The sequence below is a fragment of the Urtica dioica genome, chromosome 2 (assembly GCF_054948205.1).
Source record: "Urtica dioica subsp. dioica isolate 48M chromosome 2, U.dioica_male_clone48M_v1_H2, whole genome shotgun sequence".
NCBI classification, from domain to species: Eukaryota; Viridiplantae; Streptophyta; class Magnoliopsida; order Rosales; family Urticaceae; genus Urtica; species Urtica dioica.
Window position 1 is genome coordinate 17,858,852 of NC_142757.1, and position 144,179 is coordinate 18,003,030.

General features: G+C 42.9%; 2 protein-coding genes and 1 long non-coding RNA gene across 4 annotated transcripts; 2 read left to right on the forward strand and 1 right to left on the reverse strand.

Annotated features, from left to right (window-relative positions):
- Positions 1-22,547: 22,547 nt before the first annotated feature.
- LOC149404124 (uncharacterized) lies at positions 22,548-88,666 on the forward strand. Its single transcript, XM_089607415.1, has 4 exons — positions 22,548-22,600; positions 22,794-23,077; positions 87,374-88,155; positions 88,250-88,666. The coding sequence occupies exons 1-4, from the start codon at positions 22,548-22,550 to the stop codon at positions 88,664-88,666; spliced, it is 1,536 nt and encodes a 511-aa protein (XP_089463541.1).
- A 14,923-nt stretch (positions 88,667-103,589) lies between these two features.
- On the forward strand, positions 103,590-108,797 carry LOC149404125 (polyadenylate-binding protein-interacting protein 12-like). Of its 2 annotated transcripts, XM_089603064.1 has the most exons (11): positions 103,591-103,836; positions 104,100-104,691; positions 104,812-104,916; positions 105,001-105,045; positions 105,146-105,218; positions 105,291-105,403; positions 105,521-105,580; positions 105,653-105,700; positions 105,777-105,845; positions 107,505-107,566; positions 107,718-108,216. In XM_089603064.1, the coding sequence occupies exons 2-11, from the start codon at positions 104,137-104,139 to the stop codon at positions 107,773-107,775; spliced, it is 1,188 nt and encodes a 395-aa protein (XP_089459190.1). In that variant the 5' UTR covers positions 103,591-103,836; positions 104,100-104,136; the 3' UTR covers positions 107,776-108,216. The 2 variants fall into 2 exon arrangements, with proteins under 2 accessions (XP_089459198.1, XP_089459190.1); XM_089603072.1 differs by lacking the exons at positions 107,505-107,566; positions 107,718-108,216 and adding an exon at positions 108,495-108,797 and having other exon boundaries at positions 103,590-103,836.
- A 31,341-nt stretch (positions 108,798-140,138) lies between these two features.
- On the reverse strand, positions 140,139-141,874 carry LOC149404126 (uncharacterized). The gene is made up of 2 exons (XR_016294046.1): positions 141,717-141,874; positions 140,139-141,621 (listed from the first exon to the last, which is right to left on the reverse strand). It is a non-coding gene; the product is annotated as an uncharacterized LOC149404126 (long non-coding RNA).
- Between the last annotated feature and the right edge of the window lie 2,305 nt (positions 141,875-144,179).

Sequence of the window (144,179 nt, forward strand, 5' to 3'; positions counted from 1 at the left end):
GGCGTCTCAGAACCTCGGAGATCACGTATACGTCTAGCGTATTAGATGCGCGAGGGGAACTCTAGTTGAGAACCTTAGGGGCGTGCTTGAGCACCGGAGAACGTTCGGTCAGAGGGAGCGACGTCCGGGAAGTTCCCGTGAGTGCTTCGAAACCTCTGAGAACGGGAGAGAGAGTAGAGAGAATGCTTCAGGCCAAAAATGACATCAAGAGAAGCAGAGAAGAGTTAGAAATCGAGCGTGTCGATAGGAGATGAAGAGATCATTTTCCCCTCAATGGGAGGGGCTTTATATAGGTGTTTGAGGACCCTATGGAGGCCCTTTGGCATCCATGTGGGACTAGGAACGCACCCCTATTCAAGTGGAGGCACACAAGAGGCAGCGGCGCACAACGCGTGATGCACGACCCGCGGCGCGCGGCGCACAACCCGCGGCGCGCGGTCTGCGCCGCTGAACGCGCGGCGCGGCCTTGGCCTGGCGCGGCGCATGGGCAGCGCTGCTCACTGCGCGGCGTGCAGCCCTGCTGGTGCGGCGCGCGCTGGGCTTCATCTCTGCGGGCTTTTCGCGATCGTCTCACTTCCGGGCCCGTTGAGATGCTTGGTATTTTGGTCTTTGCCACAAATGTTTGTTTGACGGATAGGATTCGAGTCGAGGCTCGACTCAAGGAGCGAAGCTCGACTCGAGGAGACCGACTCAAGGCTCAACTCGAAGAGCGAGGCTCGACTCGAGGAACCCACTCAAGTCTCAACTCGAGGGGCTAAGCTCGACTCAATGAGTCAAGAGTTTGGATGAGGGTTTGGAGGCTTGCCGTTCTTCAGGACCTCCGGCCTGACCATCATCCCTTTGAGCGACGTACCTTCTCGGTGTCTCGGGTTTTCCGAAAACGACCGACAACAGTTAGTAGCAGCGGAGTCAAGAATCCACGTTGATACATTATCAGCTACTAAGCATGCTTCGGTAACTAGTACAATACTTTGTTCCTTTGCTTTGAGATAGGTAGGACAGTTCTTTTTATTGGCCTTGTGAGGTCTCTTCTTAGATCCAGAGGCGGAGGCTTTTTGCTCAGCAGCATGTGCCTCTTCTTGATTCCTCTATCTCTTAGTGAGACCTACATCAGTGTGAAGTTCCTTTATAAGCTTGGTAACAGTGTACTCTAGCTTATTTATGGAGTAGTTCATCTTGGAGGTATCAAGAGATGCGGGGAGAGTTTCTAAGATCATATCTATGACATTCTTCCCATCAGTCTCAGATCCTAGGATTTCCATTTTATTCAGAAAACTAATGATCAGTATCATAAAGTTTCTAACAGGAGATCTAGCCTTCATATGACAGTTCATAAACTGTCGGACTGCTTGTTCCTTGCCTGACGCCTTTGCCCTCCAAACATCTCAAGGAGATTGTAGAGCATGTCGGCGGCAGTCTCGAGTTCACGATGTTGCTTTTTCAGCATATTGTTCATAGATGCTAAGATATAGCACCTCACAATCTCATCGGATCGAAGCCATGCCGCTAAGGCGTCATTGTCCTCTTGAGTCGAATCATCATTCGTCAGAGGAGGACATGGGGTGGTGAGTACCCATTTGTGCTTGTTAATGGTAAGGATGATATCGAGGTTATGTTTCGAATCTACGTAGTTTTCGTTTTCGAGTTTGTTCGAGGAAATGATGAACGAGAGAAGGTTAAGAGACATGTCGCCTATAAAAGTTGAAACAAGTTTATGATTAGTCTTTGGTTTAGGATTTAAGTTTGTTTAAGACTTGATAAAATCCAAAGGTGTTATAAACTAAACGATAATTTACTCCTTCGAGGGAAGGCCGCAAAAAATCTCTATTTATAAGTAAATGACACATCATTAATGCTTAGCCAAGATGTCAATACACCAATTTTGACCAGCCACCTTGTAAATTGGTTTGATCACTCACATCATTTCGCAGGGCCTCGAGGGAGGATTACTAGGGATTGAGTCTAAGTGTGTAACCAACAACTTAGTCCAAAAGATTGACTTTGAAAAACAATCCACCGAGGGGAGGTCTTGTCTCATTGTCTCACTTTCGGATTTAGCTCATTGAGCAATGATCAGTGCAAAGCGCCCTTGAGTACTCTCATTTAAGAGAGGGCCACGAGGGTGACTCTTAGTCTAGCGACAATTGCACTTCTCATTAGTGTTGGCGATCGTGGGTTACAAACAACAAGTATAACCCTCCCACTTAGTTTTTGGAGTTGGTACATAGACTCTTATAAGTTCAGAAACGGTTTTCCTAGTTATAGAGCGACAGAGCGGACAGCTAGAAGAGAATCCTAGATCTTCATGTTCAGAGCAGTGTTAGTGCATAAAGGCACAAGGGACATACTCGGATCTTGTCCTATTTTCTATTTTGGGAAAGTGCGTGAGGGAAGTGTGAACTTCAACTCACTCGAACACTTGAAAGTTTGAGATTACACATCTTTTATTTTTCGGCTTTGTCTACAAGGAGACCTCTCACTCAAAATTTCAAGAGCATATAGATTTTGAACATATGTGATATAGATATAGTTTTGAAAACATTTTGAAAACATTTTGAAAACTTATTTGATTTGGATGACAAAATATTTTCAAGTTTGAAAACGAAAACGGTTTTTCAAAATTCAAACTAGTTTTGTAAAAATTTAATTTCAATTAAACTTTCAAAAATCAAAAAATTTTAATCTCACACATCATGTTTATAATCTTATGAAAAACATTTTTGCTCAAGAAATTTTTCTCATTAGAGTTTTATAACTCATGGTAGTGGGGCTGAAAATCCGGAATTCTAAAAAACTGGACTTTCGGAACAGCAGTCGCGCACCTCAGAGTAAAATAGCCATAACTGGGGGTTCCGATGTCCTTTTGACCTGAAACCAGTGGAATTGGACAGAGGACAGACAAAGCTCTAATTTGATTCGAGAATAATTAAATTTCGATTTCTGAGCAGAGAGTTATGCCACTTTTACTGCGGGTTTTTCTCCAGCTCGAAGAAAAATAAATAATTAAAGCTTGGTCCTTTTTAGGTGCGAAAAAGAATCAAGTGTAACGGAACGTTTTAGGAGGTTGTTAAAGCTTTTATTTGTGTTTTATTAGCAAGGTAATAACATGGTATAAAATAAATAACAACATGCATAAAACGATTCAAGTAAATAAACGAAACTAGTAAGACAAGAAAACTAGTCACAAAATTTACTCGAAAAATCTCAAACCTTTAAAACACGTTTTTCAATATAAAAAATTAAAAACTTTTAGAACTGATTCTAATGTGTTTTAACAACATCCCAAACTCATAGAAAATCAACATGATTTTTAATTTAAAGGCAAGAGCAATATATTAAAAAAAAATCTAAGAAAACAATTCTAACTTGTCACAATAAAACGAAATTGAATAGAGAGAGAGAGAGAGGATCGGCCAAGCTAGAGAGAGAAGCTCTCAAATCTGTAGAACTTGGGATGAATGAAATGTGTGGAATGAGGCTCCTATTTATAGGAGAGGTCTCACCTTCAATAAGGTAGTTTCCTCTTCTATAGAATATCACATATTCATGAGCAAATATTGCACATTTCCCTCTTATTCCACACGGCAAAGGCAGCCTTCTAGAAGGCTTGGATTTGTATCCTTTTTCGTTCCTTGCCTTGCCTTTTTCTCACTTGGCCGAAATTCCTATTGCCATGCATAGGAAATTTGTTTCCTCTTTTTCTTTTGGCAAGTATCTTGATACATTTATGCACAAAATATTCTCTCTTTCTCTTGGGTAGTAGGCGCCCAACATGTCTCTAGAATGAGCTTCTAGAAGCTTCTTCATTTGTTCATGACAACATGAGAAAGGCTCATTAAGAATTTTCAATAAAATTCTTATGAAATGAAATTAATCAACAAGGCCCAATGAAACTAATTTGGCCGAGTGACATTAAGTCATCAAATGACCTTGTCAAAAAATTTATTGACATTCATTTCATGCTATGTCTCAAAAAACAAAAATACCCTTTTGACAATTTTCGTTCTTGTTTTGACTTAACTTCCAGTTTAACTATTCCTACTCGATGTGATTCGTGACAGTGACCTCATGGATCCAAATGAACAAAGCTTAAGCTAAATACTTGGACTCAAAAGTTCACAAACCTTTTCCAAGTTTAGCTTAATGTCAACTGACTCCACTAAAGAGTTGACACTAAAAATCTCTCGGTTCAAATTAATTTATTTTCTACTCAAGAATTCAACCTAATTGTAATGAGTGGATCCACAGAATATTATCAGTGTTTACCCTTCATGAATATCATCAGCTAGTCGGGATTTACAAAATTACCGTTTTACCCTTCTAGCTGTTATTTCCTCAACTCCTTTGTCTCTTGTGAATAATTTAGAAACAATGTATTGACGAGGAGCTAACAAGTCACATTGTTTCATCCAAAAGAGTCAAGACTCAATTTGGACACTGGCCAGTTCATTTATTCACACTCCAAGGAACAAAGCATGAGGTGATATACATTGCATTTCATCAATCTTGTACATGAATTCCATATCTATGAGATCTTCACAAAGTTACTCATGACATTCTCAAAACTTAGTACTTCACCAATAGGTCTTGTTCGGAATCACGTAGTGAATCCGAACTCTGACTTTCTCAAATGAGAATACTAAGGTGTGAAATGACATGTCTCATTTCAGGATTAAGGTAAGCACGATGCAATTCATACGTAGTGACTTCGAGACATAAGAGGTTAAATGGTTTGTTCTTATCTTGTCTCTAGAAGTGCACTGGTCAATTCAGTACCTTTGGAAGATACCTAGAAGAACTATAGAGTCTCCAACTCTCAATGCCTCATAACCAGACATCATAGATTCTTCTAACAATCATACTGGGGTCAATAGTCCTTTGACCCTCAGATTGCGAATATATCGTTTTAAGCAAACTTCGAAGAGTTTGTTCATGCAAATCTACATTTGTCTCTTCCTATGTTGTTTAGTTTGTTTATGGACTAAAGACTAATGTTTTATCATAAAGCTTCAAACAAACACGAAAGAATGAATGAACGTTTCAACTTTTTATTAATGAATAAGCAATTACAAGCAAGAGTCTTCATGAGACTTTATTACATCAAATGTACAATATAAAATTACAACTCTTCTTGTGGGCACCATTGACAACAAACTTACCCTATAGGCGTCAAAAACACCATGACAAAAGAAGTTCACATTGCTACTCGTTACGATGCCCTTTCACGCCTTCAACGGAGACTATCTGCCCTAAAGGCCTGAACTGAGACCCGCACTCATGCCTGGGGAATAAGGGTCGATCTTCTGAACACAAATGGAGCAGCGCCACCAAAGTCGGAATGAGGGCTTCCTCTGTGAGACCGACTTATGCTAAATGTGTGATCGAACTTCGAGCATCGATCCCTGAGAAGTCGAAGCCCTCCGGAGCGGCAGAGCCTTCCACCAGATACCACTCCGTCTTCTCGAAGCATCGGCCCGCAGCATCAACCTTCGTCTCTGAGCCCTCGGAATGAGCACGCCATTGCGAAATGCAAAAGTGCAGTCGCCTTCCAAGCTGGCTGAGACGGACGCCGTGATCTTCCCCTAACAGGTCATGATTAGACAATCGTCGCCCTGCTAGTCGTCGTCGAGTCCCACGGACTCCGGCTTGAAGATATCATCAAACAAAATGCCATCGAAGAAAGACTTGGGCGGGACTTCGCCTAAAGATCAACAAACTGCGACACGCCGGTCCGCCTCTGCACGCGCGCCCGCCTGCATGCATGCGCACGTTCCCTTCCTCCGAGGCTAGAGCGACAGATGCAATCACGTCCGCCTCACCCACGTCAAGCTACAGCTCCTATCCGCTTGGATCCTCCTCCACGTGTTGATCACACACTCGTGTTGAGAGAGACGAAAAAATGGGAGAGAGCACATGCAATTGTGAGAACACTCTTTGTAATCACAAAGGCTTCGCGACATCGAAGCTTTGGAAATAAATTTTCCTCAAACACCTGACTGAAACAAATAAAAGTTCATCGCACGGAGCCTCCCGAGAGACGAACTTGGGGGGCTAATGTTGTTGGTCGTTTTCAGAAAACCCAAGACATTATGAGGAGACACGCCGTTCAAAGGGCTGATGGTCAGGCCGGAGGTCCTGAAGAGCGGCAAGCCTTCCGTCACGAGTTAACTAGCAAGTCCTCTTGCCAAACTTTGAGCTCCTCAACTCGAGTCATACTCTTCGAGTCGAGCCTCACTCCTCGAGTCGAGCCTTGCTCCTCGAGTCGAGTCATAACTCCTCGAGTCGAGATAACTCCTCAAGTTGAGTCGCTCTCCTTGAGTCGAGCCTTGCTCCTTGAGTAAAGTCATACTCCTCGAGTCGAGCCTCGCTCCTTGAGTCGAGTCTTGCTCCTCGAGTCGAGTCATAACTCCTCGAGTCAAGATAATTGCTCTAGTTGAGTCGCTCTCCTCGAGTTGAGCCTCACTCCTTGAGTCGAGCCTTGCTCCTCGAGTCGAGTCATAACTCCTCGAGTCGAGATAACTCCTCAAGTTGAGTCACTCTCCTAGAGTCAAGCCTTGCTCCTCGAGTCGAGTCATACTCCTCGAGTCGAGCCTTGATTCCTCAAGTATAGACTTTTACAATCCAAGAAACTCATGAAATCTCAAGTCCCGATCGCCCAACGAGACGGATAAATGAAGACCACTAAGGCTCACAAAAGTCCGACGAGACAGGCCGCACACCACGCGCCCCAAAAAGAGAGAGCGCATGTGCAGCAAGCCGCGCGCCGCACAAAGCAGGCCGCGCGTCGCGTGCCCCTTAAGGAGAGCACGCGCACGCGGTCTTGGAAGGGAGGCGCGCGCACGCATCGCACATGGTACGCCACCCCATGCAGGCCGTGGGCCGCGCCAAGATGCGCCAGCATCGCGCGCGCGCAGCGGTCCCCTTCTTGGCAGAGCGCACTCCTCCTCGAGGGGAGCGCGCTCTCTAGTCCCGCATGGATGAAATACAAGCCTCCTGGGCCACTCCAACTACTATAAATACCCCTTCCCATTGAGAAAGAAGCCATCCCATTCATTCTCAAGAAACTTGAGACTTCTCTCTGCTTCTCTGGATGCCATCCTTGGTCTGAAGCGGATTCTCTTCGATTTCTCGTTCTCAGAGATGCCGAAGCGTTCCCGGGGACTCCCGAGCACTGCCTCTCTCAATCGAATGATAATCCCGAGCCCACAAGTGCTCTTGCAGTTTTTGACTGAAAACCACCTACGCGTCTAGCACACTAGATGCGTCCACCATTTCTGATAAGAAATCGCATACGCGTCCTGCATTTCTGACTGGAAATCGCCTATGCGTCCGGAAGTTTCGCCACGACAACGAACTCTTGACTTAGAGTCTTCCACATCTCCAAAAGAGAGAAAACACACATTCTTTCTCGGGTCACTCGATCCCAGAGTTCTGAGACGTCGCCGAGGACTCCTCTGTTCTCCGTCTCCTCTGTCGAGCATACCCTCCAGGCTCCGCGCCTTATACTGCATTACATATGCATTGAACTACGTTCTGACCTTATCCATATCCATACGGGTACGTAGGCAGCCTACACAAAAGACACGGTCACTCCCCCTATTCACCCCTTCTCTCATTCGATAGGCTCTCCGACTAGAGGAAACCTAGCTCGAGGCTTTCGAGTTTACACCTTTGGCTCGGGTGCGGCCACTTGGTCCAGCCTTGGGTCGAACCGCCCGAAGCTTTCAATAGTTGTTCATTTTTGTGTGACAATAGTTGTTGAACAAAAAAAGGCAAGCTCTGGCACGAAAATGGAGGATTTATCCAATGAGCTATCGTCGTCGTCGATTTTGATAGTTGACGACCTCAGCGAGATGGGGCACACGTATAATTTCCCTTCGGGATTAAGGCTCCAATTAGGAGGCCAGTTCGCCGATCAGATCATCCGTGGTTATGTTTGCACATAACAGGTGTTCTTCGAGGAGTGCAGAATTCGCTTCCCAATTCCGAGCCTCCTGATCGACTTTTGTGACCGTCTGGGCATTCAGTTCGCCCAGATGCGTCTGAACTTCATGAGGCAGGTGATGGCCTTGCAGTTGGTGTCCAAGGAGACCGAGGTCCCATTTTTCGTCAACAACATCGGTCATTTCTTGGTCGCGAAGAGGAACTCGAAACACCATCCCATGTATTTCTACCTTGTGAACCGATCTCGCCAAGGAGTTATAACCGACCTCCCTGGCAAGGACAAAAACTGGGGTTCTAAATACTTTTATTTTGAGATCAGTGATCAGACTGTCGAGGTGGTCAAACCTTGTCTGACCACTCCGTGGAAGACGAACTATGATACTAGTTTTTAATATGGGGGGTTATTTGTTGATCTGTTGTCGAGATCCGAACTGATCGAATATTTCCTTTTGTTCTTTTAGGAAAGTTCATCTATCCATCGTCCGAGGCCTTCAAACACAAGTTGAGTAAGCTGCGAGGCGGCGAAGTATCTTGGATGAGATTCATAGAAGCCTGATTCGTCAAAGCCGGAATTTGGCCTATCCTACCCTCCGGTGAGTTCGCCTTGTCGACCTAAACTTTCTTATTTATTTTCTAAGTCTTTCATAACGTTTTTTCTATTTTCTTAAGATGACCTATCAACCGACGACGAGATGACTGACCAGAGCATCGATTGGGTCGTCTAGAAGAAGGCCGCTAAGGCGGCAAAAAAAGCTGAGTGAGACGCCGAGAAGGGTCTCGATGTAGAGATCGGCCCCAAGTCGGCCGAGAAAGGGGAGTCCGTCAACCAGGCGGGCGCGACCTCGACCACTGGGTTCTAAGAGATGAAAATCGTTGCTCTACCCACTGTGATGCTGGTGGAGGTGGATCCTCCCGTTGTCGAGGTCGCCAAGGCCTCGACTGAGCAAACCAATCGTTCCATGGCTCCGGCCACGACAGTCAAGAGGAAGGTGGGCGAGATCTCCTCCCAGTCAACGGTCCGATGAGCTCATCCCGATCCTCCCCGCAAGCTCGTCCTCCTGCCCACCGGTCCCCTTCCGGACAAGGAGCCCCCGCGAAGCTGTGCAACTGGGGTTCAATTGGAACAACGATCGCCCGATCTTCGAGGATCCCATGGCGGCAGCTTGCCTGTTCAGGCAATTCAATTTCCCTGACTACCGGCTTCCAACAGTCACTAAACTCCACGGGGCGAAATTGTTCCAGACCGTCAGCGAAGCCAGCGCTCGGGTGAGTATTTGAAACTGACACTTTATTCGTTGTTGTTTTTTTATCATTCTAACTCTACCTTATTTTGAAAGTATCTCGCCGAGCTGAACAAGGGCTTCCTTGGCTATGAGGTTCTCATGGAAAGGAGCCTCGTCATCGCCCAAGAGGCGAAGGCCAAGATGAAGACCTCGGAGGCAAAACTGGAGAAGTGCTGGGGGTCTTAGGGCCAGATGGACCACCTGGTGGCCGAGGCGAAAGAGCACGTCGCTGCCAAAATGAGCTGAAGGATCAACTCAACGCTTCTAAGAGGTCACGTGCCGAGCTGAAGAAGGAGTTCGACCTCATGGAGGGCTCTCATAAAAAGATCGATGCTAAGCTGGATGAGTGCAAGGTAGAGCTCGAGAAGTCAAGGGTGAGCAACCTTTCCCTTCACAGAGCGTGGAAGTCTGCTAAGGATGACGGTATCAGGTCTGGTAGGAAGGCGGCAGCCCTAAAATAATACAGGGGTGTGCTTACCATCTACCGTCAGTTCGTGGTGGCCGGGAAGAAGAGGGCGCTCGTCCAGTGCCATTTCCACCAAGCCAAGGTGACGGCGGGCATCCTCCGGGAGATGATCTACAAGGAGATCGACAATGCTCCAGCCAACCTGATGGAGGCCAAGGCGGACCTGGTGAAGTTCTAGGCTGAGTTGGATGCTGCCCCGCTGCCGGCTCTCTCCGGAGTCGAATGGCTTGTCTTCACTCCCTACTTGGAGCGATCTCATCCGGACGTGGTCATGGTGAAGGGAGGCGAGGTCCCTGACCAGTTCGGGTCGATGTAGGGTAGCTCGGAGGCCGTGTTGGAAAGGATCAGTGAGGATAGGGAGGCGACGAAGATCTGGGAGTCTTCGACGAAGCCATCTGCGTGAGCTCACCTTCGGTCGGATCGAGCTTTAGTTTTTTTATAGAAATTTTGCTAAGTATTTAATTTTTGGTTTATTGCCCGCGTGTTGAGCTTTTCTTTCTGATTGTTTGGGCCCTTGTTTTGGGCATTGTGTTGAACAAGTTATTATTTTTGCTATGTTTATCTTTGAACATATAATTTTGGTTTATCGTACACCTTATTCGATCAGCGCTTGTGGCCTTTGGTGTAAATTATTCTACCATTTCCTACAAGGGACGAGCGTCTGGTGAATATATTGGGTCGAACTTATTTGGCGCAAGTTTTCTCATTTACATGAGGTGGGGGTTGAACCTTGGCACAAGGCTGCCTACGTACCCATGTTAGGGATCAAGCCATGCCGTAGTTCAATTATTGTGGTTACTTTCAACTGTAATATTTCTTGAGGTTCATTATGTTCCAGTACCTTAGTACGAGGATTCTTCCTGGCGTCTCGATCTTGTAGACGCCTGGATGTGGGATTTCCGTGACCCAATACGGTCCTTCCCAGTGTGCTCCTAATTTCCCGACATTTTCTTCGGCTCTGTTTTGGTATACCTTTCTTAGCACGAGGTCTCCGATGTCAAATCCTCAAGAGTTGACACCTTTGTTATACTACAGAGTGATGGACTGCCGGTATTGTTCCATGCGTATTAATGCTTGATTTCTTCTCTCGTCGATCAAGTCGAGGGAGTCACATAGCATTTTGTCGTTGCCTCTTCGTTTTCATTAGCATATGTGGTGCGTATTGTTCTTATTTCATGCTCGATTGGTAATATTGCTTCGACCCCGTGAACCAAGGAATATGGGGTTTCGTCGGTGGGTCTTCGTGGACTCGAACGGTAGGCCCGCAGTACTCCTGGGAGTTCGTCGGCCCATCATCCATTTTTGGCCGTGAGTTTTTTCCTCAAGTTATTGAAGATGGTTTTGTTGGTGGCCTCCACATATCCGTTTCCTTGCGGGTATCGGGGGGTTTAGTATCGCAAAGTAATTCCTTTGGCTTTGCAAAAGCGTCAGAATTCCTTTGATATAAACTGGGATCCATTATCTGTGATTATTTCTTGTGGAGTACCATGTCGACAAATTATGTTCTTCCAGATGAAGTTCTTAACATCGGTATCCTTTATTGAGACGAATGCTTTAGCTTCGACCCATTTCGAAAAATAATCCGTTGTGATTAAGAGGAATTTGAGTCCTCCTGGTGCATTGGGCATGGGACCCACGATATCCATAGACCATTTTCATAAATGGGTACGGAGCGGAGATTGAGGATAGTTCTTCCCCTGGTTGTTTGATATTCGGGGTGTGTTTTTGGTAGCCCTCGCACTTCCGTGAGTGTTGCTCACAGTCTGCGATCATGGTCGGCCAAAAATAGCCTTGATTTTTTATTTTGATGGCCAAAGCCCTTCCGGCCGCGTGATTTCCGCATTCTCCCTCGTGGATTTCAGAGAGTATGTGTTTTGACTCATCTTTTCCTACGCATCGTAAATAAATTCTAGTGACGCTTATTTTTAAAAGTGCCCCGTTGATGAGAGAAAATCTTGCCCTTTGACTGATTAGTTTTCGGCGCAGTTGTTTGTCTATCGGGGCATGTTCTTCAGAGATATATTTGATTATATCTTCTCTCCAGTCCCCCTCTTCTATTATTACCATTATATTTGAATTGTTGGTAGTGATAGAAGGTTGTTTTATTGATTCGACCAGTATAAACGCGACTTAGCCCAGGATCCGATGTCGAAGCCATCGCGGCTAAGGCATCGGCGATTGTGTTTTCCCCTCTAGGGATGCGAGTCAATTCAAACTTATTGAATTGGTTTGTCATTTCTATTAACACTTGAACATACGCCTCCATGCGTTCGTCTCTCTTTTCAAATTCTCCGCTGAACTGGTTTGCAACGAGTTGCGAATCACAGAAAGCGGAGATGGATTTTGCTCCTACAGCTTTTGCCAAGCGTAATCCTGCGATTAACGCTTCGTATTATGTTTCGTTGTTTGAGATGGCAAAGTCTAGTCTGAAGGATTGCTTGATCACTTCCCCGTGTGGTGATACTAGATGTATCCCAACACCAGCCCCTTGTTTTGTTGATGAGCTGTCGACCTTGAGTGTCCAACTTCCGTTATCGGTTGTTGTTTCGCATTCGTTCGTGGGGAGCTCGATAATAAAATAGGCTAGGACTTGTGATTTCGCGCAAGTTCTAATTCGATATTCTACATCATATTCGCTCAATTCGACAACCCATTTGGTCAACCTTCCTGATTGGTTAGGGCTGTGAAGAAAGGAGCGTAGTGGTTGTGTGGTCATTACGACTATCGAGTGGGATTGAAAGTAGGGGCGAAGTTTTCGAGCGGTCGTAACGACGGCAAGCCCAGTTTTTCCATTGCAGGGTATAGTGTTTCGGCGTCAACGAGTGATCTACTAATGTGGAAAACTGGTTTTTGGTCTTTGTGTTCCTCTCTGGCGAGTAATTCGCTCACCGCCGTAGGCAAGACAACGACATACAAGTAGAGAGATTCTCCCTCCTCGGGCTTACCCAGTACTTGGGGTTCGGCCAGGTACTGTTTTAGTTGTTTAAAAGCGTCTTCGCACTTTTCGGTCCATTCGAATTTCTTGTTCCCTTTTAACAATTTGTAAAAAGGCAAACATTTATCGGTTGATCGAGATATAAATCGGCTTAGGGCCGCGACGCGGGCTGTTAACCTTTGAATCTCTTGTTTATTTCTTGGTGACGGCAAATCGCGGAGGGCTTGTATTTGATCCGGATTTGCTTCTATCCCTCTCTGGATTACCATGTACCCGAGGAATTTCTCGGAGGATACTCCAAAGGTACATTTAGAGGGATTTATTTTCATTTGGTATTTGGTTAAGATTCCGAAACATTCCTCCAAATGTGTGACGTGGTCCGTATCATGTAGAGACTTACCAACATGTTGTCGATATAGAACTTCATGGTTTCTCCAATTTTTTCGGCGAACATTTCGTTCACCAATTGTTGATAGGTGGCTCCGGCGATTTTGAGTCCGAATGGCATAAATTTGTAACAGTAAATGCCTTTATCGGTTGTGAAGGCGGTTTTTTCTTGATCGTTTAGATGCATAAGGATTTGGTTATATCCTGAGAATGCATCCATGAAGGACAAGATCTTGTGACCAGCCATTGCATCGGCTAAGCGTTCGATGTAGGGTAATGAAAAGCTGTCTTTTGGACATGCTTTGTTATGATCAGTATAATCGACGCACACATGCCACTTCCCATTCTTCTTTTTACTACGACCGTATTGGCTAGCCAATCGGAATATTTCACCTCTCGGATTAGTCCAGCCTTTAATAACCATTCAACTTCTTTGTTGATCACTTTGGCTTTTTCTGGGCCAAGAAGCTTTCTTCATTTCATTTTCACGGGTTTATGGCTAGGGTCCACGTTGAGTTGATGTGATGCGATGTTGATATCGATACCTGACATGTCCTCTGTGGTCCGTGCAAAGGTTTTCTTGTTCTTTTTCACGAAAACGTTCTGCTCTCGGCGGATGCTTCCTTTTAATTCAGCTCTGATGCCTACGCATCGTTCAGGATCGGTTCCATCCATTTGAACTCGTGTTACCATTTCTACGCATGGTTCGTCCCTTTCTTCTAACTTTTCTTCCCTTGGTATCGGGTTTGCAGTTCTGCTACCGATAGTCATTAATTGCTATTGACTTTTGTTGGCTTCGTTGTCGGATGGTTCTTCAGGTTCACCTTCTACTGATTTGGTCTTTTCGGCGATCATCTTGTGATTGCTCATATAACAGATCCAGGAAGCCTCTTGACTTCCCCTGATTTCTTGGATTCCGTTAGGGGTTGGGAAGCGTACGCATATGTGGTATGTTGATGGTACTGCCTTCATTCCGTGTATCCATGGTCTCCCAGGGATTATATTGAAAGGAGATGGGCAGTTGAGTACAGTGAATTCAACCATGTGGTTTACATCTTTGGCTCGTACGGGGAGTTCGATGACACCTAGGGATGGGGTCGTTTCACCGTTAAATCCGGATAGATGGTTGGGCCTGCGTTCGATTTCGGCTTCTTTGATATTCATTTTATCCAGGGTGGTCTTGAATATGGCGTCTACCGAACTTCTGCCATCGATTAAGATTCTAGCTACTATGCAGTTGCCCACTTCTAGCTCAATAATCAGAGCATCGTCATGGGGTCCATGCAGCCTTTGGACATCGCTCTCTCTAAACGACCCGGAGGACCTTGGTGCGCCTTTAAGTTGGCACTGGTGGGCCTTTATAGAGTTGATACTTTTTTTGCAAAACTTTTAACCTCCAATGATGTAGTCGATTCTTTGTTTTACCTGGGGTGCATTATTGTCATCTTCCTTGGATCTCCCTATTTTTGGAGAGGGATTTGTTGTCAATGGTGCCCACAAGAAGACTTGTAGTCTTTACTTTTGTACATTTTATGTAATAAAGTCTCACGAAGACTCTTGCTTGTAATTGCTTATTTATTAATAAAAGTTTAAACATTCATTCATCCTTCCTTATCTGAATCTTTATGATAAAACCTTAGTCTTTAGTCCATAAACTAACCTAACAACATATGAAGAGACAAATGTAGATTTGCATGAACAAACTCTTCATGGTTTGCTTAAAACAATATATTCGCAATCTAAGGATCAAAGGACTATTGATCTTAGTATGATTGTTAGGGGAATCTATGATGTCTGGTTATGAGACATTGACAGTTGGAGACTCTATAGTTCTTCTAGGTATCTTCTAAAGGTACTGAATTGACCAGTGCACTTCTAGAGACAAGATAAGAACAAACCATTTAACCTTTTATGTCTCGAAGCCACTACGTATGAATTGCATCATGCTTACCTCAATCCTGAAATGAGACATGTCATTTCATAGCTTACGTATTCTCATTTGAGAAATTCAGAGTTCGGACTCACTATGTGATTCCGAACAGGACCTATTGGTGAAGTACTAAGTTATGAAGATGTCATGAGTAACTTTGTGAAGATCTCATAGATATGGAATTCATGTACAACATTGCTGAAATGCAATGTATATCACCTCATGGTTTGTTCCTTGGAATGTGAATAAATGAACTGGCCAGTGTCCAAATTGAGTCATGACTCTTTTGGATGAAACAATGTGACTTGTTAGCTCATCGTCAATACTTTGTTTCTAACTTATTCACAAGAGACAAAGGAGTTGAGGAAATAACAGCTAGAATGGTAAAATGGTAATTTTGTATATCCCGACTAGCTGATGATATTCATGAAAGGTAAACATAGATAATATTCAGTTGATCCACTCATCACAATTTAGTTGAATTCTTGAGTAGAAAATTAATTCATTTGAACCGAGAGATTCTCAGTGTCAACTCTTTAGTGGAGTCAGTTGACATTAAGCTAAACTTGGAAAAGGTTTGTGAATTTTTTTAGTCCAAGTATTTTAGCTCAAGCTTTGTTCATTTGGATCCATGAGGTCACTATCACAAATCATATCAAGTAGGAATAGTTAAACTAGAAGCTAAGTCAAAAAAAGAACGAGACAAGTTTTACGAAAATTGTCTAAAGGGTAATTTTGTCTGTTTGGACATAGAATGAAATGAATGTCAATAAATTTTTTGACATGGTCATATGATGACTTAAATCACTCGGCCATAACAAGTTTATTGGGCCTTGTGAATTAATTTCATTTCATAGAATTTTACTTGAAAATTCTTAATGGGCTTTTCTTATGTTGTCATGAACAAGTGAAGAAAAATCTAGAAGGCCCTTCTAGAAGGTCCTACACGCCCAACACCCAAAGAAAAAGAAAGATTATTTTGTGCATTAATGTATGAAGATACTTTCTAAATGAAAAAGGAAACAAATTTCCTCTAGAAGGAAAGTGAGGTGGGCGGCTATTACAAGGCAAGGGAGAAGCAAACAAAAGAGGAAACAAATCCAAGGAGTCATGAAGACTCTCTTGGCCGTGTGCCTCTAAAGAAATAAAGGGAATATTGCTCATGAATATATGATATTCTATAGAAGAGGAAACTACCTTATTGAAGGTAAAACCTCTCCTATAAATAGAGCCGTCATTCCCTTCATTCTATTCATTCCACATAAGTTAGAGATTGAGAGCTTCTCTCTCTAGACCTTGTGGCCGCCCCTCTCCCCTTCTCTCTCTAAGTTCTTTTCATTTTTGTTTTTGGTACCTAGGTCCACATTTGACCTAGTGTTTTAGCTCTTTGACTTTGAGAATTGTTCTCGAGTCATCGTGTTTAAAAGTGCCCACACACTAATTCCTTTCTTTCTCGAGTTATTATTGTGATAGAAACTTTCGTGGTTGCTCAAATTCCCGAGGAAAGAATAGAGACGTGCTGCGAGGGGAGACGAACGTTTCAACCATCCAAAGGCTTCTCAACGTTCAAGCTTCTCAAAGGTTAGTAAACTTATAATTCTCCTTTATAGTTTTAATTTATATGTATTTGCTCTTTGTCTAGGTTAGTAAAAAAAAAGTTTTATTTGTTTTAAAGAAAATTTTTAAATTCTGCCGCTTGCTCGAAGCGTTAAATATTTTCTTAACCCTAGATCAATTCCAACAGGATTTCCTCGTGGCTTTGCATTATTATACTCTTTTTTTAGGGGTGGCAGACCCAGATCGATGTTCTTCAATTCTATGTTCTTATATTATTCAATAAGAACCTTTCTAGCTACGACACAATCCAGAGTGTCGTGTCCATAGCTCTTGTGGAAATCACAGTATTTCTTCTTGTCACGGGGCCATTTTGAGCTGCCCTCCTCCGAGGCGCCCTCGTCGTTCACGTTATAAGTATTATCTAGAGGGCCTTAAGGCTTCCTCCATTCGTTGCTTCGAAATGGTATCGCGCCGTGTGACTTTGTAATGGCCGGATGGAGCGTCGTTGATGGAATTCTTTTTGGGTTATGTTTCTTTGCCAAGAAAGTTGTTTCCTCTTAGGCCTTCGCGTAGTTAGAAGCGCGATGAATCGCATCTTCGATGGTGGGAAGCCTGTTTACCGTCATTTCCTCTTGAAACCTAGATTCATGTCATAGTCCGTTCTTAAGGGCGTTTAGGGCCGATTCGCCCTCGACACAAGGGATTTTTGACATGATAGTTTGTTGGGTGCTCCATAGATCAGCCATGGTCTCCTCGTCCTCTACTAGTATAGAATTATGCTTCAGAAAGGTAGCCGAGAGCTGTTGGAAAGTGCTAATCGATCCTTCCTCGAGACAGGAGAATCAATCTAAGGCAGTTTCTGACAGGTTTTCAGCCAACAACTGACAGTACCCAGCCTCTTTTTCATCAACTCTCAAATATGCCCGACCCATCGCGATGCGGAAGGCCGTCATATGTGATTTTGGGTTAGAAGTTCTAGACTACTTAGGAAGTCTAACCTTCCCAGCATCCCCAATTCTAACCCATGTGATATTTTGGGCGAAAGGAGTTCGCCCAGTGTCTGCTACAAGGCATTCGATCTCGGGAGCCGAGCTCGTGGCATAGTGCATTCGGGAGTCGATAGCTCGGAACTTCACTTCCACCATCTGGCGAAAAGCTCCGAAAGCTGTGTTGTCGGCCCATGGGAGTTCGACAGTGAACTGATCGACTCCATTTCGGACCCGTCCGCCCTGGATATTGTTTTCTCCAGGGCGAACTACTGTCTCGAAATGATTCGGCCCCTCTTGAATCTCTTCTCCCTGCGGGAGGTCGATAATTCGAGGAACATATCATGCGGGGGGTCCTCTGGGGGGCGGAGGTGGAAGCTCGTCTCGGATCGGTCGAGTTGGCCAAGTGTCGGGCTCGACCTGTTTTTCAGACAGATTCATTCCGGTCGGGTTGTTTGGCCCGACCGTGTTGGGTGTCACCTGAATCCCAGAGAAATCCAGGCACCTCCCGAGCAAAGTGAACCGATTGCCGCGTTTGGTCGTGGAGACGGGACTGACCGAGCTCAGCAAGGCAGCTCGCTTAACGTCGAGCTGCTCATGAAGCGAAGACTGTCTCGCTGTCAGGCTGTCGAGCTGAGATCGGGTGGATCTTTGGAATTCGGTGGTGCTTTCGAACAATTTCAGTAGAAGAGCCTGCATTTCTAGATCGGCTCCAGAAATGGGGATTTCAAGCTCACTATTCTGATAGTTCCCACAGACGGCGCCAAATTTTTTAACCGATTTCTCGATCCAAGCAATCAATACGATTATTATAGGAATAATGTGGAATTCGTATATTTATTTAAAGGAAAGGGTCTCAAGATTCCGTTATAAAAAAATAGATCGAATAATGGAGATCAAAACGCTATGAATGAATCAAAAATATAAGATGCGAAAGAAAGATTATTTCTTTATTAAGTCGAGAATTGACGAAAACAAACCAGAAGTCTTATTGAACTGGAAACTATAAGATCATTGATGAGAATACAAAATGAGGTAATCTGGAGAAATTCTTAGAGAATTCAGTAGTCTTCATTGGTGGAGCTGAAGGGTCTATTTATAGCTCGCCTTCGTCCTCCTTCTTTGTCAAGCTTGCTCCACGTGTACAGTCAAGGTCAGTCTTTGATTCGTCGATCCCGGAGCTCGTCCCCTTTTTCAAGGGATTTTGACTGCTTCCCTTGGATGACTAGAGTTTGAACCTTCTTTGGGAGGGATAATCCTTCGAGGACGAATCGTGTATCGGCTTTGGGCTTTGATTTGGGCCGCTCTGCTTGCTTGGGCCCAGCTTTTGTTCCCCCATAGGCGTGGGTTGCCTTTCACTCGCCTAGGGCCGAGCTCGTTCTGGGCCTTTTCTGATCATGTTCGTCTTGGGCCGTGAGGAGACGATCTCTGCTCCCACAATCAGTCCCCTAGTATCTTTTATAATATATGATAATATAATATAAAATATACTGAATCGAACCAGATTTTCGCCTGGCTAGGTTGAATCTCAACGAGATACTCAAGTATCCCTATTTTTGGTCGCCTTGTAATAGGCACATTTGACACATGTCATCACGTCCTTGCCCCGGAATCCGAACGTCGGTCTGTTGCGATTCCCACTTACTCGGGAATCGCAACCGTTTCACTTTAAATATGGGTTTAAACACTTTCATTCCATTAAAACTCATATTCCTTCGTCCCTCTAAGGTAATTTGCGATTTCTTCTTCTTCTTTTTCTGAAACAGATTTTTCATTTTTCTTCTTCTTCATTTCAAAGCTCCAAGCTTTATTCTTTTTCTTCTTCTTATTTTCAAAGCTCCAAGCTTTTTTATTCTTTTCTTCGAGTCGTCTTGTTTTATTTTGTAGTTGCTGAACAAAAAATGTCAAGCTCTGACATGAAAATGGAGGATTTATCCAATGAGCTCTTGTCACCGTCGATTTTGACAGCCGACGACCTCATCGAGATGGGGCACAAGTATAATTTCCCTTTGGGATTTAGGGTCCAACTGGGAGACCAGTCCGCCGATCAGAACATCCCTGGTTATGTTTGCGCATACCAGGTGTTCTTCGAGGAGTGTGGACTTCGCTTCCCGGTTCCAAGCCTCTTGATAGACTTTTGTGACCGTCTGGGCGTTCAGTTCGCCCAGATATGTCTGAACTTCAAGAGGCAGGTGATGGCCTTGTTGTTTGTGTCCCAAAACATAAGTAAATAAGCATCTTATGTAGTTGTGAATAAATGAATCAAAGTGTCGAGTATACAACCCTGAATTACATGAGCACATTGGGATTTGGGTTGATCTACACTATGGTCAGTTGTGATTGTGATGCGTCCCATCGTAAAGGTCACTTAAACGATGTACTTAATCGCAACTTGCCCAAATTATGTACAAACCAACTGTACAGAATGCTCCCACTCAGTGAAAACCTATCCACTGATGAACCACATATGTGATCTTAAATCTAGCTCATCGGGCATAGATTGATCGCTGACCAGTTAAAGCGCTCAACCATGACTTATACTTCTCACATCAAATGTAGATGTATAATCACAGTTAATGCGAAGGGTTAAGAGTTTGACAAATGTTGTTATACAATATCATGTACTAACCCATCTATTCTATTATTAGCTATGTCTTTATCTCATTCAGTTGACAATCTTATGTAATTACAATAATATCCCTTAGAGGGAATTACCATAATACCCTTCTATGGGCAAGATTCCTAACAAAAGGGAGGTTAGCTGCGACCGAGGTTGACGGCCTCGAGGAGTTGGCATCACGACCAAGTTTGTTTTGAATGTTTTGTTTGTGAATTTGTCTCGAATATTCCGTAAAGGGTTTGTCTTCACGACTTTGTTCGAAATCGGTTCAAGAACTTTGGAGCCAACTTGCGTAAGGAATCGACTCGAGAATTTAATTTGGCCTCAAATCAGAGACATAAGAGTTGACTCAAGGACTTGATTTGGAGTTGAGTCGAGGATTTGAGAGTCAACTCGAGCATTTGAGAATCGACTTAAGGACTTGATTTAGGGTCGACTCGATAATTTGATAGTCGACTCGAGGACTTGAAAATCGACTTAAGGACTTGATTTGGAGTCGACTCGAGGATTTGAGAATCAACTCGTGTGCTTTGAACTCATGTACTTGAATTCAACTCGAGGACTAAAATTCAACTGGAGGACTTTGTTAAGGAGTTTACACAAGGATTTGAATCGAGTACGTGAATAAAGAATTTACTCATGGACTTGACGTGTAGTCAACTCTAAGACTTTGGAGTCGACTCGAGGATTTCATCGAGGACTTGACTTTATGATCTTGGAGTCAACACAAGAGCTTGAGAGTCAACTCGTGGACTTGATTTGAAGTCAACTAGAGAGCTTAGTTGACTCGCGGACTTGGATTCGACTCGGGGACTTGATTTGGAGTTGACGGGAGGACCTTGGAGTTGACTCGATAATTTAGTTGACTCGCGGACTTGGATTCGATTCGAGGACTTGATTTGCAGTCGACTGGAGGACCTTGGAGTCGACTCGAGGACTTTGAATTCGACTCGAGGATCAACTTAAAGACTTTTCTTGCGGGCTTGGATTTGTTTTGTTGTTTTTACTCTTGGATATCCTTTTAACCTTGTAAAAATGACAACATTAAACAACATTTCCAATATTTTTTAAAAAATTATTATTAATAAAATCCTTTAGCGTTTATTTCTCTTTTTATTTTTATTTTGTATTCTTCTGGATAGTAAAACAATGACTAAAACAAAAACAATCTGGTTTAATGGCATGAAGATATTGATGGTTCACAATTACATACATGAACTCGTGTTTAATCTAGTACGTGATTTTTCATATTAGCATAGTTCTGTATGTAATAGTTCTTTCTTCTTCGATTATTTTTCCGACCATTTCCAACATCCAAATATTATTTTCGTAAACCATCAAGCTCGTTTCTTACGTTTTGTTATTTATTTATTTATTGATTTGCGTTTCAAAAAATGAGGCATAGCAACTTAACATAGGAATTTTATTTTTTAGGGTACATAATATCAAAATAAGAATTTAGCGATATAAGTCACATAAACATAAGTGTTTGTGTTTTACCCAACGTTTTGTAAATTTTTCGTAAATAGCCAAAAACTGTTGGAAATATTTCGTAAATAACCATATTTACTAGAAATTTACTCTGCGTTTTTATTTTTATTTTTATAGCGTAAATAGATTTATGTAGCTATTTACAAAAAATTAACGAAACGTTGGCTATTTCAAATTCTAACTTTTCATATGACTAAATAGCCACTGGATCCATATAAAAAGTTCAGAGACTGATGTTAAAAGAAAAGAAAAAATTTATTAAGTGGGTTTAATAATTTATTAAATATCAAGATTAGATTATAAATTAAAAAATATCCAAAAATGGACTTTTGTAACATAATTGGATAAAAATACCCTTCTTATTCTCTATACATCATCCACTCAAAAAAATTAATTCATTTTAACACTTCAATCTTCTCTCTCTCTCTCTCTCTCAAATCTTCTCTACGTAAGTGGATTTCAAGGAATCATGGGTAAGATTACGAACTTAATCATTTTAAATAACTTTTGATTGTATATGATAGAATGTAGTGATAAAAATCGATCAGATCTGAAAAACATAGTAAAAAAAACTGGGTTTTAACTTTTTTGTACGATGGTATACGATATGGTAGGATGAGATTTAACTTTTTTGTACGATGAAATTTGAAAAAAAATTATGGTCTGTACAATGCGATGTTGTACGATGGCGTACGATGCTGTACGATTCTTTACGATGTTGTACGATGGATAAGCTAATTTTGCATAGTTTGGCTGCTTTTTTGCTATTTTTATCATGGTTAACGACACTTGGGAGAAGGAAGAACACATATGGACGTTCACCAATGCAGTATGGCGTGCATTCGCAGCTCCAAAGAGATAACGTACAAGGAGTTAATAGATTTTATATATAAGAAGCTCGAGTTAGACAAATTCTTTTTCGACTTAAAACACAAAGTCCCATATACAATGGGTACAATTCCGATGGCTCTTGCTGTTTTGAAGGACAATGGTGACATTTCGTATTTTATGAAGCACATATATCGTAATAGATTTCCACTTTGTGTAAGTTTGGTACCGAAACAGATCATTGCACCTATTGCGTATCGAGGAGTATGTAAATGGAAAGGTGTCTCGCAATGAACCGAAGAAGAGACGGAATACTCTTGTTATCGAGGATCGACAAAATGATCCTATAATTGAAAACTTATACAGTGGCTGTGACGATGACTTGTTTAACGAGTACAAGGGTGCCGAAGATGGTGACGAAGTGTACATGCGTGATAGAGATTGTATTCACAACAGTGACGAATATGATGGATACAATAGTGACAAAGGTGATGAGCACAAAGGTGGCGAAGGTGATGAAGACAATAGTGATGGAGATGATGGTGATAACAATGGTGGAGGTGAAGAATTTAAAGAATTCGTCAATCCGGAAGAATATGATGAGTTTGTGGAAATTTTTACAGTAGCAACGGGTCACTGTGAACCATCAGGTCATTGTCAGTGTGAGCCTCCGATGATCAGTGTTGTCGGTCGTTTGCGGCGAACCGAAAATCTAAAAACAATTCGAGGCCGGCCGGGCATCGTCGGCCGGATCACCCAACGGGCCCCGGCCGCCTCGACCCATGCGCGCCCCGCGCCCTGCCGGCCATGCGCGCCCGCGCCCTGACGGCCATGCGCGCCCCGCGCCCTGCCGGCCATGCGCGCCCGCGCCCTGACGGCCATGCGCGCCCCGCGCCCTGTCGGCCAAACGCGCCCGCGCCCTGCCGGCCATGCGCGCCCGCGCCCTGCCGGTCATGCGCGCCCACGCCCTGCCCGCCATGTGCACCCCGCGCCCTACTGGCTATGTGCGCCCCGCGCCCTGCCGGCCATGCGCGCGCCGCGCCCTGCCGACCATGCGCGCGCCGCGCCCTGCCGGCCATGCGCGCGCCGCGCCCTGCCGGCCATGCGCCCCGCGCCCTGAGGGCCATGCGCGCCCACGCCCTACCGGCGATGCGCGCCCCGCGCCCTGCCGGCCATGCGCGCCCCGCGCCCTGATGGCCATGCGCGCCCCGCGCCCTGCCACCCATGCGCGCCCCGCGCCTTGTCCTTCTATGGGCTTCCAAGTGGGTCGGCCCATGGCCTTCCCCACTCCTATAAATACCCCCTCTCACTTGAGGGGGAAGACACAACTTTCTCTCCGGAGAATTTCCTAGAGAACATTTTCTATGTATTCTCTCCTCCGGTCTGCGTGTGCCCGACGCCGCCGGCCGTGCACGTCTCACGCCCCAGGCTGTGCGGCCCGGGCCATGTGCGCCCTACGCCCTGCGCAGTCAGCCGCGCGCGCCCTCACGCCTCCGGCCCGCGTGCGCTCCCTGCGCCCCGGCCCTCCGGCCCGTGTGCGCTCCTCGCGCCCCGGCCCTCCGGCCCGCGTGCGCTCCCGGCGCCCCGACCCGCGCGCGCCCCTGCGCCCCAGCCCGTGCGCGCCCCGGCGCCCCGGCCGAGCAGCTTTGCCACCTCGGCCGAGAAGCCTTGCCACGTCGGCCACCTCGGTCGAGCAGCTTTGCCACCTCGACCGAGCAACTTTGCCACCTCGGCCACCTCGGCCGAGCAGCTTTGCCACCTCGGCTGAGTGTCCTTACCACCTCGATCGAGCACCTCGGCCACCTCGGCTACCTAGGCCGAGCATCCTTGCCACCTCGGCCACCTCGGCCGAGCGTCTTCGCCACCTTGGCCACCTCGGCCGAGCGTCTTTACCACCTCGGCCACCTCGGCTGAGCGTCCTTGCCACCTCGGCCACCTCGGCCGAGCATTCTTGCCGCCCACTGCCGAGCACGCCGCACCCGGCCAAGTCCCGTGCCCGGCACGCCCCGCGCCCATCCAGGCGGCATGTCCCGCGCGCCCTACGCCCTCTTGGGCGTGAAGCCTCGCGCGCCCCGCTCCCGGTCACTCGGTGGGCCTCAAGGCCTCTCTCCACAACTATAAATACCCCCCCCCCCCTAGGGGAGGAGAAAAGGATCCTGCTTCACGCCAACACAATACTTCTCTTCTCTCGAGAACTCTCTCTCGCCCTCTTGTGACATTTCCAAGAGCGCGCACTCCTCCTCCCTCGGCTCAAAAACACAAGGACCCCCCTCCACGAGAGGGAGCGCGCTCCTCTTCTGTGACCCGAGCTTCTGCGGTACACGCCGCTCTCTCGCTTCTTGGCCCTTGAGCTAGAACTCCGAGCAACGAGCACGCGACCCCTCTAAAGTCTTCACTAGAAGCTACGAGCCGGGTCCTACTCTAAAGCCTTGGATTCCCAAAGCCTCTGAGCCCAAGATAGCCCCCAATACACAAATTGAACTACGTTCTGACCTGATCCCGACTAAAGGGTACGTAGGCAGCCAACCCTTGGCACGGTCACACCTCCAAAACACACCTCAGGGTCTGGAGGGTGCAGCTCGGTCTACGAGATCCCATTTTTGGACCGGGCACGATCACTTGGTCTGGCCTTGGATCGAACCGCCCGAGGTATTTAATCGTTGTTCATTTTCGTGCGACAACATTTTGGCACTAGAAGGAGGGGACTTCCCGACTTACACAGCCCGAAATCCCTTCTACAGCTCGACCCCTTTCTTCTCGACTCGAGAAAGACATGAGTGGTCAACCACCCGTTCGTTCTGAGGGTGTGAATAACCCCGAAAACGCAACCTTGGTGAAGAAATACTTCCTGCGCTCCCGAGCGCAAGGCGACGAGGAGTCTCTCAACGACGAGAGCCACACTCCCTCGCCCCCTCCTCTTCAAGACAGTCGGGACGACCGCATCCTTGAAATGGAGGAGATAATCCACCAACTAAAGATAGCCAATGCAAGGTACTATCGCCAACTGGCGGGCAAGGCACCTGCACACGGCGCCCCCCACGGGGAATCCGAGGACCTCATGGATGAGGGACATGATTATGACCCCGACTATGAAGGCTTGGAAATTTCGGCGGACGTCGAGACTTCTCTCACCAAAGACGGGGAACTCCCTGTTGAGATCGAAGCCGGTCCATCGAAAACAAAAGCAATACCGGTCTCCTCTCAAGAAGAGACCTCCCGACGTTCAGCCCATGACCGACTCGGTCAAAGAGGCAACGTCAGGGAAGGTACAACGACTCGGCGAGTAAGGCGTATGGCTCGAAGCTCACGCCCCCATACCGCCGGGCCGGATCTTAGAGCTCGACTTACCGCCCAACGGAACGACCGTGGCGAAGACCTCCGGGAGAGGCTGAGCGCTCGTAAGGGTCGTAACCCTACGGCCCCAATCAATGGGGACCCTCGCACGACTCAAGGGTCGAACGAAAGGCGACAGGTGACTCCTCCTGAACAAGGAGTGACCCCCTACACTGGCCTCGACGTCGTCACCATGATTCACAATCTTCGTAATGAGGTGCGTGACCTGCGTGAAGGCGGCTTGGCTGTTGATACATACGGGGTCGTGGAAGAACATTCCTCTCCCTTCACCGCCCAAATCCTTGCTGAGGTGTGCACGGGAAACTTCAAACTCCCGAATCTCCCTCCATACAATGGGAAATCTGATCCCACGTATCACATCCAACATTACGAAACTTGGATGACGATGTAGGGCGTCTCACCTGGGGCTCTATGCCAAGCTTTTAGTCTTACCCTCACCGGACCCGGTTTCGAGTGGTATAAGAATTTAAGGCCAGGAAGCGTCCAGTCATTCAAAGACCTGAAGGACATGTTCCTGGCACGGTTTGCTACATCCATGGTCCAAAAGAAGACCAAGATGTACTTATGGTCGATCAGGCAAGAGAATAACGAGTCCTTGAGACAGTATCTCACCCGATTCACTGCAGAATCAAATAAGGTTGACCGCTTTGACGACAGTGACGCAATTACAGCCATCATCGAGGGCTTGCGCACTGGAGACTTCTTAAAGTCCGTCGTCGGCAGAGTCCCTTCTACGATGGCCGAGTTAATGAACCGAGCCAAAACCTTTATGGGGGTAGAAGATTACCTCGAAGGCCGCAGGAGCAGCAACCAAAGCTCCCGCCGTCGGGATGAGTCCGGCAACGAGCCTGGCAATCCCCGTAAGATGATAAACAAGGGAGGTCAAGCTTCCGATAGCCGGCCCCCTACATCTCAAAAGCCGCGTCTCGCGAGCCATTTTAGAGACTACTCGAGTTACACTCCCCTGAACGCCCCAGTAGAGCAAATCTACGCTGTGGTGCGTGACAAATTCGTCGCTCCGGCTCCAATAAGGGGCAGCCTCGCATCTCGCGACCGGTCCCGTTATTGTGAGTTCCACCGGGATTACGGTCACACGACCGCTCAATGCTTCCATCTGAGGAAACAAATTGAGACGATAATCCAGAAGGGAGAGCTCAAAGAGTTTGTCCTTCGCTTGGTAGGAGCGGCAGCCCCCGTCGAAAACAGGCCACAGCCTGAGAAAGGTGGTGGGACCAATGCTAGCACCGACCGCACAGCGGTCGCGGCCACAGCCGATGCGCAACTCCACGTCGTCACCACCATCTTAGGTGGCTTGCAAGACGGGGACTCGGCCCGGCAAAGGAAAAGGCTCCTCTGAGCTGCCTCTCAAGAAGGCCTTGCCGGGCAGGTTAACCTCACCTACGAGGAACCTCCGTCCGTACCTCACGAGACGATACAATTCACCAATGAAGAGGCCAAGCGAGTTGTGCACCCGCATAATGACGCTATAGTCCTCAAGGCCCAGGTGGCCAACAACTTGGTAAAAAGAGTTCTTATTGATAACGGCAGCGCCGTCGATATAATCATTAAGACCGCCCTAGAGCGCATGAAGCTCGGGGGGCTCCGCCCTGTCCCAACTGAGACACCTCTGTTTGGGTTTACGGGAGAAAAGGTCATGACTGAAGGAATCATTGATTTACCAGTCACCTTCGGAACTATCGGAGGGATCGAAGTCGTTCACACGTCAAGATGAGTTCACAACTCCTCGAGTTGAGTTCGCTCCTCGAGTTGAGTCCCGAACCATGAGTCGACTGACTAGTCCTCACGTCGACTCCGCTCACAACTCCTCGAGTTGAGTTCGCTCCTTGAGTCGAGTCCCGATCCACGAGTCGACTGAGCAGTCCTCGTGTCAACTTCGCTCACAACTCCTCGGGTTGAGTTCGCTCCTCGAGTCGAGTCCCGATCCACGAGTCGACTGAGCAGTCCTCGTGTCAACTTCGCTCACAACTCCTCGAGTTGAGTTCACTCCTCGAGTCGAGTCCCGATCCACGAGTCGACTGACTAGTCCTCGTGTCAACTTCACGCACAACTCCTCGAGTTGAGTTCGCTCTTCGGGTCGAGTCCCGATCCATGAGTCGACTGACTAGTCCTCATGTCGACTCCGCTCACAACTCCTCGAGTTGAGTTCGCTCCTCGAGTCGAGTCCCGATCCGTGAGTCGACCGACTAGTCCTCGTGTCGACATTACGCATAACTCCTCGAGTGAGTTCGCTCCTCGAGTCGAGTCCGATCCATGAGTCGATTGACTAGTCCTCGTGTCGACTTTGCTCAACTCCTCGAGTTGAGTTCGCTCCTCGAGTCGAGTCCCGATCCATGAGTCGACTGACTAGTCCTCGTGTAGACTTCGCTCACAACTCCTCGAGTTGAGTTCCTCCTCGAGTCGAGTCTCGATCCACGAGTCGACTGACTAGTCCTCGTGTCGACGTTATGCACAGCTCCTCGAGTTGAGTTCGCTCCTCGAGTCGATTCCCGATCCACGAGTCGACTGACACTACCCCGTGTCGCCTTCTCAAGTTTTGTGGCTAAAGCAACCGACAAGTGTCAACCGTTCTTCAAAGCAATAAAGAAGACGGACGGCTTTGAATGGACGGACGAGTGCGAAAGGGCCTTTCAAGAAATGTAGGCCTACTTCGGGACACCTCTGTTCCTCTCCAAGCCAAAAGAAGGCGAGACGCTCTACGTCTACCTCGCCGTCTCCGAACGAGCTGTGAGCGCTGTGCTAATCTGTGAAGAAGATAGGGCTCAATGGCCCATCTTCTACATAAGCAAAGCCCTACTTGACGCCGAAACGCGTTACACAGAGATAGACAAGCTCTCTCTCGCTCTACTCGTAGCCGCCAAAAAGCTACGCCCTTACTTCCAGGCTCACCCAATCGTTGTCCGAACAGGACACCCAATCGGTAAAGCTCTTCAAAAGGGAACATTGTTGGAATTGATCTAGGGTTTAAGAAAAAGTTTAACGCTTCGTTAAGCGGCGGAATTTAAAAATTTTCTTTTCAAGTAAAAACAGTTTTTTACTAACCTAGACAAAGAGCAAGTACATGTAATTAAAAACTATTATGAGTATAGAAGTTTACTAACCTTTCTTGAAGCTTGAACCTTGAAGAAGCTTTTGGAAAGTTTGCAACGCTCGTCTCCCCTCGCAGCACCTCTCTCTTTCTTTCCTCGGTACCTCGAGCAACCACGAAAGTTTCTATCACTAAATCACTCGAAATAAAGGAATCAGTGAGTGGGCACTTTTAAACACTACGACTTAAGAACGAGTCTTGAAGTCACAGAGCTAAACTCTAGGTCAAATGAGGACCTAGGTGCCAAAACAAAAATCGAAATTGAATAGAGAGAGAGGAGAGGGGCGGCCAAGCTAGAGAGAGAAGCTCTCAATCTCTAAAACTTGGAATGAATGAAATGTGTGGAATGAGGCTCCTATTTATAGGAGAGGTCTCACCTTCAATAAGGTAGTTTCCTCTTCTATAGAATATCACATATTCATGAGCAAATATTGCCCATTTCCCTCTTATTCCACACGGCCAAGGCAGCCTTCTAGAAGGCTTGGATTTGTTTCCTTTTATGTGCCTTGCCTTGCCTTTTTCTTACTTGGCCGAAATTCTTAAGCATCCTTATGCAAATTTGTTTCCTCTTTTTCTTTTGGCAAGTATCTATATACATTTATGCACAAAATAAACTTTCTTTCCTTGGGTATTATGGGCGCCTATTCTCATCTAGAAGGAGCTTCTAGAAGCTTCTTCATTTGTTCATGACAACATGAGAAAAGCCCATTAAGAATTTTCAATAAAATTCTTATGAAATGAAATTAATTCACAAGGCCCAATAATCAAGTTATGGCCGAGTGACATTAAGTCATCAAATGAACTTGTCAAAAAATTTATTGACATTCATTTCATCATATGTCTCAAAAGACAAAAATACCCTTTTGACTATTTTCGTTCTTGTTTTGACTTAGCTTCCAGTTTAACTATTCCTATCGATGTGATTCGTGACAGTGACCTCACGGACCCAAATGAACAAAGCTTGAGCTAAACACTTGGACCCAAAAGTTCACAAACCTTTTCCAAGTTTAGCTTAATGCCAACTGACTCCACTAAAGAGCTGACACTGAAAATCTCTCGGTTCAAATGAATTTGTTTTCTACTCAAGAATTCGACCTAATTATGATGAGCGGATCCACTGAATATTATCTATGTTTACCCTTCTAGCTGTTATTTCCTCAACTCCTTTGTCGCTTGTGACTAAGTTAGAAACAATGTATTGACGAGGAGCTAACAAGTCACATTGTTTCATCCAAAAGAGTCAGGACTCAATTTGGACACTGGCCAGTTCATTTATTCACACTCCAAGGAACAAAGCATGAGGTGACATACATTGCATTTCAGCAATCTTGTACATGAATTCCATATCTATGAGAACTTCACAAAGTTACTCATGACATACTCACAACTTAGTACTTCACCAATAGGCCTTGTTCGGAATCACATAGTGAGTCCGAACTTTGACTTTCTCAAATGAGAATACTAAGGTGTGAAATGGCATGTCTCATTTCAGGATTAAGGTAAGCATGATGCAATTCATACATAGTGACTTCGAGACATAAGAGGTTAAATGGTTTGTTCTTATATTGTCTCTAGAAGTGCACTGGTCAATTCAGTACCTTAGGAAGATACCTAGAAGAACTATAGAGTCCCCAACTCTCAATGCCTCATAACCAGACATCATAGATTCTTCTAACAATCGTACTGAGGTCAATAGTCCTTTGACCCAAAGATTGCGAATATATCGTTTTAAGCAAACTACGAAGAGTTTGTTCATGCAAATCTACATTTGTCTCTTCGTAAGTTGTTAGGTTTGTTTATGGACTAAAAGACTAGGGTTTATCATAAAGCTTCAGACAAGGAAGATTGAATGAACGTTTCAACTTTATATTAATGAATAAGCAATTACAAGCAAGAGTCTTCGTAAGACTATATGACATCAAATGTACATAAATAGACACTACTACTCTTCTTGTGGGCACCATTGACAACAACATCGACTCGCATGGCGATCTGGTCCCAAGAATTGAGCGAGTACGGGATCGAGTTTCACCCGAGACCAGCAATAAAGGCTCAAGCCTTAGCTGATTTCATAGCAGAATTCTCCTACACTCCCGACATGGGAAGAGCAGAAGACGACTCGACCGACGACTTGTCGGCTCGAAAGAGAAAGGTCGACCCTACAGGCCCCATCTGGGAACTACACATAGACGGAGCATCTAATGCCCAAGGAGCAGGCGCCGGCGTGATTCTGACAAATCCCGACCGGGAAAAGTTACGCTACGCCCTCCAACAATGAGGCCGAGTACGAAGCCCTCATAGTAGGGCTAGAGCTTGCTCAAAAGCTCAACGTGTAGAACTTACGAATACACTGTGACTCGCAGTTGATCGTAAATTAGGTTAAAGGCGACTACGTTGCCAAAGAACCTAACATGATCGCCTACTTGGCAAAGACAAATTCCAAACTAGATGCCTTCTCCTGGTTCGAGATCATCCAGATCCCACGAGAAGAGAACTCCGAGGCTGACGCTTTAGCTCGCCTCGGATCCGGTATCACCGAAGACGGGTTGGGAACTATCCCAATCGAGTCTCTCCCGCGACCATCCGTCTCATGTGACGAGGTTGGAGCGATTGAGAGCGCCGCTCATCCAACTTGGATGACCCCGCTTACGGACTTCTTGCGAAGAGGGGTACTTCCCGAAGACCGCAGAGAAGCCGAAAGGCTGAAAGCCCTCGCATCCAAATACGTGTTGAGAGGCGAAGCCTTATACAAGCGCGGGTATTCAACCCCGCTGCTCCGATGTCTCAACAGCGTCGAGTCGACTAAGGTCCTCCGCGAGATCCACGAAGGCCTCTGCGGGAACCACGCCGCTGGGAGGTCCCTCGCGCTCAAAGCACTTCGACAAGGCTATTTCTGGCCAACGATGAAAAAAGACGCCTACGACTGGGCAAGAAAGTGTGACAAGTGTCAACATTTCTCCAACGTTCCACATCAGCCGCCATCTCCCCTGAGTAGCATCGTTGTTCCATGCCCTTCCCAAAATGGGGCGTAGACATTATCGGCAAGCTTCCCAAAGCCCCGAGGCAATACGAATACGCCATCGTCGCTATTGACTACTTCACTAAGTGGGTCGAAGCCGAGCCTCTGGCTAGGATCACTGAGGCCAATACTACAAACGTCATCTGGAAGTCCATAATATGCCACCACGGCATCCCCGCGTCAATCGTGACCGATAACGGCGCGCAGTTCGACAACACGAGGGTTAGAGAGACCTGCGCCTAACTAGGGATAAGCAAGACATTCTCATCCCCGCGACACCCACAGGCTAATGGCCAAGTGGAAGCCGTCAACAAGACGATTAAAAGCAACCTCAAGAAAAAGCTCGAAGCCAAAAAGGGCGCCTGGGCTGAGGAATTGCCTTTCATCCAATGGGCCTATCGAACGACCGTTCGAAACGTCACCGGAGAAACCCCCTTCTCCCTAGCTTTTGGGATTGAAGCGGTGGTCCCCGTGGAAACGGAAGTCCCCACCTACCGGGTCGACACTTTCGATGAAAAAGAAAATGACGAGGCCATGTGCCTCGAATTGGATCTAATCGACGAAGAAAGATCCGAGGCCCTCACCAGACTCGCTGCACAAAAGCGAAAGGTTGAGAGGTACTACAACGCCAAAGTCAAAAGGCGGATCTTCGCCGTCGGCAGCCTTGTACTCAGACGCGTATTCCAAAACACCCAAGTGCAAGGCGCCGGGGTCCTGGGCTCAAATTGGGAAGGACCATATAGAGTTCGACAAGTCATACACGACGGAACCTATTACCTCGAACACACAGACGGAACTCCAATCCGACACCCGTGGAGCGCCGAGCACTTGAGGCAGTACCACCAGTGACCAAGTCCCCCCATCTATTGCTCTGATTTCCCTTGCTCAATTAGGCCTACGCGCCACTATTCAAGGATGTTCCCTGTTAGCAAAAATCAAATAAAGTTCGCGGTTTTTTTATCCACTTTATCACAGTTTTTAGTCTTCATGGCACGACCTGTAAACTAAAAACTTCGGGGGCTATGGGTCCTGAAACGTACACTCGAAAAATTACGGCATATAAAAAAAAAAAAAAAAACCTTAAGCCCCCCACTCATGGGATACAGAGGCTTGAGAAGCTCGGGCCCCGACGGCTCATCAGGCATACCGGTCCGAGAAAAGACGTCGACCTAACACGGTGCAACACACATGCTCGGTCGCTCAACAGCACGAGCTTAAAGACGCCGGCCTAACCCGGCACAACGCATAAGTCCGGTTGCTCAACCTACGAGCACTTCGGTTGCTCAACCCACGAGCACTTCGGTCGCTCAACCCACGAGCACTTCGGTCGCTCTACCCACGAGCTCAAAGACGTTGGTCTAACCCGATGCAAAAGGGCCTAAGTCCCCCACGGGGATACAGACTTAGGAAGCTCGTACCCCGACGGCCCTTCGTGCATACGGGTTCGAGTAAAACGTCGGCCTTCCCGGCGTGCCGTAAGACGCGTAAAGGCGCAGGTGAAAGACGTCTTCCGGGACGCATGTAAGTCGTGTAAAGCCGCTGCCTCAAACCCTAAAAAGGCCAAATTTGAGCCAAACAAAGATTCGCCAGCCTCAGAACCCTAAAGGCGCGAACACCTAAGACGCTGGCCTAACCCTGCGCAATAGGGTTTGAGTAAAAGACGTCGGCCTAACCCGACGCAACCGCGTTCGCTTACTCAAGGGTAAGCGGGCCCAAAAGACGTCGGCCTAATTCGACGCACCCGCGTTCGCTCACTCCAGGGTGAGCGGGCCCAAAAGACGTCGGCCTAACCCGACGCAACCGCGTTCGCTCACTCCAGGGTGAGCGGGCCCAAAAGACGTCAGCCTAACCCGACGCAACCGCGTTCGCTTGCTCCGGGGCAAGCGAGCCCAAAAGACGTCGGCCTAACCCGGCGCACCTACGTTCCGATGCTCCAGGGCGCGAACGCTAAAAAGACGCCGGCCTAACCCGGCGCGTCTACGTTCCGACGCTCCAGGGCGCGAATGCCAAAAAGACGTCGGCCTAACCCGGCGCACCTACGTTCCGACGCTCCAGGGCGCGAACGCCAAAAAGACGTCGGCCTAACCCGGCGCACCTACGTTCCGACGCCCAAGGGCGCGAACACTAAAAAGACGTCGGCCAAACCCGGCGCACCTATGTTCCGACGCTCCAGGGCGCGAACACTAAAAGACGTCGGCCTAATCCGACGCAAAGCGCGTTCGTTTGCTTCAGGGCACGAACCCAAAAGACGTCAGGCTCAGCCGGCGCACCATAACCGCTACTCAACGGCACGAGCTCCGAAGACGCCGGCCTAACACCGGCGCAATTTACGTTCGCTTGCTCCAAAGCGAGCCCAAAAGACGTCGGCCCAACCCGGCGCAACATACACGTCCAGTCGCCAAAGGCACGGACGCAGAACCCCCGGGAACTACCCGCTACGACCTCTTCGATCGCCGGAAGGCACGAAGCGAAGTCACTGGGTCACAGCCACGTTAGGCACGCTGAACCGTCGGCCTAACCCGACAGGCCGATACCACCGTTGAAACACGGGTCGGCCAATCGCCTAACTGGGCACAAACGCCCCCTCACATCGAACGTTTAAACGACGACGAGTCGTGACGATGAAACGAGCGGAGGACGAACCCCAGTTAAGGACGCAAAATCTGCCAAGACTATTGGTAAGAATGCAAGCCCTTCGGGCCACGTTGGCCCGCAAAGAAGGCATATACGAGTGAAAATTACTCGAAAAATGAGATAGGCATTCGACATGAAAGCAACAAAAATATCTCATATAAAGAGCCACGGCTCTGAATCCAATAAACACGTGCTGAATAAAAAGTGCGTGGAAAATAAATAAAAAATCCTAGAAAAGGAAAGCAAAGCGCTAAACATACGCGCTAAAAAAGAAGACACACGGCTCAAACAGTACCCTCATCTAGCAGGGGAAATAAGGTGTCGAATAAGTCAAAAGTGACCCCCCGGGGCTCGTTCTCGGCCGCGGTCGCTTCTCGACATTCCACCGCTACGACGCGACGGGCCTCCTCGGTCCCTATGTCGTAGTCATCCTGCAAGTCGGACGCTCTTCGCTCCGCTTCTGCAAGACGGGATGAAAGGCGGGTGTTCTCCTCTGCCAGAGAGTCGCGCTCGCGCTCCGCCCAAACGCGCGCCGCTTCGCTCGAAGTAAGCTGGCGGTGCGACGTCTCCAAAGGCATCGGATCGAGCATCCAGTTGCCTCCGAAGGTCGGTAACCTTAGTGCGAAAAATCTTTGCCGATCGTGTCGCCACCTCGCAAGCTCACCGTTCTTCGGTCAGCTCCCCCGCCATCTTGGCCACCGACATCTGGGCTTCATCGCACTGATCTCGGGCGATCTGGAGTTCCACCTTTGTCTCGCGAAATCGACCCCAAAGGGTCTCGAGTTCCGCCCCCGAGTCAGAACCTTGATCGACTCGGGCAAGACTAGACCTCAAACGCCCTTGAAAAATTAAAGTTCATGACCCGTGACTCACGAGCCATGAACTTGGGGGGCTAATGTTGTCGGTCGTTTTCGGCGAACCAAAAATCTAAAAACAATTCGAGGCCGGCCGAGCATCGCCGGCCGGATCACCCAACGGGCCCCGACCGCCTCGACCCATGCGCGCCCCGCGCCGTGCCGGCCATGCGCGCCCCGCGCCCTGCCGGCCATGCGCGCCCGTGGCCCTGACGGCCATGCGCGCCCGTGGCCCTGACGACCATGCGCGCCCCGCGCCCTGCCGGTCATGCGCGCCCGCGCCCTGCCGGCCATGCGCGCCCCGCGCCCTGCTGGCCATGCGTGACCCGCGCCCTACCGGCCATGCGCGCCCCGCGCCTTGCCGGCCATGCGCCCCGCGCCCTGACGGCCATGCGCGCCCGCGCCCTACCGGCCATGCGCGCCCCGCGCCATGCCGGGCATGCGCCCCGCGCCCTGCCGGTCATGCGCGCCCGCGCCCTGCCGGTCATGCGCGCCCGCCCCCTGCCGGCCATGCGCGCCCCGCGCCCTGCCGGCCATGCGCGACCCGCGCCCTACCGGCCATGCGCACCCCGCGCCTTGCCGGCCATGCGCCCCGCGCCCTGACGGCCATGCGCGCCCGCGCCCTGCCGGCGATGCGCGCCCCGTGCCCTGCCCGCCATGCGCGCCCCGCCCCCTGCCCGCCATGCGCGCCCCGCGCCCTGACGGCCATGCGCGCCCCGCGCCCTGCCAGCCATGCGCGCCCCGCGCCTTGTCCTTTTGTGGGCTTCCAAGTGGGTCGGCCCATGGCCTTCCCCACTCCTATAAATACCCTCTCTCACTTGAGGGCGAAGACACAACTTTCTCTCTGGAGAATTTCCTAGAGAACATTTTCTCTGTATTCTCTCCTCCGGTCTGCGCGTGCCCGACGCTGCCGGCCCGTGCGCGCCCTGCGCCGCCGGCCGTGCACGTCTCACGCCCCAGAATGTGCGCCATGCGCAGTCAGCCGCGCGAACCCTCACGCTTCCGGCCCGCGTGCGCTCCCTGCGCCCCGGCCCTCCGGCCCATGTGCGCTCCTCGCGCCCCGGCCCTCCAGCCCACATGCGCTCCCGCGCGCCCGGCCTCCCGGCCCGCACGCACTCCCGCGCCCCGGCCGAGCAGCTTTGCCACCTCGGCCACCTCGGCCGAGCAGCCTTGCTACCTCAGCCAACTCAGCCGAGCAGCTTTGCCACCTCGGCCGAGCAGCTTTGCCACCTCGGCAACCTCAGCCGAGCGTTTTCGCCACCTCGGCCACCTCGGCCGAGTGTCCTTACCACCTCGATCGAGCACCTCGGCCGAGCATCCTTGCCACCTCGGCCACCTCAGCCGAGCGTCTTTGCCACCTCGGCCACCTCGGCCGAGCGTCCTTGCCACCTCGACCACCTCGGCCGAGCATTCTTGCCGCCCACTGCCGGGCACGCCGCGCCCGGCCAAGTCCCGTGCCCGGCACGCCCCGCGCCCATCCAGGCGGCATGTCCCACGCGCCCTGCGCCCTCTTGGGCGTGAGTCCCCGCGCGCCCTGCGCCCTCTTGGGCGTGAAGCCTTGCGCGCCCCGCTCCCGGCCACCCGGTGGGCCTCAAGGGGCCGGCCCAAGGCCTCTCTCCACAACTATAAGTACCCCCCCTCTAGGGGAGGAAAAAAGGATCCTGGTTCACGCTAACACAATACTTCTCTTCTCTCGAGAACTCTCTCTCGCCCTCTTGTGACATTTCCAAGAGCGCGCACTCCTCCTCCCTCGGCTCAGAAACATAAGGACCCCCCTCCACGAGAGGGAGCGCGCTCCTCTTCTGTGACCCGAGCTTCTGCGGTACACGCCGCTCTCCCGCTTCTTAGCCCTTGATCTAGAACTCCGAGCTACGAGCACGCGACCCCTCTAAAGTCTTCACTAGAAGCTACGAGCAGAGTCCTAGTCTAAAGCCTTGGATTCCCAAAGCCTCTGAGCCCAAGATAGCCCCAATACACAAATTGAACTACGTTCTGACCTGATCCCGACTAAAGGGTACGTAGGCAGCCAACCCTTGGCACGGTCACACCCCCCAAAACACACCTCAGGGTCTGGAGGGTGCAGCTCGGTCTACAAGCTCCCATTTTTGGCCCGGGCGCGATCACTTTGTCCGGCCTTGGATCGAACCGCCCGAGGTATTTAATCGTTGTTCATTTTCGTGCGACAACAATCAGAACACCAATCGTTCCTTATTCAAGGAAAGCACCCGAGTTCACCGCCGATGATGTTGTGAAGAAAGAACTAAGTCATTATTAAATATATATTGGGCAGTAGTTTGAGAACAAACATGAATTGAAGAAACATAACCACATGTACGCGTTGAAACATGATTTCGAATTTAGTGTGAAATCTTCTTCGAAAAAGAAATGGTATGTTCTATGCAAATACGAGAAATGCACGTGGAGATTGAGGGGTATCGTGCAGTAGTCTGATATGTGGGAGATTACATCGTACGAGGGTAAACACTCATGTGCGCGTGTTGTTCGAACATAGGGCCATTGAGGAGCCGCATCATGGGTCATCGGTCATGTATTTAAAGACAAGTACTTAATTAGCTCTATGGCAGAGAGTATTCGGCGCATAACGTCAGGGAAGAAGTGAAGACAAGATGGGGTGTGAACATATCGTAACTGAAAGCTTGGAGATCCAAAGAGAAAGCTATTGGGTTCGCGGGGTACACCGGACGATCCTATCAGAAGTTACCGTCTTGGTTGTACATGTTGCAGCGAAAGAATCCTGGGACGTTAACTGACTTTGTGCGAGATGGTGACAAATTCAAGTACACTTTATTTTTTTATTGGAGCATGTCGTAGAGGCTTCAAAGCATGTCAACCGGTCATATCATTGGACGGTGCATTTCTAAAGACAAAAGACGACAGACACTTGCTTTGTGCAATTGCAATGGATGCGAATTCACAATTATATCCACTTGCATTTGGAGTTGTAGATAGCGAGTGTCATGCTTCTTGGATTTGGTTTTTGAGAAGATTGCGAGAAGCTATCGATGAAGACATACCTAATTTTGCGTATATATCAGATTGACACGTTAGCATCATATATGGTGTCGAAGTTGTGTTTCCTGGTATCCCTAACGGAGCATGTTACTATCATTTACAACTTAATGTCCAACACAAGTTCAAGACAGATCATTGTCGCTTTGAACTGTACGATGCTGCTTACGCCTTCAGTAAAACAGCATTCGAAGCTAGTTTTAGACAGTTGAGACGGAAAGATGTCGAGATGACAAAGTATCTCGAAGAAGTTGGTGTCGATCGGTGGGCCAGAGCTTTCTTTCCTGAAAAACGGTAAAAGTCTTGAAGTTGTTATGTAATGAATTTCAATGTTGTTGATTATATAAACTTTGTTGTTTTTATATGTTGTCACTAGTGCCCACAAGAAGAGTTGTAGTCTTTACTTATGTACATTTGATGTAATAAAGTCTCACGAAGACTCTTGCTTGTAATTGCTTATTTATTAATAAAAGTTGAAACGTTCATTCATCCTTCCTTGTCTGAAGCTTTATGAAAAAACCTTAGTCTTTAGTCCATAAACAAACCTACCAACATATGAAGAGACAAATTAGATTTGCATGAACAAACTCTTCATGGTTTGCTTAAAACAATATATTCGCAATCTAAAGATCAAAGGACTATTGATCTTAGTATGATTGTTAGGAGAATCTTGTTGTCAATGGTGCCCACAAGAAGAGTAGTAGTGTCTATTTGTGTACATTTGATGTAATATAGTCTTACGAAGACTCTTGCTTGTAATTGCTTATTCATTAATAAAGTTGAAACGTTCATTCATTCTTTCTTTGTTTGTTTGAAGCTTTATGATAAAACCTTAGTCTTTTAGTCCATAAACAAACTTAACAACTTACGAAGAGACAAATGTAGATTTGCATGAACAAACTCTTCGTAGTTTGCTTAAAACGATATATTCGCAATCTTAGGGTCAAAGGACTATTGACCTCAGTACGATTGTTAGAAGAATCTATGATGTCTGGTTATGAGGCATTGAGAGTTGGAGACTCTATAGTTCTTCTAGGTATCTTCCGAAGGTACTGAATTGACCAGTGCACTTCTAGAGACAAGATAAGAACAAACCATTTAACCTCTTATGTCTCAAAGTCACTATGTATGAATTGCATCATGCTTACCTTAATCCTGAAATGAGACATGTCATTTCACACCTTAGTATTCTCATTTGAGAAACTCAGAGTTCGGACTCACTATGTGATTCCGAACAGGGCCTATTGGTGAAGTACTAAGTTGTGAGTATGTCATGAGTAACTTTGTGAAGTTCTCATTGATATGGAATTCATGTACAAGATTGCTGAAATGCAATGCATGTCACTTCATGCTTTGTTCCTTGGAGTGTGAATAAATGAACTGGCCAGTGTCCAAATTGAGTCCTGACTCTTTTGGATGAAACAATGTGACTTGTTAGGTCCTCGTCAATACATTGTTTCTAACTTATTCACAAGCGACAAAGGAGTTGAGGAAATAACAGCTAGAAGGGTGAAATGGTAATTTAGTAAATCCCGACTAGCTGATGACATTCATGAAGGGTAAACATAGATAATATTCAGTGGATCCGCTCATTATAATTAGGTGAATTCTTGAGTAGAAAATAAATTCATTTGAACCGAGAGATTTTCAGTGTCAACTCTTTAGTGGAGTTAGTTGGCATTAAGCTAAACTTGGAAAAGGTTTGTGAACTTTTGAGTCCAAGTGTTTAGCTCAAGCGTTGTTCATTTGGGTCCATGAGGTCACTGTCACGAATCACATCGATAGGAATAGTTAAACTGGAAGCTAAGTCAAAACAAGAACGAAAATAGTCAAAAGGGTAATTTTGTCTTTTGAGACAAATGATGAAATGAATGTCAATAATTTTTTTGACAAGTTCATTTGATGACTTAATGTCACTCGGCCATGACTTGATCATTGGGCCTCGTGAATTAATTTCATTTCATAAGAGTTTTATTGAAAATTCTTAATGGGCCTTTTTCATGTTCTCATGAATAAATGAAGAAGCTTCTAGAAGCTCCTTCTAGAGACATGTTGGGCGCCTACCCTATAGAGAAATAGGAGAGTTTATTTTGTGCATAAATGTATTTAGATACTTGCGAAAAGAAAAAGAGGAAACAAATTTGCATAAGGATGCATAAGGGAACTTCGGCCATGTTGAGAGAAAAGGCAAGCCATGAACAAAATAGGAAACAAATCAAGGCTTCTAGAAGCCTTGTTTGGCCGAGTTTCTCAAGTGGGAAATAAGGGTTATTTTGCTCATGAATATGTGATATTCTATAGAAGAGGAAACTACCTTATTGAAGGTGAGACCTCTCCTATAAATAGGAGCCTCATTTCCTCACATTTCATTCATCCAAGTTTAAGAGATTTGATAGACTCTCTCTCTCTAGAACTTGGCCGAACTCCTCTCTCTCTCTTTCTAGTTTATTTTCGATTTTTCTTGTTTTGGCACCTAGGTCCTCACTCGACCTAGTGTTTAGCTCTGCGACTTCAAGACTCGTTCTTAAGTCGTAGTGTTTAAAAGTTCCGACTCACTAATTCCTTTATTTCGAGTGATTAAGTGATAGATACTTTCGTGGTTGCTCGAGGTGCCGAGGAAAGAAAGAGGGACGTGCTGCGAGGGCAGACAAGCGTTGCAACTTTCTAAGAGCTTCTCCAAGATCAAGCTTCAAGAAAGGTTAGTAAACTTCTTAGCTCATATTAGTTTTTAATTACATGTACTTGCACTTGTCTAGGTTAGTAAAAACCGTTTTTACTTGTAAAAGAAAATTTTTAAAATTCCGCCGCTTACCGAAGCGTTAATTATTTTCTTAAACCCTAGATCGATTCCAACAAATGGTATCAGAGCTATGGTCAAAGATTAGCATGTACATGTATTTAAAAATATGAGCTTGAAAATCGTTTTCGAAAGTTTACTAATTTTGTGACAAGTTAGAATTGTTATCTTAGATTTTTTTTTAATTTATTGCTCATGTCTTTAAATTAAAAACCATGTTGTTTTTCTATGATTTTGGGATGTTTTTAAAACACATTAGAATCAGTTCTAAAATTTTTTAATTTTTTATATTGAAAAACGTGTTTTAAAGGTTTGAGAAATTTCGAGTAAAATTTTGTGACTAGTTTTCTTGCTTTACTAATTTCTTGTTTTTACTTGAATCGTTTTATGCTTGTTATTTTTTTTTATATCATGTTATTACCTTGCTAATAAAAGACAAATAAAAGCTTTAAACAACTTCATAAAACGTTCCGTTACACTCGATTCTTGTTCGCACCTAAAAAGGACCAAGCTTTAATTATTTCTTTTTCTTCGAGCTGGAGTAAACCCGCATTAAAAGTGGCATAACTCTCTGCTCAGAAATTGAAATTTATTGATTCTTGAATCAAATTAAATCTCTGTCTGTCCTCTGTCTAATGCCACTGGTATCGGCTCCAAAGGACATCGGAGCCGCCAGATATGGCGATTTTACTCCGAGGTGCGTGTCTGTTCCGAAACTCCAGTTTTTTAGAATTCCGGATTTTCAAACCCCACTACCATGAGTTATAGAACTCTAATGAGAAAATTTTCTTGAGCAAAAATGTTTTTCATATGATTATAAACATGATGTGTAAGATTAAAATGTTTTGATTTTTGAAAGTTTAATTGAAATTGAGTTTTTACAAAACTAGTTTGAATTTTGAAAAACCGTTTTCACTTTCAAACTTGAAACTATTTTTTCATCCAAATCAAATAAGTTTTCAAAATGTTTTCAAAACTATATCTATATCACATATGTTCAAAATCTATATGCTCTTGAAAATTTGAGTGGGAGGTCTCTTTGTAGACAAGCCGAAAAATAAAAAGATGTGTAATCTCAAACTTTCAAGTGTTCGAGTGAGTTGAAGTTCACACTTCCCTCACGCACTTTCCCGAAATAGAAAATAGGAAAAGATCGAGTATGTACCTTGTGCCTTTATGCACTAATACTACTCTGAACATGTCGATCTAGGATTCTCTTCTAGTTGTCCGCTCTGTCACTCTCTAACTAGGAAATCTGTTTCCGAACTTATAAGAGTCGATGAACCAACTCCAAAAACTAAGTGGGAGGGTTATACTTGTTGTTTGTAACCCACGATCCCCAACACTAATGAAAAGTGCAAGTGTTGCCGGACTAAGAGTCACCCTCGTGGCCCTCTCTTAAATGAGAGTACTCAAGGGCGCTTTGCTCTGATCATTGCTCAATGAGCTACGTCCGAGAGTAAGACGATGATGGCAAGGCCTCCCCTTGGGGGATTGTTTTTCAAAGTTGATCTTTTGGACTAAGTGGTTGGTTGCACACTTAGGCTCAATCTCTAGTAATCCTCCCTCGAGGCCCTGCGAAAGGATGTGAGTGATCAAACCAATTTACAAGGCGGCTAGTCAACATAGATGTATTGACATCTTGGCTTAGCATTAATGATGTGTCATTTACTTATAAAAGGAGATTTTTTGCGGCCTTCTCTTGAGGGAGTAAATTATCGTTTGGTTTATAACACCTTTGGATTTTATAAAAGTCTTAATAAAACTTAAATCCTAAACCAAAGACTAATCATAAACTTGTTTCAACTTATATAGGCAAGATGTCTCTCAACCATCTCTCTATCTTCCTTTCCTCGATCAAACTCGAAAACGAAAACTACGTAGATTCGAAACGTAACCTCGACATAAAACCTACCGTTAACAAGCACAAATGGGTACTCACCACCCCGTGTCCTCCTCTGACGAATGATGATTCAACTCAAGAGGACAATAACGCCTTAGCGGCCAGGCTTCAATCCGATGAGGTTGTGAGGTGCTATATCTTGGCATCTATGAACAATATGCTGAAAGAGCAACATCGTGACATCGAGACTACCGCTAACATGCTCTACAATCTCCTTGAGATGTTTGGAGGGCAAAGGCGTCAAACAAGGCTACAAGCAGTCCGACAGTTTATGAACTGTCATATGCAGGCTAGGACTCCTGTTGGAGACTTCATGATACTGATCATTAGTTTTCTGAATAAAATGGAAATCCTAGGATCTGAGATTGATGGGAAGAACATCATAGATATGATCTTAGAAACTCTCCCCGCATCTCTTGATACCTCCAAGATGAACTACTTCATAAACAAGCTAGAGTACACTGTTACCAAGCTTATGAAGGGACTTCACACTGCTGTAGGTCTCACTAAGAGAAAGAGGAATCAAGGAGAGGCACATGCTACTGAGCAAAAAGCCTCCGCCTCTGGAACTAAGAACAGACCTTACAAAGCCGATAAAAAGAACTGTCCTGCCTATCTCAAAGCAAAGGAACATAGTATTGTACTAGTTACCGAAGCATGCTTAGTAGCTGATAATGTATCAACGTGGATTCTTGACTCCGCTGCTACTAACCATATTTGTTGTTCCTTGAATGGTTTCAAGAAAACCAAAAGCTTAGAGGAAGGCGAGTTCTGTTTCAAATGGGGTGATGGGAGCCTGGTGTCCGCGAAGGCTGTGGGATCCGTGACGCTGTCTTTTGAAGACCGCACTTTAAACTTGAATAATGTTTATTTTGTTCCTATCTTTGGGAAGAAGTTAATATTCGTTGCTCGTCTTCGTGAGCAAGATTATTGTTTAAAGTTCATTAAGAATGGAATTCGTATTTCGTTTCCTGATAATTCTTTTGTCACTGATGCATGTATGAAGAATGCTCTTTTCTACATCTATCCCACTCAACCTTCTCTTTTAGACACCGAAATAGATAATGATCTAATTAGGGAGCCAAAGAGGATCAAACTTTCTGAATCCTCCAATCTAACAAAATCAACACACCTATGGCACTTAAGACTTGGTCATATCAGTCTAGAAAGGATTAAGAGACTTGTGAGGGATGGTCCACTCCAAGCCTCTGAAATAGGTTCACTACCTACTTGTGAATCCTACATAGAAGGAAAAATGACTAAGCGACCTTTCTCCGATAAGGGTCGAAGAGCCACTGAGTAGCTGGAACTGATACATTCTGATGTATGTGGTCCGCTTAGCCAACAGGCACGTGGAGGATACGAATACTTCGTTACCTTCACCGATGATTACTCACGATATGGGTTTGTCTATTTGCTCAAACACAAATCCGAGACCTTTAACGTATTTAAGGTCTTTAGGGCTTTAGTGGAAAAGCAAACTGGCAAAGTGATCAAAACCCTTCGATCCGATCGAGGTGGTGAGTATATGTCTGGAGAGTTCGATGACTTTCTTAAAGAAGAAGGTATCGCTTCTCAGCTTACCGCACCTGGCACACCTCAACAAAACGGAGTGTCAGAGAGAAGGAACCGAACTCTAATGGAGATGGTTAGATCAATGATGAGTTACTCATCACTCCCTCCTTCCTTTTGGGGATATGCCCTCGAAGCAGCCGCTTACATTATGAACCAAGTTCCGTCTAAAACGGTTCCTGGTACTCCTTATGAACGATGGACTGGCCGTAAAGTAAGTTTGGGCCACATCCGAATTTGGGGTTGCCCTGCACATGTGCTGAGGCAAAAGACTAGCAAGTTGGCTAGTAGGTCAGAATTGTGCTTGTTTGTAGGATATCCAAAGGAAACCAAAGGTTTTACTTTCTATAGTCCCGAGGACGATAAGACTTTCATTTGCACGAATGCTCGTTTCCTCGAGGAGGACTTTATGAAGGATGCAAAACCTAGAAGCAAAATTGTGCTTGAAAAAAAGTTGGGTGAGGAAGCTTCTACCTCATCTGTAAGAAATGTTCTTACCCCCACTGAAACACAACCTAACTCATCAGAATCTCGTCAAGTAGTACTTCGACGTAGTGGGAGGGCTACTCAAAAGCCTGACAGGTACATGTCTTATGGAGACTCTCTTGTAGCCGTCTCTGACATGGATGATCCTGTTTCCTATAGCCAAGCGATGGCTTGTTCTGAATCAAACCTTTGGCTTGACGCCATGAAAGTTGAAATGCACTCGATGTATGTCAACAATGTCTGGAAACTTGTAGACCTTCCTGAAGGGATTAAACCCGTAGGGTGTAAGTGGATATAAAAGAAGAAAAGGGGTCCTGATGGGAACGTCGAGACGTTCAAAGCACGACTTGTGGCGAAGGGTTATACCCAACAAGAAGGGATTGACTATGAAGAAACCTTCTCGCCAGTCGCGATGCTTAAATCCATCCGCATACTCCTATCCATAGCTGCAGCTCTCGACTATGAGATCTGGCAAATGGATGTCAAGATAGCCTTTCTGAATGGCAATCGTGACGAGCGCATTTACATGGCTCAACCAGACGGTTTCGTGGAAGAAGGTCAAGATACCAAGGTTTGTGAGTTGCTTAAGTCCATTTATGGATTAAAGCAAGCATCTAGGTCATGGAATATTAGATTCGATGAAACTGTAAAGAGCTATGGCTTTGAACAGTCAATAGATGAGCCTTGTGTTTACAAGTTAATACACGAAGGTAAAGTTGTGTTTCTGGTACTATATGTCGATGATTTACTACTCATTGGTAATGACGTGGGTAAGTTATCTGAGGTTAAGGTCTGGTTAGCAAAGCAATTCGACATGAAGGATCTAGGAGAAGCCGCGTACATTCTGGGGATCCAAATCTTTCGAGATAGGAAGAACCGGACTCTGTCGCTCTCTCAAGCATCTTATATTGATAAGGTTATGGATCGCTTCTCGATGCAAGACTCCAAGTAGGGCCAAACACCCTTTAGGCATGGAGTTTCACTCTCTAAGGACTAGTCTCCCAAGACTGCACAAGAGATTGAAGACATGAGGAAAATTCCTTACGCCTCTGCCGTAGGAAGCCTCATGTATGCTATGCTTTGCACTAGACCTGACATCTGTTTCGCCGTTGGCGTAGTTAGTCGTTTCCAATCCAACCCTGGACCCGAGCACTGGATTGCTGTTAAGCATGTTCTTAAGTATCTTCGAAGAACTAGGAACTTGAAGCTTACATACTCAGGTACTGACCTGACTATGACGGGATATACCGACTCCGATTTTCAAGCGGATAAGGATTCCAGGAAATCCACTTCGGGATCTGTGTTCATCCTTAATGGTGGAGCTGTTGTGTGGAGAAGTATTAAGCAATCTTGCATTGCTGACTCCACAATGGAAGCAGAATATGTAGCTGCTTGTGAAGCATCCAAAGAGGCTGTATGGCTTAGAAAATTCCTTAAGTATTTGGAAGTTGTTCCAAACGTCGACGTGCCCATGACCCTTTATTGTGATAATAGTGGGGATGTCGCTAACTCAAAGGAACCTCGAAGCCATAAGCGTTCTACACATATTGAGAGGAAATACCATTTGATTCGAGAGATCGCGCAGCGCGGAGACGTGGAGGTGAAGTAGATCTCTGGCAGATCCATTCACCAAGGCCCTAGCGAACATGGTCTTCGACCAACATCGAGAGGGATTAGGCATAAACGACTACTCACATCTTCTTTGAGTCAAGTGGGAGTTTGTTGTCAATGGTGCCCACAAGAAGAGTAGTAGTGTCTATTTGTGTACATTTGATGTAATATAGTCTTACGAAGACTCTTGCTTGTAATTGCTTATTCATTAATAAAGTTGAAACGTTCATTCATTTTTTCTTTGTTTGTTTGAAGCTTTATGATAAAACCTTAGTCTTTTAGTCCATAAACAAACTTAACAACTTACAAAGAGACAAATGTAGATTTGCATGAACAAACTCTTCGTAGTTTGCTTAAAACGATATATTCGCAATCTTAGGGTCAAAGGACTATTGACCTCAGTACGATTGTTAGAAGAATCTATGATGTCTGGTTATGAGGCATTGCGAGTTGGAGACTCTATAGTTCTTCTAGGTATCTTCCGAAGGTACTGAATTGACCAGTGCACTTCTAGAGATAAGATAAGAACAAACCATTTAACCTCTTATGTCTCGAAGTCACTATGTATGAATTGCATCATGCTTACCTTAATCCTGAAATGAGACATGTCATTTCACATCTTAGTATTCTCATTTGAGAAAGTCAGAGTTCGGACTCACTATGTGATTCCGAACAGGGCCTATTGGTGAAGTACTAAGTTGTGAGTATGTCATGAGTAACTTTGTGAAGTTCTCATAGATATGGAATTCATGTACAAGATTGCTGAAATGCAATGCATGTCACCTCATGCTTTGTTCCTTGGAGTGTGAATAAATGAACTGGCCAGTGTCCAAATTGAGTCCTGACTCTTTTGGATGAAACAATGTGACTTGTTAGGTCCTCGTCAATACATTGTTTCTAACTTATTCACAAGCGACAAAGAAGTTGAGGAAATAACAGCTAGAAGGGTAAAATGGTAATTTAGTAAATCCCGACTAGCTGATGACATTCATGAAGGGTAAACATAGATAATATTCAGTGGATCCGCTCATTATAATTAGGTGAATTCTTGAGTAGAAAATAAATTCATTTGAACCGAGAGATTTTCAGTGTCAACTCTTTAGTGGAGTCAGTTGGCATTAAGCTAAACTTGGAAAAGGTTTGTGAACTTTTGAGTCCAAGTGTTTAGTTCAAGCTTTGTTCATTTGGGTCCATGAGGTCACTGTCACGAATCACATCGATAGGAATAGTTAAACTGGAAGCTAAGTCAAAACAAGAACGAAAATAGTCAAAAGGGAAATTTTGTCTTTTGACACAAAGGATGAAATGAATGTCAATAATTTTTTTTGACAAGTTCATTTGATGACTTAATGTCACTCGGCCATGACTTGATCATTGGGCCTCGTGAATTAATTTCATTTCATAAGAGTTTTATTGAAAATTCTTAATGGGCCTTTTTCATGTTCTCATGAATAAATGAAGAAGCTTCTAGAAGCTCCTTCTAGAGACATGTTGGGCGCCTACCCTATAGAGAAATAGGAGAGTTTATTTTGTGCATAAATGTATTTAGATACTTGCCAAAAGAAAAAGAGGATACAAATTTGCATAAGGATGCATAAGGGAACTTCGGCCATGTTGAGAGAAAAGGCAAGCCATGAACAAAATAGGAAACAAATCAAGGCTTCTAGAAGCCTTGTTTGGCCGAGTTTCTCAAGTGGGAAATAAGGGTTATTTTGCTCATGAATATGTGATATTCTATAGAAGAGGAAACTACCTTATTGAAGGTGAGACCTCTCCTATAAATAGGAGCCTCATTTCCTCACATTTCATTCATCCAAGTTTAAGAGATTTGAGAGACTCTCTCTCTAGAACTTGGCTGAACTCCTCTCTCTCTCTCTCTTTCTAGTTTATTTTCGATTTTTCTTGTTTTGGCACGTAGGTCCTCACTCGACCTAGTGTTTAGCTCTGCGACTTCAAGACTCGTTCTTAAGTCGTAGTGTTTAAAAGTGCCCACTCACTAATTCCTTTATTTCGAGTGATTTAGTGATAGAAACTTTCGTGGTTGCTCGAGGTGCCGAGGAAAGAAAGAGGGACGTGCTGCGAGGGGAGACGAGCGTTGCAACTTTCTAAGAGCTTCTCCAAGATCAAGCTTCAAGAAAGGTTAGTAAACTTCTTAGCTCATATTAGTTTTTAATTACATGTACTTGCACTTGTCTAGGTTAGTAAAAACCGTTTTTACTTGTAAAAGAAAATTTTTAAAATTCTCCCGCTTACCGAAGCGTTAATTATTTTCTTAAACCCTAGATCGATTCCAACAAATCTATGATGTCTGGTTATGGGACATTGAGAGTTGGAGACTCTATAGTTCTTCTAGGTATCTTCTGAAGGTACTGAATTGACCAGTGCACTTCTAGAGACAAGATAAGAACAAACCATTTAACCTCTTATGTCTCGAAGTCACTACATATGAATTGCATCATGCTTACCTCAATCCTGAAACGAGACATGCCATTTCATAGCTTACGTATTCTCATTTGAGAAAGTTAGAGTTCGGATTCACTATGTGATTCTTAACAGGACTTATTGGTGAAGTACGAAGTTATGAAGATGTCATGAGTAACTTTGCGAAGTTCTCATAGATATGGAATTCATGTACAAGATTGCTGAAATGCAATGTATATCACCTCATGCTTTGTTCCTTGAAATGTTAATAAATGAACTGGCCAGTGTCCAAATTGAGTCCTGACTCTTTTGGATGAATCAATGTGACTTGTTAGCTCCTCGTCAATACATTGTTTCTAACTTACTCACAAGTGACAAAGGAGTTGAGGAAATAACAGATAGAATGGTAAAATGGTAATTTTGTAAATCCCGACTAGCCGATGATATTCATGAAGGATAAACATAGATAATATTTAGTGGATCCACTCATCACAATGTAGTTGAATTCTTGAGTAGAAAATAAATTCATTTGAACCGAGAGATTCTCAGTGTCAACTCTTTTGTGGAGTCAGTTGACTTTTAAGCTAAACTTTGTGAACTTTTGAGTCCAATTATTTTAGCTCAAACTTTGTTCATTTGGATCCATGAGGTCACTATCACAAATCATATCGAGTAGGAATAGTTAAACTAGAAGCTAAGTCAAAACAAGAACGAGACAACTTTTTCGAAAATTGTCTAAAGGGTATTTTTGTCTTTTTGGACATAGGACGAAATGAATGTCAATAAATTTTTTAACATTTTCATACGATGACTTATTCCACTCGGCCATAATAAGATTTTTGGGCCTTGAGGATTAATTTCATTTTATGGAATTTTACTTGAAAATTCCTAATGGGCCTTTTTCTTATGTTGTCATGAACAAATGAAGAAAAATCTGGAACACCTTCTAGAAGGCTTGCACGTCCAACATGGCAAGAGAGAGACCAATTTTTTGCATTAATGTATGAAGATACTTTCCAAAAGAAAAAGAGGAAACAAATTTCCCCTAGAAGGAAAGAGAGGTGGGCGGCAATTAGGGTCAAGGGAGAAGCAAGATAAAAGAGGAAACAAATCCAAGGACTTGCACCATATACCTTGCACGTCCAAAGGGAGAGAATGAAGGACTATATTTGCTCATGAATATGTGATATTCTATAGAAGATGAAACTACCTAGTTGAAGGTAATTCCTCTCCTATAAATAGGGCCCTCGTTCTCATTGTTTATTCATCCCACATAAGTTAGAGATTGAGAACTTCTTTCTCTAGAACTTGTGGCCGCCATCTCCTCTCTCTCTCTAAGTTTTCTTTCGTTTTTATTTTGGTACCTGTTGTCGGTCGTTTTCGGAAAACCCGAGACGCCAAGAAGACACGTCATTCAAAGGGCCGATGGTCAGGCCGGAGGTCCTAAAGAGCGGCGAGCCTTCTCTCACGAGTCGACTGACAAGTCCTCGTGCCAAATCCTCATGCCCCTCGAGTCGAGCCCCGAGTCGTTCCTCGAGTCGAGCCTTGGGTTGTTCCTCGAGTCGAGCCTCGAGTCGGTCTCCTCGAGTCGAGCTTCACTCCTCGAGTCGAGCCTCGAGTCGCTCCTCGAATCGAGTCACTCTCGCCAAGTAGAAACCTTCATATTTCATGTGGCAAGAATGGTATTCGAAGGCCCGCAAGAGCCCGACGAGGCGGGCCATGCGCCGCGCGCGCAGCCGCGCCGGCCAACCAAGCACAGCAGTCCGCGCGCCGCGCCAGGCAGACCGCGCGCCGCGCGATGACACGCCCGCGCCGCGCATCCCGCGCCGCACATCCAGCGCCGCGCATCGCGCGCCGCGCCTGGTGACCCGCGCGCCGCGCCCCCTGCGCCGCGCGCGCCGTGCGCCTCCACTTGATGGCGCGCGCGTTCCTAGTCCCACATGGACGAAAAAGGAGCCTCCTAAGGCCCCCAAACACCTATAAATACCCTCTCTCATTGAGGGGAAATGCCATCCCATTCATTCTCAAGGAACTTGAGACTTCTCTCTGCTTCTCTGGATGCCATCCTTGGCCTGAAGCAGATTCTCCACGATTTCTCATTCTCAGAGATTCTGAAGCGCTTTCCGGGGACTCCCGAGTGCCGCCTCTCTTGATCGAACGATTAATCTTGAGCCCACGAGCGCTCTAACGGTTTTCGACTGAAAATCGCCTACGCGTCTAGCACCCTAGACGCGTCCACCATTTCTGACAAGAAATCGCCTACGCGTCCGGCATTTCCAACTAGGAATCACCTACGCGTCCGGAATCTCCGCCACAACAAGACACTCTTGACTTAGAGTCTTCCACGTCTCCAAAAGAGAGAAAACACACATTCTCTCTCGCATACGCGATCTCCGAAGTTCTGAGACGTCGCCGAGGACTCCTCCGTGCCTCGTCTCCTTCGTTGAGCACGCCTCTCCACCAAGGCTCCGCGCCTCATACTGCGTCCTACACGCTTGAACTACGTTCTGACCTGATCCCACACACGGGTACGTAGGCAGCCGACAACCAAGGCACGGTCACTCCTCCTCCTCACCCCCTACCTCTCCCGAGAGGCGGGTTGATCGGAGAAAACCCTAGCTCGAGACTATCGGGTTCCCACTCTTGGCCCGGGTGCGATCACTTGGTCCGGCCTTGGATCGAACCGCCCGAGGTTTTAAATAGTTGTTCATTTTCGTGCGACAACATTTTGGCGCTAGAAGGAGGGGACTTCCCGACCTGTTCAGCCCGAAATCCCTTCTGTTCATCTTCTTCTTTTCTTCTACAAACTCAACTTTCTCGAACTTGAGAAAAGATGAGTACTCAACCACCCGTACGTTCTGAGGGCGTGAACAACCCCGAAAACGTCACTGGGACCAAGAAATACTTCTTGCGCTCCCGAGCGCATGGTGACGAAGAGTCGCTCCATGAAGAGAGCTCGACCCGCTCACCATCTCCATCTCCAGATAGCAGGGACCACCGCATCATGGAGTTGGAGGAGAACGTCCGCCAACTAAAGGCAAAGAACGCGAGGTACCACAGCCGACTGGCTGCGAAGCAACCCGCGCATAACGCAATGACCCCCAACGGGGATCCTGAGAACCTCAACGAGGAAGGCCACGACCGTGACCCTGACTATGAGGGTACTTGCGATCCGGAGGATATCGAGACTTCTCTCACGAAGGACGGAGGACTCCCCGCCATGTTTGAAGCCGGTCCTTCGAATCCCCTACCCCGGAAAGGCGACGCGCCGGCTGCTTCTCAAGAGGGAAACTCCCGACGCTCGGCCCTCGACCGACTAGGTCGAAGGGAGAACGTTGAGGAGAGTCAGGGCACGCGGAGAGCGCGCCGTCGCAGACGAAGCCTGCGCCTCCGAACGACCAGCCTAGATCTTAGGGATCACCTCACCGCCCAACGCATCGAGCGTGGCGATGACCTAAGGGAGCGACTAAGCTCTCGGCCAAACATCCCCGCAGCAGCCCCAACTAACGGGAACCGCCGAACGGGTCAAGGGTCAAATGAAAGACGACAGGTGACTCCTCCCGAACAGGGAGTTACTCCGACTACCGGTCTCGATGTGATCACAATGATCCACAATCTTCGAAATGAAGTACGAGATCTCCGAGAACATGGAATAGGCGGAAGTGCCTATGGGGTCGTTGAGGAGAAGTCCTCGCCTTTCACGGCTCAGATATTGGCCGAGGTATGTACGGGAAATTTCAAACTCCCGAACCTCGCTCCATATAATGGAAAAGCAGATCCTGCTTACCACATCCAGCACTATGAAACCTGGATGACGATGCAGAATGTCACTCCCGGCGCTATGTGCCAAGCTTTTAGTCTTACCCTCGCCGGACCCGGCTTCGAGTGGTTCAAGAACTTAAGGCCGGGAAGCATCCGCTCGTTCAAAGACCTGAAGGACATGTTCCTAGCACGGTTCGCTACGTCTATGGTCCAAACGAAGACCAAGATGTACCTGTGGTCAATCAGGCAAGAGGATGGCGAGTCTCTTAGACGATACCTCGCCCGATTCACTGAAGAATCGAATAAGGTCGATCGCTTTGACGACAAAGACGCAATCACCGCCATCACTGAAGGCTTGCGCACAAGTGACTTCCTTAAGTCCATCGTCGGCCGTGTCCCTTCTACCATGGCCGAGTTAATGACTCGAGCCAAGACCTTCATGGGAGTCGAAGATTACCTCGATGGTCGCAAGGGCAATGATCAAAGCCCTCACCACCGAGACGAGCCTAGCGACGAGCAAGGAAACTCCCGTAAAAGGCGAAACAGAGGAGGTCAGACTTTTAATAGACGACGTTCGATGCCCCAGAAGCCGCGACTTGCGGAAGACTTTAAGGGCTACTCGTCGTTCACACCGTTGAACACAACGCCGGAGCAAATCCTAGCTTTAGCGCGTGACAAGTTCACTCCCCCGGCTCCAATGAACAAAGATCCCGCGACTCGCGATAGATCTAAATATTGCGAGTTCCATCAGGAATACGGTCACTTGACCTCTGAATGCTATAGTCTTAAAAGGCAGATCGAGGCATTGATCCAACGGGGTGAGCTAAAAGAGTTCGTGTTACGCATGATTAGCGCTGCGGGCCCCACCTCGAACAGACCACAGTCTGGCAGGGGAGGAGGAACAGCCGCTTCTGCCGACCGAACCACGGCTACTGCCAATGCCAATCCACAACTCCACGTTGTGACCACCATATTGGGAGGTCCACAAGATGGAGATTCGGCCCGACAACGGAAAAAATTCCTAAAGGCCGTGGCTCAAGAAGACGCTGCTATGCACGTCAACCTCACGTATGAAGAACCTCCGTCCGTGCCTCACGAGACGATGCATTTCACCAACAAAGAGGCCAAGCGAGTTGTGCATCCGCACAATGACGCAATTGTGCTCAAAGCCCAAGTAGCTAATAACTTGGTGAAAAGAGTTCTCATCGACAACGGCAGTGCTGCCGACATAATTTTCAAGTCCACCCTAGAGCGCATGAAGCTCGGGGGGCTACGCCCAACTCCGACCCAAACGCCTCTATTCGGGTTCACTGGGAAGAGAGTCATGACTAAAGGCGTCATCGATCTGCCGGTCACCTTCGGAACTCCCGGAGGCATTGAAGTCGTTCACATGGTCCCATTCCTAGTGGTCGACCAAGAGTCCCCCTACAACGTAATCGTTGGGCGACCCACGTTGAACCGGCTAAGGGCAATCACTTCAACATACCACCTACTGGTGAAGTTCCCTACCAAGGATGGAATCGGCATCATGGCTGGAGATCAATCCCAAGCCAGAATATGCTACATCCAGGGAATCGATGGAAAGACCGCTAAAAAGACGGTTAACACGATCTCTCAGCTCAGAGATAGCGTCGAGTCGACCAAGGTCCTCCGCGAAGTCCATAAAGACACCTACATGACACCCAAGTGCAAGGTAACGGCGTCCTCATCAGGGACCCCACACGGTCTACCAGGTCATACATGGACGAGACACCGATCTATCGCCTGTGGAATGCGGAACACTAGAAGAGAGTACTACCACTAGCCAGCGATCCCCCCATTTTATTTCTTTGCTTTCTAAACATTCAATAAGGCCTACGAGCCAACGTTTTAGGATTTCAAATTTTTTGCAATATTAATAAAGTTTGATGTTTTTCTTTCAAAATCCACTTTATCAAAGATTTTTAATCATCAAAGGTTACACTTGTAAACCCAAAACTCGGGCGGCTAGTGCCATAGGCAATGGAAAGTACGCTCAAAATCCTCAAGAAAGTACGCTCCACAAAAAGAAAGCACGCTCCATCAAAACAAAACACCCGAACACAAAACGGGAACAGGCGTGCACGTAAGACGCCTCCGTGGCGCGCCGTAAGACATCCCCGAGATGCAGGCTAAAGACGCCCCCGTGGCGCGCCCAAGAGACATCCCCGAGATGCAGGCTAAAGACGCCCCCGTGGCGCGCCCAAGAGACATCCCAGAGATGCAGGCTAAAGACGCCCCCGTGGCGCGCCCAAGAGACATCCCCGAGATGCAGGCTAAAGACGCCCCCGCGGCGCGCCCAAGAGACATCCCCGAGATGCAGGCTAAAGACGCCCCCGCGGCGCGCCCAAGAGACATCCCAGAGATGCAGGCTAAAGACGCCCCCGCGGCGCGCCCAAGAGACATCCCAGAGATGCAGGCTAAAGACGCCCCGCGGCGCGCCCAAGAGACATCCCAGAGATGCAGGCTAAAGACGCCTCCGCGGCGCGCCCAAGAGACATCCCAGAGATGTAGGCTAAAGACGCCCCCGCGGCGCGCCCAAGAGACATCCCCGAGATGCAGGCTAAAGACGCCCCCGTGGCGCGCCCAAGAGACATCCCAGAGATGCAGGCTAAAGACGCCCCCGTGGCGCGCCCAAGAGACATCCCCGAGATGCAGGCTAAAGACGCCCCCGCGGCGCGCCCAAGAGACATCCCCGAGATGCAGGCTAAAGACGCCCCCGCGGCGCGCCCAAGAGACATCCCAGAGATGCAGGCTAAAGACGCCCCCGCGGCGCGCCCAAGAGACATCCCAGAGATGCAGGCTAAAGACGCCTCCGCGGCGCGCCCAAGAGACATCCCCGAGATGCAGGCTAAAGCCGTCCCTCGCGACGCACTTAAGACGCCTACATGGCGCACGTAAGACGCGTAAAGGCGCAACCCGTAAGACGCCTACATGGTGCAACCTAAGACGCCTACATGGCGCACGTAAGACGCGTAAAGGCGCAGCCCGTAAGACGCCTACATGGCGCAATATAAGACGCCTACATGGCGCACATAAGACGCCTACATGGCGCACTTAAGACGCCTACATGGGGCACGTAAGACGCCTACGTGACGCACCTAAGACGCCTACATGGCGCACTTAAGACGCCCACATGGCGCAACCAAGTCGTCCCTCGTGACACACCTAAGTAACCTAAATGCCGCATCTAGGCCATCCCTCATGACGTGCCTACGATGCCTAAAACAACGCACGCAGCCGTCTCTAATGACGCGCTCTGAGTCACCGCAAGGCGCTGTGTATGATGACTAATCGGAACGCACCTGAACAGCCATACAAGGCGCAACTCATGTCATCTTCACCACCGCCGACTAAGCACAATCACACCCGCCTCTGAGCAAGAACCTCGCTCGGCCTGAACCAGCTGAGACCTCGCTCCTCGAGTTGAGTCATTCTCCTCGAGTCGAGCCTTGCTCCTCAAATCGAGTCAGTCTCCTCGAGTTGAGCTTCGCTCCTCGAGTCAAGTCATTTTCCTCGAGTCGAGCTTCGCTCCTCGAGTCGAGTCATCCCCCTCGAGTCGAGCTCCGCTTCTCGAGTCGAGTCATTTTCCTCGAGTTGAGCTTCGCTCCTCAAATCGAGTCATCCTCCTCGAGTCAAGCTTCGCTTCTCGAGTCGAGTCATTTTCCTCGAGTTGAGCTTCGCTCCTCAAATCGAGTTATTCTCCTCGAAGTCGAGCTTCGCTCCTTGAGTCGAGTCATTCTCCTCGAGTCAAGCCTCGCTCCTCGAGTTGAGTCACGCTCCTTGAGTCGAGTCTCGCTCCTTGAGTCGAGTCATTCTCCTCGAGTCAAGCCTCGCTCCTCGAGTTGAGTCACGCTCCTTGAGTCGAGTCTTGCTCCTTGAGTCAAATCATTCTCCTTGAGTCGAGCACTGCTCCTTGAGTCAAGACATCCTCCTCAAGTCGAGTCACACCCTCCTCGAATCGAGCCATGCTCCTCGAGTCAAGTCGCTCTCCTCGAGTCATCCCTCTCGAGTCGAGCATCACTCATCAAGTCATTCTCCCCGAGTTGAGTCTTGCTCCTCGAATCGAGTTATACTCCTCGAGTCGAGCATCGCTCCTCGAGTGGAGTCATATTCCTTAATGACTAACCAGTCTCCTTGAGTCGAGTCTAGCCCCTCGAGTTGAGACTTGAGTCGGCTCCCCGAGTCGAGCCTAGCCCCTCGAGTTGAGACTTGAGTCGGCTCCCCGAGTTGAGCTTCGCTCCTTGAGTTGAGACTTGATTCAGTCTCCTCAAGTCGAGCTTCGCTCCTCGAGTCGAGCCTTGAGTCAGTATCCTCGAGTCGAGCTCCGCTCCTCGAATCGAGCCTTGAGTCAGTCTCCTCGAGTCGAGTCCCACTCCTCGAACAAACACCTGGAGCGACCTGAAGAACAGGTCAGCCAAAATAGAGACCCGCGCTCGCGCCTGGGGAATAAGGGCCGATCTTCCGAACGCAGACGAAGAAGCGTCACCGAGGCGAGAATGGCGGATGCCCCGTGAGGCCGACTTATGCTTGATGCGTGGTCAAACTTTTAGCGTTTATCCCCGAGCAGTCGAAGCCCTCCGGTGCGGTAGAGCCTTCCGCCAGGTGCCACTCCGTCTTCTCGAAGCATCAGCCCGCATCATCAACCTCCGTCTTCGAGACCTCGGAATCAGCACGCCTTTGCAAAATGCAAAAGTGCAGTCGCCTTCCAAGCTGGCCGAGACGGAAGCCATGATCTTCCCCTAATAGGTCACGATTGCACAATCGTCACCCTGCTAGTCACCATCGAGTCCCATGGACTCCGGATTGATGATATTATCAAACAAAACGCCATCGAAGGTTAACTCGGGCGTAACATTGCCAAAAGATCAATAAGCCGCGACGCGCCGGCACACCTCTACACAAATGCACGCCCCACTTGCGCATGCATATCCCATTTGCTCCGGGGCTAGAGCGACGAACGCAAGCGCGTTCGCCTCGCCCACGTTGAGCTACGCCTCCTATCCGCTTGGATCCTCCTCCACGTGTACATCACACACTCGTGTCGAGAGAGACGGAAAAGCGAGAGAGAGCACTAGCAATTGTGAGAGTATTCTTTATAATCACAAAGGCTTCGCAACAGTGAAGCTCTGGAAAGTCTATTTTCCTCAAACACCCGGCGGAAACAATTAAAAGTTCACCGCCCGGGGCCTCCCGAGCAATGAACTTGGGGGGCTAATGTTGTCGGTCGTTTTCGGAAAACCCGAGACGCCAAGAAGACACGCCATTCAAAGGGCCGATGGTCAGGCCGGAGGTCCTAAAGAGCGGCGAGCCTTCTCTCACGAGTCGACTGACAAGTCCTCGTGCCAAATCCTCATGCCCCTCGAGTCGAGCCCCGAGTCGTTCCTCGAGTCGAGCCTTGGGTTGTTCCTCGAGTCGAGCCTCGAGTCGGTCTCCTCGAGTCGAGCTTCACTCCTCGAGTCGAGCCTCGAGTCGCTCCTCGAATCGAGTCACTCTCGCCAAGTAGAAACCTTCATATTTCATGTGGCAAGAATGGTATTCGAAGGCCCGCAAGAGCCCGACGAGGCGGGCCATGCGCCGCGCGCGCAGCCGCGCCGGCCAACCAAGCACAGCAGCCCGCGCGCAGCGCCAGGCAGACCGCGCGCCGCGCGATGACACGCCCGCGTCGCGCATCCCGCGCCGCACATCCAGCGCCGCGCCCCCTGCGCCGCACGCCGCGCGTTGTGCGCCGCGCGCGCCGTGCGCCTCCACTTGATGGCGCGCGCGTTCCTAGTCCCACATGGACGAAAAGGGAGCCTCCTAAGGCCCCCAAACACCTATAAATACCCTCTCTCATTGAGGGGAAATGCCATCCCATTCATTCTCAAGGAACTTGAGACTTCTCTCTGCTTCTCTGGATGCCATCCTTGGCCTGAAGCAGATTCTCCACGATTTCTCGTTCTCAGAGATTCTGAAGCGCTTTCCGGGGACTCCCGAGTGCCGCCTCTCTTGATCGAACGATTAATCTTGAGCCCACAAGCGCTCTAACGGTTTTCGACTGAAAATTGCCTACGCGTCTAGCACCCTAGACGCGTCCACCATTTCTGACAAGAAATCGCCTACGCGTCCGGCATTTCCAACTAGGAATCACCTACGCGTCCGGAATCTCCGCCACAACAAGACACTCTTGACTTAGAGTCTTCCACGTCTCCAAAAGAGAGAAAACACACATTCTCTCTCGCATACGCGATCTCCGAAGTTCTGAGACGTCGCCGAGGACTCCTCCGTGCCTCGTCTCCTTCGTTGAGCACGCCTCTCCACCAAGGCTCCGCGCCTCATACTGCGTCCTACACGCTTGAACTACGTTCTGACCTGATCCCACACACGGGTACGTAGGCAGCCGACAACCAAGGCACGGTCACTCCTCCTCCTCACCCCCTACCTCTCCCGAGAGGCGGGTTGATCGGAGAAAACCCTAGCTCGAGACTATCGGGTTCCCACTCTTGGCCCGGGTGCGATCACTTGGTCCGGCCTTGGATCGAACCGCCCGAGGTTTTAAGTAGTTGTTCATTTTCGTGCGACAACAGTACCTAAGTCCACATTTGACCTAGTGTTTTAGCTCTTCGACTTTTAGACTTGCTCTTGAGTCGTCGTGTTTAAAAGTACCCACACACTAATTTCTTTCTTTCTTAATGATTTTTGTGATAGAAACTTTCGTGGTTGCTCAAGTTCCCGAGGAAAGAAGAGCGACGTGCTGCGAGGGGAGACGAACGTTTCAACCTTCCTATGGCTTCTCAACGTTCAACTTTCTTAAAGGTTAGTAAACATTTAATGCTCATTAATAGTTTTAATTTATATGTACTTGCTCTTTGTCTATGTTAGTAAAATCGTTTTACTTGTTTTGAAGAAAATTTTTAAATTCCGTCGCTTGCTCGAAGCGTTAAATCTTTTCTTAACCCTAGATCAATTCCAACAAATGGTATCAGAGCTATGGTCAAAGATATGCATGTACATGTAATTAAAATTATGAGCTTGATAATCGTTTTCGAAAGTTTACTAATTTTGTGACAAGTTAGAATTGTTTTCTTAGATTTTTTTTTAATTTATTGCTCGTGTCTTTAAATTAAAACACATTAGAATCAGTTCTAAAAGTTTTTATTTTTTATAATGAAAAACGTGTTTTTAAGTTTAAGAAAATTTCGAGTAATTTTGTGACTAGTTATATTGTCTTGCTAGTTTCGTTTATTTACTCGTCTCGTTTTATGTTTGTTGTTATTTTCTTTTATACCATGTTAATAAAACACATATAAAAGCTTTAACAACTTCCTAAAACGTTCTGTTACACTCGATTCTTTTTTTCGCACTCAAAGTCCGAACTTTAATTATTTTAGTTTTCTTCTAGCTCGAGAAAACCCACAGTAAAAGTGGCATAAGTCACAGCTGAGAATTCAAAATTTAATTATTCTTGAATCAAATTAAAGGTCTGTTTGTCCTCTATCCAATGCAATTAGTTTTATGTCAAAAGGACATCGGGGTTTCCAGTTATGGCGATTTTACTCCGAGGTGCGTGGCTGTTCCGAAAGTCCAGTTTTTTATAGTTCCGGATTTTCAACCCCACTACCATGAGTTATAGAACTCTAATGAGAAATTTTTCTTGAGAAATTTTTTTTATAAGATAATAAACATAATGTGAAATATTAAAATGTTTTGATTTATGAAAGTTTAATTGAAATTGAATTCTTACAAAACTAGTTTGAATTTTGAGAAACCGTTTTCACTTTCAAACTTGAAAATATTTTGTCATCCAAATCAAATAAGATTTCAAAATGTTTTCAAAGCTATATATATATATATATATATATATATCACATATGTTCAAAATCTATATGCTCTTGAAAATTTGAGTGGGAGGTCTCCTCGTAGACGAGCCGAAAAATAAAAGATGTGTAATCTCAAACTTTCAAGTGTTCGAGTGAGTTGAAGTTCACACTTTCCGAATAGATAATAGGAATATGTCCGAGTATGTACCTTGTGCCTGTATGCACTAAACACTGCTCTTCCTTGAACATGAAGATCTATGATTCCTTTCTAGAAGTCTACTCTATCGCTCTATAACTAGGAAATTTTTTTCCGAACATATAAGAGATGATGTGCCTTTTCTAAAAACTAAGTGGGAGGGTTATATTTGTTGTTTACAACTCACGATCCCTAACACTAATGAAAAGTGTAATTGTCGCCAGACTAAGAGTCACCCTCGTGGCCCTCTCTTAAATGAGAGTACTCAACGGTGCTTTGCTCTGATCATTGCTCAATGAGCTAAGTCCGAGAGTGAGACAATGAGACAAGACCTCCCCTCGGTGGATTGTTTTTCAAAGTCAATCTTTTGGACTAAGTGGTTGGTTACACACTTAGACTCGATCCCTAGTAATCCTCCCTCAAGGCCCTGCGAAAGGATGTGAGTGATCAAACTTTTTTATAAGGTGGCTAGTCAAATATGATGTATTGACATCGTGGCTATGGATTGATGATGAGTCATTTACTTATGAAAGGAGACTCGTTGCGGCCTTCCCTCAAAGGAGTAAAGTGTCATTTCGTTCATAACACCTTTGGATTTTTCATGTCTTATTCATCCTAAAAACTTAAACAAACTCAAATCCTAAACCAAAAGACTAATCATAAACTTGTTTCAACTTCAGCAAGAAGTCTCCCAACCATCTCTCAACCATCATTTCCTCAAAACAAACTCAAAACCAAAAACTACGTAACCTCAATATCATCCTTACCAATAACAAGCACAAATGGGTACTCACAACCCCATGTCCTCCTCTAACGAATGATGATTCAAGTCAAGAGGACAAACACACCTTAGCGGCCTGGCTTCGATCCGATGAGATTACAAGATGCTATATCTTGGCATCAATGAACAATGTGTTACAACAACAACATCGTAACATCGAGACTGTCGCCGATATGCTCTACAATCTCCCTAAGATGTTTGGAGGGCAAAGGCGTCAAGCAAGGCAACAAGCAGTCCGATAGTTTATGAACTATCGCATGAAAGCTGAGACTCCTGTCAGGGACCATATGATGCTAATCATTAATTACCTGAATGAGATGGAAATCCTAGGATCTGAGATTGACAAGGAGACCAAAATAGATATGATCTTGGAAACTCTCCCCGAATCTTTTTATACCTTCAAGCTGAACTACTCCATGAACAAGCTAGAGTACACTATTACCGAGCTTATGAAGGAGCTTCACACTGCTGAAGGTCTCACTATGAGAAAGAGGAATCAAAGAGGGGCTCATGCTACTAAGCACAAAGCCTCCACCTCTGGATCTAAGAAGCGACCTCACAAGGCCGAGAAGAAGAATTGTCCTGCCTATCTCAAAGCAAAGGAACATAGTATTGTACTAGTTACCTAAACATGCTTAGTAGCTGATAATGTATCAACGTGGATTCTTGACTCCGCTGCTATTAACCATATTTGTTGTTCCATGACTGGTTTCAAGAAAAACCAAAAGCTTAGAGGAAGGCGACTTATGTTTCAAATGGGGTGATGGGAGCTTGTTGTCTGCAAAGGTTGTGGGATCTATGATGCTGTCTTTCAAAGACCGCACTTTAAACTTGAATAATGATTATTTCGTTCCTTCCTTTGGGAAGAACTTAATATATGTTGCTCGTCTGCATGAGCAAGATTATTGTTTAAAGTTCATTAAGAATGGAATTCGTATTTCGTTTCCTGATAATTCTTTTATCACTGATGCATGTATGAAGAATGCTCTTTTCTACATCTATCCCACTCAACCTTCTCTTTCAGACACTAAAATAGATAACGATCTAGTTAGGGAGGCAAAGAAGATCAAACTTTCTAATTCCTCCAATCTAATAAAGTCAACATATCTCTGGCACTAAAGACTTGGTCATATCAGTCTACACATGATTAAGAGACTTGTGAGGGACGGTCCACTCCAAGCCTCTGCAATAGGTTCACTACCTACTTGTGAATCTTGTATAGAAGGAAAAATGACTAAGCGACCTTTCTCAGCCAAGGGTCGAAGAGCCACTGAGTTGCTGGAACTTGTACATTTTGATGTATGTGGTCCGCTCAGTATACAGGCACGGGGAGGATACGACTACTTCGTTACCTTCACCGATGATCACTCAAGATACGGTTTTGTCTATTTGCTCAAACACAAATCCGAGACCTTTAACATATTTAAGGTCTTTAGGGCTTTAGTGGAAAAGTAAACTGGCAAACAGATCAAAACCCTTCGATCCGATCGAGATGGTGAGTATATGTCTAGAGAGTTCGATGACTTTCTTAAAGAAGAAGGTATCACTTCTCAGCTTACAGCAGCTGGTACACCTCAACAAAATGGAGTGTCAGAGAGAAGGAACCGAACTCTAATGGAGATGGTTAGATCAATGATGAGTTACTCATCACTCCCTCTTTCCTTTCGGGGGTATGCCCTCGAAACAGCCACTTACATTCTGAACCAAGTTCTGTCTAAAACAGTTCCTGGTACTCCTTATGAATGATGGACTGGCCGTAAAGTAAATCTAGGCCACATCCTAATTTGGGGTTGCCTGCACATGTGCTAAGGCAAAAGACTAGCAAGTTGGCTAGTAGGTCAGAATTGTGTCTGTTCGTTGGATATCCAAAGGAAACAACCGGTTTCACATTCTATAGTCTCGAGGACGATAAGACTTTCGTTAGCACGAATGCTCATTTCCTTGAGGAGGACTTTATGAAGGATACAAAACCTAGAAACAAAATTATGCTTGAAGAAAAGTTGGGTGAGGAAGCTTCTACCTCATATGTTAGAACTGTTCTTACCCAAACTGAAACACAACCAAACTCATCAGAATCTCGTCAAGTAGTACTTTTACGTAGTGGGAGGGCTACTCAAAAGCCTGACAGGTACATGTCTTATGGAGACACTCTCGTAGCCGTCTCTGACATGGATGATCATGTTTCCTATAGCCAAGCGATGGCTTGTTCTGAATCAAACCTTTGGCTTGACGCCATGAAAGTTGAAACTCACTCGATGTATGTCAACAAATTCTAGAAACTTGTAGACCTTCCTGAAGGGATTAAACCCGTAGGGCGTAAGTGGATATACAAGAAAAAAGGGGTCCGGATGGGAACGTCGAGACGTTCAAAGCACGACTTGTGGCTAAGGGTTATACCCAACAAGAAGGAATTGACTATGAAGAAACCTTCTTGCCAGTCGCGATGCTTAAATCCATCCGTATCCTTCTATCCATAACTGCAGCTCTCGACTATGAGATCTGGCAAATGGATGTCAAGACTGCCTTCCTGAATTGCAATCTTGACGAGCGCATTTATATGGTTCAACTAGATGGTTCATGGAAGAAGGTCAAGAGACCAAGGTATGTGAGTTGCTTTAGTCCATTTATGGACTAACGCAAGCATCTAGGTCATGGAATATTAGATTCGATGAAATTGTGAAAAGCTTCGGCTTTGAACAGTCAATAGATGAGCCTTGTGTTTACAAGTTAATACAAGAAGGCAAAGTTGTGTTTCTGGTACTGTATGTCGATGATATATTACTCATAGGTAACGATGTGGGTAAATTATCTGAGGTTAAGGTCTAGCTAGCAAAGCAATTCGACATGAAGGATCTAGGAGAAGCCGCGTACATTCTGGGGATCCAAATCTCTCAAGCATCTGATATTGATAAGGTGATGGATCGCATTTCGATGCAAGACTCCAAGAAGGGCCAAACACCCTTTAGGCATGGAGTCTCACTCTCTAAGGACCGGTCTCCCAAGACTGCACAAGAGATTGAAGACATGAGAAAAATTCCTTACGCCTCAGCCGTAGGAAGTCTCATGTATGTTATGCTTTGCATTAGACCTGATATCTGTTTCGCAGTTGGCGTAGTTAGCCGTTTTCAATCCAACCCTGGACCCGAGCACTGGATTACTGTTAAGCATGTTCTCAAGTATCTTCGAAGAACTAGGAACTTGATGCTTCCATATTCAGGTACTAACCTGACAATGACAGGATATACCGACTCCGATTTTCAAGCGGATAAGGATTCCAGGAAATCCACTTCGGGATCTGTGTTCATCCTTAATAGTGGAGCTGTTGTGTGGAGGAGTATTAAGCAATCTTGCATTGCTGATCCACAATGGAAGCAGAATATGTGGCTGCTTGTGAAGCATCCAAGGAGGCTGTATGGCTTAGTGGGGCTGTCGCTAACTCAAACGAACCTCGAAGCCATAAGCGCTCTAAACATATTGAGAGGAAATACCATTTGATTCGAGAGATCGTGCAGCGCAAAGACGTGGAGGTGAAGAAGATCTCAACGGTGGACAACCTGGAAGATCCATTCACCAAGGCCTAGCGAACAAGGTCTTCGGTCAGCATCGGGAGGGATTAGGCATGAAGGACTACAAACATCTTCTTTGAGTCAGGTGGGAGTTTGTTGTCAATGGTGCCCGCAAGAAGAGTTGTAGTCTTTACTTATGTACATTTGATGTAATAAAGTCTCATGAAGACTCTTGCTTGTAATTGCTTATTTATTAATAAAAGTTAAAACGTTTGTTGTCGCACGAAAATGAACAACTATTTAAAACCTCGGGCGGTTTGATCCAAGGCCGGACCTAGTGATCGCACCCGGGCCAAGAGTGTGAACTCGATAGTCTCGAGCTAGGGTTTTCTCCGATCAACCCGCCTCTCGGGAGAGGTAGGGGGTGAGGAGGAGGAGTGACCGTGCCTTGGTTGTCGGCTGCCTACGTACCCGTGCGTGGGATCAGGTCAGAACGTAGTTCAAGCGTGTAGGACGCAGTATGAGGCGCGGAGCCTTGGCGGAGAGGCGTGCTCGACGAAGGAGACGGGGCGTGAGAAGTCCTCGGCGGCGTCTCAGGACTTCGGAGATCGCGTGCGCGAGAGAGAATGTGTGTTTTCTCTCCTTTGGAGACGTGGAAGACTCTAAGTCAAGAGTTCCTTGTTGTGGCGGAGATTCCGGACGCGTAGGCGATTCCTAGTCGGAAATGCCGGACGCGTAGGCGATTTCTTGTTAGAAATGGCGGACGCGTCTAGGGGGCTAGACGCGTAGGCGATTTTCAGTAGAAAACCGTTAGAGCACTCGTGGGCTCAAGATTAATCGCTCGATCAAGAGAGGCGGTACTCGGGAGTCCCCGGAAAGCGCTTCAGAATCTCCGAGAGCGAGAAATCGTGGAGAATCCGCTTCAGGCCAAGGATGGCATCTAGAGAAGCAGAGAGAAGTCTCAAGTTCCTTGAGAAAGAATGGGATGGCTTTCCCCTCAATGGGAGGGGGTATTTATAGGTGTTTGGGGGCCTTAGGAGACTCCTTTTTCGTCCATGTGGGACTAGGAACGCGCGTGGCATTAATTGGAGGCGCACGGCGCGCGCGGCGCACAAAGAGCGGCGCACAACGCGCGGCGCGCGGCGCGCGGGTCATCTAGCGTGGCGCGCGGGTCTTTGGACGCGGCGCAGGATGCGCGGCGCATGGAGCGCGCGGCGCGGGCGCGTCTTGGCGCGGCGCGCGGTCTGCCTGACGCGGCGCGCGGCCTGTCTGGCGCGGCGCGCAGGCTGCTGTGCTTGGTTGGCCGGCGCGGCTGCGCGCGCGGCGCACGGCCCGTTTCGTCGGGCTCTTGCGAGCCTTTGAATACCATTCTTGCCACATGAAATATGGAGGTTTCCATTTGACGAGAGTGACTCGACTCGAGGAGCAAAGCTCGACTCGAGGAGACTGACTCAAGGCTCAACTCGAGGAGCGAAGCTCGACTCGAGGAGACTGACTCAAGGCTCAACCCAAGGAGCGAAGCTCAACTCGGGGAGCCGACTCAAGTCTCAGCTCGAGGGGCTAGGCTCGACTCAAAGAGTCAAGAGTTTGGGCGAAGGCTTGAAGACTTGCCGCTCTTCAGGACCTCCGGCCTGACCATCGGCCCTTTGAGCGACGTGCCTTCTTGGCGTCTCGGGTTTTCCGAAAACGACCGACAACATTAGCCCCCCAAGTTCATTGCTCGGGAGGCCCCGGGCGGTGAACTTTTAGTTGTTTTCGCCGGGTGTTTGAGGAAAATATGCTTCCCAGGGCTTCAGTGTTGCGAAGCCTTTGTGATTATAAAGAATACTCTCACAATTGTAAGTGCTCTTTCTCGCTTTTCCATCTTTGTCGACACGAGTGTGTGATCGACTCGTGGAGGAGGATCCAAGCGGATAGGAGACGTAGCTCGACGTGGGCGAGGCAAACGCGTTGGCGTCCGTCGCTCTAGCCCCGGAGCAATGGGGATATGCGTGCACAAGTAGGGCGTGCATTTATGTAGAGGCGTGCCGGCGTGTCGCGGCTTATTGATCTTTGGGCGAGGTCATGCCCAAGTCTATCTTCGATGGCGTTTTGTTTGATGATATCATCAACCCGGAGTCCATGGGACTCGACGGTGACTAGCAGGGTGACGATTGTGTAATCGTGACCTATTAGGGGAAGATCATGGCTTCCGTCTCGGCCAGCTTGGAAGGCGACTGCACTTTTGCATTTTGCAAAGGCGTGCTCATTCCGAGGTCTCGAAGACGGAGGTTGATGCTGCGGGCTGATGCTTCGAGAAGACGGAGCGGCACCTGGCGGAAGGCTCTGCCGCACCGGAGGGCTTCGACTGCTCGGGGATAAACGCTAAAAGTTTGACCACGCATCAAGCATAAGTCGGCCTCACGGGGCATCCGCCATTCCCGCCTTGGTGACGCTTCTTCGTCTGCGTTCGGAAGATCGGCCCTTATTCCCCAGGCGCGAGCGCGGGTCTCTACCTTGACTGACCTGTTCTTCAGGTCGCTCCAGGCGTTTGTTCGAGGAGTGGGACTCGACTCGAGGAGACTGACTCAAGGCTCGATTCGAGGAGCGAAGCTAGACTCGAGGAGACTGACTCAAGGCTCGACTCGAGGAGCGAAGCTCGACTTGAGGAGACTGAATCAAGTCTCAACTCAAGGAGCGAAGCTCAACTCGGGGAGCCGACTCAAGTCTCAACTCGAGGGGCTAGGCTCGACTCGGGGAGCCGACTCAAGTCTCAACTCGAGGGGCTAGACTCGACTCAAGGAGACTGGCTGGACATTAAGGAATATGACTCTACTCGAGGAGCGATGCTCGACTCGAGGTGTATGACTCAATTCGAGGAGCAAGACTCAACTCGGGGAGAATGACTTGATGAGAGGGGTGATGCTCGACTCGAGGAGAGTGACTCGACTCGAGGAGCATGGCTCGACTCGAGGAGGGCGTGACTCGACTTGAGGAGGGTGTCCTAACTCGAGGAGCAAGGCTCGATTCAAGGAGAGCGGCTCGACTTTAAGGAGCGGTGCTCGACTCAAGGAGAATGGCTCAACTCAAGGAGCGAAGCTCGACTCGAGGAGGATGACTCGTCTCGAGGAGCAGAGCTCGACTCGAGGAGAATGGCTCAACTCGAGGAGCGAAGTTCGACTCGAGGAGAGTGACTTGACTCGAGGAGCATGACTCGACTCGAGGAGCGAAGTCTTAGCTAGTTCAGGCTGAGCGAGGTTCTTGCTCAGAGGCGGGGCTCGCGAGTTTTTGCGAGCAGCTTCAATTAACTCGCATGGAACGGGGATTATCCCACGGTGATCGTGTTTAGTTGGCGATGGCGAAGATGGCATGATCTGCGCCTCGTACGGCGGTTCAGGTGCGTTGCGATTTAGTCATCATATGCAACACCTCATGGTGACTCAGAGCGCGTTGCGAGAGACGGTTTTGTGCGTCGTTTAGGTGTCTTAGGCTGCGCAATGTAGGCGTCTAAGTGCGCCATGTAGACGTCTTAGGTTGCGCCATGTAGGCGTCTTACGTGCGCCATGTAGGCGTCTTAAGTGCGCCATGTAGGCGTCTTAGGTTGCGCCATGTAGGCGTCTTACGGGCTGCGCCTTTACGCGTCTTACGTGCGCCATGTAGGCGTCTTAGGTTGCGCCATGTAGGCGTCTTAGGTTGCGCCATGTAGGCATCTTACAGGCAGCGCCTTTACGCGTCTTACGTGCGCCATGTAGGCGTCTTAGGTTGCGCCATGTAGGCGTCTTACGGGCTGCGCCTTTACGCGTCTTACGTGCGCCATGTAGGCGTCTTTGGTGCGTCGCGAGGGACGGCTTTAGCCTGCATCTCGGGGATGTCTCTTGGGCGCGCCGCGGGGGCGTCTTTAGCCTGCATCTCGGGGATGTCTCTTGGGCGCGCCGCGGGGGCGTCTTTAGCCTGCATCTCTGGGATGTCTCTTGGGCGCGCCGCGGGGGCGTCTTTAGCCTGCATCTCGGGGATGTCTCTTGGGCGCGCCGCGGGGGCGTCTTTAGCCTGCATCTCTGGGATGTCTCTTGGGCGCGCCACGGGGGCGTCTTTAGCCTGCATTTCGGGGATGTCTCTTGGGCGCGCCACGGGGGCGTCTTTAGCCTGCATCTCTGGGATGTCTCTTGGGCGCGCCGCGGGGGCGTCTTTAGCCTGCATCTCGGGGATGTCTCTTGGGCGCGCCGCGGGGGCGTCTTTAGCCTGCATCTCGGGGATGTCTCTTGGGCGCGCCACGGGGGCGTCTTTAGCCTGCATCTCTGGGATGTCTCTTGGGCGCGCCGCGGGGGCGTCTTTAGCCTGCATCTCGGGGATGTCTCTTGGGCGCGCCGCGGGGGTGTCTTTAGCCTGCATCTCTGGGATGTCTCTTGGGCGCGCCGCGGGGGAGTCTTTAGCCTGCATCTCGGGGATGTCTCTTGGGCGCGCCGCGGGGGCGTCTTTAGCCTGCATCTCTGGGATGTCTCTTGGGCGCGCCGCGGGGGCGTCTTTAGCCTGCATCTCGGGGATGTCTCTTGGGCGCGCCGCGGGGGCGTCTTTAGCCTGCATCTCGGGGATGTCTCGTGGGCGCGCCGTGGAGGCGTCTTTGTCGACTCGACGCGGTCTCTAAGTTGAGAGATCGTGTTAACCGTCTTTTTAGCGGTCTTTCCATCGATTCCCTGGATGTAGCATATTCTGGCTTGGGATTGATCTCCAGCCATGATGCCGATTCCATCCTTGGTAGGGAACTTCACCAGTAGGTGGTATGCTGAAGTGATTGCCCTTAGCCGGTTCAACGTGGGTCGCCCAACGATTACGTTGTAGGGGGACTCTTGGTCGACCACTAGGAATGGGACCATGTGAACGACTTCAATGCCTCCGGGAGTTCCGAAGGTGACCGGCAGATCGATGACGCCTTTAGTCATGACTCTCTTCCCAGTGAACCCGAATAGAGGCGTTTGGGTCGGAGTTGGGCGTAGCCCCCCGAGCTTCATGCGCTCTAGGGTGGACTTGAAAATTATGTCGGCAGCACTGCCGTTGTCGATGAGAACTCTTTTCACCAAGTTATTAGCTACTTGGGCTTTGAGCACAATTGCGTCATTGTGCGGATGCACAACTCGCTTGGCCTCTTTGTTGGTGAAATGCATCGTCTCGTGAGGCACGGACGGAGGTTCTTCATACGTGAGGTTGACGTGCATAGCAGCGTCTTCTTGAGCCACGGCCTTTAGGAATTTTTTCCGTTGTCGGGCCGAATCTCCATCTTGTGGACCTCCCAATATGGTGGTCACAATGTGGAGTTGTGGATTGGCATTGGCAGTAGCCGTGGTTCGGTCGGCAGAAGCGGCTGTTCCTCCTCCCCTGCCAGACTGTGGTCTGTTCGAGGTGGGGCCCGCAGCGCTAATCATGCGTAACACGAACTCTTTTAGCTCACCCCGTTGGATCAATGCCTCGATCTGCCTTTTAAGACTATAGCATTCAGAGGTCAAGTGACCGTATTCCTGATGGAACTCGCAATATTTAGATCTATCGCGAGTCGCGGGATCTTTGTTCATTGGAGCCGGGGGAGTGAACTTGTCACGCGCTAAAGCTAGGATTTGCTCCGGCGTTGTGTTCAACGGTGTGAACGACGAGTAGCCCTTAAAGTCTTCCGCAAGTCGCGGCTTCTGGGGCATCGGAGGTCGTCTATTAAAAGTCTGACCTCCTCTGTTTCGCCTTTTACGGGAGTTTCCTTGCTCGTTGCTAGGCTCGTCTCGGTGGTGAGGGCTTTGATCATTGCCCTTGCGACCATCGAGGTAATCTTCGACTCCCATGAAGGTCTTGGCTCGAGTCATTAACTCGGCCATGGTAGAAGGGACACGGCCGACGATGGACTTAAGGAAGTCACTTGTGCGCAAGCCTTCAGTGATGGCGGTGATTGCGTCTTTGTCGTCAAAGCGGTCGACCTTATTCGATTCTTCAGTGAATCGGGCGAGGTATCGTCTAAGAGACTCGCCATCCTCTTGCCTGATTGACCACAGGTACATCTTGGTCTTCTTTTGGACCATAGACGTAGCGAACCGTGCTAGGAACATGTCCTTCAGGTCTTTGAACGAGCGGATGCTTCCCGGCCTTAAGTTCTTGAACCACTCGAAGCCGGGTCCGGCGAGGGTAAGACTAAAAGCTTGGCACATAGCGCCGGGAGTGACACCCTGCATCGTCATCCAGGTTTCATAGTGTTGGATGTGGTAAGCAGGATCTGCTTTTCCATTATATGGAGCGAGGTTCGGGAGTTTGAAATTTCCCGTACATACCTCGGCCAATATCTGAGCCGTGAAGGGCGAGGACATCTCCTCAACGACCCCATAGGCACTTCCGCCTATTCCGTGTTCTCGGAGATCTCGTACTTCATTTCGAAGATTGTGGATCATTGTGATCACATCGAGACCGGTAGTCGGAGTAACTCCCTGTTCGGGAGGAGTCACCGGTCGTCTTTCATTTGACCCTTGACCCGTGCGGCGGTTCCCGTTAGTTGGGGCTGCTACGGGGACGTTTGGCCGAGAGCTTAGTCGCTCTCTTAGGTCATCGCCACGCTCGATGTGCTGAGCAGTGAGATGGTCCCTAAGATCAGGGCTGGACATACGGAGACGCGGGCTTCGTCTGCGACGACGCGCTCTCCGCGTGCCCTGACTCTCCGTAACATTCTCCCTTTGACCTAGTCGGTCGAAGGCCGAGCGTCGGGAGTTTCCCTCTTGAGAAGCAGCCGGTGTGTCGCCTTTCCGGGGTAGGGGATTCGAAGGACCGGCTTCAAACACGGCGGGGGGTTCCCCGTCCTTCGTGAGAGAAGTCTCGATATCCTCTGGATCGCCAGTACCCTCATAGTCAGGGTCACGGTCGTGGCTTTCCTCGTTGAGGTTCTCAGGATCCCCGTTGGGGGTCATTGCGTTATGCGCGGGTTGCTTGGTAGCCAGTTGGCTGTGGTACCTCGCGTTCTTCGCCTTTAGTTGGCGGATACTCTCCTCCAGCTCCATGATGCGGTTGTCCCTGCTATCAGGAGATGGAGATGGTGAGCGGGTCGAGCTCTCTTCGTGGAGCGACTCTTCGTCACCATGCGCTCGGGAGCGCAAGAAGTATTTCTTGGTCCCAGTGACGTTTTCGGGGTTGTTCACGCCCTCAGAACGTACAGGTGGTTGGTTACTCATCGTTTCTCAAGTTCGAGAAGGTTGAGCTTGCAGAAGAAAAGAAGAAGATGAACAGAAGGGATTTCGGGCTGAACAGGTCGGGAAGTCCCCTCCTTCTAGCGCCAAAATGTTGTCGCACGAAAATGAACAACTATTTAAAACCTCGGGCGGTTTGATCCAAGGCCGGACCAAGTGATCGCACCCGGGCCAAGAGTGTGAACTCGATAGTCTCGAGCTAGGGTTTTCTCCGATCAACCCGCCTCTCGGGAGAGGTAGGGGGTGAGGAGGAGGAGTGACCGTGCCTTGGTTGTCGGCTGCCTACGTACCCGTGCGTGGGATCAGGTCAGAACGTAGTTCAAGCGTGTAGGACGCAGTATGAGGCGTGGAGCCTTGGCGGAGAGGCGTGCTCGACGAAGGAGACGGGGCGCGAGGAGTCCTCGGCGGCGTCTCAGGACTTCGGAGATCGCGTGCGCGAGAGAGAATGTGTGTTTTCTCTCCTTTGGAGACGTGGAAGACTCTAAGTCAAGAGTTCCTTGTTGTGGCGGAGATTCCGGACGCGTAGGCGATTCCTAGTCGGAAATGCCGGACGCGTAGGCGATTTCTTGTTAGAAATGGCGGACGCGTCTAGGGGGCTAGACGCGTAGGCGATTTTCAGTAGAAAACCGTTAGAGCACTCGTGGGCTCAAGATTAATCGCTCGATCAAGAGAGGCGGCACTCGGGAGTCCCCGGAAAGCGCTTCAGAATCTCCGAGAGCGAGAAATCGTGGAGAATCCGCTTCAGGCCAAGGATGGCATCTAGAGAAGCAGAGAGAAGTCTCAAGTTCCTTGAGAAAGAATGGGATGGCTTTCCCCTCAATGGGAGGGGGTATTTATAGGTGTTTGGGGGCCTTAGGAGGCTCCTTTTTCGTCCATGTGGGACTAGGAACGCGCGTGGCATTAATTGGAGGCGCACGGCGCACGCGGCGCACAAAGAGCGGCGCACAACGCGCGGCGCGCGGCGCAAGGGGCGCGGCGCGCGGGTCATCTAGCGCGGCGCGCGGGTCTTTGGACGCGGCGCAGGATGCGCGGCGCATGGAGCGCGCGGCGCGGGCGCGTCTTGGCGCGGCGCGCGGTCTGCCTGACGCGGCGCGCGGCCTGTCTGGCGCGGTGCGCAGGCTGCTGTGCTTGGTTGGCCGGCGCGGCTGCGCGCGCGGCGCACGGCCCGTTTCGTCGGGCTCTTGCGAGCCTTTGAATACCATTCTTGCCACATGAAATATGGAGGTTTCCATTTGACGAGAGTGACTCGACTCGAGGAGCAAAGCTCGACTCGAGGAGACTGACTCAAGGCTCAACTCGAGGAGCGAAGCTCGACTCGAGGAGACTGACTCAAGGCTCAACCCAAGGAGCGAAGCTCAACTCGGGGAGCCGACTCAAGTCTCAGCTCGAGGGGCTAGGCTCGACTCAAAGAGTCAAGAGTTTGGGCGAAGGCTTGAAGACTTGCCGCTCTTCAGGACCTCCGGCCTGACCATCGGCCCTTTGAGCGACGTGCCTTCTTGGCGTCTCGGGTTTTCCGAAAATGACCGACAACAACGTTCATTCATCCTTCCTTGTCTGAAGCTTTATGATAAAACCTTAGTCATTAGTCCATAAACAAACCTAACAACATATGAAGAGACAAATGTAGATTTGCATGAACAAACTCTTCATGGTTTTCTTAAAACAATATATTCGCAATCTAAGGATCAAATGACTATTGAGAGTTGGAGACTCTATAGTTCTTCAAGGTATCTTCTGAAGATACTGAATTGACCAGTGCACTTCGAGAGACAAGATTGTTGTCCATGGTGCCCACAAGAAGAGTTGTAATCTTTATCTTGTACATTTGATGTAATAAAGTCTCATGAAGACTCTTGCTTGTAATTGCTTATTCATTAATAAAAAGTTGAAACGTTCATTCATTCTTCCGTGTCTGTTTGAAGCTTTATGATAAAACATTAGTCTTTAGTCCATAAACAAACTAAACAACTTACGAAGAGACAAATGTAGATTTGCATGAACAAACTCATCGTAGTTTGCTTAAAACGATACATTCGCAATCTAAGGGTCAAAGGACTATTGACCTCAATATGATTGTTAGAAGAATCTATGATGTCTGGTTATGAGGCATTGAGAGTTGGAGACTCTATAGTTCTTCTAGGTATCTTCCGAAGGTACTGAATTGACCAGTGCACTTCGAGAAACAAGATAAGAACAAACCATTTAACCTTTTATGTCTAGTAGTCACTACGTATGAATTGCATCTTGCTTACCTTAATCCTGAAATGAGACATGTCATTTCACACCTTAGTATTCTCATTTGAGAAAGTCAGAGTTCGGACTCACTATGTGATTCCGAACAGGGCCTATTGGTGAAGTACTAAGTTGTGAGAATATCATGAGTAACTTTGTGAAGTTCTCATAGATATGGAATTCATGTCAAAGATTGCTGAAATGCAATGTATATCACCTCATGCTTTGTTCCTTGGAGTGTGAATAAATGAACTGGCCAATGTCCAAATTGATTCTTGACTCTTTTGGATGAAACAATGTGACTTGTTAGCTCCTCGTCAATACATTGTTTCTAACTTATTCACAAGCGACAAAGGAGTTGGGGAAATAACAGCTAGAAGGGTAATATGGTAATTTTGTAAATCCCGACTAGCTGATGATATTCATGAAGGGTAAACACTGAAAATATTATGTGGATCCACTCATTACAATTAGGTTGAATTCTTGAGTAGAAAATAAATTCATTTGAACCGAGAGATTTTCAGTGTCAACTCTTTAGTGGAGTCAGTTGACATTAAGCTAAACTTGGAAAAAGTTTGTGAACTTTTGAGTCCAAGTATTTAGCTCAAGCTTTGTTCATTTGGATCCATGAGGTCACTATCACGAATCACATCGAGTAGGAATAGTTAAACTGGAAGCTAAGTCAAAACAAGAACGAAAATTGTCAAAAGGGTATTTTTGTCTTTTGAGACATAGCATGAAATTAATGTCAATAAATTTTTTGACAAGTTCATTTGATGACTTAATGTCACTCGGCCATATTAAAATAATAGGGCCTTGTGAATTAATTTCATTTCATAAGAATTTTATTGAAAATTCTTAATGGGCATTTTTCATGTTGTCATGAACAAATGAAGAAGCTTCTAGAAGCTCCTTCTAGAGACAATATGGGCGCCCATAATACCCAAAGAAAGAGAGAATATTTTGTGCATAAATGTATCATGATATTTGCCAAAAGAAAAAGAGGAAACAAATTTCCCAATGAGGGAAACTATTTGGGCGGCCAAGACAAGCAAAGAAGAGAAAACAAATTAGGAAACAAATCCCTTAAGGGAATGGACATGTTGGGCGCATATGGAGAAAAAGGGCAATAAGAGATTGCTCATGAATGCTTGGAAAAAAGAGGAAACTCTCATTTCTAAGGCTAACCCTTCTCCTATAAATAGGGCCCTCATTCTCATTGTTTTCTCATTCCACATAAGTTAGAGATTGAGAGCCTCTCTCCCTAGACCTTGTGGCCGCCCCTCTCCTCTCTCTCTCTAGTCAATTTCGTTTTATTGTTTTGGCACCTAGGTCGTCATTTGACCTAGAGTTTAGCTCTGCGACGTCAAGACTCGTTCTTAAGTCGTAGTGTTTAAAAGTGCCCACTCACTAATTCCTTTTATTTCGAGTGATTTAGTGATAGAAATTTTCGTGGTTGCTCGAGGTGCCGAGGAAAGAAAGAGAGATGTGCTGCGAGGGAGACGAGCGTTGCAACTTTCCAAAAGCTTCTCAAAGTTCAAGCTTCAAGAAAGGTTAGTAAACTTCTATGCTCATAATAGTTTTTATTTACATGTGCTTGCTCTTTGTCTAGGTTAGTAAAAACCGTTTTTACTTGAAAAGAAAATTATTAAAATTCCGCCGCTTAACGAAGCGTTAAACTTTTTCTTAAACCCTAGATCAATTCCAACAAATGGTATCCGAGCTATGGTCAAAGATATGCATGTACATGTATTTAAAAATATGAGCTTGAAAATCGTTTTCGAAAGTTTACTAATTTTGTGACAAGTTAGAATTGTTATCTTAGATTTTTTTTTAATTTATTGCTCATGCCTTTAAATTAAAAATCATGTTGATTTTCTATGAGTTTGGGATGATATTAAAACACATTAGAATCAGTTCTAAAAGTTTTTATTTTTTTATATTGAAAAACGTGTTTTAAAGGTTTGAGATTTTTCGAGTAAATTTTGTGACTAGTTTTCTTGTCTTACTAGTTTCTTTTACTTACTTGAATAGTTTTATGCATGTTGTTTTTTCTTTTATATCATGTTATTACCTTCATAATAAAACACCAATAAAAGCTTTAACATCCTAAAACGTTCCGTTATACTCGATTCTTTTTCGCACCTAAAAAGGACCAAGCTTTACTTATTTCTTTTTCTTCGAGCTGGAGTAAAACCCGCAGTAAAAGTGGCATAACTCTCTGCTCATATATCTAAATTTAATGATTCTTGAATCAAATTAAATCTCTGTCTGTCCTCTGTCCAATGCCACCGGTTTCAGGTCAAAAAGACATCGGACCCGCCAGTTATGGCGATTTTACTCCGAGGTGCGCGGCTGTTCCGAAACTCCAGTTTTTTAGAATTCCGGATTTTCAGCCACAGTACCATGAGTTATAGAAGTCTAATGAGAAAAATTTCTTTAGCAAAAATGTTTTTTATAAGATTATAAACATGATGTGTAAGATTAAAATGTTTTGATTTTTGAAAGTTTAATTGAAATTGAATATTTACAAAACTAGTTTGAATTTTGAAAAACCGTTTTCACTTCCAAACTTGAAAAATATTTTGTCATCCAAATCAAATAAATTTTCAAAATGTTTTCAAAGCTATATCTGTATCACATATGTTCAAAATCTATATGCTCTTGAAAATTTGAGTGGGAGGTCTCCTTGTAGACAAGCCGAAAAATAAAAAGATGTGTAATCTCAAACTTTCAAGTGTTCGAGTGAGTTGAAGTTCACACTTCCTTCATGCACTTTCCCGAAATAGAAAATAGGAAAAGATCGAGTTTGTACCTTGTGCCTTTATGCAGTAACACTGCTCTGAACATGATGATCTAGGATTCTCTTCTAGTTGTCCGCTCTATCGCTCTATAACTAGGAAAACCGTTTCCGAACTTATAAGAGTAGATGAACCAACTCCAAAAACTAAGTGAGAGGGTTATACTTGTTGTTTGTAACCCACGATCCCCAACACTAATGAAAAGTGCAATTGTTGCTAGACTAAGAGTCACCCTCGTGGCCCTCTCTTAAATGAGAGTACTCAAGGGCGCTTTGCACTGATCATTGCTCAATGAGCTAAATCCGAAAGTGAGACAATGAGACAAGACCTCCCCTCGGCGGATTGTTTTTCAAAGTCAATCTTTTGGACTAAGTGGTTGGTTACACACTTAGACTCAATGCCTAGTAATCCTCCCTCGAGGCCCTGCGAAAGGAAGTGAGTGATCAAACCAATTTAAAAGGTGGCTGGTCAAAATTGGTGTATTGACATCTTGAGTAAGCATTAATGATGTGTCATTTACTTATAAATGGAGATTTTTTGCGGCCTTCCCTCGAAGGAGTAAATTATCGTTTGGTTTATAACACCTTTGGATTTTATCAAAAGTCTTAAATAAAACTTAAATCCTAAACCAAAGACTAATCATAAACTTGTTTCAACTTTTTCAAGGAACATGTCTCGCAAACATCCCTCAATCATCCTTTCCTCGCACAAACTCGAAACCAAAAACTACGAAGATTCGAAACACAACCTCGACATAATACCTACCTTTAACAAGCACAAATGGGTACTCACGACCCCGTGTCCCCCTCAAACGAATGATGATTCGACTCAAGAGGACAAAGACACCTTAGCGGCCTGGCTTCGATCTGATGAGATTGTGAGGTGCTATATCTTAGCATCTATGAACAATATGCTAAAAGAGCAACATCGTGACATCGAGACTGGCGCCGATATGCTCAACAATCTCCATGAGATGTTTGGAGGGCAAAGGCGTCAAGCAAGGCAACAAGCAGTCCGACAGTTTATGAATTGTCTCATGAAGGCTAGGACTCCTGTTAGAGACTTTATGATACTGATCATTAGTTTTCTGAATAAAATGGAAATCCTAGGATCTGAGACTGATGGGAAGAATGTCATAGATATGATCTTAGAAATTCTCCCCGCATCTCTTGATACCTTCAAGTTGAACTACTCCATGAACAAGCTAGAGTACACTGTTACCAAACTTATGGAGGAATTTCACACTGCTGTAGGTCTCACTAAGAGAAAGAGGAATCAAGGAGAGGCACATGCTGCTGAGCACAAAGTCTCAGCCTCTAGAACTGAGAAGGGACCTTACAAGTCCGATAAAAAGAACTGTCCCGCCTATCTCAAAGCAAAGGAACATAGTATTGTACTAGTTACCGAAGCATGCTTAGTAGATGATAATGTATCAACGTGGATTCTTGATTCCGCTGCTACTAACTATATTTGTTGTTCCTTGAATGGTTTCAAGAAAACCAAAAACTTAGAGGAAGGCGAGTTCTGTTTCAAATGGGGTGATAGGAGCCTGGTGTCTGTGAAGGCTGTGGGATCCGTGACGCTATCTTTTGAAGATCGCACTTTAAATTTGAATAATGTTTATTATGTTCCTTCCTTTGGGAAAAACTTAATATCTGTTGCTCAACTTTTAGAGCAAGATTATTATTTAAAGTTTATAAAGAATGGAATTTGTACTTCTTTTTCTAATTCTTTTGTCACTAATGCATGTATGAAGAATGGTCTTTTTTACATTTATCCCACTCAACCTTCCATTTTAGACACCGAAATAGATAATGATCTAATTAGGGAGCCAAAGAGGATCAAACTTTCTGAATCCTCCGATCTAACAAAATCAACACACCTATGGCACTTAAGACTTGGTCATATCAGTCTAGATAGGATTAAGAGACTTGTGAGGGACGGTCCACTCCAAGCCTCTGCAATAGGTTCACTACCTACTTGTGAATCCTGCATAGAAGGAAAAATGACTAAGCGACCTTTCTCCGATAAGGGTCGAAGAGCCACTGAGTTACTGGAACTAATACATTCTGATGTATGTGGTCCGCTCAGCCAACAGGCACGTGGAGGATACGAATACTTCGTTACCTTCACCGATGATTACTCACGATATGGTTTTTTCTATTTGCTCAAACACAAATCCGAGACCTTTAACATATTTAAGGTCTTTAGGGCTTTAGTGAAAAACAAACTTGCAAAGTGATCAAAACCCTTCGATCTGATCGAGGTGGTGAGTATATGTCTAGAGATTTCGATGACTTTCTTAAAAAAGAAGGTATCGCTTCTCAGCTTACCGCAACTGGCACACCTCAACAAAACGGAGTGTCAGAGAGAAGGAACCGAACTCTTATGGAGATGGTTAGATCAATGATGAGTTACTCATCACTCCCTCTTTCCTTTTAGGGATATGCCCTTGAAACAGCCGCTTACATTCTGAACCAAGTTCCGTCTAAAACGGTTCCTGGTACTCCTTATGAAAGATGGACTGGCCGTAAAGTAAGTTTGGGCCACATCCGAATTTGGGGTTGCCCTGCACATGTGCTAAGGCAAAAGACTAGCAAGTTGGCTAGTAGGTCAGAATTGTGCTTGTTTGTGGGATATCCAAAGGAAACCAAGGGTTTCATCTTCTATAGTCCCGAGGACGATAAGACTTTTGTTAGCACGAATGCTTGTTTCCTTGAGGAGGACTTTATGAAAGACGTGAAGCCTAGAAGCAAAATCGTACTTGAAGAAAAGTTGGGTGAGGAAGCTTCTACCTCATCTGTAAGAACTGTTCTTACCCCAATTGAAACACAACCTAACTCATCAGAATCTCGTCAAGTAGTACTTCGACGTAGTGGGAGGGCTACTCAAAAGCCTGACAGGTACATGTCTTATGGAGACTCTCTCGTAGCCATCTCTGACATGGATGATCTTGTTTCCTATAGCCAAGCGATGGCTTGTTCTGAATCAAACCTTTGGCTTGACGCCATGAAAGTTGAAATGCACTCGATGTATGTCAACAAAGTCTGGAAACTTGTAGACCTTCCTGAAGGGATTAAACCCGTAGGGTGTAAGTGGATATACAAGATGAAAAGGGTTCCTGATGGGAACGTCAAGACGTTCAAAGCACGACTTGTGGCGAAGGGTTATACCCAACAAGAAGGGATTGACTATGAAGAAACCTTCTCGCCAGTCACGATGCTTAAATCCATCCGCATACTCCTATCCATAGCTACAGCTCTCGACTATGAGATCTGGCAAATGGATGTCAAGACAGCCTTTCTAAATGGCAATCTTGACGAGCGCATTTACATGGCTCAACCAGACGGTTTCGTGGAAGAAGGTCAAGAGACCAAGGTTTGTGAGTTGCTTAAGTCCATTTATGGATTAAAGCAAGCATCTAGGTCATGGAATATTAGATTCGATGAAACTGTACAGAGCTTTGGCTTTGAACAGTCAATAGATGAGCCTTGTGTTTACAAGTTAATACACGAAGGCAAAGTTGTGTTTCTGGTGCTATATGTCGATGATATACTACTCATTGGTAATGACGTGGGTAAGTTATCTGAGGTTAAGGTTTGGCTGGCTAAGCAATTCGATATGAAGGATCTAGGAGAAGCCGCGTACATTCTGGGAATCCGAATCTTTCGAGATAGGAAAAACCGGACCCTGTCACTCTCTCAAGCATCTTATATTGATAAGGTAATGGATCGCTTCTCGATGCAAGACTCCAAGAACGGCCAAACACCCTTTAGGCATGGAGTTTCACTCTCTAAGGACCAGTCTCCCAAGACTGCACAAGAGATTGAAGACATGAGGAAAATTCCTTATGCCTCTGCTGTAGGAAGCCTCATGTATGCTATGCTTTGCACTAGACCTGACATCTGTTTCGCCGTTGGCGTAGTTAGTCGTTTCCAATCCAACCCTGGACCCGAGCACTGGATTGCTGTTAAGCATGTTCTTAAGTATCTTCGAAGAACTAGAAACTTGATGCTTACATACTCAGGTACTGACCTGATTATGACGAGATATACCGACTCCGATTTTCAAGCGGATAAGGATTCCAGGAAATCCACTTCGGGATCTGTGTTCATCCTTAATAGTGGGGCTGTCGCTAACTCAAAGGAACCTCGAAGCCATAAGCGCTCTAAGCATATTGAAAGGAAATACCATTTGATTCGAGAGATCGTGCAGCGCGGAGAAGTGGAAGTGAAGAAGATCTCAACGGTGGACAACCTAGCAAATCCATTCACAAAGGCCCTAGCGAACATGGTCTTCGACTAACATCGAGAGGGATTAGGCATGAAGGACTACACACATCTTCTTTGAGTCAAGTGGGAGTTTGTTGTCCATGGTGCCCACAAGAAGAGTTGTAATCTTTATCTTGTACATTTGATGTAATAAAGTCTCATGAAGACTCTTGCTTGTAATTGCTTATTCATTAATAAAAAGTTGAAACGTTCATTCATTCTTCCGTATTTGTTTGAAGCTTTATGATAAAACATTAGTCTTTAGTCCATAAACAAACTAAACAACTTACGAAGAGACAAATGTAGATTTGCATGAACAAACTCTTCGTAGTTTGCTTAAAACGATACATTCGCAATCTAAGGGTCAAAGGACTATTGACCTCAGTATGATTGTTAGAAGAATCTATGATGTCTGGTTATGAGGCATTGAGAGTTGGAGACTCTATAGTTCTTCTAGGTATCTTCCGAAGGTACTGAATTGACCAGTGCACTTCTAGAGACAAGATAAGAACAAACCATTTAACCTCTTATGTCTCGAAGTCACTACGTATGAATTGAATCGTGCTTACCTTAATCCTGAAATGAGACATGTCATTTCACACCTTAGTATTCTCATTTGAGAAAGTCAGAGTTCGGACTCACTATGTGATTCCGAACAAGGCCTATTGGTGAAGTACTAAGTTGTGAGAATGTCTTGAGTAACTTTGTGAAGTTCTCATAGATATGGAATTCATGTACAAGATTGCTGAAATGCAATATATATCACCTCATGCTTTGTTCCTTGGAGTGTGAATAAATGAACTGGCCAGTGTCCAAATTGAGTCCTGACTCTTTTGGATGAAACAATGTGACTTGTTAGCTCCTCATCAATACATTGTTTCTAACTTATTCACAAGCGACAAAGGAGTTGAGGAAATAACAGCTAGAAGGGTAATATGGTAATTTTGTAAATCCGACTAGCTGATGATATTCATGAAGGGTAAACACTGATAATATTCTGTGGATCCACTCATTACAATTAGGTTGAATTCTTGAGAAGAAAATAAATTCATTTGAACCGAGAGATTTTCAGTGTCAACTCTTTAGTGGAGTCAGTTGACATTAAGCTAAACTTGGAAAAGGTTTGTGCCTTTTTGAGTCCAAGTATTTAGCTCAAGCTTTGTTCATTTGGATCCATGAGGTAGGAATAGTTAAACTGGAAGCTAAGTCAAAACAAGAACGAAAATTGTCAAAGGGGTATTTTTGTCTTTTGAGACATAGCATGAAATTAATGTCAATAAATTTTTTGACAAGTTCATTTGATGACTTAATGTCACTCGGCCATATTAAAATAATTGGGCCTTGTGAATTAATTTCATTTCATAAGAATTTTATTGAAAATTCTTAATGGGCCTTTTTCATGTTGTCATGAACAAATGAAGAAGCTTTTAGAAGCTCCTTCTAGAGACAATATGGGCGCCCATAATACCCAAAGAAAGAGAGAATATTTTGTGCATAAATGTATCATGATACTTGCCAAAAGAAAAAGAGGAAACAAATTTCCCAATGAGGGAAACTATTTGGGCGGCCAAGACAAGCAAAGAAGAGGAAACAAATTAGGAAACAAATCCCTTAAGGGAATGGACATGCTGGGCGCATATGGAAAAAAGGGCAATAAGAGATTGCTCATGAATGCTTGGAAAAAAGAGGAAACTCCCATTTGTAAGGCTAACCCTTCTCCTATAAATAAGTCCCTCATTCTCATTGTTTTCTCATTCCACATAAGTTAGAGATTGAGAGCCTCTCTCTCTAGACCTTGTGGCCGCCCCTGTCCTCTCTCTCTCTAGTCAATTTCGTTTTATTGTTTTGGCACCTAGGTCCTCATTTGACCTAGAGTTTAGCTCTGCGACATCAAGACTCGTTCTTAAGTCGTAGTTTTTAAAAGTACCCACTCACTAATTCCTTTAATTTCGAGTGATTTAGTGATAGAAACTTTCATGGTTGCTCGAGGTGCCGAGGAAAGAAAGAGAGACGTGCTGCGAGGGAGACGAGCGTTGCAACTTTCCAAAAGCTTCTCAAAGTTCAAGCTTCAAGAAAGGTTAGTAAACTTCTATGCTCATAATAGTTTTTATTTACATGTGCTTGGTCTTTGTCTAGGTTAGTAAAAACCGTTTTTACTTTAAAAGAAAATTTTTAAAATTCCGCCGCTTAACGAAGCGTTAAACTTTTTCTTAAACCCTAGATCGATTCCATCAAAGATAAGAACAAACCATTTAACCTCTTATGTCTCGAAGTCACTACGTATGAATTGCATCATGCTTACCTCAATCTTGAAATGAGACATGCCATTTCATAGCATACGTATTCTCATTTGAGAAAGTCAGAGTTTGGATTCACTATGTGATTCTTAACAAGACTTATTGGTGAAGTACGAAGTTATGAAGATGTCATGAGTAACTTTGTGAAGTTCTCATATATATGGAATTCATGTACAAGATTGCTGAAATGCAATGTATATCACCTCATGCTTTGTTCCTTGGAATGTGAATAAATGAACTGGCCAGTGTTCAAATTGAGTCATGACTCTTTTGGATGAATCAATGTGACTTGTTAGCTCCTCGTCAATACATTGTTTCTAACTTACTCACAAGTGACAAAGGAGTTGAGGAAATAACAGCTAGAATGGTAAAATGGTAATTTTGTAAATCCTGACTAGCTGATGATATTCATTAAGGGTAAACATAGATAATATTCAGTGGATCCACTCATCACAATATAGTTGAAATCTTGAGTAGAAAATAAATTCATTTGAACCGAGAGATTCTCAGTGTCAACTCTTTAGTGGAGTCAGTTGACTTTAAGCTAAACATGGAAAAGGTTTGTGAACTTTTGAGTCCAATTATTTTAGCTCAAACTTTGTTCATTTGGATCCATGAGGTCACTATCACAAATCATATCGAGTAGGAATAGTTAAACTAGAAGCTAAGTCAAAACAAGAACGAGACAAGTTTTTGAAAAATGTCTAAAGGATATTTTTTTGTCTTTTTGGACATAGGATGAAATGAATGTCAATAAATTTTTTAACATTGTCATATAATGACTTTTTCCACTCGGCCATAATAAGATTTATGGGCCTTGAGGATTAATTTCATATCACGGAATTTTACTTGAAAATTCCTAATGGGCATTTTTCTTATGTTGTCAAGACCACATGAAGAAAAATCTAGAACACCTTCGAAAAGGCTTGCACGTCCAACATGGCAAGAGAGAGACCAATTTTCTGCATCAATGTATAAAGATACTTGCCAAAAGAAAAAGAGGAAACAAATTTCCTCTAGAAGGAAAGAGAGGTGGGCGGCAATTAGGGTCAAGGGAGAAGCAAGATAAAAGAGGAAACAAATCCAAGAACTTGCACCATATACCTTGCACGTACAAAGGGAGAGAATGAAGGACTATATTTGCTCATGAATATGTGATATTTTATAGAAGAGGAAACTACCTTGTTGAAGGTAATTCATCTCCTATAATTAGGGCCCTCATTCTCATTGTTTATTCATCCCACATAAGTTAGAGATTGAGAGCTTCTCTCTCTAGAACTTATGGCCGCCATCTCATCTCTCTCTCTCTCTAAGTTTTCTTTCGTTTTTGTTTTGGTACACTACCAAAAATATGGGATACAACTACAGTTTATTTTTTTTTTTAACTTCAGTTTAGCCTTTTAATGGAGTCTTTTAAGACAGACTACGATCATCTTTTTTTTGGCATATATTAGACTCTAGTCGAATATAAAACTATAGTTAATGACATTTTTTTCTCTACAGTCAATATAAAAAAGTAGTTGTAATTCTCAAGAAATTAAAAATTATGAAAGTTTCACCATTTTAGAGTGGCGGGAAATTTCCCAATAAAATTTGGCATATTTTCACTACAGCCGAATCTAAAAAGAAAAATTAGACGAACTAGCCATGTCCAAACGTTTAGATTGCAAAATAGCCAACCTTTGAGAAACTTTTGCAGAATAGCCAATTTGGGTGAGCTGGCAATTCAGACTTATTTATTCTACCTAAACTACCCTTATTATTTTTTGAACGTTAGTTTTATATAATCTGAAAGAATCAGAATGAAATAGTCAAACGTTGATCCATTTTTAATGCGAGAATAACAGAATCATATTTTATTGAATCAGATTGTTAATGAGATTGGAAAGTTACGTTATATTCAAATTTCAAAAACAATTCAGCGCCTAACCACACACAATTTTTCTTCTTCTTTGATTTCCAGATAATACAGGTTCTTATCTGAAGAGTCTTATTCATCAATAAACACATTCAAATCTGACCTCGTTTTTCATCTGTTCCACCGAAAAAACCAACCCTAAGAAATGTCGATAGAAAATTTGTCTGTTTCAACAATTACGAATGAAGAACTGTCCCTTACAAGATCTTTGAATGACGACTTTTCACTCATTGAATCAGGTATTGAACGATTTATAGGTTTTTGTAATCTGTATTTTATGTGTGATATTTGTACAGGAATTAAAGATCTTGTTTTCAATCATGTTAATTTATGTTAATTCTTGTTCATTTATGTTGACGTTCTGGGGATTGGTGTTTTGTATTTAATCTGTTGTCGATTTCAATCATGTTAATTTCTGTTAATTCTTGTTAATTTCTGTTGACGATCTGGGGTTTGATGTTTTGTATTTAATCTGTTGTCGATCTGTTGACGATTTCAATCCTGTTAATATCTGTTTATTTCTGTTGACGATTTCGATCTGGGGTTTGATGTTTTGATGTTAATATCTGTTTATTTCAATCCTGTTAATATCTGTTATTTCTGTTGTCGATCTGTTGACGATTTGTACGTAGATTAGATGTTAATTTCTGTGTTTTATTTTCTCGTAGTTAAAGTGTTTGAGCGACAATTCATTGAATCGGCTGAAACCTCTTCTTCTATTGCATCATTTCTTGAAAAATCAGATGAATCTGAATCAGTTTTGTATGGTGGACGTGATCTGGCAAACTTTCCGATGAATTTCAATGTTAATGTCAATGACATTTTTATTCGGAAAGCAGATTTGGTAACCGCCATGAAAGTCATAGCTATGAGAAATAATTTTCAATTTAAAGTTGAAAGGTCTAGCCAAACACGATATTCTATTGTGTGTATGAATTCTGATTGTGCATGGAACATGATCGCATCTGTTTGTTCTCAGTCCAAGATATAGGTTATTAGATCGTATGTAAACGCTCACAATTGTTTTGGAAACAATACCCAAGTTCAGAATCATCAGGTTTCATCTTCTTTGGTTGGCCAGTGCGTTAAACAAGATCTTTCAGGCGCTTTGGGAAATAGTTTAACACCCCTGGGTGTGGTAGATATAATGAGGACTCGATTTAAAGTCGAGATTAGCTACTTTAAGGCTTGGAAAGGACGTACCAAAGCTTTGACAGAGATTCGTGGCAAATTTGAGGAGTCTTATTCCCATCTTCCTATCATTGGTGAGATGATTAGACAAAAAAATCCAGGTACAGTAGCAATTTGTGTTTATTTATTTGTGTTATTTTCTGTTTTTTCTGTTTATTTAGGTTTATATATGTTTATTAATTTGTATTTGACCAACTTTTCAGGGAGTGTCACCGAGACAGTAACCGATTATAATGGAAACTTCAAGTATTTTTTCTTGGCGGTATCTGCGTCTATTCGGGGTTGGAACTTTTGTCGCCCAGTTATATCGGTGGATGGTACTTTTTTAAAAGGTAAGTACCATGGAACATTATTGTTGGCTACTGCACATGATGGTGATAACCACCTTTTTCCATTGGCATTTGGAATAGTAGATTCTGAAAATGATAAATCATGGTTATGGTTTATGGAACGGGTTAGATATGCCTATGGTGTTAGGGAGGATTTGGTCATTATTACTGACAGAAATTCATCAATTCCCAAGGCAGTACATCGTGTTTTCCCTGAAGCGAAGTACGCTGTATGCATGCAACATCTGTGGGCCAACGTCAAGTCCAAATTTGGGAAATCGTATATTCAGCCGATGTTTTATAGATGTGCCAAGGCATATACGATCAAGGACTTTGATTATTGGTTGGATGTGCTTTCGAAAGATAAGCCGGCAATAAAGAAGTACTTACTTGATGCCAGGCCGGTGTTATGGTCTCGTGCTCACTTTCAAGGTAGAAGGCATGGATTGATGACAACCAACATTTCTGAATCTATGAACGCTGTGTTGAATGTGGCTCGGGGTTGGCCAGTCGCAGCTCTTCTTTTGAGTTGGCGTTGTCTGTTGCAAAAATGGTTCAACGATAGGAGGGGACTCATCCCCAAGATGGTAAACGGTATCACTGCCCATGCTTTAAAACTGCTTGAGGAAGTCGAGAGCGATGCGCGCAGCATGAATGTAAGTTAACTTGTTAATATTAGTTGATAGAGTACCTTTCTGTTTATTTTTGTTAATGTCTGTTAATGTCGTGCTTTATATCAAATGTTTTCAGGTATTACCGATCAACAGCTTTCAGTTTGAAGTTATTGATGGCATGCGTCATATGGTTGTTGATATTACAGCAAGAACATGTTCTTGTTGCTATTGGCAACTAGAAGATTTCCCGTGTTCTCATGCGGCCGCAGCTTTGTATAGGGTTAATTTAAAGCCAATAAATTTCATACCGTCTTACTTCACTAAAGCTGGATTTGAAGCTGTTTATGCACAGGATGTGAACCCGATAACACATGATGGTGATTGGAATTTGCCTTCACAAGCTCAGATTATAAACCCTCCGGTTCAGAAACGTCAAGCCGGAAGACCAAAAATGAAAAGATTTCGTTCTAAAGATGAAATGAAGAAGCCGTACACTGTCCATTGTGGGAAATGTGGAAAATGTGGTCACAACAAGAGGCGCTGTCCGTCTTAGTTCTTTTAACCTTTTATTGTTTTTCATTTGACATTGTTTTCATTCAAGGATTTGGTTCAATCTGTTTTTGAACGATTGTGTTTAAATTTAAATTGAAGACTTCTTTTAATGTCAAAGTTGGTTCTATAATTCTTGCTTTTTAATCCTGCTTTTTAATATCAAGCAACTACTGGAATTGATTATGTTGTTGCATACCATCATATTAACAAACATTAACCAAAATATATATGCATATTTAGATACAAGTTTTCAATATACAACAACTAACAGATATCATCAGTGTATTTTGGTTAATTTATGTTAACAAGACATAAGTATATTTTGGTTTGTACATTGATCATACTTTATATTTCAATTATACCCAAGTATATTTCTGTTAATATATGTCATTACAACAACGTATTAACAAAGAATTTTGTGTAAATAATACCTTATTGGTATAATGATTCAATATTAACACCATTAACCATATGAAAATTATTTGAATGACATAATCACAATGAATTACCAAAATAAACATGTTAAAAAAAATAAAGATAACCAAAATAACATGGTCTAAAACAAAATATTACGCATATTGTTTAGGAAAATATAACCCGAAAAAAAAACTAAAGTCTTATAATTATTAATCCCAAATTTCTACTTTATTCCTAAATCGAAGGACGGCTGATTGTTGTTCGGATCTCCTTTATCATCTTTTTTGGATTTCTTTTCTTGCGTGTAAGGTGTTCTTGTTGATGGACCTGGCCGAACGGTTCTCTTCTCTCTTTCGGCGTTGACAAGTCGTGGTTCTTTACTGGCGGCTGCTGCTTTATCTTGCAGGCGTTTTGACCGTTTGTAAACCACGGGATAAAGATTAACATTTTGAATGATTTCGTTGGATTGATGGATTTCAGTAGTTAGTTCATCGACAGTGTCATCCATACACAAATCTGGATTGTTATGAATGAAATTGAGCTCCAAGTTGATTTCATTTTCCGTCACCTAACACAGAAACATAGTGGTTAGAAATATTAAAAAAGTATCATGTTAGGAATGCGACTATTACCGGTGGACTCATCATTGGACTGGTTCGTTCGATGTCTTTAACTACTGGAGTTGTAGTTGCATATTCATTAACCTGCATAAACAGAAATAAACATCAATAACATGTTATAAACTTAATTATTCATATACACATTTACATATAAATTAGACATAAAAAGTGTTTACCGGAGTACTCATGTACGAACTTCGTTGCTCACTTATTGGAACCTTTGGAGTTGTTGTGTCACATATATTAACCTGTAGAAACATAGTGGTTAGAAATATTAAAAAAGTATCATGTTAGGAATGCGACTATTACCGGTGGACTCATCATTGGACTGGTTCGTTCGATGTATTTAACTACTGGAGTTTTAGTTGCACATTCATTAACCTGCATAAACAGCAATAACATGTTATAAATTTCATTAGTCATATACACATTTACATATAAATTACACATAAAAAGTGTTTACCAGAGGACTCATGTGCGAACTTGGTTGCTCACTGATTGGAACCTTTGGAGTTGTTGTGTCACATATATTAACCTGTATAAACAGAAATAAACAACTATCACATGACATTCATATCAGTTTTCATATATGTAGAATAGTACAAAAACTTCACCGGAAGACTTGTTTGCTCATTGTTCTGAACATTTGGAGTCGTAGTGTCACTGATATTAACCTGTATAAACAGAAACCAACCTAAAGGTTTAGCAACAACGTTTATGCGTTCATTCATCTAACAATTTTAAGACCAATACCCATTAGAATGCACCGAATTTTACCTCAGGTCCTTGCTCTCGTGCGTAGTTTTCTTTCGCCTTACCACATGTTTTGCACTGTGCATCCTCTAGGTACTTCACTCGATTGCAAAGCCACCGGAACTGATCGTCATGGTCTTCTATCTTTTTCAACAGATGGTGAGTCCAAGTAATCAACTGTTCATAATCTCTAGGATCTTGTTCCGGGAATGGCCGTGATGTGCTCGCGGTGTCCTTTTTCTGAACCCCGTCGTGATTAGGACTTGGAGCGTTCACATCGTCTACGTCTAACTCAAATATTTCGACCTTGTCCAAAATAATAAGTTAATATATTATTCGACAACATGTACGTATATTATATAATTTGTACTAATTTAAACCATCTTACCCCATCGTTGTCAAATATTTTTGTTGACAAATCGCTGAAATTTGGTTGCCGGTTATGCATCCACTTCACCATTATCGGTTTGTCGAACAAACAATTTTTTGAGGTAAAACCATCTTCGCCAAAGCACGGTATTATCTCGTAAGCCCATGCTATTAATGCAAATACTAATCCATTAACATCGTAACCAGTTGTCTTGCCCACAAAACTCGAAGACCTTTTGAAAGTGTCACGTAAGGCATTAAAACTTTCTCTGCCCCATGGATATGATTTGAACAGTTCCGGGTTGTTTGCCAGCTCAATGTGATTGGGGTCGATCCCCACTCCAGGCTGTCTCGGTAGCACAAACGTGTCCAAGATGGCTAGGTTCAGCAATGCAACCTTCTCTTCATCACTTCATTCCAAGGGCGTACGTAACTTCCTTATCAAAGTTCCCACCTTGCGATCTTCAATAGTGTTGAAGTACTTATCTAGAAGCACGTTTTCAATTGGAGGTCTTTGTAGATTGCCGGGAATATCGTCACAATTCAGGCCTGTATATTAACAAATATACACGTACATAAATACCAATTAACAGGAATACACAGACATATATACTTTCACAAAATGAACAGAAATTAACACTAGCACGTACCAGTTACTTTCTGGAATTCTTTAATTGTGAATTCCTGCAAGTGTCGTCCAAAACGGAAGCATAGACATTGATAATCATCCCCAACAACTTGACGCAATATCAGTTGATGAACCAAAGCCTTAGGAAACACGTTTCCGTTGAAGTTAAGAAAGTCTGCAAACGGACCTTCATTAAACAACTCACTTAGCTTTTCAGTGACTAGTTGTGATCTAACTAATCCCATCACTTCTAGCTTTGAATGTGAATGGATTCGTTGTCCGGGATCCCACATCGACTTATCCACAACATAACTTCCAGGCTTTACACAGAGAACATATACACGTCAATTAACTTGGAATCCAAATATAATGGTTTCTGAATTTAGGATGTTCATAATGTTTACCACAATGTTTGAATTTTTCTTCCCTGCTGGTTCTTTATTTTTTCTCCTCACCGCCGGTGATTTCTTTTTCGCGCTCGACCTGGTCTTCATGTTCTGTTCATCACCATACATACAAATTAACATATATTAACAGAATGAAACATTGATTATCATACAAAACCATTCACAGAAACTAACATATATACGTACACTAACATATATACCTACATTAACATATATTAACAATTAGTATCCACATATTCTAACATAGTCTGTCATTAACCCAAATTAACTTGTATTAACAAGTAAATATACTCACAGTTAAAAACCCAAATAATAGCGGTTTCATTATATACCATAATTAACGATTATATATCAAAGGGACTGTGTTCTAACACAAATTACCCATTAAATCGGCATAACTAAGAAACTCATATTACCCTCACCGATAACCATAAATCACTTAAAAGTTACAAAAAAACCTTAAACGAGAAAAACCAAACCCAAACAACCCAAATTATCCCATAATAACAACCCATTATAGGTCGATTGCCATTCGTTTTTTTGTTATTAACTTAAATCAACCACCGCAGAAGAACAACAACATAAACCCCCAAATTTTTCAAACAATACACTTACCGGTTGTTTCGATCTCATATCCTTGATTTCTCCCGTATTTCTTCGTGAATAACGTCGCCACCGGTGGAGTTGTTAACAAGAATATCTTCAAAAACAAATCCTCCCGTAAAATCGCTGGTCTCGCTTCAAATTTTTTTGTTTGACTTTGTTTTTGAATTTTTTCTCGGGGAGCCCGAAGCTGTGGTTGCGTCTTGCTTGGCATTTATCAAGCCGGATTAGTTGGATACGCATTTATCACCGTGTATTTTTTTAGTTGCCATTCATTGATTCAAATTTTATTTCTTTCTTGTTTTGGACGCTGGAATTTGATTTGATATTATTTAAATGAAGGGCAAATTTGTATTTTTTGACCGTTAATGTGGTATATTAGCTACACATTTAAAATAAACCAAAACTTGGCTATTTTGACAATTACAACGTTTGACTTTGTTATTTAGCTCGGGCTCCCATCTAAAAAAGTAGTGGTAGGACTATAAAAATAAAAACATTTCAGCATTTCACCAATTTAAGATGGGAGGGAAATTTTCCATTACAAATTTGGTTTTAGGCGGTACACCAAAACTTAAAATTTTCTAAGTATAGAATATACACTAGATTAAATCTCTAGCCTCTCATTCAATTCTCTCTCTCTCTCAATCAATCTGATATCTGATTCATGAGAAAAAATAATAACACAAGCAAAAATAATCTGATTCAAACTCAAAAACCCTAAATCAATGCAGATCCAAACCAAAATTACCAATCCGACGAGAATTCAACACTCTTCCACCACTGCCTCACTGAAACCCCCAAACCTAGAGACGAAATTGGTCTTCGAATCAAAAGCACGAAGAAACCCTAAAAGTTCAGCCCTGAAATTCGAACAAGACAGGGAAGAAGAAGAAGATGGACTCAGAGATCGAGGCCAAGAATAGTTCGTCTTTGACAGCTGGGAGTAGGCTGAAGAGCGCGCACTCGAGCAGGCCCACGAGGGCCCAGTCGGGCCGATCGGAGAGCGAGAACGCTGTTTATGTAACAAATTTCGCTTTCTTAGGTCAGTCTCGGGTTGATTTTCGGCCGATCCAACTAGGGTTGCTTATAATTCTGTCTTTCTGCTGCACTTGGGTTTTTTAAAATCTTCGATCTTGAAATGTGGTTGGTTTTCGATATGTCTTCTCGTTGTTGATGGGTTAATTTGGTTCCCTTTGTACTAACTCTTAGGATATTAATTTTTTTTGTAAATGTAGCTGTAGATTTTCGTAACAAGCTTAGATGTACCTTGATTCTGCATGTTTCCATAGCTCGTGGAAAAGTACCAATTTTTTGTAGGGACTCCTTGTTCTTAAGGGAAATTCGTCGTGTGCTTGATATCCGATATTCAATTACTTTCAATAAGTCAGAAATACACTTGCAACAAATATGTTAGTAAATCTTTGTATTATTATTTTTCTGATAATTTGCTCTTACTGGGCATTGCTTGTAAATTGAAAAGAAAACCCGAACCCTGAGATAGTCTCATTTTTTTCATCATAAAGTTCGATGCTTGATCGTTTATAACATCATAATCCTTACCTTATGTTTCATTTTCATACTTTTGCAGATTAGTTGTTGATTTGCTTGGTTGATTTGGAGGATAATTTTTTTTGATAAAATTCTTAAAGTTGATGGCCTCTTTAAGCGTAGCTCCTGGTTCCAGGGCAGTAAGAGAATCCAGCGGGAACACAATTGGTGTGACAGATTGCCTGAGGAGATGAATGACATGAAAATCAGATATGACAAGGTTCGCAAAGCATCGCTATAAGTCTGTTGATTTTGCTGTACATTTTGCAAGTAACTTAACATGTCCATTTTCTTCTGGGTAGGAAATGGAGGCAACCATCGTTGATGGCAATGGGACAGAAACATGACACATTATTGTCACTACAATTGGCGGAAAAAATGGCCAGCCAAAACAGGTATATCTTTAATCCAACTTTTCCTACTTTTTGCTGAAATCCTACACTACACTATGATCAGGGATTCGATCTTGAGAAAAGAGCTTTGCCAATCTTTCACCTAGCTTAGCCTCCCCTCTTTTGAGAGGGACTAAACTTTTGGTGATTGATTATTGGTTTTCTTTTTCATTAATTCAGGATCTCTTAAATAGAACTAGGTTTACAACTTTATGGGCCGGGCCCAAAATCGTAAGCCTAGTTACATAAATAAAACCCTAATTGATTATCTTCTAGAAGGGAGGTTCTGCTAGAAGAATAGGGAAAAGATGCGAGGGAGATTTTGTGTCAGATTACCGAATTGCTTATCAACATCACGATGCATCTTTTGACGCCAGAGCATAAAGTGCTCACCGATGCAGAGAAGGAAGAAGTCCTGGACGTATACAACATTCAAGAGAGCCAGGTTTTATTCCTAACTCACAACAAATAGTGTCATCTCAATATTAGGAGAAACAAATTCGAAAACATATTGAGTCCAGTTCCTGTGATCATATCTTGACCGAGATTTTTTGCTTGTTTATGTATGAATTTTGATGAATATGAACAGAGGTGGCTCAACCTATTCAGACCTTTGGGCGATAAGGAAAACCAAGTTTTTATATATATCATATAATGAACAATAAAGACACAATATTCAAATAATTTCTCTATAATTTAGATTACAATTAAATTATATGATATAGTGATCTTAATATCAATAAATAGCGTATATATAAAACACGAACTTTGTTTACAAAATGGGAATGATAATGAAAAATTAAATTGGCAAGAGTTTTGAATTCATAAACTAGCATATGGAAATTAATTAGTGTTAGTGACATCTAATGGAGACCCTGAATTGAACTCTACTTTCATTCAAACTATTAGGGTATTTGAGTTTGGTGGTGATTTGCAGATTCCACGTTTGTTGAAGAAAGATGCGATTGTGAGATATTTTATCCTGTCTCATTTATTGGGTCTGATTGTTATTTTTGTGAGTTAAGATGTAGGGTCTTAATTGATTGTGTATTTGTGTTCATATTTTTTACCTTCTTAATCTTCGTTTGATGCTCGTTCTTGGATTTAAAGATGATTTTGGTGTTTATGTATGTGTTTGATGTTGAGTGTGTACGGAGAGCTGCAGGGTCTGAACAATATATCCTTAAGTGTTTGGCGTGAGGCTGTGGAGGAAAAGGATTGAGCTTTCTTTCTTCTTCATCTTCAACGAGAGGTAAGCAATCCTTAACAAATCTATCTCTCGGGTCCGATTTTAGGTTGTGAAAATTAGGGGGTAAAATCATTGATAAAATGACTCACGGACAATGATAAAATGATACAACATTATATTATTTGTCACATTATTTTTGCAAGTTAAATTTTGTTGTGATGATGACTCCTCCTCAGATTTAGCTTGATCTAAACATATTATGCAACAATGTGAGTGTGTGTCTTGGGAGCGGCTGCAACAATGTGCATGTTGTCACTGTGTGCTTACTGCAAAGTGAGTGTGAATGAGTCTTAATTTGTGAGTATGTGTGGCTGTGTGTTTGCATGTCTGTGAATAGATAAGACGAAAATAAAATGTCCATGGAGTACTCTCTATGGACCTGAGATATCAAAAATAAAATTTGTGTATGTGATAGAAGAATCTAATAATGTCTTAGGCACTTGAAACTCTTAGTCCAACGGCTTTATGAAATTGTAACTTCAGCTAGAGTTTTTGCCTTTCTATTTGGTCTCCTGATTACGGATCTGGTTTGACACCTCTCTCTCTCTCTCTCTCTCTCTCTCTCTCTCTCTCTCTCTCTCTCTCTCTCTCTCTCTCTCTCTCTCTCCAGGTTACTTGAATTTAGTTGAGGCTAGTTCAGCAGCGAGACAAGGCAGTTAGGTCTTATTCGACTGTACCACGACACGAAACGAGCAGTGGCGCTGAGAACAATGGCTTCAGTTTTGTCCAGCGACAAAGGAGAGCTGCTCAGTTTCCTCCACTCACTACATATTCATATTGTCTGTGCGAATATATGTTCGCTTCTGAGAGCGACTCGAGGTCCACAATGGTTTCCCTTGTGTCGGGCTCTTGTGATCAGCCTTGGACAGATCGCTCGGGTCTCTTGAGGTAGCAAACAAGAACTTTGTTATCATTATATATGATCTATTTCTTGTAATGATTTTGTAGTGTCATAGGTTTAAGTATAATTTTCATTGTAATTCATGACTTGGTATTTTTTTATGGCATTGGTTTAAGATTTGGGTATAAGATTGTATTTAATATTTTTTATTTGCTATATTAAATTATAAATAATTAAAATTGGTGGGATATTATATGTTGTTTTGTTGTATTTTTAATTTATTTTCTATTTTTAATTATAAATGTTTTTTATTTTATATTTATATAAATAAATATTTTTATTAAAAAATTGCTTTACACAAATAAGATGGAGTCTATATTGTTAAAATATAATTTCATACATATAAACTACAATTAAAAAATGTAGTCTTCAACATAAAAGACTGGAGTCATAGGCAAATAGATAAGATTCCAGTGCAATAGATGACACAAAAACACAGTAGTCTGTTCAACTCAATTAATTATAACTACTCTTTAAAGCTGTAGTGTTTATAGACTCTCAACTTGAACAACTACAGCTAAACAATGTAGTCTTTAACAGAAAAGACAGGAGTTATAGGCAAAGAAATAAGACTCCAGTGCAATAGATGACACAAAAACGCCGTAGTCTGTCTAATTAAATCAATTAAGACTACTTGTAAAAACTGTAGTGTTTTTTTCTTATGTAATTGAGTTATATATATAACTACATCATAACGTTGTAGTATTTACAGATGAGACTAGTAAGACTACATCTATAAAATGTAGTTATATATTTTAACTACGGTCTTATAAAACAGATACACTATGGCCAAAAACTGGAGTCATAATCAAAGAGATAAGACTCCAGTGCAATAGATGACAGTCGGTAAACTGTAGTCGACTTAAAATGACTACGGCGTTCGGCAGTAGTTAGAGGCCAAATTTCTGGTAGTGTACCCAGGTCCACATTTGACCTAGTGTTTTAGCTCTTCGACTTTGAGACTTGTTCTTGAGTCGTCGTGTTTAAAAGTGCCCACACACTAATTCCTTTCTTTCTCGAGTGATTCTTGTGATAGAAACTTTCGTGGTTGCTTGAGTTCCCGAGGAAAGAAGAGAGACGTGTTGCGAGGGGAGACGAACGTTTCAAGCTTCCTAAGGCTTATTAACGTTCAAGTTTCTCAAAGGTTAGTAAACATTTAATGCTCATTAATAGTTTTAATTTATATGTACTTGCTCTTTGTCTAGGTTAGTAAAATCGTTTTACTTGTTTTAAAGAAAATTTTTAAATTTCGCCGCTTGCTCGAAGCGTTAAATCTTTTCTTAACCCTAGATCAATTCCTAACATTATATAGGTACGGCCTAATGACGAGCAACAACGCAGAAAAGCTTCGACAGCAAAACAAGGAATGCTAGAACATTTCCCATTACGACGTTGCTCGAGTTTATTCGATTCACACTCCAAACTTGGTTTTTCGAACGAGAAGAGATAGCGCACAAGTTGAACACAAAATTGACACCAACATGGCAAAATGATCTCGCACAGCTAAATAATAAGGCACAGTTCGTCAATGCGTATGAGCTTGGTCGATTTGAATGTCATGTCAAAGACACAAGAGGTGATTTCGATGTAGACCTTATGACGAAGATATGCACTTGCAGACCACCACAACAATTGAATATCTCGTGCGAGCGTTCCATCGCAACAGCCCAACATCGAAGCATCGACGTGTACTCGTTATGCAGTGACTTTTATTTGAAGGAGACGTGGATTGAAATGTACAAGGAAACCATATATCCGGTTGGCAATAAAGATCAGTGGAATGTCCCGAATGAGATAAAAAAAACATGAAAGTTGCAGAACCAGTTGAAAAAAAGCAAGCCGATCGACCAAAGAAAAGTAAACAAGGAAGAAGAAGGATTAATCGATACTCATCTCAAGGCGAAAATGTTGTTATCCAACGAAAATGCGAGAAATGTGGTGGTAGGGGACATAACAGAAAGACATGCACTTGAACGGATTGAAACTTTAGACGTGGTGTTATTTTTGTTTTTAACTTTAAAACTTTAACGTTTATTTGACTTACATGTTATTTTCTTTAAAAACTTTAGACGTGGTGTTATTTTCATTTTTTAAGTTCAAAACTTTAACGTTTATTTGAGTTATATGTTTATAAGGTACTATTAAAAACACATTCAATCAATACTCAACAAACCATCTCGATAATATGTTTATAAGGTACTATTACATACAATACCAAAAAGATGTAAAAAAAAAACATCCACAAATACAAAATTACGGGATAAGCATTTCGTAGAATAAGTCGGCGCACCATTTCTTCCGGAACGTTCTCATATGCACACTTTGGAATGTGTCAAACGATTCGTTCAGTAGTAGGTGCTTGACATACTTCGTTGCGAACATCCCGCAATCACCGCTACAAAACAAAAATAACTTGAAGTTAATATACAAACTTGTGAACAATAACTTGTAAAAAAAACTTGTATAAAATAAGTTGTAAAAAAAACTTGTATAAAATAACTTGTCAAAAAAACTTGTATAAAATAACTTGTAAAATTGATCAAAATCTAAACATGTCACAAACTTTAAACTTGTAAAAAAGTTTACATGTTTACCTGTAAGAACATTGTGGGATCGTTTGATCGACTAGTCATGTTAGAGGATGGAATAAAATTTCGCCCCGTTCAGCTACCGGTACGACATGCGATGGTCGTTGAGAAACCACCTATGACCATAATCTTAGGCAGTGCTCGAGTCCAATTATGCATAAATAAACATTTTAACAGCCAATCAATAAACATAATAATCTTAATAACTATAAATAAACCTAATAATCTTAATAACCATAAATAAACCTAATAATCATAATAACCATAAATAAACTTTTACGTACCTCCATCATCTCATTAAAGTCCTTATGATTACCCGTCGTCTGCACGAGGTCCTTATGGCAATCGAGGACGGTAATGGTACACTCCTCGATGTCGACCCAAACTGTGAACCAATGAAGATTCTTGTAGTTCACGACGACCAGGATCTCGCGAGCACCCGTCCATGGCAAAACATCGGCGTCCATGTACCAGTCATCGGGGTAATGACCGCCTTCATATCCCATTCCACGGGCTCGGGCACGGGCTCGGGCTCCATCCCCAATTTGATGACCTTCTTTTTGTTCTCTTCTTCCTTCATGAATCGGGTGTACACGTGCTGGACCCACCGACAATCCGTGATTCAGACGTCTTGCCGATACCCGTCGAGCGCTCGTTGGTGAACCTGAAGCATGCTCAGTATGGCATCAATATGTCGCGAAATAAAAAAAAACATATAACATTACTATAAATTAAAAGGGAATGCAAATTATAACAAATAACGTACTGAATCGTTTAGCCATTTCGTGGACCCCAACAACGTCCCAAAGAACTCCGAATCTGCGTCGCGAGTCTTCAAGCGAACAGAACCCAAGAATTTGTCGTTCCACTTTGACGTCCGCATCCACTTCATGAAAGGATTAAAATCCTTTTCCTTCGCGTCCTTCAATGGGTTGAACGCATGGATCCGCTTTTCTGCGTACTTCAGCTTCGTCGGATCTAAGAACGCGTCCCAATGCGTCGTCTTCAGTCGCACCTGCTGCTCTGTGTATGTCGGAGTTTTTTGTGCCCTTCTATTTTCCTTTTAAGCGGGGTCGCGAGCGGGAGTTGTTTGTCTGGAACGTCTGAACGACGAGGAATCGAAGACGATGCAGAAGGCCTCTGGGAAGACACCGACCTTTTAGAAGAACGCTTCGATGGAGACGTCTCCCTTTGAGATGAAAAAGTAGGCGGCTTCTTCGACGACTGGCGCTGGGAAGAAGACGGCGCGGGTGATGAAGACGCTGACTTTTGAGAAGACGAAGGAGGAGGAGGAGGAGGAGGAGGAGGAGGAGGGTTTCGACGACGACGACGACCTTCATCTTGAGTCGTGGGAATATCACCCCCAGACAAGCCCGTAACGTCCGTGAAGACGACATTCAGCCTCTCCCACATGCGAATCTGCAAGTCAAAGTAACAAAATATGTCACAATATGAATTCAATTTAAACTTAACTCTAAAACTTAAATTAAATTTAACAATTTAACTTCAAACTTAAAATTTAAAACTTAAAATAAAAATAAACTTAACTTCAAACTTAAAATCAATTTAAACTTAACTCTAAAACTTAATTTAAATTTAAACTTAATTTAAAACTTAAATTCAATTTAAACTTAACTCTGAAACTTAAATTAAATTTAACAATTTAACTTCAAACTTAAAATTTTAAACTTAAAATAAAAATAAACTTAACTTAAAACTTAAATTCAATTTAAACTTAACTCTAAAACTTAAATTAAATTTAACAATTTAACTTCAAACTTAAAATTTAAAACTTAAACTAAAAATAAACTTAACTTAAAACTTAAATTCAATTTAAACTTAACTCTAAAACTTAAATTAAATTTAACAATCTAACTTCAAACTTAAAATTTTAAAAATAAACTAAAAATAAACTTAAAATTTAATTTTATACCTGTCCCGCCTGATTCGCTCGATTCTACGCTCATTCGTGTTAAGAGCGTGTAAGACCATCCCCAGCGATTGTCGTAGTTCTTCTCACATTTCCCGCGTTATGAAAAACGGCTCGGGAACGTCGGGCCGAGGGGCCGTTGCGGGCCTCGAGCCCGCTTTGGGAGCGGGATACTCGGCGAAATCGACACCAGGGAAAGGAAGTGGGCGAGCTTCCGGATTGGCACGACGAACACGTGGAGCGTCTGACACGTGTTCATCGTCGGAGTCTTTGACGATGACATCGGCCTCCTCCGTGGCAGTCGCAACTCGATCTATTTCTTCATCGATATTGACGCGGCTCCGTCGCATCTTCTCCCTCGACGTCAATCGCATACAGACATTTGCTCGTCTGTGTCTCGAGGAGAGTGAAAAATTATTTCTCTGCTGCCCTTGGTCTCAGCATCTGAAGAACGCCCACCTACAAAACCAAAAACAATTATTAATATTCCAAAATAATGGGACATAAATTTTATAAAAGTTAAATAACTTGAAGTTACCGTTTTTTTATTCAAGACGGTCTCGATGTCTTTGCCCATTATCGCAACGTTGCTGGACCACGAATGCATTCTGGGCATGCGAATACCTTGGTTCGACCCGAATCTCATCCCGATCTCTGGGATAGCCTCATACACTCAGTAATGAAGGGTATGAAGATTACCCATCAACGTGTACTTCGCCTCTTTTTGAGCGACGTCCGGCTTCTCCTTCAACTTCTTCACCAACGTCTCGTGATAGTGCTTCAGGTTCACCCGAGGCTGAAATACGTCTCCGACCAACTTATATTTCCCCACGGCATCTTGAAGAAGAATGGGAGGTCTTCAACGATGTACATAAATTTCTGCCACCTTTCCCCGATGACTTTGTTGGCCGGCTGCCCCAGAAGAAAGCCATACACAAATAGCACAAGCCCGAGCTTCAACGCATCGTCTTGGGTCTGACATATGTTGAACGCCGAGATCAATGCGCGCGCTCAACTTGCACCTGAGGATGCCATTCAGGTGTTTCGTGATCAACCTGTCGCTCTTGCGCTCCTCTTATTCGGCCTTAGACTGGCCTTCTTCGTAGCTCAACCCATAGATGCGGGAGTACTTGAGGCATCCGAATCCTACTCGTTTATCGCCTATTTCGAACTATATCTCTCCGCGTGTCGTTGCCTCGATCTTTCGTTGAAGAAGAGTATGTGCGAGCACCAGAGAGAAACCGAGTTCGCTCTCCGTAAAAAATTGCTCGAACTGAGTGCCGATTACTTGATCATTTATCCACGTTGTAGATATAGTTCAAATTGTCCTAAATAAAAGACAAAATTAGGTCAGAATCACAAATCATCATATGGCATCGTACAACATCGTATAGCATCGTATGACAAAAAAATTTGAATTTTTTTAAAACCATCGTACAGTATCATACGACATCGTACATCATCGTACGATATCGTATGACATCGTACGACAAAAAACTATGAAAAAAACAAGACTTATCAAACCGCATCGTACGATACCGTATGACATCATACAATTGCATGAATGTCATTGTACGACATCGTACGAAGCATGATTCTCATCGTATTCCACCCCAATTTCAAACCCTAACTTTCTAAATCCGATCCAAATCAGCTCAAATAACCACAAATCAGATAAATACTCAGTCCTAAACCATATTCTAACTATTTCCGAGATATGTAACAAGAAATTACTTGAAAAATTACCTTTTTACTTGGTTTTGGACCTCGGGATTTTTTAGTTCCACCACCGCCGGAGTTTGAAGCATCTCCATCGTGCGCCCATCGTACGCAATCGTACAATTTCGTCTCACGTCGTGCAGACTCGTATAGAATCGTATGGAATCGTAGATGCTCGTATCGAATCGTATTGGGTGACGTGGGTCGAGTGAGATAGAAAGAGAGAGAGGGAAATTATTCAAATATTGGATTTAGGGGTAGTTTTGTCTGGTTTTGGTATAAAAGTTTATTATTGGATATTTTATTAAATTAGAGTCTAATCTGGATATTAATTCAATTATTAAGCCAAATTAATGAAATTTCTCAAAGAAAATAAGAGTTAGAAGACAAAACATATCAAGAAAAACAAGAGACCTGATCGCACAAAACGTCAAAATACATTTGTTTATTAATCATGCTATTGTTTAACATTCCAAAGCACGAGGGCAAAGCAAAGGGAAAGAAGTTTCCGCTGCAAATATACCCGGAAATAGAAAACAGGCCAGCGTTAAGAAATGACCAGAATACCCCTACGCAGAGGCCACTCTTGCTCGTAGTCGCCAGCTCTGGTGATGCCTGCACCCACTTAAATCCAAACAGTACGGATATGCAGGGCGTGCGCGTGCGATCGCAGGATCGCCAATCAGTGAACCAGTCACCTCACGCCACGTAGTCACTCTCACGCGCGTCACTATCGCTTCTCATGTACGTGTATGCATAGTATCATGTTTTCATGCTTCCTTTTGTGTGTAAAATATAATGTGAGAGAGCTCTCTAATTAGCAGAATCGGAACAAAATATTTGAAAAAAAAAGGAAAAGATTTAAAAAAGCGAACATCTCTCTCTCTCACCCACACTGAAGCTCAATTTTTTTTTTTTTTTTTTTTTTTTTTTTTTTACGTATAGAAAGAAGAAAGATCCGAAGAAGAAAGAGAAAAACCTCTCTTCGGTTCGGTCTCATTCAAAGGTCACTGTTGAGAGGAAAGAAAACAGAATAACATCACTGTAAGAACTTGGTTTGTTATTTTAATTTAAGAAGATGAAGAAAAAATGATCTTTCCGAGTATTATAATATATTCCCTTAAAAATTATTATTCTTCATATTATTATATTTATTCTCGGCGTTATTTGTTGGCTTCGGTTGTTGATTCATCGTTTGTCATTTTCCTTCTTAACTAAACATAATTTCTGAGAGCCTGTTCGTTTTCTTCGACGAATTTGAGGTTTTTTTTTAGAGGCTCAATTTGTCTGTCTTCAAATTTGACCAGAAAGCTTTGGTGAAGAAGAGAAAGGAATCGGTGTTCGATGACGGTGGTTGAGAATGCCGGCGTGGAACTGGGGAGGTCTACGGTGGGCTCGGCCGTACCGAATCAGACCTCGGACATGACTCATCCACCGTCCAATCAGGAGCCTTCACAGGACGGCGAAACGATCAACGGCCAGGATGATCAGGCGAAGCTCGGCCAAGCACAACACCTTTTCGATCATCATCAGCTTCGTCATCATCACGGTCTGAACGATCAGAGCCTCAATCTCTACGAGAAGGTGGCGGCAGAGATCGGAGCTCACCACCACAACCTCCTCCACCATCGACGACAGGTATCCGGCGGCGGCGATTTTCCGGCGGGCGGAGATGATCACCATCAGCATCTTCATGACGCTGGAGAGAGGTTCAATAGGGACATGAGAGAGTTGTCAGAGCTGTTCTCTAAGCTGAACCCTATGGCCAAGGAATTTGTCCCTCCTTCTCTCTCAAATGGAAACAACCGCCACCACAGCATGTTTAACGGCGGCGGAGGAGGCTTTTTCCCTAACAACGGCAACAGAAATGGTAACGCCAATGGTTTCGCTGCTGGCCGGGTAGAACTCTCTCTCTCTGGACATTTCATTCATGACTTGTGATTTAAGGCTGTTATGATCATTCTTAGGGTTTTTTTCTGGATGGACAAAATAAAAAGGACTAAGTGTTTTCTTTGGCAGAGGAACAACCAAGGAGGGAAACGGCGGATAAATAGCAGGACGAGCATGGCACAGCGAGAAGATAGAATCCGGAGGACTGTGTATGTTTCGGACATAGATCAGCAGGTAAGCCTTTCTCTGCCATTTTTTCAGAACTCAAGACTAATGTGGCTACTTTTGTATATTTATTTTTTTATTTTCGAGAGACAGGTCACTGAAGAACAGCTTGCAGCTCTATTCATCACTTGCGGACAGGTAATGGTCTTTGTTCCGATACTTTTAACACGAAAATATTTATGTGTATGCATGCATAGTTCCCCTTATGTCTGTATTTGATTTCATTGCAATGGTGAAGGTTGTTGACTGCCGAATTTGTGGCGATCCAAATTCGGTGCTTCGATTTGCCTTTATTGAGTTCACCGATGAAGGTGAGCTTTGTTTGATCTTGTTGAGCGTCCGTGTATCTGAATCTGATTCTCATTGTCTGTGTGATTTTGTAGAAGGGGCAAGGGCGTCTTTGAGTCTGGCTGGGACAATGCTGGGGTTTTACCCTGTCCGCGTTCTTCCGTCTAAGACGGCCATTGCGCCCGTTAACCCAACGTTCTTGCCTAGGGTATTGAACCTCACTGTGCCACTTTGTTGAGCTTTGGACTTCTTAAAAGTCATTTCATTTTGGAAAGTTGGTGTGTCGTTCTAGCCTCTTCAATGGTCCTCGTGTTTCATTCTGCAGACTGATGATGAGCGTGAGATGTGTGCGAGAACTATTTACTGTACTAACATTGACAAAAAGGTATGATTGAACTTTTCTCAGACTTTTCTCTGCAGAACTTCTTTCAACAGTCTTGTTTCTTGTTCTCTGTAGGTTACTCAAGCTGATGTTAAACTCTTTTTTGAATCTGTCTGTGGAGAGGTTTGTACTTTTCTCTAAGCTTTGGAATCATTCTTTCTTCAAAGCGTATAAACCCGATAAACCATTTCTGGGGCAGGTTTATCGCATAAGGCTGCTCGGAGACCATCACCATTCTACTCGTATTGCCTTTGTTGAGTTCATAATGGTATTTTTTCCCCTTGTTTCTTGCATTTGGTACATTAATTCTCGTTGAATAATAGTTTTGACGAGAATACTAGGTGAAAAGCTTTGAAGCCATATCGTTTCGAAATCCTTTGCTGTGTCCATATAAAACATTGTGAATCCCTCAGGTTGATATTAGCGTGGTTGCCTTTGGTGGAGGAAAACATCCTTTCTTAAAAATTTAAATTATTCCTTTTATGTTTTGTTTTCTTCTCTATTTTTGGTGAGTTTGAGGAGGTGGCTCAAGAGTATGAGCTATATCCCGGAAAAAAGAAAACAAAATAAAGACTAATTATGTGAATGCTTGCTGAGGTCACTGGTTCTTTCACAATCCTAAAGTTTATAAAAAATTCCAGTACTTTATGTTTTGTTATGAGTTTTTATACGCTTGGAATCCTGAATCTACTTATGTATAGTTCATGTCTCTAAATGCTGTTCAGTTTTTTGTTGAGCACCCTTAACGGAATTGCCTAGGCTTTACATAAAACAATGCATAGAAGGAGGGCTAAAGCTGCCACATGTAGTTGGCTGCCTCATTCTGTCCGAATACTGTCTTAGTTCCATATTTAGACCTATACTCCACCATTCTTCTGAGATTTTTTTTAGTGTCACTGACCAAGATTAAACAAGAAATCAAATAATATTTGGTATCTTAATGTTTGTTTAGTCTGGAAGATGAAGCATTCAGAACCTTAATTTGCTGCGAATATTGCTATACGTGATTATGAAACGTGAAGTTTTGCTGGTATTTTTTTTTCATCAATAGTTTATTTTAGTCTGTCTGGTGTGGTTAGAGTTTGCTTCCCTTTATTCCGTTTTACGGTATGTGTTGTACGTTGATGGATTTGTGTTTTATTAGTAAGTTATGTTCCTTGTATGTGATCATGGAAATGAAGAGAAATTAAACTGGTAGAATATATTTTGTTCTTAACAGCACCATTTAATAGTATCATGTTGTAGATTTATAATGCTAGCTGAGAGGGATTAGTTTAGCGGGTTGATTTTGTTGATTACTCCAGCTTGGTATAGAGCTTAATTTTTCCAGAAACAAGATCCCTTACCATCTGATAAGTATGAATTTCATGCTTCTCGAAGATTAATTAAAATTTATGGGCCAAAATCAAATATACAAAAAACTCGAGCTGTTCTCTCGTTGTAAAGTTTTGTTGAGAATAAACATTCACCTAAAAAGCTCGTCTTAGGGGGTAAAAGGATCTAGGTGGCCTCTAAAGCCTTACCCCCTTAACCCTTGCCCAGAGGTTTATTGGACAACTTTTACGCTTAACCAGAGAAAAGTTTAAAAGTTTCACTGTTTCCCTTCTTTCCACCACCCACCTTGGTTCCTTTGGTGGCAAATACTTTAATTTCTTCTGCAAATTCTCTCTCTCTCTCTCTCTCTCTCTCTCTCTCTCTCTATATATATATATATATATATATTAATACCTAACTCTCTAGTTACACATGGTCTTTAGGTTAGCCGACTTATCTACTGAAAACAATAGTTTCTAGCTGCAGTCAGATCTTTTATCTTCTGAAACACCTAATCATGAATGTAAATCTCAAAATCTAGATTTAGGATCTTAAACCTACATTTTGTGTTTAGAAATCTTATCTTTTTGAAATATGATGTATTATGTTATAGGCTGAAAGCGCAATCGCTGCTCTTAACTGTAGCGGTGTGGTTTTGGGTTCATCGCCAATTAGGTAACATTTCATCACTATTTTACCTTTACCCTTTTGAAGTAAACATCATTCTATCTAGTTATTTAAAAAAAATAATGAAAAGAAGTCATTCACCATAAATAAAAATTGTAATCGGTTCTCTGAATCAATGTATTCTCTTATAAACAAACAGGGTTAGTCCATCGAAAACACCGGTCCGCCCTCGAGCACCTCGTCTCCCAATGCATTGAATCACAATGAGCTAAGAGAGAGAGAGAGAGAGAGAGAGAGAGAGAGAGCCCCGAGACTTTTTTTGGTTTTACAGGATCAAAAATATGTTAGCATAACACACCCATGTAAAGATGTTTTTTTATGTCCCTCCGGTCAGTCTGTTTTATATCTTAAATATATAATATCTATATATACCCACGCACATCTGACTCTTGGTTCCCTGCTTGGGGTCTTTTTGAATTATAGGAGGGTAATGTTCATTATTCTAGAATTATAGGGTTCTTGTTGGCCGGAACATCCGAGGCTTTGGACGTTTATGTGTACTTCCAATGGGATTTCTCCCTAGATTAAAAAAAAGACTTTATCAGCATTTTCTGACCGACTATCCGTGTTCTTTCAGGGAAAAATATTTTAGCCTCTTGTTTACGCTGTATATATGTTGGCCATAATTAAGCATTTAGTTTATTATTATTATGATTTATCCTGCATTTAGTTTATATTTGTTCTGTACGTGTAAATTAGTTATAAGTTAGCTAGTATTTTTAGATATAAAATTGTTTAAATCCCTGAATATCAGAAATCAGATAGTGTTTGTTAGTCAAGATATTTTGCATATATACGCAGTCAGAGGTGTTCAATTTCAGTTCTAATTATATAAGTATAACTAATTCAATTAAAATGGTATCATAACCATTTTATCTCTGAAAGCCAATTAACATGGCAAAGATGGCTATGACAGGAGCCATTAACCGATCGTCGGAAAGCTCAATCCCCACCACAACTCAGGCTGCTCCATCAAATCTTCCAATGCACAACCCTCCACCGTTGCAGATTACAGTTCACAATCTAACAGGACTAATTTTTTGCAATGGTAGTACCAGGCCCGGCTTAAGTGTAAGGGTCCTAAAGCCTTTGCTTTAGGCCCACACTTAAAAAAAGGCCTATTTTGTTTAGATCAATAAAATGACATGTTTCTTTTGGCAGAAAACGTGAAGTCTTCTCTGCGTAGTGACTTATTGGATCTGTGTGATTCATAAAATGCTCACATTTATTATATCTTTTTTCAACTGTGGACAAAACAATATATCACGTCTCTTCAAATTGGGTTCCTTTTTTCATTTAGTTTTATCAAAATTAAGATTGGGCTTTAATGCATATGTCAAAGTTGATCCGTGTTAGCCAATTTTTAATCAATAGTCCAAAAAATGACTAGTTAGTTGTTTTATTTTATTTTTCTCACGGGAGAGGATGTTGGGAGTATAATATTTTAAACTTTAATGAGTTGACAAATTATATAAAGATTAAAAAAGTTACTAGTATCTTTTATCAAATTTAATAAACAATTTAAATTGTGAGGCCTTGGGTGAAATAATTTTTTTTCACTGATACATTTTACAAAATGATAGAAAAAATGCCAATTCTTTGAAATTTGGCTTTAGGCCTCAAAATGCCTTAAGCCGGCCCTGGGTAGTACTAGTAGGTCTCACTCTCTCTCTTCCTTCATTGATAAGGCCGGCTTGGCTATCTCATAGGAACCATGCCTCAACACAAGGCAACAGATCCAACCTTTAGTCAGTGCGACATCGATAACTCTGATCCTCACGTGGCTGATCAACTCCATAAAGGTCAACATAGGCAAAATGTACATGTTTTTCCCCATTGTTGCGGCCCTCTGGACAGCGGTATTTAAACCCTACTCATAATGGGGAATGCTTCGTACGTCTTTGAAATAAAGACTTGCCTTCTAAAACAAAAGCAAGGGAAGTTACATGTGATTGAATACTACAGTATGTTGCGTACTCCATGGTAGGAACTCAACCTATACAACAATTACAGGTGGATGTGTTCGGAGGATGCTCGATTCTATGTCTTGATTAAGACCGAGTCATCGATTCACTCCATGGTCTCTCTCAACAACTCTGAAATTCGTGGCGGCGTTATCAGCTGAGACCCCTTTCCATCTTTGCAAGAGGCCTTTCTAGGGGATTCGACGAGAAGAAACACATCGTCATGTCATGCTCGACGGCCCTGGCAATGACTCGATCTTCAATTGAAAGACACTTTCAGGCAAGGAGTCTGACAAAGAGGGATATTTTGGGAACAAGAATCAAACATCGGGCAAACACTTTGGGAAAGTCTATGAACGGCCTTGGTGTCACCACTTTCAAAAGGTTGGTCATACCCAGATAACTTGTTGGAAGCTACACAGACGCCCATAACAATCAAAGACCAAGAATTCCTCATAAGGCAATGGATACACAACCCAATATGCTTCACGTCATCGTCATTCTCCACCAACCAGATGCACAGTTGAAGAAATTAACCCAACATTACTCTTCCTCGAGGGAGTCGTATTCCTCTCAGCATGCACAATCGTTCATACAAGTAATCAAGTGCTCTTACCTCACTCACAATAGAATGAGTGAATTGTTGATTTAGGGTTATCTAATCTTGTCAATCTAACCTCACGAGTGATTCCCGGGAAATCATAAAGTGCGAATAGCAGACGGTTTTCTCTATGCCGTGACTGGAAAAGGCTCAATCATTCTACCTGATAATATCACCCTTCAATATGTGCTTCATGTTCTAAACTTCATATCCATGAGTCAACTTAGAAAGATATATACATGATCCATGTATAGATAAATTTACTCCTCAATCTTTTGAATTTTGGGAACTCTCAGAGAAGGTGAGTTGGAGTGCGACCAGAGCAAGATGGGATTTATTTTATGAAGAATAAAGCACGGTGGCATGAACAATTCAACATGCGACATGCAAGTGTGTTTCTAATGACCGTTGGAAAATTATATTATGGAATAAAATTCTAGCTAGGCTATCCTAGATTTCCTTATTTAAATAAGTTGTTTCCAACATTATATCAATATAATCGTCAATTTTTTTTTCAGTGCTGTTTTTCAAATTATAAATGTACTAGAGTTCCATTTAAATCACGTTCGTACACAACATCTATACCATTCTCAAATCCATAGTGAACATCTATACCATTCTCAAATCCATAGTGATTTTTGGGGCCCCTCACGTGTCAGACTTAAGTCTAATCTTTTGCTTTATCACATTCATATATAACCACACTCGTATGACATGGATTTTCCTCCTAAAAAATGTTCACCAAAAATGTTTATTATTGGAGTCCATCCTCACAGTCTCGTATTAAACCAATGCCCGCTAAAGTATAAGAATTTTGTGCCTCATTACAAGTACTAGAAATCGTTTCCAAACACCCATCTGTCCTCCTCATGATTCCAAACACGTGCCTTTGAATGTGTGGCTTAAGTCCACATTTGCAACCATAATAGGTCAAAATTTGATCCCAAGACAATTAAGGGCCTCTCTAATCTACTTTATTATAATGGGAAATGATTAAATACAATTTGTTCTCTTCAATCCAACTATACATCCCACTCTATTATAGAGTTGGTGAGTAGTGCAAGTATATAGAGTTCCATTACTCACCAACTCTATGATAAAAGAGGGATTTCAATAATATTAAATAACTTTCACTAATATCAAAGCAGCCTTAAAATAATTATAATTTATACACTTTATCTAGTGAATATCATTATAATTTGTGTTGTCGGTCGTTAAAAAATCAGAAACATTAAATTCAGTGCGACTTACGTCGAATTTTGAATCTTAAGGCCCAACGGGCCGGGCCACAAAAATACCCATCAAGGCCCAAAAAGAGCTAATGCCAACTCAAATCAGGCCCAAATCCAAGCTCAAGCTCATCCAATACGTAAAACATGCACGCGCATGACACCAAACAAAGCGTGCTCGAGGGGCTTGCGTGCTGCGCATCCCCCTCGGCTCGCCGCGCTTGCACAATGAGGAAAAATTCTAGACCTAACGCTCATCCTATGGCTCCAACTAACTGGAATCACCGCATGAATCAATGGTCAAATGAAAGGCGGCAAGTGACTCCTCCCAAACTGGGAGTGGCTCCGACCACAGGTCTCTACGTGGTCACCATGATCCACAACCTTTGTAACGAAGTGCGTGACCTCCGAGAATACGGTGTACGCGGCAACGGAGCCTACGGGGCCGTCGAGGAGAACTCCTCACCTTTCGTAGCTCTGCATGGGAAGATAGATCTCGCCTAGTCCGATTCACCGAAGAATCAAATAAGGTCGACCGCGTTGACGACGGTGATGCAATTTCCACATTCATCGAAAGCTTACCCACTAGCAACTTCTTAAAGTCCGTCGTCGGCCGTGTCCCTTCCACCATGGCCGAGTTAATGAATCAACCCAAAAATTTCATGGGAGTCAAAGATTACCTCAACAGCCAAAAAAATAACAACCAAAGCTCTCGCCGCCGAGACGAGCCTAGCAACGAGCAAGGCGATTCTTGGAAGAGACAGAGTAGGGGAGGTCGGACTTCCAATAGCCAACCACCCCTGCCCCAAAAGCCAAGACTTGAGGAAAACTTCAGGGGATACTACTCGTACACACCATTGAACATAATGCCGGATCGAATCTTGCCGCTTGCGCGTATTAAGCACATCACCCCGGCTCCAATAAAAAAAGACCCCACGACTGGTCCAAATATTGCGAGTTCCATTGAGATCATGATCATCTGACCTCCGAATGGTTTCAACTCAAAAGGAAAATTGAGACTCTGATCCAACGGGGTGAGCTCAAAGAGTTTATGTTATGTAGGATTGGCGTTGTGGCCCCTACCTCGAGCAGACCACAATCTAGCAAAGAAGGTCGTTGATCCGGAGCTTCACATCGTGACCACCATACTGGGTGGGCCACAACCTCACCTATGAGGAACCTTAAGAATGCGCAGCTGAGCACATCAACCTCACCTACGAGGAACCTCAGTCCGTGCCCCACGAGACGATGTACTTCACCATGATGCAATCGTCCTCAAAGCCCAAGTGTCCAACTACCTGGTGAAAAGGATTCTTATCGACAACGACAGCTTAGCTGACGTAATATTCAAGACCACCTTTGGAACTCTCGGAGACATCAAAATTGTTCACATGGTCCCCTTCTTAGTGGTTGACCAACCGTCCCAGTACATTGTCGTCATTAGATGGCCCACCTGGACATATTGAAAGCAACCACGTCCATATGTCACCTAATGGTTGAATTTCCCACTAAAAAGAAAATTGGGACCATGGCCGGGGATCAAGCCTATGCCAGGATATGCTACATACAAGGGATCAAGGCAAGGCCGCCAGAAAAATGGTTAATATGATCTTCCGACTGGAAGACAAATATCCATCCGATGTCAAAACATGCTACACCGAAATTGATAAGCTATCTCTGGCTCTCATCATGGTGTCTAAGAAGCCGGGTCTTTACTTTCAAGCTCACCTTATCGGTGTCCAAACTGAGTACTCGATCGGTAAAGCTTTTCAAAAGGGAACGTTGTTTTGCATGGCAATCTGGTTTTGAGAATTGAGCGAGTGAGAGATCAAGTTCCGCCCAAGGACAACCATCAAGGGTCAATCCCTAGTCGAATTCATGGCAAAGTTCTCCTACACTCATGACATGAGAAGAGCAGAAGACGAAACAACCAACGACTTGTTGGTTCAAAAGAGAAAGGTTGACCCGACGGGTCCATTATGGGAATTGCACTTACACGGAGCATCTAATGCTTGGGGAGCTGTCGCCGATTGTTAGGAATATTGTCCACTAAAGATAATAAAATAAACATGAATGATTAATGAATATAATAAAAAGTTTACTTTATTAGCATTATTGATTAGTGGGTTGTTTTCTAGTTAGAATCAATAACAATGATCATCCACAGCCTCCATATTAAACTGAATTACATGATGGGCATCTAAGTTTGGGCGGTGAGCTAAAACATGGTCAGTGATTGATCCATATCTGGATAGTTGGATCTAAAATGACATATGTGGAACGCAAGTGAAGGTTGATCACTTTGGGGGAGCATTCTACACTTTTGGTAAGTGTACGACCCGAACAGACTATGGTTGTTGATTTGTCGTTTAAGTACCGTTACGACACACTAATGAGTCACTATGATTGTCATAGTGAGACTTAAACTAAACCTTGAAGTTGTCACAGACTTCTATATCGTATTACCGGGTTCTTTAACTCATTCGTTAATGGCTACAAAAAGATGCCTAAATACTTCTGTCTTGGGAATTCGGGATACGATCGGAGAGGAAAGTGATTTACGGATACGAAATCCAGCCTTCCTGAAAGAAGGTCAATGTTCACTCACCTAAGGGTTGATTTTAGAACCGATTGATTGCGCACACTTTCGTAGTAAGTACGTATGAAAGAATCTTTCGCTGGGGAAGCAATGATGCTTAGGGCTCATATGTATAAAGAAAGGTATAACAGAATAATTGACCTTTCTCGATATGAGTTGAACCTGGAGGATTGAGTTCATGTACTGATTATATCAATGCACACTCATAAATATCAAGTAAAATATAATCATAGTCACAAGAAGAGTGTAGTCTTGACTCATCTTGTGGAGTGACACCGAGATTGACGAATAAAATGAATAAGAGAAAGTAGAGATTACGTCTTTTTTGTTTGGATTCGTAAGAGCTTCAATTACTAGGTCCATAGTCCCTAAGGTGGCTATGATAAGATGGATAGAGATGCTCGTAATAATTAGATAATTGATTACACTACCACTACTTCAACTTGTGCACTTTCTTTCGCATTCATAATAAAGTATTTTACGAATAAGTTAATTATTGTTTAAGTAAATTTGGAATATCACTTAGATTTAAATGGGCTTGTAAAAGAGCAATTTAAATCAGCGCAAAAAGGCTTGTGGTAGGCGTGTACATAGAGGTACATGGGCCTTGGATTTATTTGATCAAAGCTCAATAAGAATGGAGCTTTTCTCAAATAGAAAATAAATATTATATATTAAATATGATCTGATTTGGTGAGTATTTAATGTAGTAATTATTTATGAGAGTATCATGGAGATCTTCTATGCTTTTTCTTTTATGGAATAGTATATCCTATTGTGAGAAACATATAATATATTAATTATGTTATTTATTGAGAGTAGCATGGAGATATTCTCTACTATCCTATTTATAGAGTAGCATCTCTTATTGTGAGAAATAAATAATATTTTAATGATTTATTTATTGAGAATATCATGGAGATATACCATATTAATCAGTTACCAGATTAATATATTCTAAAGTGAGAAGTAAATAAATATCATATATGAATATGATATTTTATTTATTTAAATATCTTGAAGATATTTGATTTGTTCTATTCATATAATAAATTTATCACATTAATTAGAATAAGATCAAAGGAAATCAAGTGAGTGCATATTCTATTTTGGGTAAGCTAGAATGCTATAAATAGGGGGCTTATGTTAAGGCAAAAATCGGCCAACACATCACAATTTTACCTTGGAATTTTGGGAAGCCCCTCCCCTTGGTCTTGGAAATTGTTACTCTCTCCCAGAGTTGGAAAATTCGTTCATACCATCTCCCAACTAAAGAAAGATTATTCCGACACATTGTTGGAGTAATTAGTGAGAAAAGAGTTGGCCCTCAACTTGGTCTCTTTCCTTCCAGAGATTATATCTTGGAAGACTACGGTATTAATCTACCCGAGCTTGAAGACTCAAAGATCCAAGGAGCAAATGAGTCCCTGAAGAATCTGAAGGCTTGAAGATCCGAAGATCCAAGAAGCAAGGAGCCACCGAGGAGTCAGAGAGCTTGGAGATCTGAAGATCAAAAGAACAAAGAGCAGCCAAGATTTGAATATCCCAGGAGCCCTGATGCAAGAAGCAAGGAGATCCCAAAGTTAGGAGCATGGAAGATCGTAACTGAGCTGAAAGGTATGTGAACACAAATCATCTTATGGTATTGTGTTGATAATGTTTGCCCAATATTAGATATGTCGTTATTGAATAACTTCGAGATCCTGGTAATTTTTGTTTACGTTAACGATTAGCGATTGTTCGTGTATTCTTCTATTCCGCACTAGTATTAGAGATTGGTTACCCAATAAGAAGTATTGAAATGATTGTTCGTGTTCAATGCATAAGAACCGTGATTAACCCTAGGGAAGTAATTTACCCATCAAATGGGATCAGAGCGATCGTTTGTGTCCGATACTAACAGCATTAGACTCACCAACAATTGGTATTAGAGTGACTGTTCGTGTCTAATACCACCTTATTTCAGAATACCGAATTCATACGGACTAATCCTAATGGGGAAAATTATAGTACACCCTCCAATGCGGATTCCACGCCTCAAACAATGAGCCCAAATACGAAGCCCTCATTATTGGGCTAGAGTTAGAATGAAAAATCAAGTAAAAAAACCTACGAATACACTATGACTCGTAGTTGATCTTTAATTAGGTTAAATGCGACTACGCAACCAAAAAACCCAGCATGGTCGTTTACTTGGCAAAACAAACTCCAAGCTCGATACCTTCTCTTGGTTCTAGATCCTTTAAATGTCGAGAGAACAAAACTTTGAGGCTGACGCTTTCACTCGCCTCGAGTCTGGCATCGATGAAGAAGGGTTGGCGATTGTCCCAATTGAGTCATATCTCAACTGTCCATCTTACTAGACGAAGTCGGGGTAATCGAATATACACCTCAGCCAACTTGGATGAGCCGAATAACAAAATTCATACGAAGAGGGGACTCCCGAGGACTGCAAGGAAGCCGACGAATTGAGAGTCTTAACATCTAAGTACTCGCTTCGAAAAGACGTACTCTACAGGTGCGATTATTCAATACCGCTGCTTCGATGCCTTCATAGGGCCAACTCGACCAAGATCCTTTGCAAAATCCATGAAGGCATATGCGGTAACCACTCAGTGGGACTCTCCCTCGCACAGAAAGCTCCCAAACAAGGCTATTTCTGGTCTACCATGAAGAAAGACGCCTGCGAGTGGGCAAAGAGATGCGACAAGTGTCAACGCTTCTCTGAAATCCCAAGAAAGTTGCCTACTCGACTGAGATCCATCATCATCCCATGACCTTGTGCCAAATGGGGCGTGGACATCGTTGGCAAACTCCCGAGAGTATCAGAACAATACGAATATGCCATCGTTGCTACTTCACCAAGTGGGTGGAAGCCGAACCTCTAGTCAAATTACCGAGGCAACAAAATATATATGGATGAACATCATTTGCCACTACGGGATCCCAGCCTCGATTGTGACCGAAAACGGAGCACAATTCGACAACGCGCGAATATGAGAAATTTGCGCTCAACTCAAAATCAGCAAGACATTCTCCTCGCCGTGCCACCCCCAAGTCCGCGGTCAAGTCGAAACTGTCAACAAGAATATAAAGAGAAACCTCAAACAGAAGCTCGAAGAAAAGAAAGATGCCTGGGCCAAAGAACTACCATTCATTCTGTGAGCTTACCGAACGACCACTCGGATTGCCACTGGAGAAACTCATTTCTCCCTCACGTTTGTGATCAAATCCGTGGTGCCGATCAAAACAGAAATCCTGACATTTTGAGTTGAGACCTTCAACGAAGAAACAATGACAAGGCCATACACCTAGAGCAAGACTTAATCAACGAAAAGATGTCTGATGCACTTAATCACCTCGCTGTGAAAAAGCGAAAGGTTGAAAAGTACCACAACTCCAAAATCAAGAGATGAAGCTTCGCCATTGGAAGTCTTGTAATCAGGCATTGTTCCAAAACACTTAAGTATAAGGCGCCGGTGTCCTTGACTCAAATTGTAGAGGACTCTACAGGGTCTGCCAAGTAGTCCACGACGGAACCTACTACATCGAGTATATGGACGGGACCCTGATCCGACACCTTTGGAATGAATAACACTTGAGGTAGTACTACCAATGGCCATCATCCCCACCCCCTCCCAATTTTATTGCTGTGTCTTCCCAAATTCAATAAGGCCCACGGGCCAATGGTTTAGAATTTTCAAAATATTTTTGCAATATCAATAAAGTTCAAGGTTTTCTCGTTCCAAAAATCTACTTTATCAAAGTTTTTTAGTCATCAAGACTACACTTGTAAACTCAAAATCTTGGGGGGCTAGTTGTTAGAAATTCTTGCCCACGAGAAGATTTATTTGTAATTCTCGCTGAAATTATTAATAATATAAAGTTACGACATTTATTATCTGTTTGAATTGAAAGCGTTATTTCTAATAAAAGAATTATCAAACATTCATCAACCCATAGTCTCCGTGCTAAACTGAATCACATGCTGGGTATCTGAGTTCGGGCGGTGAACTAAAAGAATGGTGGATGATTGATTCATGCTTAGGTAGCTGAATCTAAAATCATATATGTGGAACACAAGTGAAGGTTGATCACTTAGTGGGTGCATTCTGCACTTGTGGTAGGTGTACGGCTAGGACAGACTTTAGTTGTTGATGGGTCATCTAAGGACCGTTATGGCACACTAACCGGGGTCGCTATGATGGTCACAATGAGACTTGATCTAAATCCTGAAGTGGTCATGGACTTTTAGGTCATATCGCTGGGTTCTTTGACTCATTCGTTAAAGGCTACTGAGACGTTGGGATACTTATGTCTTGAGAATACGAAATATGCTATGAGTGGAATAAGATTCATAGATATGTTATCAATGGTGTCCACAAGAAGAGTTGTTGTCTTTACTTATGTACATTTGATATAATAAAGTCTCACGAAGACTCTTGCTTGTAATTGCTTATTTATTAATAAAAGTTGAAACGTTCATTCATTCTTCCTTGTCTGAAGCTTTATGATAAAACCTTAGTCTTTAGTCCATAAACAAACCTAACAACATATGAAGAGACAAATGTAGATTTGCATGAACAAACTCTTCATGGTTTGCTTAAAACAATATATTCGCAATCTAAGGATCAAATGACTATTGATCTCAGTACGATTGTTAGGAGAATCTATGATGTCTGGTTATGGGACATTGAGAGTTGGAGACTCTATAGTTCTTCTAGGTATCTTCTGAAGATACTAAATTGACCAGTGCACTTCTAGAGACAAGATAAGAACAAACCATTTAACCTCTTATGTCTCGAAGTCACTACGTATGAATTGCATCATGCTTACCTCAATCCTGAAATGAGACATGCCATTTCATAGCTTACGTATTCTCATTTGAGAAAGTCAGAGTTTGGATTCACTATGTGATTCTTAACAAGACTTATTGGTGAAGTACGAAGTTATGAAGATGTCATGAGTAACTTTGTGAAGTTCTCATAGATATGGAATTCATGTACAAGATTGCTGAAATGCAATGTATATCACCTCATGCTTTGTTCCTTGGAATGTGAATAAATGAACTGGCCAGTGTCCAAATTGAGTCATGACTCTTTTGGATGAAACAATGTGACTTGTTAGCTCCTCGTCAATACATTGTTTATAACTTATTCACAAGCGACAAAGGAGTTGAGGAAATAACAACTAGAAGGGTAAAATGGTAATTTTGTAAATCCTGACTAGCTGATGATATTCATGAAGGGTAAACTTAGATAATATTCAGTGGATCCACTCATACAATTAAGTTGAATTCTTGAGTAGAAAATAAATTCATTTGAACCGAGAGATTCTCAGTGTCAAGTCTTTAGTGGAGTTAGTTGACATTAAGCTAAACTTGGAAAAAGTTTGTGAACTTTTGAGTCCAAGTATTTTAGCTCAATCTTTGTTCATTTGAATCCATAAGGTCACCGTCACAAATCATATCGAGTAGGAATAGTTAAACTAGAAACTAAGTCAAAACAAGAACGAGAAAAGTTTTACGAAAATTGTCTAAAGGGTGATTTTGTCTTCTTAGACATAAGATGAAATGAATGTCAATAAATTTTTTGACATTGTCATATGATGACTTAAACCACTCGGCCAAGTTAAGGAATTTGGGTCTTGTGGAGTAATTTCATTTCATGGAATTTTACTTGAAAATTGTTAATGGGCTTTTCTTATGTCATGAACAAATGATGAAAAATATAGAAGGCATTTCTAGAAGGTCTCACACGCCCAAACCCAAGAGAAAGAGAAATATTGTGTGCATTAATGTATGAAGATACTCGCCAAAAGAAAAAGAGGAAACAAATTTCCTCTATGAGGAAAGAGATGGGTGGCAAATAGCAAGAGGGAGAACAAAAAGGAAACAAATCCAAGGCATCTAAAAGCCTATCTTGGACGTGTAAGGCAAAGGGAAAAGAGGAAATAAGATTTTCTCATGTATGCTTGGAAAAAGAGGAAACTACTTTTTTTCCAAGGCCAACCCTTCTCCTATAAATAGGACACTTATTCCTCTCATTTCATTCATTCCACATAAGTTAGAGATTGAGAGCTTCTCTCTCTAGACTTTGTGGTGGCCGCCCCTCTCCATCTCTCTCTCTAGTTTTAGCTCATCGACTCTTATATTTATTCTTGAGTCGTCGTGTTTAAAAGTGCCCACACACTAATTCCTTTCTTTCTCGAGTGATTATTGTGATAGAAACTTTCATGGTTGCTCGAGTTCCCGAGGAAAGAAGAGAGACGTGCTGCGAGGGGAGACGAACGTTTCAACCTTCCTACGGCTTCTCAATGTTCAAGCTTCTCAAATGTTAGTAAACATATAATGCTCATTAATAGTTTTTATTCATATGTACTTGCTCCTTGTCTAGGTTAGTAAAAACATTTTACTTGTTTTAAAGAAAATTTTTAAATTCCGTCGCTTGTTCGAAGCGTTAAATCTGTCCTTAACCCTAGATCAATTCCAACAAATGGTATCAGAGCTATGGTCAAAGATATGTATGTACATGTAATTAAAATTATGAGCTTGAAAATCGTTTTCGAAAGTTTACTAATTTTGTGACAAGTTATAATTGTTTTCTTAGACTTTTTTAATTTATTGCTCGTGCCTTTAAATTAAAAATCATGTTGATTTTCTATGACCTTGGGATGTTATTAAAACACGTTAGAATCAGTTCTAAAAGTTATTATTTTTTTATACTGAAAAAATATGTTTTTAAAGTTTGAGAAAATTTCGAGTAATTTTGTGACTAGTTATATTGTCTTGTTAGTTTCGTCTATTTACTCGTTTCGCTTTATGTTTGTTGTTATTTTATTTTATACCATGTTATTACCATATTAATAAATCACATATAAAACCTTTAACAACTTCCTAAAACATTCCGTTACACTCGATTCTTTTTTCGCACTCAAAGTCCGAACTTTAATTATTTCCAGTTTTCTTCGAGCTCGAGAAAACCCGCAGTAAAAGTGGTATAACTCTCAGCTCAGAATTCAAAATTTAATGATTCTTGAATCAAATTAAAGGTCTATTTATTCTGTTTCCAATTCAATTTGTTGTAGGTCAAAAGGACATCGGAGTCCCCAGTTATGGCGATTTTACTCCGAGGTGCGTGGCTTTTCCGAAAGTCCAGTTTTTTATAATTCCGGATTTTCAACCCCACTACCATGAGTCATAGAACTGTAATGAGAAAATTTTCCTGAGCAAATTTTTTTTTTATAAGATAATAAACATAACGTGAAATATTAAAATGTTTTGATTTTTGAAAGTTCAATTGAAATTGAATTCTTACAAAACTAGTTTGAATTTTGAAAAACCGTTTTCACTTTCAAACTTGAAAATATTTTGTCATCCAAATCAAATAAGTTTTCAAAATGTTTTCAAAACTATATCTATATCACATATGTTCAAAATCCATATGCTCTTGAAAATATGAGTGGGAGGTCTCCTCGTAAACAAGCCGAAAAATAAAACATGTGTAATCTCAAACTTTCAAGTGTTCGAGTGAGTTGAAGTTCACACTTCCCTCATGCACTTTCCCGAGTAGTAAATAGGAAAATGTCCGAGTATGTACCTTGTGCCTTTATGCACAACACTGCTCTTCCTTGAACATGAAGATCTAGGATTCCTTTCTAGAAGTCCACTCTATCGCTCTATATCTAGGAAATTTGTTTCCAAACTTATAAGAGACGATGTGCCTTTCCTAAAAACTAAGTGGGAAGGTTATATTTATTGTTTACAACTCACGATCCCCAACACTAATGAAAAGTGTAATTGTCTCCAGACTAAGAGTCACCCTCGTGGCCCTCTATTAAATGAGAGTACTCAACGGCGCTTTGCTCTGATCATTGCTCAATGATCTAAGTCCGAGAGTGAGACAATGAGACAAGACCTCCCATCGGTGGATTGTTTTTCAAAGTCGATCTTTTGGACTAAGTGGTTGGTTACACACTTAGACTCCATCCCTAGTAATCATCTCTCGAGGCCCTACGAAAGGATGTGAGTGATCAAACATTTTATAAGGTGACTAGTCAAATATGATGTATTGACATCTTGGCTATGCATTAATGATGAGTCATTTACTTATGAAAGGAGACTCGTTGCGGCCTTCCTTCGGTGGAGTAAAGTGTCATTTCGTTCATAACACCTTTGGATTTTTCATGTCTTGTTCATCCTACAAACTTATACAAACTCAAATCCTAAACCAAAAGACTAATCATAAACTTGTTTCAACTTTTCAGCATAATGTCTCTCCACCCTCTCTCAATCATCCTTTCTTTAAATAAACTCGAAAACATGAACTACGTAGATTGGAAACGTAACCTCGACATAATACTTACCATTAACAAGCACAAATGGGTACTCACCACCCCGTGTCCTCCTCTGACGAATGATGATTCAAGTCAAGAGGACAAAGACACCTTAGCGGCCTGTCTTCGATCCGATGAGATTGCGAGATGCTATAACTTAGCATCAATGAACAATGTGTTGCAACAATAACATCGTAACATCGAGACTGCCGCCGACATGCTCTACAATCTCCATGAGATGTTTGGAGGGAAAAGGTGTCAAGCAAGGCAACAACCAGTCCGACATTTTATGAACTGTCACATGAAGGCTGGGACTCCTGTCAGGGTTCATATGATGCTGATCATTAGTTACCTAAATGAGATGGAAATCCTAGGATCTGAGATTAACGAGGAGACCAAAATAGATATGATCTTGGACACTCTCCTCGAATCTTTTGATACCTTCAAGCTGAACTACTCCATGAACAAGCTAGAGTACACTGTTACCGAGCTTATGAAGGAGCTTCACACTGCTGAAGGTCTCACTATGAGAAAGAGGAATCAAAGAGAGGCTCATGCTACTGAGCACAAAGCCTCCACCTCTGGATCTAAGAAGAGACCTCACAAGGCCGAGAAGAAGAGTTGTCCTGCCTATCTCAAAGCAAAGGAACATAGTATTATACTAGTTGTCGACGTTTGCTTAGTAGCTGATAATGTATCAACATGGATTCTTGACTCCGCTGCTACTAACCATATTTGTTGTTCCTTGACTGGTTTCAAGAAAACCAAAAGCTTAGAGGAAGGCGACTTATGTTTCAAATGGGGTGATGGGAGCTTTGTGTCTGCAAAGGTTGTGGGATCTGTGATGCTGTCTTTCAAAGACCGCGCTTTAAACTTGAATAATGTTTATTTCGTTCCTTCCTTTGGGAAGAACTTAATATATGTTGCTCGTCTTCATGAGCAAGATTATTGTTTAAAGTTCATTAAGAATGGAATTCGTATTTCGTTTCCTGATAATTCTTTTATCACTGATGCATGTATGAAGAATGCTCTTTTCTACATCTATCCCACTCAACCTTCTCTTTTAGACACTGAAATAGATAATGATCTAGTTAGCGAGCCAAAGAGGATCAAATTTTTAATTTCTCTGATCTAATAAAATCTACATATCTCTGGCACTTAAGACTTGGTCATATCAGTCTACACAGGATTAAGAGACTTGTGAGGGACGCTCCACTCCAAGCCTCTGCAATAGGTTCACTATCTACTTGTGAATCTTGTATAGAAGGAAAAATGACTAAGCGACCTTTCTCAGCCAAGGGTCGAAGAGCCATTGAGTTGCTGGAACTTGTACATTCTGATGTATGTGCTCCGCTCAGTACACAGGCACGAGAAGGATACGAATACTTCGTTACCTTCACCGATGATTACTCAAGATACAGTTTTGTCTATTTGCTCAAACACAAATCCAAGACCCTTGACATATTTAAGGTCTTTAGGGCTTTAGTGGAAAAGCAAACTGGCAAACAGATCAAAACCCTTCGATCCAATCGAGGTGGTGCGTATATGTCTGGAGAGTTTGATGACTTTCTTAAAGAAGAAGGTATCGCTTCTCAGCTTACAACACCTGGCACACCTCAACAAAACGGAGTGTCAGAGAGAAGGAACCGAACTTTAACGGAGATGGTAAGATCAATGGTGAGTTACTCATCACTCCCTCTTTCCTTTTGGGGATATGCCCTCGAAACAGCCGCTTACATTTTGAACCAAGTTCCATCTAAAACGGTTCCTGGTACTCCTTATGAATGATGGACTGGCTGTAAAGTAAATCTGGGCCATTCTGAATTTGGAATTGCCCTGCACATGTGGTTAGGCAAAAAATAGCAAGTTGGCTAGTAGGTCAGAACTGTATCTGTTCGTTGGATATCCAAAGGAAACCAAAGGTTTCACATTCTATAGTCCCGAGGACGATAAGGCTTTCGTTAGCACTAATGCTTGTGCTTGAAGATGTAAAACCTAGAAGCGAAAATTGTGCTTGAAGAAAAGTTGGGTAAGGAAGCTTCTACCTCATCTGTAAGAACTGTTCTTACCCCAATTGAAACACAACATAACTAATCAGAACCTCGTCAAGTAGTACTTTGATGTAGTGGGAGGGCTACTCAAAAGCCCGACAGGTACATGTCTTATGGAGACACTCTCGTAGCCGTCTCTGACATGGATGACCCTGTTCCCTATAGCCAAGCGATGGCTTGTTCTGAATCAAACCTTTGGCTTGACGCCATGAAAGTTGAAATGCACTCGATGTATATCAACAAAGTCTAGAAACTTGTAGACCTTCCTGAAGGGATTAAACCCGTAGGGTGTAAGTTGATATACAAGAAGAAAAGGGGTCCGGATGGGAACGTCGAGACGTTCAAAGCACGACTTGTGGCTAAGGGTTATACCCAACAATAAGGGATTGACTATGAAGATACCTTCTCGCCAATCGCGATGCTTCAATCCATCTGCATACTTCTATCAATAGCTGCAGCTCTCGACTATGAGATCTGGCAAATGGATGTCAAGACTGCCTTCCTGAATGGCAATCTTGACGAGCGCATTTATATGGCTCAACCAGACGGTTCGTGGAAGAAGGTCAAGAGACCAAGGTATGTGAATTGCTTAAGTCTATTTATGGATTAAAGCAAGCATCTAGGTCATGGAATATCATATTCGATGAAACTGTGAAGAGCTTCGGCTTTGAGCAGTCAATAGATGAGCCGTCTGTTTACAAGTTAATACACGAACGTAAAGTTGTGTTTTTGGTACTATATGTCGATGATATATTACTCATAGGTAATGATGTGGGTAAGTTATTTGAGGTTAAGGTCTGGCTGACTAAGCAATTCGATATGAAGGATCTAGGAGAAGCCGCGTACATTCTGGGGATCCAACACTTTCGAGATCGGAAAAACCGGACTTTGTCGCTCTCTCAAGCATCTTATATTGATAAGGTGATGGATCGCATTTCGATGCAAGACTCCAAGAAGGGCCAAACACCCTTTAGGCATGGAGTCTCACTCTCTAAGGACCGGTCTCCCAAGACTGCACAAGAGATTGAAGACATGAGAAAAATTCCTTACGCCTCAGCCGTAGGAAGTCTCATGTATGCAATGCTTTGCACTAGACCCGATATCTGCTTCGCAGTTGGCGTAGTTAGCCGTTTTCAATCCAACCCTGGACCTGAGCACTAGATTGCTGTTAGGCATGTTCTTAAGTATCTTCGAAGAACTAGGAACTTGATGCTTACATATTCAGGTACTGACCTGACTATGACGGGATATACCGACTCCGATTTTCAAGCGGATAAGGATTCCAGGAAATCCACTTTGGGATCTGTGTTCATCCTTAATGGTGGAGCTGTTGTGTGTAGGAGTATTAAGCAATCTTGCATTTCTGACTCCACAATGGAAGCAGAATATGTGGCTGCTAGTGAAGCATCCAAAGAGGCTGTATGGCTTAGAAAATTCCTTAAGTATTTGGATGTTGTTCCAAACGTCGACGAGCCCATGACCCTTTATTGTGATAATAGTGGAGCTGTCGCTAACTCAAAGGAACCTCGAAGCCAAAAGCGCTCTAAACATATTGAGAGAAAATAGCATTTGATTCGAGAGATCGTGCAGTGCGAACACGTGGTGGTTAAGAAGATCTCAACGGTGGAAGGTCATCGACCAACATCGAGAGAGATTGGGCATGGAGGACTACTCACATCTTCTTTGAGTCAAGTGAGAGTTTGTTGTCAATGGTGCCCAGAAGAAGAGTTGTAGTCTTTACTTATGTACATTTGATGTAATAAAGTCTCACGAAGACTCTTGCTTGTAATTGCTTATTTATTAATAAAAGTTGAAACGTTCATTCATTCTTCCTTGTCTGAAGCTTTATAATAAAACCTTAGTCTTTAGTCCATAAACAAACCTAACAACATATGAACAGACAAATGTAGATTTGCATGAACAAACTCTTCATGGTTAGCTTAAATATAGATTGCTATGATGTCTGGTTATGAGACATAGAGAGTTTGAGACTCTATAGTTCTTCCTAGGTATCTTCTGAAGATACTGAATTGACCAGTGCACTTCTAGAGACAAGATAAGAACAAACCATTTAACCTCTTATGTCTCGAAGTCACTACGTATGAATTGCATCATGCTTACCTTAATCCTAAAATGAGACATGTCATTTCATAGCTTACATATTCTCATTTGAGAAAGTCGGAGTTCGGATTCACTATGTGATTCTTAACAGGGCCTATTGGTGAAGTACTAAGTTACGAAGATGTCATGAGTAACTTTGTGAAGATCTCATAGATATGGAATTCATGTACAAGATTGCTGAAATGCAATGTATATCACCTCATGCTTTGTTCCTTGGAATGTGAATAAATGAACTGGCCAGTGTCCAAATTGAGTCATGACTTTTTTGGATGAAATAATGTGACTTGTTAGCTCCTCGTCAATAGATTGTTTATAACTTATTCACAAGCGACAAAGGAGTTGACGAAATGACAACTAGAAGGGTAAAATGGTAATTTTGTAAATCTCGACTAGCTGATGATATTCATGAAGGGTAAACATTAATAATATTCAGTTGATCCACTCATACAATTAAGTTGAATTCTTGAGTAGAAAATAAATTCATTTGAACCGAGAGATTCTCAGTGTCAACTCTTTAGTGGAGTCAATTGACATTAAGCTAAGCTTGAAAAAGGTTTGTGAACTTTTGAGTCCAAGTATTTTATCTCAATCTTTGTTCATTAGGATCCATGAGGTCAGTGTCACAAATCATATCAAGTAGGAATAGTTAAACTAGAAGCTAAGTCAAAACAAGAACGAGACAAGTTTTACGAAAATTGTCTAAAGGGTAATTTTGTGTTTTTAGACATAATATGAAATGAATGTCAATAAATTTTTTGACATTGTCATATGATGACTTAAACCACTCGGCCAAGTTAAGGAATTTGGGCCTTGTGGATTAATTTCATTTCATGGAATTTTACTTGAAAATTCTTAATGGGCTTTTCTTATGTTGTCATGAACAAATGAAGAAAAATCTAGAAGGCCTTTCTAGAAAGTCTCACACGCCCAAACCCAAGAGAAAGAGAAATATTTTGTGCGTTAATGTATGAAGATGCTTGCCAAAAGAAAAAGAGGAAATAAATTTCCTCTATGAGGAAAGAGATGGGCGGCAACAAGCAAGAGGGAGAACGAAAAAGGAAACAAATCCAAGGCATCTAGAAGCCTATGTTGGACGTGTAAGGCAAAGGGAAAAGAGGAAATAAGATTTGCTCATGAATGCTTGGAAAAAGAGGAAACTACTTCTTTCCAAGGCCAACCATTCTCTTATAAATAGGACCCTTATTCCTCTCATTTCATTCATCCCACATAAGTTAGAGATTGAGAGCTTCTCTCTCTAGACCTTGTGGTGGCCGCCCCTCTCCCCCTCTCTCTCTAGTTTTCTTTCTTTTTCGTTTTGGCACCTAGGTCCACATTTGACCTAGTGTTTTAACTCGTCGACTCTTAGATTTGTTCTTGAGTCGTCGTGTTTAAAAGTGCCCACACACTAATTCCTTTCTTTCTCGAGTGATTATTGTGATAGAAACTTTCATGGTTGCTCGAGTTCCCGAGGAAAGAAGAGAGACGTGCTGCGAGGGGAGACGAACGTTTCAACCTTCCTACGGCTTCTCAACGTTTATGCTTCTCAAATGTTAGTAAACATATAATGCTCATTAATATTTTTAATTCATATGTACTTGCTCTTTGTGTAGGTTAGTAAAAACGTATTACTTGTTTTAAAGAAAATTTTTAAATTCCGCCGCTTGCTCGAAGCGTTAAATCTTTTCTTAACCCTAGATCAATTCCAACAAGATATGGAATCCAACCTTCCTGAAAGAAGGTAAATGTTCACTAGCCTAAGGGTTGATTTCAAAACCGATAGATTTCGTGTACTTTCGAAGTAAGTAACGTTCGGAAGAATCTTTCGCTTGGGAAGCAACGGTGCTTAGAGCTTAAGTATCTAGGAAGGTATAACAGAATAATTGACCTTTCTCGGTACGGGTAGAACCTGGAGGATCTTGATCACGAACTGACAATATCAGTGGACACGCGTCACGATGAGTAAAATATAATTCAAGTAATAATGAGAGTGCAATCTTTGATTACTTTGTGGAGTACTGAACAAGATTGAACAAATCGATTGAAAAGAGAAAAGACTATATCGTCTTTTAATCGGATTTGTATGAGCTTTTGTTACTAGGTCCATAGTCCCCGATTTAGCTATGACTATCTAGTAATAATAAAGATTATTATTACAATCTCCCAGTTGTAAATTTTTTAGCAGCATTCATTCGAAAATTTTTCTATTTTCCTAATTAAATATTTATTATGGAATTAATCATTTATTGTTGGATTAAGGAAATAATTAATTGAATTTTAAGTTGGGCCTTATGGACACTGTAAAATTCGAAATTCCTTGGCCAGTACCAGTCAATATGGGAGCCTACCATGGGTAGAAAATACCCAATATTCTCTCTTTCATTAGTTGCTAGATTTGTGGAAAAGAAATAAGGTAACTAATTAAATAAGAGAGAGAATAATAATGGTTGAAATATTTTCTCTCCACTAAATAAGGACATAAGATATTGCCATTTATTCTCTCTCATAATTAATTTCCTAATATATAGGAGAATAATGGTTGAGATATTCTCTCTATCAAATAAGAAAATAAGATATTATCCTCATTATTATCAAATTCTAGATTCCTTAAATATATGAGAAAAATAAGGAAATAAATATCCTTTATTATGATATGTTGGATGAGAGAAAAAATATGATATTTATTCAAGATCCAATGGCTCATGCTTAGCTACAAAATAGGAAAGAAAAAAGGAGAATTAAATATCTCTAGCAGCTTCCTAGAATATCTCATTTCTACCACTATAAATAGGGGTCAAGGAGAACATAATAGACACAAGTGAAGAAGCAAAAATTCGCCTATCACACATAGGGTGGAGAATTTCTTCTTTCTCCCTCTCCCTCGGAATTCCGTGATTCAATTCCCATAAACACGGTACGATCTGAAATCATAAATCAGAGTCGTAGTGAGATTCAGAGTGTGCCCACACTTTCTTCTTATTCATCCGATTCAGAGTGTGCCCACACTTTCTTCTTATTCATCCGGAGATAACATTTTGTAAGATTACGGTATCATATTTTGAGTGCCATATGACGAGAGTACCAAAGCCATTCCCGGAGATCTGATCGTGGAAAATAAAGCTTGAAGAAGGACTCGGTGGAACTCCGAACGAAAGCTTGAAGAACGCTTTGAAGATTATGTAGCTAAGGAGAAACCCGTAAGTTTTTGTTGGAAAAACAGGTTGGTATCAGACGCGAACAATCGCTCTGATACCACTTGTTGTGATTATGCACCCAAAATTAATAACCGTGCGGAAAAATAATTAACTACGCTACTTAAGCTAATCAAATTAATGGTTATTAAAACAAGATCTAGTTTTGTTTAATTAATTTAATCATGAGAGCTATAAGTCAAGCAGCCAATATAAAGAAACGAGTTATAGAAAACTTACGGGTTTCTCCTTAAGCTTTATGAATCGGGATCTTCTCGAGCTCCTCATCTTCTTCTCGTCTCGTCTCAGCCTCCTAGCGTAGTCTTCTACAATCAGACCTTCGGGATGTCTCTGAAACTCTCGGGATCTCTTTCTTTACGCCTCGATGACACTAAGTCTTCCGAAACGTAATCTCTGGACGAACAAGAGTAAGGTGTGAACCACACTCTGAATCTTAATACGAATCTGATTTATGATCGTACCATGTTTATGAGAATGGAATCACAGAATTCTGAGGGAGAGGGAGAGAGAGAATTTCATCCAACACATGGAAAGTTGGTCAAATTTTTAGCTATCATCTTGAGTGATTTTTGCTTTATCTTATACCCCTATTTATAGTGGTAGAAATGAGATATTTTAGGAATCTCCAAGATATATTTTATTCTCATTTATTCTTTCCTACTTTGTAGTTAAGCATGAACCGTTGGATCTTGACTATAAATCCTACTTTTCTCTCAACCATCAGATCAGAATGTAGGATATTATATTTCCTTATTTTTCCCCTATATTTAAGGAATCTAGATATTTGAGAATAATGAGGACAATATCTTATTTCCTTATATAATGGAGAGAATATCTCTACCATTATTCTCCAAGATATTAGTAAATTAAAAATGGGAGAGAATAAAGGACAATATCTTATTTACTTATTTAATGGAGAGAGAATATCTCAACCATTATTATTCTCTCTCTTATTTAATTCGTTACCTTATTTCTTTTCCACAAATCTAGCAACTAATTAAAGAGAGAATATTGGGTAATTAATACCCAATGTAGGCGCCCATTATTGCTAGTACTGGGCCAAGGAATTTCGAATTTTACAATGTCCATAAGGCCCAACTTAAAATTCAATTAATTATTTACTTGATCCAACAATAAATGATTAATTCCACAATAAGTATTTAATTCGGAAAATAGACAAATTTCCGAATGAATGATGCTAAACAATTTACAGCTGTGAGATTGTAATAATATTCATTATTACTAGAGAGTTCTTATCCATCTTTATCAGAGCCGAGTCGGGGACTATGGACCTAGTAATAGAAGATTAATAAATCCGATGAAAATGATGAAATAGCCCTTTCTCTTTTTCCATCGATTTGTTTAATCTTGGTCAAATACTCCACTATGTAAGCCAAGACTGAACCCTCCTTTATACTAAAATTATATTCACTCTTCGTGACGAGTGTCCACTGATCTAATCAGTTCGTGATTAAAATCCTCCAGGTTCAACCCGTATCGAGAAAGGTCAATTATTCCATTTTCTCTTTCTTGATACATATATACCTTTAAGCACCGTTGCTTCCTCAACGAAAGATTCTTCCGAACGTTACTTACTTCGAAAGTGCTCGCAATATATCGGTTCTGGAATCAACACTTAGGTGAGTGAACATTAACCTTCTTTCATGAGTGAACATATTCCGAATTCCTAAGACATAAGATTAATCAGCGTCTCAGTTGCCTTTACCGAAATGAGTCAAAGAACCCGGAGATATGAACTAGAATTCCATAATCACTTTAGGATTTAGTTCAAGTCTCACTGTGACCATCATAAGCAACTCCGGCTAGTGCGTCGTAATGGTACTTAAACGACACATCTACAACCAAAGTCTGTCCGGGTCGTACACTTACCAAAAGTGCAGAATGCTCCCACAAAGTGTTCATCCTTCACTCGTGTTTCACATATATGACTTTAGATACAACTTTCCAAGCGTGTATCAGTTATTGACCATGTTTTAGCTCACCGCCCAAACTCAGGTGCCCAACACGTGATTCAGTTTAATATGGAGGCTATGGAAGATAGTTGTTATTGATTCTGATTTCAGAACTCAACCCACTAATCATATGATGCTAATAAAATAAACTTCTTATCTAATTCAGTAATCATTCATGTTTATTATCTTTAAGTGTGTAATAATCCTAACAGTTTTTCTAATGACTCTTCTGTTTAATTCGGTTGATTGATATTGCTCTCATGCTTAATATTAATTAAAGTAAACCTAGATCTTGTTAAATAACCTTGATTAATTAACTAAGTAGCGTATTTAAATTTTTTCGCATGGTTATATGGGTGCATAATCGCCAACACTAGTGACATAGCCAATATGAAAGGAGTTCCTCAAGAAAACACGTTCCAACAAAATATAACGCCAAAAGCATCTCCGAAAGACTTGACAAACGACATAGTCGATCAAGCACATAAGTCTCAACCTGTACACAAACGGAAATAAGAACTTAAGTCACATGATGGTTTGATGCCAAAATGCTACATCCCCTAAGACGCCGCGCATAAGATGTCCAAAAAACACATGCAAAGACGCCCCTAACAATGCACCTTAAGCCGCCACTAATGGTGCACCTTAATTCCCTAACGACACACCCAAGCCGCCCCTAACGACGCACCTTAAGTCATCCCTAATGACGCACCTAAGCCACCCCTAACGGTGCACCTTAAGCCGTATCTAAAGACACACCAAAACCCTATACACGGCGTAACCAAAACCGCCATACACGTCGTAACTATAGCCATCTTCCACGATGCACCCTAAGCCGATATACACGGCACACCCTAAGCTGTCATACATGGTGCACTCTAAGCTACCATACTTGGTGCACTCCAAGAGACCCTGCGAGACGTATAAAAGCAGTCTCTCACGACACACTCAAAAGATGCCATACACGGCGCATGTGCTATAACAATAATGCAACACACTCATCCCAACCCAAAAACGTGATACACTCGCTCGAAAACAAGGATCTAAACCACACAACGGTTTATGTACAAAAGGCAAGGGCAACATGCCCATCCATTCACAGAAAAGTAACTCATCAGGCCTAACCTGCGCAAAGGCGAACTCACCAAAACAGCAACACAATTGCTAAGGGAATAAGGGCCGAACACTGCCAAGAGTGGAAGACTGGTCAAAATAATGGACAAGAAAATTTGTCCATTAAAATACGCCACGGCTAATCGGGATAAGAAGACACGTCAAAGATCAAGACAGGCAGACTTGCTCAAAGATCAACAAAGAGATAACATTTAAACTCGAAAATAAAAATATCTCATATAAAAAAAGGAGAACTGCCCCAGAAATTCTTACAAAGCTAGCACTAAGACAAGTGCGCCGAAACGAAAAAACTCCTAGAAAGCAAGCGATAAGACAAGTGCACTGAAAAGGAATGTCCTAAGAAAGCAGTGCGCTAAACACTTGAACAAAAGAAAAACCGACTACGCAAAGTCGACCAATTCATCCTCTTCATCACCAGAAGGGTCAGGATCAGCCCCGACGAGCGGCGGGAACAAGGAGTTGAAGAAGGTGAACGTCACCCTCCACCACTACGGTGCGCCGTGTCTCCTCGACCCCGATGTCGAAATCGTCTTGCAGGTTTCATGCAAGTTGCACCGCCTCAACCTTCTCCTGGGCAAGCCGAGTAACCTACGCTGCCAAAGAGTTGCATTCGTGCTCCACCCAAACACGCGTAGCCTCGCTCGACATGAATTGACTATGCATGATGTCCACCTCGTCCGTCCGAGTGTCCAACTGCCGCCTAAGGTCTTGCAGGTCACTGCAGAAGACTTCCACCATTTGGGCCACTCCATCAGAAGCCTTACACTCCACAGTCAGCTCGCCCCGCAATCTTCACAACCGACGACTGAGCACGATTGTACTGCTCTCAGACAACTCCTAGCTCCATGCAAGTTTGCTGAAGTCCTCGCAAATTCTCGCAAACTTCACTCTCGACTGGGGACCCTACTTGGCTCGAGCTAAATGAGATTTCGTTTAAGCCACATATTCCTAGATGAGTCCAATGCGTCGAATAAAGTTGAGAAAGATCTTCTCTCCCCACATAGCACGCATGAGCACCTAAAAAGTGATCAAAGGCACAAGTTAACGAAACACATCTTGCGTAAAAGCTACAATAAGAAAAGTAGAGGAAACTTAACGCTGGACGTCTGCCACCCCGTTACGGAAGAACTCCACGTCATTGCCCAACACAACGTCACTCTGTCGGGAATTATTATCCCTATAACCGTGTAGAATATAAATAGTTACGCTACTGGAGTTAAGTAATTAAACGATTATGTAAACGATCTAGATTTACTTAATGAATACTAGCAAGTGGAGAGCAATTTTAACCAAGCGATGCACAAGAGGCGAATGGATTTTCATAATACTTATGTGTTTGATATTCAGCTACTGAAAAATTTGTTCGAGTTCTTCGTGAAACAATTCTGAGCTCCAATTACTCGATCTTCAAGCTTTGATCTTCAGTCTTGAATCTTCGAGTTTTCTGAATCTGGATTGCCTTTCTTGATTCTTAAACTTCAAGACCGACAATAGGACTTTCGTTTTTGGATCTCCAAAGATGACATCGTAGTCTTCCAAGCCATAATCTCTTGATGAATTAAGAATACAGTATAGGCTCACTCATTATCTCATAACTATCACCGAAGTAGGATTTCGGGCCGTGCTCGTATTTTTGCGAGAGGGAGAGAGGAAAAATTTGACCACCAAAGAGAGAGAGATGGGGAAGAAATTTTGCTATGTTTCATATGTTTTTGGTGTTCCCCCTTGCTCCTGTTTATAGTGGTAGGAAGAGATATTCTAGTAAAACATTTAGTTTCCTTATTCTCCTATATTCTTATTATGTAGTCAATTATGAACAATTGGATCTTTGACTATTAATCCTACTTTTTCTCTCAACCATCAAATCAGAATCTAAGATATTATATTTTCTTATTTTCCTCTTAGATTTAAGGAAACTAGTCATGAGAGAATAATAAGGACAATATCTTATTTCCGTATTTAATGGTGAGAAAATATCTCAACTATTATTCTCTCCTAGATATTAGAAAACTAATTATTAAGAATAATATCTTATTTTCTTATTTAATGGAGAGAGAATATCTCAACCATTATTCTCTCCTAAGTATTAGGAAACTAATTATGAGAGATTAATAAAGATAATATCTTATTTCTTTATTTAATTGAGAGAGAATTTCTCAACCATTATTATTCTCTCTATTCATTATTTAGTTACTTGATTTCTTTTCAACGAATCTAGTAACTAATTAATGAGATAATATTGGGTATTGAAACCATAAAGTAGGTGCCCACATTAGCTAGTATTCCCAAAAATTTCGAATTTCATAGTGTCCAAAAGGCCCGACTTAAAATTCAATTAATTAAATACTTGATCTAACAATAAATAATTAATTAGGCAAAAAGACAATTTTCCGAAATAATGTTGGTAGAAAATTTACACCTGTGAGATTGTAAACAATAATTCTTATTATTACTTGATAGTTCTTACTAGTAACAGAAGCTCCCACGAATCCGAATAAATAGACGAAAAAGTCCTTATTCATATTTAGACGATTCATCAATCTCGGCGTCGCTCCACAACATAAGCCGAGACTACACTCTCCTTACTACTAGAATTGTGTTTTACTCATTGTAAAAGTATCCATTGATATAGTCACATCATGAGCTTAATCCTCCAGGTTTAACTCGTATCAAGAAAGGTCAATTATTTTTTTTATACCTTTTTGATATATATGAGCTCTGAGCATCGTTGCTTCCCCAACAAAAGATTATTTCATACGCACTTACTACGAAAGTGTGCACAACCAATAGGTTTTGGAATCAAACCTTAGATGAGGAACATTGACCTTTTTTCAGCAAGGCTGGATTCCGTATCTGTGAATCACTTCCCGCATAGATTATATCCCTAATTCCCAAGGCATAAGTATTTAGGCATCTTTAAGTAGACATTAACGAATGAGTCAAAGAACTCGGTAATGCAACCTAGAAGTCGGTGACCACTTCAGGATTTTGATTAAGTCTCAGAGTGACAATCATAGTGACCATGGTTAGTGTACTGTAAGGGTACTTAAACGACAAATCAACAACCATAGTTTGTCCAAGCCGTACACTTACCAAAAGTGTAGAATGCTCTCCCAAAGTGATCAACCTTCATTTACGTTCCACATATATGATTTTAGATCCAGCTATCCAGATATGGATCAATCACCGACCATGTTTTAGCTCACTGTCCGAACTTAGATACTCATCATGTAAATCAGTTGAACATGGAGGCTACAGATGATCGCTATTATTGGTTCTAACATATAAATTATCTTCAGCCGACAACATTCTTAACAATCTCCCACTTTAACAAGAGAAGATAAGGCAGTTCCTTAGATATCATCGATGCTCAGCCATCGTACAACAGACGGTTTAGATTTCTGAGTAGGATTGAGATTCCCAACTCGTGGATTCTCACATTAATTTATATCTCTATCAATTATGTTGATCGATGTATATGTCTCATTTAGTATTCTTCTAGTAAATGCTTCTTTGTAAGTGATTTTTGACTTACCAACTAAGATCAAGTCAGATTGTTCGTAGTAAATGTTTTACTATTGAATGATTAACACTTCACATATCTTTTTAATCTCTCACCACAATCCATAGTGTGAATTATTGAACGTATTTAAAATAACTATATATTGACCTATTTCCATTACTTGATTATTTATAGCTTGTCCTTATCAGTGGTATTCATACACAAGACTAAGGTTTACCATATTTGAATAATCTAATATCTAACTATTTTCATAAATGATAATTTATTATTTCTCGGAAATTTACTTTTGTCAAAGGTTTGATTATCAATTCTTTTGATGACAGAGTCTCTAGCCTCGTCAATCGGGCTATACCCAATATCAATAAGTATAGTTGTGACAAAACGGAACAAGCTTGTCGTTTCTAAACTTTAAGAAATAGATATAGTTAGCTCAATCAATTTACATGTGTCATAATTTAGTCAACCACTAAATGGTAATGACTTCATTCATGACACATATTTAGGAGATACACAAATCGATCATTTTCAAATTTCGATTCTTGACAAACCTTCATGTATTTATACTTGGTTTATTTAGCACTTTGATCAACATTTCATATTTCAAAAAGTTTTATAGAATAACTACATAGATCCATGTCATAAGTTTTTCCGAACATTGTCCAATGTGGAGTGTTCATCTTCTTATTTGAACAATCTGATGAACTAGTTCATAGTATCAGAGAGAAGAACAAGATTGTTGCCGACGTCTTTTCTCAAGGGTTCAATCTCTTCTTTACCAAATAGCTTTTAAAGCTCGAACACATTCATTTGTCTATTTATAGATCTCTCCATTTCCATTTAGTCAATGCCTTAAATGGTAGATCTACTAAAAACGAGTTTATGACTTTTACTAGTTAGTTTGATCTTTTGTGATATTTCACGATCAAGCTTTCCTCTCTCGATAATAGTGACAAGGATCCAGTCAACGATGCTCCCACTCGCTTATTGATTATAATGGCAAGGTTCGAGTTAAGGATGCTCCCACTTACTCATAGTGGCTAGATTCCAATTAAAGATGCTCCCACAATGTACTATCAACACTAACTTGGTTTTATGTCTCCTTATTACTTCCCACTCGCACTGTCAGTGTATTAAGATAATACATGTTTAGACGCAATCATTGCTCTAAATAGCCCCTAACAATAAATTTACATTCAATGGAAAAATAAAGAACATAATAAATGCTAATTAAATTTAAGAGATTTATTGCTTAGAAAATATAAATTGTGGTTTTTTTATAATATATGAACGGACATTCAACTCTTTCATATTTCAAGATATTCATGGACATTCATGCATATCACAATATCAAAAGGCATTCAATAATGAAGGTGGAATATTTAATGACACAACAATGTGTTCATAAATAATTAAATAAAACATAAGAAAAGATAAGGTTCATAATTTCCGGAATAACCAAAAAAGGCTACAATCCAAAAAACTTGGATCATTATTCTAACACATCACGATGTTCATAGATAAAATTAAATCTAATAAATGAAAGTAACAAAACTAGCATGATATTAGATCTTCAACTGGAGCACGGGCTTCTCTACAACTCGAGATTGAATCCGACATTGTTTAGCAAGCTCATCAACACTTTCGTGCTCCATCAAATCTGCTCTGCAACACAAAAAGACATTTGCTCATGATTAATTATCCTCGAAAATATTTTTAGGATATCTTTAATAATGAATTTTAAGGTACCATACCAGCATTCTACTGATTGTTCTCAAGCTCGGCCAAGTACGGAGGACAATATCTCTTTCAATGACCTTCAGTGTTGTAGTGGTGACATTTACCAATGTTATCTCACTTCTTCTCTTTCCATTTTCCACTCTTCTTGAATTTTCTCTTTTCCTTATTGGTAGGTGCTTTCCCCTTTGAAGTACTAAGAGTGCCTTAGATGACTCAACAACAGAAGATGATTTCTTCTTGGTTTTAGGCGAAAAACCTTTGTCAGCATAGTGAGTCGACCCTTTGTTCTTTCCATGTCGAGAAATAGACTCAAAAGTCTGTAATTCATTCAACAACGGAGACAGCCCATAAAGCAACTTATTCGTGATATAGTTGGATATGAACTGTATGAAATATCTCGATAAGGAGTTCAGTATGATTCCCACTTGAGTAACCTCATCCACATGTGCCCCATGGAGTTAAGCTTTGGTAAAGTAATTAGTCATTTTCATGACATGATCCCTTACCGGAGTCCCCGCCATCATCCTAGTTCTAGTGCACTTACGGGTGAGTTCTATGTAGGCTTGCTCGCTTTGCAGCCCAAACATTTCTTGCAGTGAGTCAAGGATCTCCACATCAGTCTCATTCCCTTCCATCTTGGTTCGCATCGTATTAGATATATTTGCGAGCATGTAGGCCACGGCCTTGTTATGTGACTCATTTGTCATAATCCTCTTTCATGTTTCTAGATGCATTAGAACCAGAAAAGGGATGTCTATCTTCAGTGAGGATAAAACGGATGCTTTCACTCACCAGCACAATATTCAGGTTCCACTTCCATTTAGGAAAGATTTCACCATTGGGAATGCCTTTCGACAACAAGGACATAATAGGGTTGACAAGATTACTAAATAAGTAAAAGAATGAAATTGGCAAATTGAAAAGAAACAACTATCTCAAAGATTCGAGAAATAAAAATAAAGTACTAATATTAAAAGAACCCAGTTTTTATGTTCCTTGGTAATTCGACCAATAGTCACCCCTGCCTCCCAATACGGGACATAACAGATGGTACCTAGTAAAAAATGAAAACCATTTGAGATTAATGAGAAATTATCGTTCTTGTAAGATTCACAACTATGATCAGTAACTAGCAGTTTTTAAGAATCGTGACCACATGCAATAATTAAATTGCCCATGCATGAGTCGACCAACCATTTCGTGCAGATGAGGGTTTAACCTGAACGTGCTAACGAGGGTTAGTCAAGAATGGAATACACCTTCTTCTGCCTATCGTCAGAGACCCAACCTTGTTATCGAAATCAGAAAAGGCCTTCCGTTCGGAACGACAGACATATCATTCATGAAGAAAAGTTGTTGACACGGGGCGATCTTTCATCTTCACGGTGTTGGTATCAATGTTGGAGGCCTAATAATTGACTTAATATACTTTTAGTATTTTAATTTTCGTAGCATTAATCGTTAATCTAGGTGATGCACTAAATTTTAGTAATTCATATCAAAAGCCCAAGTGATTCTAAGGTACCCATAAAAACCAAGGTTTCGATATAGCTTAGTTATTAGGTTTTCGTGAGAACTAGTTTTAATTAACCTGATAGCATCCCTTCATGAGAAAGCTTTAAGTAGGGAAGGCAAGACACTAGATCTACTTAAGAGCCCTCCATGCTTAGTCTTTTATCGACTTGATGACAAAGCTCTCCGATCTGTTCAATTCATTCATTAAATCTATACTAATACGAATAGATGTTTTAAACAAATAAGACCTATGTAAACAAGAAACCCACTAAACAAGTTATAAGTTATAGCAAACAAGAAAGGCAAACCAATTAAATAAGCAAGCATTCAAGATGCAAGCAAGATTAGTTTCAGTTTGATCGTATCCTATAAGATTCTTAATAAATGAAGAGGATTTGAATATGAGATTTCGTTAGTTATTCGATTTGGGAATGTTGAAGAGTTTGAGGCTCGTTGTCAAGATTTGTCACAAGTCGATTCGAGATTCGAGAATTTAATTTATTAATTCCTAGTCTTTCATAAATTAATCCTTATTTAAGACCCGTAAGTTTTCATACCGAAAATAGTACAAAACGAAATTTCATTATTTTATTTTCAACGAGTCTTAAATAAATAATATGAAATCTTACAAATCATGATTTCCAGATTATTGCCTGAAATTAAATTGAATAAACCACAATTATTTTAAATAAAATCCAATAATTAGACCTAAGACCTAACTCGAGAGCATTAAACGCTACAAAGCGAATACCGATACTCACGAGTTAGATCGGGATCTATTATTTTCTTCTCTATCGCTATCATCGATATTCCCGATAACGCCGGTTCTCTTCTCATCCCGATTCGGTTTGTAAACAGTGCGAGTTTCAACACAATATCAAGTCAACTCACAATACCAAACTCAGCCTCGAACCTAAAATCCAATCTCTCGGTCTCACGTCGAGACTCGAGTTTTCCATACTCAATAAATGACTCGATATGGTACAAATCAAACAACCAGTCAAGAAACAATTCAATGAGTACTTAAACGAATCCGAACCTAGCAAAGGGACACCCGTACTAATAACACAATTCGGATTCTCATATTCAACTAAAGCCTCAAGGTTTGACTGAGTTTCAAAATAAACATGAGACATACGAAAATCAGCAGAAGCTCAACCACAACAAACAGTCATCCAAACAACAAGGTAATCAGCCACAAAGAAACAATATTACAAGCCAAAACCGAGCTCAGATGATGTTATATAATTCTCGGCCAAACAGTCTCAGGCATAAACTTGTTGAATCTCGAATCATAATTGAAATCTCGAACCAGAAATCAGCTAAACAATTAGGTTCCATGTCTCAAAAATCGAGACCAAAATCAAAACCTTAGCTCTTATCCTTTTTCCAGATTCGGACGCAAACCAACACAAATCACCCAAAAAATTTCCATTTCAAATATTCAACGAGAAATCAAGTCATCATAGAGTATAAATCCAGAAACGAGTTTACCCAGCGACCAACATTTCAGAACAATAAGGGAACACGAGATTAACAACAAAATCCCAAAAATCGCAGTCTCAACACACATACAGACACGGCCAGAACATGGGAGCAAAACTCATCACGATTCGAATTCAATCACAATCTCAACATAATCCGAGAACAACACTAAAGAAAATGGGTTTAAACACTAGAATTTCCTCTGAAGAAATTCGCAAAAAGAAAAAAAAATGGTGACCGAGGCTTACCGTGGACAATCACCGGCGAGGTCTCAAGCGTCTCCGACAATTTTCGTGGCCTGTCTCTTCCTTTCTATCGTGTTTTCTCTCCTCTGGTTCATGGCTCGCGAATTCTGTTCATGTGGGTCTTCTCTATTTTTTTTCTCCTCTGTGCTTTGGTCGAACACAAGGGTTGAGAGGATGAAGAAGATGAAGATGGTGGCTGGATTGTTCTTTCTTCTCTTTTTTTTCTTCGAGTTGTTCTTGCAGGTGGTGGTCGAAGAAGATGAAGGACGATGAAGAAGAAGATCGAAGAGGTGAAGTGAGGAGAGAGTTCTTCTGTAGGATGCCTTATTTTTAAATAAAAAATATTCGCTCAAAAAGACACTAAATGAGCGCTCAGTGATAAAGGAGGCAGGAGTACAGAGACAGCGAAGAGGTTTACCTAGAAGCAGCCCCTTGAACGATCCCCTCCTTGGGCGGATTCCTACTTTTGCTCCTCAGCCAAGGCTTAGCTCAGGACCCCACTACTGGTCGTCCAAAATGTATTATTTTGTTTGTAAATCTTTAAGTACAATGTCGATCCGAATGAATCCTCGTGGTAAATACACCTTCTCTATTCATTGCGGGTTGATTATTAAAAAAACTTCCTTTTTGAGGGTACTAACGATTTAATTACGATCTTTATAGCTCCAAAATGTTTCAGTTTATGTTCCTACTTATTATCTGCGGTCACGGCACTTGTACCGTTTTTCAATTTTAATAGAAATAGATAAGTCCGGCTCATTATTATGGATCAAAATTTTTTAATTTCGTTCATATCTTACATTTGGCAATTCCTTAAAAAAAACGAGTAGTTGCCAGAAATTCTCAAATAGAACATGCCGGTTTGGTGTTTTGATGATCCCTACCTTATTAACCGCAACTTCTGAAGAAGCTCACGCTTCCTTTCTTGAAATTAGTACTAATTTCATTGAAATACTGATGATTTCATAAGTATCATACCAAATCCCATCAATTGAATCGCTTTTTCCAGAAATACGAGACCGAAATTAACCATTATTGTAGCTCATCATATGTATTTGATGCCCCCTTATCTGGCGTTGAATCCCTTACAAACTAATGGATGTACCAAAAATTATGGGAAAAAACAAAAAAGGTAAAAAAAAAATTCTATTTTTTTAAAGGATAAGAGACATAGGGCTAAAGAGAGAGCCCAAAAAATGATCTTTCGTGTATAATCCTACATAATCTAAGGAATTGACAGGGGTCCACACAATTCCCGCCCTGTTTAGACATAGACGAATGGGTTCAATACTCGCAATCTCTTTATCTTCTTTTAAGATCTCGTTGTAAATCATTTAAAGACAATTCTTAAAACAAAAGTTTCATATTTATTAATTTATATCCCTCCATTTCCTCATCGTCTCTTAATGACCCCAACAACAAAATTTATTTTAAATGGGTCCTGAAAAGTGTTACAACTAAGCCCTCAATCATACAACTAATATCTACATATCTGATGGCAACTACCACTATCCAAAATCTACAGACTCCCAAAAAGAGACTAGCCTCCTCCGAGGCTTAGCCGAACGGGCTCCAAAAAGAAATCCACAACCTGTCAACACAAAACAAAAGGTATGACTACCAGTACCGACCAACTACTCGTGTCGTCACGCTCTTGCAGCCGGATTGATCATAGGTGAGTCCTCCTCCGGGTCATCCTCTGTGGGATCCTTCTTTGGGTCCTCCTCGAGATCATCCTCCTGGTCCTCCAAATCACCATCACCCTCATCCGCGTGAACCTCCTTGCCAACGTCGTCAAGAATCACCTAGATGACTGGTGGAGCGACTGGCGGGGGAACGGCTGGTGGTGGAACTACTGGCGGAGCTGGGGGTACTTGTGTACCGCCCCGGGTCTGAACAAGAAAAATGCATCAATACTGGGTATCTGAACTCATGGCGCAAACCCTGGTAGAAGATCAGCTGCTGCTCCCGGTCCTCGAGTAAGAACGGGCAAGCGTCCACGATCTCGTCCGCAAAACGATCATCGTACTGACGAATCAACTCAAAACCCAGTTGGTAGAACTTGCGGGCTCTCTCCTCCCAATGGTCTCTAAGCCCCTGAGGCCCTAAAGCCTCTCCCAAAATGACATGGAACATCTGCCAATCTTGACAGACATCTACGCTCGCAGAGTAGCGAGTCCACCAGCTCAAGGTGGAGCCTCGAAGGAGAGTCACCGCCACACTCGTATGAAACGACATCGAAACGGCATCCATCCACTAGATGGTGAGGCCGATCCAACGGGTCCAAGTCAACGTACTTCAAAATCTGCTAAAAATCTGAGCGGATGGAGGAATGCACATCAACGCATCATGGTACGTGCGGATCTCTCCCTGCGCCATACCGTACCTATCAAAAGACAGGTCAACGGTGAGTACAAGCATGACACCACAATCCGTACCGGAAATACGTATCTCAAGTCTATAGAAAAGGCTAAACCTGGGTTCTAATACCACAAAACCTGTCACAACCCGCGAGCGCCCGCTCGCCCACGAGCCGCGACCCGGTCATGTCGCATATCACGTAATCACTGCATCATATATATAAATATCAAGAAGATATATAAATAAACAAACATAATAGTCATAGATGCTTATATTAAACATAAGTTAGGTGCGATAATAAATAAGTATAATAGTGGTTGTACAAAAATCCCAGAGAATTTTTTGTTTATATATATTGTTGGAATTGATCTAGAGTTAAGAAAATATTTAACGCTTCGAGCAAGCGGTGGAAAATAAAAATTTTCTTTTAAACAAGTAAAACGATTTTACTAACCTAGACAAAGAGCAAGCACATGTTATTATTAAATTATCTAAAAACGATTACACGATTACTAACCTT

Bases quoted from the DNA above. Each gene is read 5' to 3' on its own strand.
- LOC149404124 (XM_089607415.1), top strand. From the start codon at position 22,548: ATGGGTACAATTCCGATGGCTCTTGCTGTTTTGAAGGACAATGGTGAC. The intron at 22,601-22,793 runs GTATTTTATGAA...AAACTTATACAG, and splicing joins AAGGACAATGGTGACATTTC to TGGCTGTGACGATGACTTGT. The intron at 88,156-88,249 runs GTAAGTTAACTT...AAATGTTTTCAG, and splicing joins GCGATGCGCGCAGCATGAAT to GTATTACCGATCAACAGCTT.
- LOC149404125 (XM_089603064.1), top strand. From the start codon at position 104,137: ATGACGGTGGTTGAGAATGCCGGCGTGGAACTGGGGAGGTCTACGGTG. The intron at 105,219-105,290 runs GTGAGCTTTGTT...GTGATTTTGTAG, and splicing joins TATTGAGTTCACCGATGAAG to AAGGGGCAAGGGCGTCTTTG. The intron at 105,404-105,520 runs GTATTGAACCTC...TTCATTCTGCAG, and splicing joins ACCCAACGTTCTTGCCTAGG to ACTGATGATGAGCGTGAGAT.